The sequence below is a fragment of the Ictidomys tridecemlineatus genome, chromosome 12 (genome assembly GCF_052094955.1).
Source record: "Ictidomys tridecemlineatus isolate mIctTri1 chromosome 12, mIctTri1.hap1, whole genome shotgun sequence".
Classification (NCBI taxonomy): domain Eukaryota; kingdom Metazoa; phylum Chordata; class Mammalia; order Rodentia; family Sciuridae; genus Ictidomys; species Ictidomys tridecemlineatus.
In genome coordinates this window covers 34924540-35054760 of record NC_135488.1, presented here as the reverse complement: position 1 = coordinate 35054760, position 130221 = coordinate 34924540, and the positions used below count along the sequence as shown (strand labels likewise).

The 130221-nt window shown below is 41.8% G+C and overlaps 2 protein-coding genes across 12 annotated transcripts; both read right to left on the bottom strand.

Moving 5' to 3' along the window:
* Positions 1 to 33308: 33308 nt before the first annotated feature.
* Positions 33309 to 95470, bottom strand: LOC120887197 (mitoregulin-like). Of its 11 annotated transcripts, XM_078028419.1 has the most exons (16): positions 95252 to 95265; positions 92065 to 92138; positions 89051 to 89111; positions 87901 to 88025; positions 85737 to 85956; positions 80966 to 81057; positions 80620 to 80662; positions 77642 to 77736; positions 75380 to 75508; positions 70394 to 70470; positions 69087 to 69186; positions 67971 to 68815; positions 65760 to 65920; positions 63967 to 64052; positions 63469 to 63681; positions 59733 to 60725 (listed from the first exon to the last, which is right to left on the bottom strand). In XM_078028419.1, exons 5-8 carry the CDS (start codon positions 85878 to 85880, stop codon positions 77665 to 77667), a joined length of 351 nt encoding a protein of 116 aa, XP_077884545.1. In that variant the 5' UTR covers positions 85881 to 85956; positions 87901 to 88025; positions 89051 to 89111; positions 92065 to 92138; positions 95252 to 95265; the 3' UTR covers positions 59733 to 60725; positions 63469 to 63681; positions 63967 to 64052; positions 65760 to 65920; positions 67971 to 68815; positions 69087 to 69186; positions 70394 to 70470; positions 75380 to 75508; positions 77642 to 77664. The 11 variants fall into 11 exon arrangements, 8 of the variants coding, with proteins under 8 accessions (XP_077884545.1, XP_077884546.1, XP_077884541.1 ...); XR_013428704.1 differs by lacking the exons at positions 59733 to 60725; positions 77642 to 77736; positions 80620 to 80662; positions 80966 to 81057 and adding exons at positions 33309 to 39275; positions 39472 to 39784; positions 86032 to 86057; XM_078028420.1 differs by lacking the exons at positions 77642 to 77736; positions 80620 to 80662; positions 80966 to 81057 and adding an exon at positions 86032 to 86057 and having other exon boundaries at positions 95252 to 95470.
* Positions 76669 to 76903, bottom strand: LOC144369224 (large ribosomal subunit protein eL39). The gene has a single exon (XM_078028423.1). It carries the CDS (start codon positions 76836 to 76838, stop codon positions 76683 to 76685), a length of 156 nt encoding a protein of 51 aa, XP_077884549.1. The 5' UTR covers positions 76839 to 76903; the 3' UTR covers positions 76669 to 76682.
* Positions 95471 to 130221: the final 34751 nt, after the last annotated feature.

Sequence of the window (130221 nt, the reverse complement as noted above, 5' to 3'; positions counted from 1 at the left end):
GCACACAGGGAGCTAGGACAGGTTACTAGGACAGGTTAGTCTTATTCGTAGAAAGCTACTTTATTGTGTCTACCAGGAGAGCTGTTCCTAGGGATTCAGGCAAACTAAGCAAACTAATACTCGATGATGTCACTGGTTCTTGCTTCTGCAGACTAACATATAACACTTCTCTCTAAATGGGGAGGGGCAGGGAACTCAGGGCACTGTGGAAGCACATGGGTCACCTGTCTAGCTGGCCGCCACTGGACTAAACGCCATGAGGGAGAGGAAGCCCTGCCTGACAATATACCTTGAGGGACAGAAGTGCTACTTGTCATCTTGTTGCCACTGAACTCTTCTTGGAGCAGTCACTGATCTCTTGAAGCTTTTCCCAATAAACCATGTGTCTCCTATGCTGTCTCTGGGTACTTTCTTTGGCCATTCTGCAACCTACACTACTGGGTTATGTACAATATATATATAGATAGATAGATAGATACGGATATATATATAGATAGATAGATATAAAGAAGAGATATTTGATCTATTGGTTTTCTTTGTTCTTTCTGAAGAACCATAACTGATACACTAAATTACTATAAAAAAACTCATCAAAATGTTAAGTATTTATTTATTCTCTATGAGTTTGAACCCTTGGATTTGATCTTATAGATCAAAAACAGTCAAAAAGCAGCAATTTCATGTAGTTCAACCAGACACCGTAGTGTTTTCATCTTGGTAGCAATCATCTGGTACAAATAGAATATTAATGATTTAGAAGTACAAGTAGGATTTGAAGACACAAAGTCCTAGAGAAATGGAAAGGGACATATTTAGTTAGGTGAGTTGTGGCACATTGCATAAGGTATCAAATTTTTGAAAATATTTTTAGTTTTCTTTACTCCATAAATAAACTTTCCGTGTTCATGAAATATCATGTTTACATGCAAGGTACATTGTGTTTCAAAAATTATGTGTCACAACTTCTCCTACATAAATTTGATGGAGTCATTTTAACTGTCTTCTGATGAGAGAATTTCAGAGAAGGCCGAGATCATCAGCAATTATTCCAAATAATCTGTTTGCTTTGCTGATATTTTTGTTTTGTTTTGTTTCGTTTAGTTAGTGTGAAATTTGTTTTACTTTTCTGTTAGCATCATGAGCTATATAATTCTACCTAATTTCCATCTTCCATTTTTGGATAATTTTTTTTAGAGCTTTATAGTTATTCATAGTTGGTGGGTTCGTCCATCCATGGAAATCGGTTGAAGTTCACGTTCCCCCTTTCCCTCCCACTGCCCCCTTCTCTTTCCTCTACCATACTAGACCTCCTTTCAATGGTCTATTAATTTGTATTTGTTGGGTAATATTTTAAACTGGGGATGAACTTTCTTGATTTAATATGGGAGTATTTTGTATTTCAGTTATGACTTCTTCCCTGGGAGCTCATGCAAATGTTCATACAGCCTTCTCCAGGTCTTTATTTGCAGTTACTGGTAAAGGCTTTACCACTGAGCCACATCCCCATCCTTCAACCTTCCGTTTTTTTTTTAACTTGCCTTTATCCATTTTCTGTAGGAATCTCTCCTATCTTCCCTCTGTGTTCCAAATGCACCCTCTCTTCATCCCAGGGCTGTTAGAGACTTTCATCTGGCCTTTGGAGGTTCCTAGTGGTCCTTTCCCCATGTCTCCTTTTCATCTCATCTAGTTTGTTAACTCACAGATTTCAGGTTTCTGCTTCTGTTGACAGAGGCCCTGGCTTTTCTTGTATCCTGTTGAAGATACTAATAGCATTTACTTCTATAGCATTATTAACATAATTGTTTTCTTCTGGTTTCCATATTAAACTATTTCCTTTGGTCTTTCCATTATCGGAGTCTTCAGCATGATGCTTTGCTTATTTTCTTACCTAACAACATTTTATTTATTTATTTATTTATTTATTCATTCATTCATTCATTCATTCATTCATTTATTCATTCATTCATTCATTCCAATCAGTTACACATGACAGCAGAATGCTCTTAGACTCATGTACACAAATGGAGCAGAAGTTTCCACTTCTCTGGTTGTGCCTTAAGTAGAGTCCCACCATTCGTGCAATCTACATGTACCTAGGGTAATGATGTCCGTCTCATTTCCACCGTCTTTCACCAACTATTTTACAACCTCTTTGTAGGTCCCCAGTGAGCTCTTTTGTCTACCAGCCTTGAATGAATTAACTTCTATCCAGGCACAGTCCCCAGATCTGGCTAGTGGATTGTTCCTGTCTCAATTCTCCATCTGCTCATATTCTTCTGGATTCTCCTCCTCTGATCGCTCTAGGGACAGCAGGGGGATTTTAGAAACACTGGCTGAGATCAGAACATCAAAAAGCCTTCTGTTTTGCATAGTGGTCCTTCTCATCTCCTAACCCACAGCCTTGATCACACTGGAATTAGAAGAAGAAATAAGGAAATTATTTCATAACTCCCAGAACATTACACATTGCTTTCAAAAACCTTCCTCCACTCTTTTTCACCTTTCCTTCCCCCCCTTTTTTTTTGTATAAAAAATATGCATCCCTAGATTTAAACTCTCCGTGTTAGTGCCCCATGGTGACCCAACCACTCCATTGCTATCACTGAAGTATGGTTTTCATTTCTTTTTTTTTTAATTTTTTTTTTAAATTTGGCACTGGGGGTTGAACCCAGGGGTACTTTAGCCCTGAGCTACAGTCCCAACTTTTAAATTTTTTTTTTTTTAAATTTGGGACAGGGTTTCACTAAGTTACTTAGAGCCTTTCTAATTTGAACTTGCAATCCTCCTGCCTCAACCTCCCAAGTAGCAAGGATTAGAGGTGTGTGCCACCATGCCTGGCTTATTCTCTTTGACCACTAGAAAGTTACTGAGGGGATTAGAAATGACCACAGGCCTCTTGACTAGAAAATCAACACCCACTGTGGGAAGACATCTGCCTATGGTATTGATAAAGACTCAGACTTTCTGAGGAAGAGCCCCGCGAGAGCCCTGTAGGCCTCCTTTCCCACTCCCAGATGGGCAGGCCGGCTCTGGTGCAGGATGCTTAGCCTGAGTGGCTGAGCAAGTAATGTTTTTGGAAGGAATTATCCCACATGCTTTGCCGGGATTGGAATATCACCCAGATACTGGCAACAGAATTGTACACTGTCTTTTTACATCTGGTTGTGGGTTTGGAGATGCTGTATGAGCCAAAGTCATTGAAAAGATTTTCACTTCTTTTGATTTAACTCATGCAAATTTTATTATAAGCTGCAAACTCCCTACTTTTATCCTTTTTAACTTTATAACGTTTAAAACTCTAATATTCCCCACATCATCTCTGCCTTCATTTTAGTCTTTCCTCTTAAATACCCTTTCCTTTCTGCTAATTCTGGAACTGATCTTCCTTTTAATCCCATGCCTTGTCACATCACATCCGAGGTCTTCCTAATTCAGTTGCAATTTGGTTTTGTCTGTTTCCACCTAATAAAACATTCGGAGTTTTCCCCTCTTCTGCTGGCCTTTTCCTTTCCAGTTTCACATCGTGGCAAATTAATTACACAATCCATACTGAATATTGAATAGTGCTGCCTGTGCCTCTGTAGCAGGTAGTGGCAGCTTGGGATGTTATGCTTCCGACCCCGTCCACTCAGTCACATCTTCAGCCCTTCCAATTAATTATTTAGAAGACGCCATATCTTTTCTCGCTGGGAGAACCAAGTTGGAGCAAAAATGGTGTCAGCGCTTTGGAATACTCATGTGACATAAATCACTATTTATTTGGGGCCACTGATCATTTGTGAACCTGTTCATCCATGCTATCTGTGCTGACTTTGAAAGAGCCATCATGATTTTTTTTCCCAGTTTTCATGATTAGATCACATCCTGAAAATCCTTTTTCACTTACACTTATATTTTGAACTTTAGTCTACATATAAAGAGGCACAGAAAAGTCTAAAATATGAGTAAGAAAGGTTAAAAAAAATAAAAAGACAATGTCTTGTGAATTTTTAAGATAGCCACTAGCCACCCCTCTCATGCTAGAAATTTGGTTATGTTCCTCTCTTAGAGGTACTCCTGCTGTTCTTTACTTCTTGACAAATTACGAGTTGTCATCCTATTGTAAATAACAGTTGGGGGAATATTTAATGAAAAATCTCATGGGCCGAGCAAAGCATCACATTATTAATTTGTCAGAAATGCTATTACCTAGACAACCAATCTAAAATTTGTAGCTTTTATTTCACAGTATTAGAGCGACTCACACCGAGAAGCACTGAGCAATATCAGAAAAGGTACCAGGAAAACTCCACCAAAGTAAATTTTTTTGTATGACCAATAATATTTCAATTTATTTTTTTGATAATAAGAAAGCAGTAAAGATTAAAAAAGCAAAAAATACTTTTGAAAGGAATTTTTAGTTAGAAATCCAAATCTCTCATTCATGTTTCTGATTTTAGTTCATTCAGTCATATAAAACTGTGGTACTTAACCTGCAAAAAAAAAAAATAGCAAAGAGATTTCAGTATGGTTCTGGTTATCCCACTTCCATAAAATCAAATATGTCTATACAACCAGAGATATGAAAAATTGTGCTCTAGATGTGTAATATGATTTGTAATGTCTTCTGCTGTCATATATAACAAATTAGAATAAAAAATCAAATATGTCTATTTTCTATAAAGTGTATTTTTAGGCAAAAAGAGAAAAAAAAAACATGCTTAGACTTAACAGAAAGATATGACTAGATAGGAATTAAATTTGCCAAAAAAGAATGATCTAGGATTTTTAATATATCAAGTGGTGCTTGCATTTCAAAACATCTTGTTTACTATAAACATAAACATTTTCAATTAAAATTAAATAAAGACATTTAAAATTTAAAAAATTAACAAGTATATTTCTTAATTTCAATAAAAATTCTTTCTTTATGTTCATCAAACATTTATGGGTGCTTCTGCTAGATGTTCTTTTGCATCAAGGCACACATCCAGGAAGCCACGAACCTGACCCTTTCCAATAAATGAACTGACTCTTTTCCATGAGAGCTCAGTAAGAAAGGCAAAGGGAAGAGTAAAATAGAACTTCTCAGCTCTTCCCAGGATACCAAAACACCCGTGGCATGCAGAGTCAGGAAGACATAAAGCCATGAGAATTATGAGTCTTGCCTTATATTGTATTCAATATTTATAACACACCATCAGAGTGTAAAGATTCCTATGGATATTTAATCTTTGCTTTTTATGTGACAGCATGACATGCATTGGGAGAAGTTTTCTGTACTTTGTTTACGACTTGCTTGTGACTCATAAACTATTTCAAACAAACATAAAGTCTACTCAAAAGTATAATCATGTACCACTCCATGATGTTTTGGGCAAGGACGGACCACACATGTGATGGTGGTCCTACAAGATCTTATCTCCTGGAGATATCATAGCCATCTTGCTAGTATCTGTACACTCTCTGACATTTATAAGATGACATGGACTAATGGTGCATTTCTAGATGTCATGGCCTTCCTTAAGCAGAGCATGATTGTGCTAGTAACTTTCCTCATAAGCCTTTCAATATGTGACCATTTGTAATATTAATAGTGACGATTAACTATATCAAGGTAGGTAAACTAGAGTCAAAGTAGATCCTCTCAAAAAAGTTTGGAAAAGGGCAGTCTAGTTTTACATGGATTAAACAAACAGAATTACATTGAACTTTGGTAAATACAGAAAGCAGGATAACCTGTCTTTTACTTTAATGTTTAATTAAAAACTACCATTTCAAAACTAATGATCTTTACATGAAATTCTACAAAATTAAAAGGGAGAACTGTCAAACAATACATAAAACACATATTGTAAAATACCTTTTTATATTGTATCTAATACTTTATAATATCCTTTTCATGTGAGAGAAGAGAAAAAGAAATTAAAAATTATATGACTGGAGCAAAAAATACAGTAATAATAATGGCACCTTCTCTTATGATTTTTTTCCTTTTTATTGTTCAATGTGGACTTTTACTCTACATACTCTCTGAAGAAAAGCTAAGTTAAAGTGAAGTAAGCTTTGACTGTTTTCTACTCTTTCTGAGGTTGTTCTGCATTTTGTAACTTTGTTGCAATTATAAACACCAGTACCACTTTGACAAAATACTCCCAAATAAGGATTTTACTTGAAGAAGGACAGTTTTATGCCAGATGAGGGATCACTGGTTTTTTTTTTTTAATATGGAAATTCAACCCCGAGAAGCTTTGACACTGAGTTACACCCCCAGTTTTTATTTTTTATTTTGAGACAGGGTCTCACTAAGTTGCTGAGGGCTTAAGTTACTGAGGCTGGCCTCAAACTTGCAATCCTCTAGCCTCAGTCTCCTGTGTCATGGGGATCACAGGTGTGCATGACCACACCCAGCAAACGGCCCCTTTTAATTGAGATGCTTACTATCCTGTCCTATAGTGAAAGAAACTCACCCCCCCCACACACACACATACACAAAATAAGCCAAAACACTGTGGCTATATTTGCTTCTATATTCAATAAATTGGTTTACTCTTTTTCCTTTTAGAAACTTTACATCAAATGAAATGTTCACTCTGGACTTTTAATAAAACTATTTTTTACATAAAAAGTTTAAACACGTATAAACAAAGGTCTATAACATAATGTCAATAAGTTATTCAAAAAATATTTTGATATAAAAACTTTTACTCCAAATCAATAATTCATCAAAATGGATCAAATGGAGCAATTGTGTATGTATATCCTCCAAGAAGAAGAGAAACATAAACTTCTTAACCCTTTAATATAAAGAGGCTAAGAAGGAAAAATAAGGGGCTGGGGATGTGGCTCAAGGGGTAGCACGCTCGCCTGACATGCGTGCGGCCCAGGTTCAATCCTCAGCATCACATACAAAGAAAGATGCTGTGTCTGCCGAATACTAAATTATAAATATTAAAATTCTCCCTCTCTCTCTCTCTCTCTCTCTCTCTCTCTCTCTCTCTCTCTCTCTCTCTTAAAAAAAAGAAAAATAAAGATAATGGAAAGACCTTCTCTTTCAGCTCTGCCCACTGAAGACCTTGATGGTCATCACTTCTACCCTTACAGCAAAAAAGGCTGAGACAATTGAAGAGTGACTATCTTTCTAGGATCCTTCAGAGAACCCTGAGCAAACTGCCACCCCAAATTTGTACACACAGCCAAATGCAGAGAGGTCCAACTCAGACTTGGCTTTCTTAGATGGAGGCCACTGGAGCCATAAACCGGGGGGAGCACATGAATCAAGGCTTTGAAAAATGGCGGAAGGCTTCACTCCTGAGAGTGCAGAAGCCCACGGTGGTAGTCCCAGGGCCTCCTCGGATTCCCCAGCTCACTCTCCCAAAGGGGAGACAAACTTGATCAGAGACTTGTCCTATTCGGGAGCAAAAGACATTTCTCCCACTCACCTCCCTCTGGCCTTCCCGCCTCATGATACAGGGAGAAAAACAGCCAAGAAATAGATTTGAAGGTCATGGTTCTGGGACACAAGCCCTTCAAAGACTGAGATAGACCCCTAAGACTTGGAACACTGTCCCCTGCATCCTGCCACTGTAAATAAATGCAGACGATCCAGACTTTTGATGATTCAAAGTTTTTTTATCTTTAAGATGGTACAGGAATGATCCACATCCAGGTAAAAGCCATACTTTGGGTTTTGAAATAAAATCTTTTCCCAGGCTAGCCATATGCTGTGTGATCCTCTCTGGTGATGTGAGGCTGTGAACCTCAGCTCCCAGTCAGCCATGCAAGCATGAGAGATGGCCTGGCTATGGGAAGCCTCATTACTCAGTGCGACACTCAGCAGGTTAAGTGTCATAGAGGCCTTTTCAACTTACATTTCAATTAACCATGGGTTAATTGCAAGTTGAGGAACATCTATAGAATACTACTGTAATGACAGTGGACCTAAGACATTCTAAGACCCAAACTGCAGACATATATATATTCACAGAACCAGGAATATAATCAGTGAGAATGAGGGCTATTACACAGTAATGCATGAATCAATTCTCTAAGAGAGCATAACAATCTTAACACTGTATTCATCTTACAATAGAGCATCCAAATAGGTGAGGACCAAACTGATAGAATTAATAGGAGAAATAGACAAATCAATTATTAAGACTTCTGCACATCTTCTCCAGTAATTGATAGATCAGGCAGGCAGATAATCAGTAAGACCAGAGTTGATCTAAACAGTATCATCAATCATTTTAACCTAGATGATTGACATTTGTAGAGTTCTCCATTCAAGGACAGAAGAATTCACCTTCTTCTCAGTCTCATGTGAAAGGGTCACCAGGATAGATCCCATTCTGAACCTTAAAGCGTACCTTAAACAATTCAAAGTAATAGAAGTCCTACAAATTGTGTTCTTGAGTCAGAATGAAATTAAATTATAAATCAATTAGAAAGATGATAGAAATATATTCAAATATTTGGAAATTATACAACATACAAGAAAGTTCTATATTGGCAAAATAATTAGCTTTAAAACAAACCAATACTTTCAGTAAAATTGTAGTGGAAATATTCACATCAAAATTTGTGGAATGCAACCAAAAGTAGTACCTATAGGGAAATTTCAATGATTCAATGAATATTTTAGAAATTCAAGAAGGTTTAACATAAATATCTTAAATTCCTACCTTAAGAAACTAGAGGGGAAAAAAGAGCAAATTAAATTATATTAGTAAAAAAAACTATAATAAAGTGACATTAAATTCAGGAAAAATTAGAGAAGATAAAATCAAAAGCTAATATCATTCAAACATTAATAATATAAAAAATAGTGCTGATAAACCTCTGTACAGGTGAGAAAGAGAGTTGGAAAAATGGCCTACATCAGAAATAAAGGTGATTGAAAAAATGGCTGATATCAGAAATAAAGTGATGTTTGTTGTTGATCTCATTGACTAAAAAGATAATAAAGGAATATTATGAAGAATAACATGCCCATAAATTTTATAATTCACAGACAATTGTCCAGCTTTTTGAAAGATATAATCTACCAAAACTCACACCAAGAGAACCAGTAATATGAATAGCCTGACATCTATTGCAGTAATCCAATCAATAACCAATAACTTCGAAAAAGGATGAAAGAGGCCAATATCTTAAGGTAAATTCTTTCAAATATTTAAGAAAGTAATGCCATTAATACTCTAAAATATATTTCAGTAAATAGAAACATAGGAAGCATTAACTCTTTGAAGCCAGCATGAACTTAATACCAAAACCAGAAAAAGACATTCAAGAAAGGAAAACTACAGACCAACATATCTCAAGAGCAGAGATGTAAAAATCCTTAACAAAATTAAGGACAATCTAATCTAATAATATATTTTAAATTATTTCACATCATATCCCCAGGGAGTATATTTCAAATATGCAAGGCTGGTTCAACCTTTAAAACTCAACTGTCTAATAAAAATAAATTACATGAGCATTTCAATAGAAACAGAAAAATTCTTTGACTAAATCCACCACCACTCCATGATAATTCTCAGCAAACAGGAATATAATTGAACTTCCACAAATTGGCATTTTAAAACCTACAGCTAACATCATAACTAATGATAAGAGACTAGATGCTTTGCCATTAAGATCAGGAACAAAGCAAAATTTTCAATGCTTTAAAATTAATTAATTTATTTATTCTAATTAGGTATATATGACAGTAGAATACATTTTGATTCATTGTACACAATTCCTGCACCACTTTTCATTTCTCTGGTTGTTCACAATGTAGCGTTGCACCATATGTGCAGTCATACATGTACCTAAGGTAATGATGTCCATCTCTTTCCACCATCTTTCCTAAAGATATCTTCCCTTCTCATTCCTATTCAGGATTGTGCCTGAATTCCTAGCTAGTGCAGTAGACAAAAAGCAAAAAAGAAAAAGAAATAACAAATATTTAGAATGAGAAATAAGAAATTAAATTCCTTTTGATTGCAGATGACATTATTGTGCATATAATCCTAAGAAATTAACATAAAACAATTGGAGAAAATAGACAAATCTGCAAAAAAAAATTGTAACACTGAAAGTATAACATAAATATCTATGAGTCCATACTGGCATATATGAATATGTGAATGAATAGCTCTCCTATGAAGAATTCCAAATAATTTCTTAAGATACATGGATATTACACCCTCAAGGTGGTAGAATGGAACAACCTACTCCTTAAGTGAGTTGTACATAGTGACTTCCTTCAAAGAGTAGAATTCAGAAAGAGGAAAAAGAGCAACTGAACATTGGCAAAAACAGACGAACACTACCTCAGCCAGGTGCAAGGTCAACCTCAACATTGACACCTTAATTAAAAAAAAAAAAAAGTAGCATGCTAATATGAAACACTAATAATAGGGGAAACTAGGTGGGCTGGGGATGTGGCTCAAGCAGTAGTGTGCTCGTCTGGCATGTGTGCGGCACTGGGTTCGATCCTCAGCACCACATAAAAATAAAATAAAGATGTTGTGTCCACAGAAAAACTAAAAAATAATAAGTGTTAAAAAAATTCTCTCTCTCTCTCTCTCTCTCTCTCTCTCTCTCTCTCTCTCTCTCTCTCTTTCTCTCTCAAAAAAAAAAAAAATAGGGGAAGCTAGGTGTGGAGTATATGGGAATCTTTCCATACCAATACATTGTACTAATATTTCCAATATAAACATCTAAAATCTTCTAAAATTACATGCATATTTCTGGAAAGAAATGATGAATAGTACTGTTTAGAAAAATATGTTCTTCCTCCAGTCTGATTCGGAATATACTCTCATTTGGCATTAGTAAATAATAGCTGCCCTACAATAGTAAGTGGATGAGTGACATTTTCAAATTCATATACCTTGCAATTCTCTGAAGACCTTGAAGACTTCATGATCTGTGTTCATAGTCCATAACTAAGTGTCCCTTAACTAATTCAATGACCCAAAGCATATTTATTGGAAACTTAGTATGTGAAAGGCACTTTAGTGACACTATAAAAATTGAAAGATATTTACATAGATTTTTTTTTCTCAATGTATCTTTTTAAACCAACATTTTAAAAAAAATAGTACCCCTCAATGCCTTTGTTTTCCCCAAAAGTGTGGATGAGATTTTTGTCTACCCCAACGCTATTTATTATCAGAGAAATCCTGGCCCTTCATTGTAATAAAAATCCCAGCCTTAGTCATATGATGCATAATCACCTCCCTTCCCCACCTTCTCCCTCCCTTCCTTCCTTTTTTCTCTTTCTTCCCGCCCCCACCTCCCCACCCCCCACCCCACCCTGCAAGGAAGCCAAGGTCAAAGGATAAAAGAAAAGAAAGAAGAGAAAACTGGATTTCAATGCTAATGGAATTTTCACTCACCCACTCACGCCCCAGTTAGAGTTCTTCCATGTGAAAGTAATTATAATGTAATTAGGGGAAAGTCCAGTAGGGACTTTTGTCCTGAAGATAATATATTACTTTTGATGTTTATCCTGATATGTTACATTTCTATTCTATCATAAGCCTTAAAAGCAAAGCAAAACAAAACAAAACTTTAGCAAAAGCAGTTTTCATCTTTTAATGTATTTTTTTTAAATATTCAGCTTACAAGAAAACACTGGTGACATTTTTCACTTAAAATGTGGCACTATGACAAAGTCTACATCTGCTGATATTTTAGAATAAAAGAAAATCTGCAACTTTTCTGAGTCTCTGCATAGTTTTACAGGTCTGATGTTTTAAGTAATCTAATTGTGTGTGTTGTGTTTACACATTTTCATCTCCGTTAAGGAGAAACTATGGAAAGCTCTGGAAATATTGTCAAATTTATTTATGGCTCCTGTGAAGGACCTGTGCCAGTCCTGACATGTCACCATTCCTGTCGCTGTAAAAGCTCCTTTGGGATCCTTCTCTTGTTAACCACTGTTCTGTGAATAAGTTTAGAAATAACACAGTTTAACACAAGTCAGAGGTCTAATCCAGGACAAAAAAAGACCTTCTGAAGCCAAAATAAAAGTTGTTGGTTTGAGCCATAATCACTGACAGGAAATTCAAGTCAACACATCTTAAGTAAGGAAGAGCTGTGTTGAGCATTTTGGACTATTTCCTCAGGTAATGAAGACAGATGATGAACTCTTGTCCTTGTCCCTCAGCTTTCAGCCCTTCTTGATGTTTATTTTCCTTACAATCTCAAAATAGTGTCCACATTGCAGAGGACTAAGTGACTGGCAGGGAAAAGGTGTAGACCTATTCTGTTCATTTAACACAACTTGAAACTTCTGTGAAGATGCTTCATACACAGAAGGAGGGGACTGGTGGGTGAAAATCCATTCTCGGAAGTGTACTTTCTATTACATGTGACATTCCCACTGGGTAAATAATCAAAAGACCCCTCACCTTGGGTGGATCACTGTGATTTCCACCACCTCAGGCCTTGGTGTTCAAGATGATATCTCCACTTAATTTTCATCATACGTAAAATGATCAATTTCGAGCCACAATGTTTATATCCCAAAATAAGTTTGGCACCAGCAACCTGGGATAGAGGATTTTTGTGGCAGTAAGTGAACCAAATCGTTGCATGCGGTTGAGTGCCTGATGCAAAAACACTCAAGAGATGTGAGTTATAATGATCATCATGAGGTACAGGACATGCCCATGGAGGACAAGAGGAATTAATGTATTATGTGATTCTACTTAATGACCAAATTTGTGACAGTTTGTGTTTTTAAAATCTTCAGAAACAGTACTAAAAGGGTCAGAAACTTAATTCCAAGTGCAAGCTAATAATCACATCGCCCTGTTGCTGATATTCAAACCCAACTTGGTACTTGCAGCATAAGAGGAAAAAGAAGTCTATGCTTTAAAGTGTTCTTTAAAGTTGTAAGAATGAAACTTGTCATAAATTAATTCCAGCATTTCAGGTTAGAATAAATTTCATAGGATCATAACTTTGCATCTTTTCATTATTAATAAGATCATGGGACTCTTTCAACCCACCCTGCATTCAGCTTGATCCTTTTCTCATCTGTGGCACATGTCTCTCCATATTTTGATGGAGTGGCTTTTCAGAAATCATTTGTAATTTCCCACAAATTAATGCATTTTATGAAAATAAATGACACAGCGATTCTTTGAAAATTCCAAGGCCACAAATGGTTTCCCTTTAATCTTTTGTTTCCAATCACTGGGTGATCAAAGATGTTTTATTTAAAATGGGTCATTTAATACATTGCACAACGAGGTGCAAGTTATATTGTCTGTGGCAGTGACTTATGTTTATATTTAAAAGAATTAAATAAATGCACCAATGAATATAATGTAAAGCTTTTGTACTTTAGTCTTTCTTAGCAACTCCTACCACCTCATGGAATTTTCCTTGCTTCTTTTTTTTATAAATACAAAAGGAAGGGAAATGAATACCTAAGGAAAGATCTTTGGGCTTCCTAAGGTCTACATCCTATTTCTGAAGAAAATGCTGCTGCTCTTCTCTTTCCCAGCTCTTCTCCCTTAACTTTCCTCTGCTCCTTTACATTTTCCTCTTCTCCATGGGTCTAACTATTCCCAATTCCAAACCTTGGAATATCAGGAAGAGAGTGAGAGTCTGATCATGACCACTCAATGGGTGTCAGTGAGTCAGTCAATTGAGGGAGGGGTTTTTGAACTGCTTCATAGTGACAGAGGCCAAACTTCCCAATAGCTGATATTCATTGTCCAGGGAAAAAAAAAAACAAATATAATTTACAAATAACATAGAGATGAACTTCTGTATCTGCAGCCTACCAACCTCAGATTGAAAACACACACAAAAAAATTTGGATCTGTATTAAAGATGTATAGATCTCTAGTTCTTGTTCTTATTTCCAAAATAACATACAACAACTATCCATCTAGCATTTGAATTGTATTAGGTATGATAATTAACCTAGAGTTTCCTTAAATGTATGGGAGAATTGTGTAAGTTTTGTGCAAATATTACACCTTTTTATACACCAGTTTGAGCATCCTTGGATTTTGGTATCCGTGTCCTGGAGTCAATCTTCCTCAGACATCAAATGATCAGTGTACACACACACACACACACACACACACACACACACACACACACACACATTTTACTTTCATCTTGTATAGGCTTTCTTTTTAAACATATCACTAAGCAATGGTTTACTGTTGCTTTTATCTTTGAATATTTTTTCAAAATCTATTTGAAATGTAAAATGATAATAATAAAAATAACAATATGTATAGTCTATTGATGTCAGACTGGGAAAAATAACCAAAATTTTAGAAACATGCCACAATGTTCAGAGAGTTCCTGAGAAACAATCATCCAAGAATAAATATCTCTGACTCAAAAAAAAACTGTAAGTGGCAAAAGAAGACCATTTTTTTCTTAAATTAAACATTCCTTATTTTGAGAGTCATGCAACAGATGTTTGCATTCTTGTTTTTAGTCTGCTTCTAACACTGGAACATCAACAAAGTCTAGAGAGACTTTGTAAGACTACTCTTTGTTGTTTTTTTTTTGTAGGATAGTTCCATTCCAAAATGTCCTCAGCCATCAGGAAAACAGAATAGATTGGAATGTTCTGGCACTGCCTTATTCTTCAATTCTGGTCATACTCATATTCAATTTCTTTTCTTTGGGTTTAATTTAGCCTGGTGTGCATTCGAATGCTTCTCTGTGCTTTCTCACAGACACATAAGTAGCCACAGATATGCTAAACTAATACTGTTCATTTATCTATAAAATATACTGACAGGATTCCCAGTACAAGAACACAGAGTCTACATCCAAAAAGAAAAAAACCCACAGTTTCAAAGGTGCCCAAACATCAACCCTCTAATAAAATAACCCATTTCTGGAGAGAAAGAAAAATTCTAAAAATAATCCTCTATTTTGAATTAAGATGACAATTATTATGTTCCCAATGAGCTGCTGAGCACTTCATTAAATATTCAGTATTACTTGGATACATTGTTCGAAAGTACTTCTAAAATTGTGTACTCGCTCAGTAAATCCATTGTTAACTTGCTATAAATAAATTAATGAGATTTTATTGTACCTGTGGTCTCTATGATGATATTGGAGTTAACACATACCAGGAATGAAATGGTTAAGTGCCACAGGAAATTAAAATAATAACTAACACCAGGTGGGAAATTCAGCATGGTCAAATTGCTTGAGTCATATAATCTTTTTAAAGTCATTCTCAACTTGAAAGGGCTTAGTCTATGGTGGGTGCTCAGTAAATATTTATTGGATAAAGCAATGTCATTTTTATCAAAAAGTCAGAGGGTTTCTTATTATCATGAGGCCACTTAGGGAGAGATGGTCTCAGAGGAAAGCTACATAGAAGAAAGAGAGAAAATTCTTCAGTTAATAACTATGGTTAATGTTGGGAAAAATATATAGAGAGAAGGGTGGGTGGTGGTTCCTTCAGCTTTTGGAAATTTCAAATAAAGAATAGAAGAGTTTTCAGCATATGCCATATGGAGATCCCACCTTAAGACAGAAGGTTGAACAATTGTAGAGGAATGAACCTAAGTTTTCTAAAATTATCTAATAAACAACAGTGCCTTGAACTGTGCTGGGCACATGATTTTAAGCCATTATTATACATCAGATATATATATTTGATAGTAATTATCATAACACAAAGATATTTGTCAAATTGTGCAAAAACACAACGCAAGCTTGCAGCGGATTCTAAAAAGACAACAACTGAGATATTTCACATGCTTGCATTTTAACTAAGACCCACCAGTGATTTATAGAGCAATTAGGATTTTTGCCAGCTATTTTTGTATGAACTTGAAGAAAGCAATGTCTATAATTTGCAGTTTAGCATCTATATAATTATCCTTAAGGTGATCCTTTAGTAAATTGTTCTTTTTCCATAGTGTGAGCTCTTCCCATTTCAAATATTTTTTGTCATTGTAATTTAGATTCCAGTTAAAGAACATCTTTCGTATTCTTTTTGATAGCCATCTAAATAAGGTTTACACCAACTGATAATTTCAGGGACATATTGGTACTTAGAGCATTTAGTTCACATGCAGAGGCAGCGGAATATAATGCTTACAATTATGGACTCCAGAACGAGTCCAAAGCCTGGCTCTGCAATTTTCAAGCTGAATACTTTTGAGAACTTAGTCTATTACCCTCATGTTCTGGCTTCAGAAAAATGGACAAAATAAATTATCAGATATCACAGTGTTGGTATGGACGTTAAGTGAGTGACTACACTAACTTAAAACCTCTTCCAAACTTCCATTATGTAACACCCTTAATGGAAGTTTGGGAGAGGGTTTGGCCCATGACTGTTAGATGAATGTTAACTCTTGTAGTTTTAATTTTTATTATAGAATGAACGTACAGAATTGTGTGTCAGTATGGTATAGCCCTGCTGGTGGTGTGCATGAGTCTGATATCAGTCAGAAAATAGTTGCAGCAGGAGGAGAAAGGTTTCCATTTTTAAAGAGGCCTGATGAAATCAAGCTACACCTAATGCATGTCAAGGGATAAGTAAAAAATATACCTAGTCATAAGTTTAAAAAAATGCCACTTTTAACTCTATTTCAAATAAATTCCCCTGTTTTGAGCTACACTTGTGATATATCAGTACATATTCAATACTTCAGGTTGGAAGTAATGGCACCGTAACACCTTGGTCACTGGTAATCCTCAACAGGAAGAATATTTGAAGCCCTCTATGACCAACAAACCCTTCACCTGACTGCACATGGTCATGGAGATAAAAGTCTCACTGCCACCTTTAGGAATCTTGTAGATTCGCATAAACTTTCAATCAGACAAATCTTAAAACTCCCATTCAACTAACTCACTTGAAAGACAGGAAAACAGAGATTTGGAGAGAAAAATAAAAATGGCTGGTGCAAAGTCACCCAGGGATTAACACAGAAATAAGAACATAAAGAAGGCAGAGGATTCAGAGGTACTTTGCTGAATCCTCACACAGCCATTTAATTATTCTCTCATATAGTTTTTACCGTTAAAAATAGTTCAACAGCAAACTCAATATAGATTATTAAACATTATATTGGCTTTTATTCATGTAGTCAGAAAAGTGAAGTTTTAATTCAATGACTGTTCTTATTCACATTAATAATGGAATAGATTTTAGGTTTGAGCATATACCTTGATTTTAGTGACACAATTTTTGTTAAGCTCATGTTATTAACATTTGCAAATATGATTCATTCGGTCAACTAATAAAAATAATAGATGTTTACTTTTTAATCCAGTTAAACCAATACATAAATGCCAGCAGGAAGTTCCTATCGCACTGAATTAAGTTGGTGCATTAATCTTTGTTAGTTTGGACTGTACCGGACATGATCATTTAGAAAAATAAAAACAAATGCTTACATTTGAACTGTGACTTCTGTTTTATAAAAACACACACAATTAAAGATGTAATTGTGCAATTTTTCAGCTGCACTTACCTATCCATCTGTCTAGATTTCACATTAAACTCATTTTTCTCCATATTTGGAGTAATTTTTTAATCCAGATTGCTTCTTATTAATTGTACAAAGTAAACCTTGGTTTCAGGTTCGGGCAGTTTATGTGTTTAGCTTATGTGTTTAGAAACATATATGTTCTATTGTACAGGACAATAGTATGTCACTCTCATTTACCATTATCAATTCTTATGTTTCCTCACACAGGAGAACAAAGTGAGAAAAAAATACAATTCAGCATTTGACATTCATTAAGGATCATTAGCCTGGATCACATAAATGCATGTCCTAGAGATCATGTTACTGGCCATAGAGCCTCCAGGTTTGAAGTCCACATCTTCAACACTGAAGTCTAAAAAGTGCATCCAAATGGTGTTTAAGGTTAGACTGTACTTATTCCTCCTTTTTACATTTGGATGCTCACACCAAAACACTAGTTAGTTTTGCTTCTTTTCGGACTCTCTGAAGAAGAAGAACTTGCTGCTGAGATTTTCTCACACAATTCCCATGATTCTGAGAAATATCTTCCTTTTGAGTATAAGTAGATAGAAAAAGAAAAAAAAAACCACTGTGTTAAAGATATCAGTGTTCTGGATTCCTAGCTGACCTCTTCTTCATTTCTCTCTTGTCCTAGACAATGTTCAAAGTGACTTAGTAGAGAGAGATTTTTACTTTAACATGTTCCTCCTGTGAGAAAAACCAATCAGACTCAGAATCAAGGTCAGGATTCTTTTTGGCTTCTCCATAAGTATGTGGTCATGATTGTCAAAACTGAACTACTTTGCCATTGTGGTACTTTCCTATAAATTAACGTATTCTATAAAGATATGTACAGTGACAATCCTTCTTCTGAGCTCTTTAAGGTATAGCTGTTGTTAAATATTATTAAAAAATATGTGACAAGTTAAATTTAACAATGTTTATTTGAAAAAGGAAAGCATTCTACACAAGAAAATAAAGTTTAACAGAATAATGTAGTAGTAAAACTATTAGGAAATGAGTATACTTTTAGAGGAACAAAGTGACACAGTGAAAAAATCAAGAATTCTCCCATTTAGTATGTTTGTTTAGTTTAGTATGTGACTTAGCCAAGCCTACAATTAGAATTAGAATCTTTCTAATCTCCAATCTTTCCATTTGTACCCTGTGTTTCAGATTTGCATCAAGAATTAAATTGTGTGGTGCTGGGGGTGGGATTGTGTATGCATATGTTATGTTTCAGGATCAGGGACATAAATTAGAGAAGTATTTTACAATAGAATAAATACATAGTTATTTTCATAATAGATTTATACCACCTTGAATAAATCATTGTTTCAAATTAGGCATAACTCCAATGCTATATCTTATTATAAATAAAAATAGATGATAGATCCTACCTTTGTTTATAGAATAGCTTTCCAAAGTGTCACTCTCTTTAACTTCTTTAGTAATGAATAAATAAAATGCTAATAATATTGATCTTTAAGAAAAAAAAAGAAGAAGAAAAAGAAAAAAGAAAAGGATCCTAACACCTGAGTGCATTCTAGACCCAAGTTGTTTCTGAATGTCCCACTTCCCCACATGTGCAGGTCATAGTTATCCCCAAAGAAAAGGAAGTGACGTAGAAGTGACCTGATAGGCTGACTTGGCATTTGCTTTCTATGGGTGAGATGTGATCAGTCAGTAGCTGGTGCTCACTGAAGTTCTCCTGCTGACCTCAGCCACCAGGTACAGATCCTGCTCATAGGACAGTTTACAGTTTGTTTGCATAATAACAGCTTATAGTTTGCTACATACAGAGGCAACTTGGGGCCAAAGTTTATAAAACAAGGAGAGAAACAGACTTAGGTCGAACTTGTAAATTTAACCACATACATATTTAGATATTTAGGAATCCTGTTGCCTGAATTTTCAAAACCACTTCCTCAAATCTCCTTTTCACTTGATTAGAATATGTATGGCTATAGAATGGTCTAGCAAGGGATATTGCATTCTTGAATTTATAGTATGATGTTCTAGTAATTCTGAAATATTAATTATCTATAGAGAGGATTCTGGTTTGCAGTTTGATGTAAAAAAAAACTTGAAATTCAATCTCTTAGCATCATAATAAGAAAAAGTAGAAGATCGATCAAAAAACAGCATAAAGAGGAGCTCACAGGGAGACCTACCCTCTGAAGACTGGCATGAAAGTTTACAGCTCACACCTGTAATCCCAGTGACTCTGGAGGCTGAGACAGGAAGTTCATGAGTTCAAAGCCAGCCTCAGCAAAATTGAGGAGCTAAGCAACTCAGTGAGAACCTGTCTCTAAGTAAAACACAAAATAGGGATAGGGATGTGGCTCAGTGGTCAAGTGCCCCTGAGTTCAATCCCTGGTACCAAAAAAAAAAAAAAAAAAGGAGGTTCACAAAAATACAGGGACTCACAGTTTTCCATGGGCAAAAATAATGTTGGAAACATGAGTTGGAGAAAACAACTGAACTGTAACCTTCTCATTAATGAAAGAGTCTAAAGTAGCTTAAGAAATCACAATCCCTGAGAGCAGCTTTATGAAGAGCCCTTCTGTCCAGGAACCAAACTATTTCTAAGAGTAAAGATAAGAGAAAAATTTCCTCCTGCTTCAGGCAGCATGAGGAGAAAAGTAACCATATTATAATAATATGTCCAGAGCCTTCTGTTTCCCTTAACAAAGGCTTGCCCTAGGAGAAACTATTTTCCCTGAGCCTCGTGGACATGGGTTTTATCAGTATTTAAATAATCCATGGAAATGGAAATAAAATAGCAGCACCCTTCAGCCTTCCTGTGTCAGCCAATCCATGGTATCATAAAATACCATAGATGAAGAAGCTTAAAACAGAAGAAATTTAGTTTCTCACACTTCAGGATGACAGAAATCCACCATCAGGGTACCATCTGTTGGGGCTCTGGAGAGGGTCCTCTTCCTGACTCGCAGACATCCACTCTCACACTTTGTTCTTACATAGCAAGTTATGTAGCATGTCCACTGAGAAGGGCACTAACACTATCATGAAGACCCCACCCACATGGCCTCATCTGTGTCTAATTCCTCCCAAAGGTTCTATCTTTAGACATCATCACCTTGTGGAAAAGGGTTTCAGCATACAATTTTCAGAGACTTTGTTGGGTTGATAGCAGAATGGAGAAACCTGGGATTACTGATAGAAGTCACAGCCTGGGAACAGAGCCTTATTAAAGACTGAGACCCAATCCTATTCTAAAATGTGATGCCTCCTTATACTCCTACCACCACAGCAGTAGGGCTCCTGTTTAATAACACAGATGAAAGAACAGCACATCTCAGATGTTATTTAGCAGAGAGACTTCAGGGGAAGGCAAAGACAACAAGGGAGACACAAGGTAAGATGTTAGAGGAAGTCCTGTGCTCTGACATCTACAGCTAGAGCAAATAGTAAACACAGCTAGCATCTAGCCAGATTAACACATAACTTCCCACTAAAGACCTGTTTACCTCAGTTTATTTTTACTTGATACATCAGCTTTCAAATAAAATTTTAAAAAAATACCTACAAGGCATGGTAAAAGCATGGTAAAAGGGAAAAAAATAATGCAGACTGATGAGGCAAAGCAAACCAGATCTAGACTCAGATATAAATGTTGGAATTCTCAGACTCAGACAAGCAAGTGTGATGACCATGACAAGGCCCTTTACAGGAAAGAGTAGACACATGAGAGAACAAATGGGTAATGTTTACAAAGAGATGGAGACTCTTTAAAAAATCCAAAGAAATGCTAGAAGTCAAAAACATATGGGAAGTCTCTGATGGACTTATTGGTACATTGAACATACCTGGAAAGAACCAGTGACGTTCATTGGTATATCCATGCAAACATTCCAACAGTGAAGCAAAGAAATATTAATTTAATAAAACAATGAGAAGATGCAGAACATCCTAAAACTCTGGGAAAATCATAAATGTAGGTATAGCATAAATACAGGAACAGAAGAATGAGGGAAAGGAATAGAGGAGGAATTCTCAAAAGAAATTTTAAAACATTTTGGACTAATTTGGGGCTGGGATTATAGCTCAGTGGTAGAGTGCTTGCCTAGCAAGTGTGAGGCACTGGGTTTGATTCTCAGCACTGCATATAAATAAATAAAATAAAGGTTCATTGACAACTAAAAATAACATATATATATATATATATATATATATATAAACATTTTGAACTAGTTGAAACTGAAAATGCAATCTACCATAAAGTGTGGGATTCAATAAAAATATTGCTGAAAGGAAACTTACAGCACCAAATTCAAATGTTGAAAAAAAAAAGAAAACTCTAAAATCAATAAACTGAGGATTTACCTTAGAAAACTAGAAAAAATAAGTGTAAATTTAATATAAAAAAGAGAAAAGAAACAATAAAATTAGAGCTGAAATTAATGAAACTGAAAATAGAAAATCAACAGAGAAATAAATGAAACCAAAAGCTGTTTCTTCCTCAACTTGGTAAAATGTATAAGTAAAACCTACAACTAGCATCATCTATAAAAATGGATGATTTCCTGTAAGATTGGGAACACTGTAAAGCTTTCCTGTCTCACTATTCGTATTCTACATTTTAGTAGCAGTCCTAGTCAATGCAATAAGATAAGAAAATGAAATAACATGTATATGAATTAGGAAAAATAAATAAAATCCTATTTGTTCACAGATAATGTAATTGTCTACGTAAAACATATAGCAATGTGTTCAAAAACAAGTCTAACATACAAAAATTGATTTCTTTTCCATATACCAGCAGTGAACAATTGGAATTTGAAATTTAAGATACACTATTTATAATAACATAAAAAGTTGAAATATATAGCTGTAAATATAGCAAAGCATTATATCTGTGTAGTGAAGCCACAAAACTCTAATGAAAGAAATCAAGGATATGAATAAGTGGAAAGAAATCCCATATTCCTGGAAAGCAGTCAATGTGATTTAATTATTATTTTGTACCAAATTTAATTACAGATTCAATACAATTTAAATCAAAAGCCCAAAAAGTTATTTAATATCTATCAAACAATTGATTCTAAAGTTTATATGAAAAGACAAAAAACTTAGAATAGTCAATAAAATTATGAAAAAGAATAAAGTCAAAGGGCTAACACTTTCTGTCTTCAAGACTTATTATAAATAATCAGAATCAGTAATCATAACAGTTTGGTGTCAGTGGAAGAATAGGCAGAACCAATGAAAAGGGACAGATAACCCAGAAATAAGTCCAAAGGCACAAAAAGGAAATAATATTTTCAGAGGAACATGGCTTGCCTTTCCAACAAATGTTGTAGGAACAACAGAACTTCCACATGCCAAAAATCAAATCTGGACATATACCTCAGATTTTTCATAATAATTAATTAAAAATGGGTGATAGACCTAAATATTAAAAAGCATAATTATACATTTAGAGAAGATAGCATAGGGGGAAATCTAGAAAAAATGGGATATGTTGATAATTTTTCAGATCAGACATAAAAAGCATGTGGATGAAAGCAAATAATAATATGAACTTCATTCTTCATGAAAAATATCTTGGTGGGTACATGGAATTTAACCCAGAAGCGCTTAACTACTGAGTCGCATTCTCTGTCCTTTTTTAAATTTGTATTTTCTTGCTAAGTTGCTTAAGGACTCACAAAGTTGTTGAGGTTGGCCTTAAACTTGCAATCCTCTTGTCTCAGCCTCCAGACCCTCTGGGATTCCAGACAAGCATGAGATATCATACCTGTCCATTAACATTTTTGATATCTGCTTGGCAGTACAATTCAAAAGGGAAAAAATAAGCCAGAGATAGGACAAAAAATGTGAAAGATGTATAAAAAAATACAAAAATCTCTCAAAACTAAACAATAAGGAAATAAGCAACTCAATGTCAAAGTGGAAAAAAATCTGAATAGACACCTCATTAAAGATGAACAGATGGCAAATGAGAATATGAAAAGCTACTCAACATCATATGTTGTTTCAGAATTGCAAGTGGAAACAATGAGCTATCATTATACACCCAGAATAATGCTGAAGATTCATACAGGTGCAAAACCAGATGCTGACAATGATGTAGAGTGATAGAACTCTCATTTATTGCTGATGGGAATTCAAAATGGTACCCATCATTTAATAATGCTGAACATAGCCTTACCATGCCACCCAGACATCACACTCGTTGATATTTACCTAAATGAGTTGAAATGTCTAAATGAATTTTACTTCCACATAAAAATTTATGTGTGAATGGTTATAGGAGCATTATTTAGAAATGCCAAAAATAGGAAGTAACCAAATTGTCTTTCAATCAGTGGATGGGTAAATAAGCTGTGGTACATCCATACAATGGAATATCACCTGGCAATAAAGATAAATGAAATATCAAGCCACAGAAAGACATGAAGAAACCTTAAATGCATGCTACTAAACTAAAGTCTGTTTGTATAATTCTAACTGTATCACTTTTGGAAAAGACAGAACAGAGTGAAAGCAAAATGATCAGTGTTTGCAGGTGGTTTAGGGGAGAAGGAATGAGTGAATAGTAGGAGAACATTGGACATTTAGGGAAGTGAAACTCTTGTATGACAAACTGGCATATGCACATGATGAGATCATTGTTTGTGAAAACCCACAGTACTAGGCAACACAGGAAGTGAACCAAAATATAAGTCATGAACTTCAGTCAATAATAATGTATCAATATTAGCTGTACTATCTAATGTACTACATCAAGGCAAGATGTGAATAATAGAGGAACTATCTACAGATGGGAGAAGAGGAATTTTCTGTATGTTCTTGATTTTTCTGTAAGCTTAAAACCACTCTTGAAAGTCTTTTAATTTAAAAAATTAAATGCATACAGTTAATAAAATACCATAACATATAATTCTGAAAATCTTTATTCACAGAACTTGGGATCTGTTTTGATACCAAGGTTGTATAGATTTATGATGGGCAGCATGTTTATTAACATGTTAATTCAAGAATGACAGACAGTCATCAACTCTGTATATTCACAGCTGGGTTGTCATATGCAAATATAGAATATCGCCAACAACTCTTGCTGTTATTGTCTAGCTATTCATTTTTGAGGCTTAACAATGGCTTCATCTTCTATATTGTTCATACATATGTCACCAGATCCTCACACTCCACATAAATTCAAACTAGAACATCTGTGAGAAGCCTTAAATACCTCTCATGTCCCCATGGGAGTGAATATGACTCAGATATAAACAGACACTTTTTTTTAATATCTAGAATCCCTATCAATTCCGTAGCAACTATAAATAACCATTAATTTACAACCCTAAAACTAGTTTCTTCGATTATGCTTCATATAATTATATATATTTTAAATGCAAATATTTGTTTATAAATATTATTCAAAGAACTAATAAGTTCTTTTAAATACCAAAATATCTCACTTTCTCTAATTATGATAATTTTATTACTGGATAAATAGCATGTCACACTGTCTGCTCCTCCTTTATCCATTGTGGTGCGCTCAAATGGGAAATCTAAACATTAAAGTCTGTGGCAGATTTTCCCACTGCTTCTGTTTTTGAACATTGAATGCTAAGAAAATGCATGCTGTCTTCTGCAGTTACTGTATCTAATATCATTAAAACCACAAGTTCCTTGACATATCAAGAGATATTTATGATGGTTGAGGTAACATGTCCAATTTTATCTAATTTAATCTTCTGTGAGGTGTCATCAAACCTGGTTAACATAAAACAAGTCCTAGGTCCAGAAACCAATAACTTCATCCTTTAAAAGAATGAAATGTTTTTAAATTTAAAAAAAAAAAAGCTGGTAAGTGCCAACATTGAGTAGAATATGTTCCTAAGTGGTGCCTTTGAATGGAGATCACAGATGTTGTGAATTCTGGAGCAGTGTGGAGAATGCTGGTACCAGTCCCCTGGGAGTCCCCAGCTCTAGTGACAGATACAGAAAGATTATCATGGAAGGCCTCCTCCATGCTGATTCCTCTGATGAGTACACTGACATGCCAAGGTATTTGGAACTAATACTAAATATCCCTAATGTTCATGGGAATTGTGAACCATCCAACTCAGACAACGTCAGCTGAGCTGTTCCTTGATTGCTGCACCCTACCCCGTGGTGGGGACAAACTTCCACACACAAACTCATACCTTGTTACTTCTTCCTTCAACAGTATAGAGAGTTGACAAAATCTGTTTCTGAATTTTAACTCAAATTTCCCTTCTTGCCTGAAGCCTTCCCTCATTGCCCTAACCCAAGAACCCCCCAGACAATTTCTAACACTCCCTTCTATTTAATCTCCTTCACCTACAGCACACTTTCAACTGTCGATTTCATCAACCCGTTGATGGCTGGTTGAGTGAATTTGAATATCGTCAATTTACTATTGTTTGAAAGTCCCTGTTTTATATCAAAAACAAAAAACATTGATATCACTAAAAAAGCCATACTAATATAAATTTTAGGATTTATTTCACTCACAATTTTCTTTTAAATGACTCACATATTATCAAATAATACTGATGTTCCCCATAGTTTTGTGATCAGAGGCAGTTTTCTCATGAAAGTTGCAGTGCTTTAATGTGACATCAATGTAGTTGTAATTAGAGAAGGGTATTCTGTTTACATGTTAAAACATGATCTTGCCATAATAGGCAATTTTGCTAGAAAATTAAAAATGGATATTCTCCTTTCTGTTATCATATTCTCTATGGAAACGGTGCACGTTCAAGGCCATTGTATTCTTTTCTCCTTAGACCTGTTTGTACTGCAACGCACATGCCTTGACCCCATGGCATTGTCTGCTGAAGTTGGGACCTCAGACACAGTAAGAAATCAACTTTTGACAGAGTTTTACAATATCAATATCATACACATACTAGCATGTGAATACAAACACTTTCCAAAACAATACTTAGTGTGTGCCTATACTATAATACATCAATTTTAAAGCATAAGTTTTGAACTAGGAGTATAGATCAGTGGAAGAGCATGTATCTAGTGTAACAATGGCCCTGGGTTCAATTCTCAGAACCATAATAATAGTAATAAAAATAGCAACTACAACATTAATAACAACAAAATAAAATAAAGATAACAGAGAAAATATAGTGCCTGACTTGGTGGATCTCAGTAAACAGCAGTTGAATAAAATTGTTGAATATAGAACTCTGGGCCCATTATTTGCAGGCACACATATTTAGGTAGGAGTTTGAATGTGCATGAATTATGGAGCTCCTCATACATGCATATGGCCTGAAGCCTGATGGACAGCATCTAAGAGAGCAGATGTCACAGCATATTAACTAAGCAGATGCTCATTAAGTCTCTTGGGTCAAGGCATTGGGAATATGGCTAAGAATAAGAGAGACAAAACCTCCACCCCCCGCTGGAACTAACACTCTAGAGGAACAGCTTCTGTTTGCAAAGGTAAGAAGCATAAAATGTGAGATGGTGATGAACATTAGACAAACAATGTAAAATGGGAACAGGATGAGGACCGCGGCTTCGGTGGGGTGGCAGGCAAGGAGGGGCACAGTGAGGTGAGCACCAGGGAAAGGTGGATCTCAGACAAGACAGCATATACAAAGGCCCTGAGGCAAAAGGACACCTGGTACATTGAGGAACAACTAGGAAATCAGTCTGAGGAGGGCACTAGGAAGAAGGAGGAGAGCGACAGGTGATAAGGAAGACCATAGCATTAACTGGGGGAACATCCTACACAGCTTGAAGGGGGTTGTTATAACCTCAGAGAGAAATTGGAAACTCTCTGGAGGATTATGAGCAAAGCAATCATGTGATCTGAGGTTTGAAGAGACCCTTGCACAGAGCAAAGAAATGATTATGTGGCAGTTTCAAGTTTCCATGTGACCTGACCTAACTTGGTATATGAAGTGTGGTGAGCAGAATAATGCCCTCCAAAGATGTCTAATACATCCTCATACCCCAAAGTGGTGGACATGCTTGGGTAAGGAGAAATTAAGGTTGAGGTGGGATCACTTTGTTGATCAGCTGACCTTGAGGGAGTTATGCACATACTGAGATAGACCTCATGCTTGGTTAGCAAGGTGGGCCCAATGTCATGCCAAGGTTCCTTGTAAATGGAGAATGAGGCAGCATCTCCACTGGATTGAGGTTTGCCAGCTCTCAGGTGGGTGAAGGGGCTATAAGTTGAGGAACTGAGAAAAGCTGGGAAAGGTGATGAGACAGATTTTCCCTCAGAGCCTTCCGTAAGAGCACAGCTCTGCTCACACTTCATTTTAGTCCAGTGAGATACACGTCCAACTCCGACCTTCAGGTGTGTAAAAGAATAAGTTTGTAGCTGTAAGCCACCAAGTTTGAGACAGTTTATTAGAACAGTTATAGGAAATAAATGCATGAGATATTTCAACAAACTTGGCTCAAGAAAACGTCAGGAAGAGGTGGAGAAAGTGCTATCGGTGTCCTGAATGGGCCTTCTATTTCTCCTTAGGTGCCAGCAGGTCATGGCACCTCCCACATCTCTTCCACAGTATCTTGGTATTCCCCTTAATAATTTGCTGCAACTGACAGTTTTATTTACTTTAAGAATTCTCTCTCTCAATACCGATTCGTGAAATCCTCTCAGCACATATAAGTGTGTGTATGTGTGCACACAGGTATTGCATGTACCTTCCTATATAAACTCAAGGAGGATAAAGCCTGGAAAACACACACTCCAACTGAGAAGGAGTGGAAGTTGAATGTGCAACTTCCATTTCTTATTTTAGAGACTTTCATTCCTAATTTAGATGCTTTCTTTTTTACTTAGAAAGTGGTACATTCTTAGAAAGTGGTAGATTCACAATTTGTGCACACACCTATTTAAAGACATAAAAGTTATTTCTCAGCGTTACAACAGTGTGTGCACTCTTTTATCTCTGAGAACTAAATATGGATTCTGATTTTATTTTTATTCATGTTCAATATATATCAAAGATATTTTGCAGCCCCTACTACAGCTTGAAATGCTGGAATTTTTTTCTGCATGACCTATGCCTGGCCAGATGTCAGTGACAAGGTGGATTGTTTTGATTATGGAAGGTCAGATTTTTTTTTCTCTTGCTGTATCACAAATAAAAATGAAGATAAATCAGCAGCATATAGACTCTCAAGCTGTGTTTACTTTGTAAGTCAAAACTGACAAAAATTGGCAAGTTTCACATGATTCAATCTACTAGGCTGTTGCAGAACGGAAACCTTGGAAGTCTGTACTATGCTATTTTATGAAGCCATGTGCATGGGTGTACGCACACTGACATAGTTCTATTGCATGGTTAGCAAATGTGGAGCATTGGGTTTGATCCCCACCATCAAAACTTACACACACACAGACACACACACACACACACACACACACACATGCACAATGAAAACTTTGACATAGAACTATTATATGAAGAGAGACACTGTCACGTGTGGTCTCTGGTAATAGATCAATGGAGAGGTCTGTAAAGATGAGTGTAATTTAGGCAGCCAGCAGCAGCATAAGCAAAATGGAAAGAAAAACAGAAGCCACTGAAATGGGGCTTATCTCTTTACTCAGCAGTTGATAAAGCCTGACAAGTTAATTAAGTCACTTTTATTAAGGTTGGAATACCATGTGATACTTCAGCGATAATGCACTTAACTGATGTCGACAATATTTAAAAAAATGCTACTGAAATAATAGCAATTAAAAGTTTATACTCTAAAAGTCATTTAAACCTAGTGACCTAAATTAATAAAGTGTTTTCTATAAGGTGATATTTAAAACACTGAACTGCCCTAGAAGGGTGGCAGAGGATCAGGAATTGTTTCACACATTCAAAATATGAATGAGAATAAATATTTATAATATAATCCGAAGGTATCAATATTTAAAAGCCTTCCTTCTTTCCAAATTCTTAATGCAATTTATGTTTCGGAGATGGCGATATCTGGTTGATACATTTCTTTTCAGGTATGTTATCAGATTAAGGGTGTATGTTTATTATCTCAAACCCATTTTAACTAATTTCATTCTCAGGGTCAAAAACTTTCTGAAAATAACTGCTCTGGGATGTTCATTATTAATAATGTTCCCCTCTCGTTAATAGTTTATGGTGAGCTTCTCAGAATATTATGAGACTGTAAAAATTCTATTCCAATAAATGTGTCTATAGCAATAAATTGAATATAAGTTATAGTCTATGAGTTTCACATTGATTTGTGCCCGTTGTAACAAGTAGCCACTCATGGTCTTTTCAAGCTAGCAGATGCAGCATATGGTTGACTATTTGTGGGTGCATAAGATTCAGAAATGATCCCAATTTGGAGGAAACAAATATAAAATTAGATCTGAAAATCACTTATAGAAACATTTATTATTCCATTTCTAAACTCAGTCTGAGCAAGAAACCTCTCAATGAATGTATTTCTCCAGGAATACTTGGACTTGCATAGGAAACAAGAGCCAGTTTCATCGGCTCTGGAAGTGATTAGAGGTTAAAGTTCAGAGCGTGCAACTGAGGTTTGGAGTAGACATACACTTGGTGCATTTGTCCACCTAATAAAACCCTGATCTTATTTTCTCATTGCAATTCTGCTATACTTACTACTGAAATAGGCTTTTATATTTAAAAATGAGAAAAATCTCCTTAAATTTTAATTATGAAAACTGCAGTATCCCATTCTTACACAATCTAAATCTCCTGCATGTAATAACTCACTTCCAAATATCAGCATGAAACCCAAAAAGCTCAGGTAATGATCATCCTACCTCCACATGTGCCAATATTGAAGACAAAGCAAGATGATGGATTATTCAACACCCAGGTTTTGAGTGGCATACACCCAGCCTTAGTGAGTTGCTTTGACACCATGTGTAGTCCCAGCTCTCAAATAGGAATGTGCATTAAAAATAACAGAAGCATTTTGAGCTCTAGCATTTGACCTCTCGGCATTTCCAAGTAATGACTTGAAATTTCTAGTCCTGTGAAAAAGTGGAAATACTTGTCCTTTTAGCGATTTTGAGCATGAGTTTGCATTATGTGAACATATTAGTTAGTAGGAATAGGTATTGTGGGATCAATGATATAAAATATTTTAAATAGCTTCACATGGAGTATCTTTTTTCAGTACAGGTGTGTGATGCTAAAGCAGATAGCTTGAAAAGTACTTCACCCACAGGTGAGAAATGAGAAATTTTAAGGCCTATTGAACACAACATAATTTCACAGTGGGTCAGCACAAATTTATACAGTACAGGTGTTTCTATAATTAGAGTCCACTGGAAAAATGCACAGCATTCTACACTCAACAATGTGCAGATACAGTTCAATCTGTGCACTTTGCTGATCTCATAATAATATGCAACTTATTGAAATGTAAAATCATACATGTAAACTCCAAACTTAATTTTCTTGAAAAATGTATCTTACCTTCTCTTCTTGCATTACAAACTTTCAGATTCCTACCATATTTAAAGATGTACACTGTCTTTAAAATCATATATACATGTTTTATTGCAATTTGATGATAAATAATTTCAGATGTAAAAAAAAATGAAACATTATTTAAATAACACACTAAGCTTTTAAACACTAAGTTGTGAGATAATTATAAACTTTATTATCAAATTTGTTTTTTTGTTTTGTAAACTAGAATAAAAGAGTAATCTTTCTTCCTGGGTAGGGCCAGTCTATGCCTTTCTAAAATTCCCTCAGTAACTTTCTGAGTAATGTAAAGTTATTGAATTATTATATTTCTTCAAAACTGTACCTGCATATCAAAAGAAGATGGAATAGTCCTTTTGCTTTCGTAAGTAATTATTTGGGTTTTAAACAATGACAATGTTGATACTTCTTTGAGAAAAGCAAATTATTTTTCTTTTTTAAAGATTTTTTTAGTTGTCAATGTACCTTTATTTTATTTATTTTATGCAGTGCTGAGAATGAAACCCAGTGCCTCACAATGCTAGGCAAGCATTCTACCACTGAGCCACAACCCCAGCCCCAAGAAAGGCAAATTCTTTAGAAATAAAAGATGAAATATATCATTGTTAAATTTTTTAAAATCAAGATATGTGATAAAGGCTCCATATCTCAAAAATTATTGTATATCATATAATACAGCTCCAAATTTAGAAAACAAAATGTTTTGCGTGAAATAGCTCACCTGAATTTTTCCAATAGATTTCTTCAATATATACGACATTCACAGTTAAAACAAACAAAATAAGGGTTTAACGTGCTGTGTTTAGTATTTACTTCACAATAAATAATGGGCTAGTTTGATGTTTTTGTTTGTATGTCCAACCTGTCTCTTTCATCAGCCCCAGGCCCTTAAAAGATTTGCCCTTGGACCTTTATTGACCAATAGACTCTCCACATCTTTGCTCATCTTTATGCTGTGGAAGAAACCGTTAAACCTTCTCCCATTTGTCAGTAGGGTGTGATTCATGATGCAAACTAGAAACTTGCGGCAACATATACATTAAGCCTCATAAATTCTACAAAGAATTGTTCTAATTTTATAAAATATATTATGTATATTTTTTTAGAATAGAAACATGGAAAATTGGATCCTTTCTAATAATAAAACACAGAACTCTTTACTTGGGTAGGAACTTGGGGGTTCAAGTGCCATAGGTCTGCCCCATCATGCCTTCCTTACCTCCGTAAGTGCTAGGCTGCCTCTTCAAAGGTCATGATGTGATTTGGAAATTGTTTGTCCACCAAGAGTTTATGTTCTAGGTGTTGGGAAGTGATGCAGAATCTTAAGGCTGAGTGGGAGAGCCTTCAGTCAGTTGAAGGTGTGTCCTCAGAAGGGATGGTGGCACTCAGCCCTCTGCTGGCTTTCTGTGATGCTATGTGATCTTGTGCTCTCACAACACTCCTGCCGTGATGCTGTCGGCCATTAGGTCCTCACCAGTGGCTACACCAATGTGGCTGCCTAATCATGGGTTTTCAATCCTCTAAAATGGGACAAACCCCTTTTATTAATAAGTATCCTGCCTTGGACATTTTGTTATAGTAATGAAAAAGGGAATAATGCAGGTGAGAATATAGGGACAGAAACAGCCTCTACTCCAAGTCTTCTTCTGCCACCTTTGGCTAATAGATCTGAAGGATAACTGCAAACAAGGGATGCAATCTTTCCAAGAAAACCTAACGTATCCCTTCTCTCTTCCCCAACTATACTTATTCATGAGATTAAATAATTTTTATGAGTTATTTTCTCTTTACACTTGTTCTCTTCATGCTTGCTTTTCCTTCCTCTCTTTCTCTCCCCTCAAGTTAGTACAGCAAGAAAATATTCACATTATCACTGAATTTAGTGTCTAAAAGCATTTTCTGTAAATATATACATTCTCTAAATATATGTATAATATATATATATATGTATATATATTATATAATGAAATAATGAAACATATGTCCATGACAAAAACATGATTCTAAACAATAAAGAGTGGCATTCAAAGCAGTGAACAGTGCCATTTTTCTGCCCTTTAACCACAAAAGACATTGATAAAGCCACTATTAAACTGAATTTAATTAAAGTGCCAAAGCCTACTCTGGAACTGGTGTAACTTTTCAATCCACGAATGGATTTCCAATATCATCAAAGAGGAGTTGAGGACTTCACACACATGGGCCGTCTTGCAGAAGCTTCAGAAAGGAAGGGGTTAACCAATCAAAAGCTGAAGGTCCCTGGACCCCTGCACCCCGACTTCCAACTTACACAAACAGTTGAGGTGCTCAGAAAGGAATGTGTGGACACCATCTCTCTGTCAGCTACTTGAAGGAACAAAGGCAACACGGGTTTCCATAGTGATACTTCTAAGTAATTTATTGAATAACTTAACATTTTCCTTTTTCCCAGTTTCCTTGCAAGTACTTTGAAACATCTCTTCTTGTTAACTTTCAAATTAACTTTTGCCAAACTAGAAACATCTCTATCAAAGTGGAAACCGGGCATTGGTGCATGCAGATTTGGTTTATAAATGATGTTAGAAATATATGAACAACTGGAATTGAAAAATCCCCATTTTATAATTTTCTCATATCTCTTCTGAAATAAGAAGTGATCCCGTGATGGTTCTATGCTTAGCAAGGATATGTTGTGAAAGGTTAATTAAAATTTATTCTGCAGTTAGAAAATTTTAAGAAAGCATAACAGATTTGGTTAGTATTGGGAAAAAATTATGAAAATTTTTTAACATTCAGAGAAACCAAACTTGGAATCTCAAATAAACAGATTTCTATATTATCAAAATAACCTTAGTCATTCTGATAACTAGAAGACATCTTATATTTAGATACAAAAGACTGCTTAGAAGAGTTGTCTCTTAACTTATGATTAACACATGCAACAAAAAGTTGAAAGTTGTATGAAGCAGCCTTCTTCCCTCCCTCTAACAAATGCTTTTAAAGTGTATCCTTTCCTATTTTGCATTATGAAATTTTAATTTTTCTGTGCGATCCAACTGAATCTTAGATTATGCAGGATCTTCATAAAATAAATTTATTTAACATTTCCTTTTGTTATTCTTATGCAATCATGAAACTACTGCAGATGCAAATGGCCAAAAAACTTGCAGGGAAGACTATGCCTACAGGTTGCATTCTCATATGCAATATACTTATATCTATATGGCTGTACATATACCTATCGAAATCTGAGCTCAGTTACTTCCATGGCTAATAGGAAAATCATATTTCTGAAGATATTTGTTTGGTAATACAAGTGACCTGCCCATGCCAAATCTCAGGGTGGGCCTAGATTCATGGATATTTTTTGTGTGCACCTGTGTTTAAAACTGATGTTGATGTAGGAAATTGGCATCCACTTGTATAGAAAATGAAACTCTCCTCTGTCCAATTCCAAGCATGTAAGAAATGTAGCATGTTTCCATTTACCTTACTTCAAATATTGCCCATTTTTATGACTTACATAAGTCAGAACTGTGGTTTGAAATGAACCCTCAGACTGTCTCAGTTTAAAATCAAAGTGTGTCTTGGAAAGAACTAGTCTTTGGTAAGAAGATTTCTGCCCTGATAGACCCTCACAGCCAGGTGTCAGCATAAGGTATTATTGTTGTTGCTGCTATCATTTCCTAAGGGACATCACTGTGAACAAATAATTTAAACCATACTGAACCCACCTGGAAAGAAGATAAAATAGCATGTTAGCCTCAGTTGACTAATCAATCAAATTAGCTGAAATAGAGAAACCCACGCATATGAGCAGACACACCTTTTAAATTTTGTACATCAGATAACTCTTGAGCATCCACTAAGGCTAAGCAATTGTCTGTGCTCTGGGAAATCTGCATGTGAAGAGGGTCAATCTATTCCAAGTTTAAATGGATGGTATTCAAGTGAATCAAAGTTCATCAATACAGGAAGCATAAAAATAGAGTTTAGTGTGCTTTTTTAACAAACTGTGAAGGCCTTAGTTTCTTTTCATTCTAAATCCTAAAGAAATTATGAATCCTTCTCTTATGTGATCAGATTTGACTATTAGACTTTTTTCTTTTGAATACTAAGACTTCCCTAACAGTAAGATTGCACTCCTCTGATGTGACCAACTCACGCTGGCCACAAGGATGTTTTGGTAAGATTTTTAGTTTGCTCTCCATTCTGAAGCATGAAGGTTACTTTAATGTGTATATGGAACAGTTTTTGCACAATTTTGTGATTGATATTGCTAATATTTATGAAGGTAATAAAATTTAATTATTTCTATTTTGAAGGGGAAACTTTTTACTGTAATCTACCTTTAAAGTATATCTTTTTCTCTATAATATATCAGTGATAATGTAAGAACAATTGGGTCTTCAACCTTGCACACTAATTGATTTACACATACATTCTTGCTTTTTTAAAAATAGGCATCTCATACTCTAAATACATGATAGACAATCTAGTAACAATTTAGCTCTTAAAACAGTCTTCTCATAAAGAATGAGGTTAGATATTTCATTTACAAATGAACTTTGGATACCATTTATTTCCTCAGTAAGATGATAAAATCCTCTTAAATCTAAATCCTTTTGTATTGGGGAACATATCCTACAGATTTAAATAGCATGTGTCACTGCTATTTTTGTTCTATTAGTAATATTTAGACAGATTTGGTCCATTTAAATCTAAACAGGAAGAATATTAAGATAATTTAGTGGACAAAATACTTGTACAGCACAATCTCTTTTTCAAATAGTAGTTTATATGCACCTGTGTGTACCTGTGTGTATGGAGGGAGAAGGGACTGGAGAGTTTATGAGAGGGGGTGGGGGGGAAGATGTTGAGACAGCAAGAGAGGGGGTGAATATTTTGCAGAAAACTAAGCAAGACAAAAAGAAATATGTAGTTACATTTCTTAGCAAGGGAAGTAACTTATTTTTAGAATGCAAGGTTCACAGAAGCTGAGTCTGGGGGCATTATTATTTATGTTCTCTGAGCCCTGGCTTTTTCTCTAAGTATACAGGCTAAAAGATGGGTCTTTGATAAGTAATATTTAAAATTGATTCTATTTCATTGTTGCACACAAGATCCTGCAAATTCCTTAATTCACTGTACAATCTAATTACAGCTTGATTTCTCAGTGGGGAAATATATTACCCTATCTTCTCAAGTTACTTTTTGATTATTATCTTCTGTGGCTACCTGCAGCACTGGATTACAGCCCAGCCATTTCTTTCTTTCTTTTCAGTCCTCTCTGCATTGGACCCTGAGTACTGCAGCCGATTTGATCATATAGCATTTTATATTGATTATGGAGACTGTCAAAGAGAATCTAACACTTGGGCCTGGATGCTGTAGATAACATTTCCCAGCATGTATTCCCAATAATGTGGGTTGAGTTGTTGTTAGTTATTAAAGTTTCAAGGAAGGTTTCATATTTAAAACTCATTGGGTGTAGAACCATATGATAATTAGAGAAAAGAAAAACAGCAAGATTCTGCATCTGATCTTTTCCTGAAATATTTTTCACAGATAATTATCATCATCAAAAAAAATATATTTAAGCTCTATAGGTTCTGTGTTGAGTGCTGTTTAGAATTTGTGTGTGTGTGACAAATCCTCTGTGTTTTCCTAAGAATACTGGTAAATGTTGATGTGGGTGATGGCAAAGGAAATACTACGGGGGTCACTGTCTCAGAGAGGAGACTGAGTCATTCTAAGCATAGGGGAAAATAAGTGAACGATCACGATGTTGCTTGTGTTTCTGCTGTCCCCCAACACACACACTTTTTTTTTTTTAATTATCTCAGGGCAATTCCTTTCCACTACTGTCTCTGTTTTCTGGTCTGTCTCTCCTCTTCTTGCACCTCCCCTCTATAAACCCAGTTACACACTTCCAAGGCCTCTGTACCCAGCAAGTCTTTGCAGAAATGGGCTTTCCTAGCACAAGGTGCTAGTTGTTCCTGCTGGCTGCTCCCACTTCCTGCATCCTTTGCATCTGTCTTTGGATCCTCTCATGCTCTGCTCACTTGGGAAGGCCAAGGTTTCGGCCACGGGCAAGACTCACATAATCACAGCAGTGAAGCCATGGTCTAAGCCCCCAGTAAGAAGCCCTGAGATGGGTGTGGAGGACCTCTGTGGCCCCTGCCACCTGCAGACCGCCACCTGCTCCCTCTCTGGTGACTCCTCAATCCTGTGCCAGAATCAGGTGGGGTCATGGGCCACAGCGACTTCCTGGTTTCCAAGGTTTCCAATTACTCAGGGGTATCTTTATCATAAAGCTACTGTTTTCCTTTTTAAATTAAATTTGCTACCTTTATTTTCGGAGTTAATGGCTGGTGATCAATGTGGCTGTGCTTTTGAGGAGGGCTTTTTTTTCTTCTCAGTTAAAGATAGAAAACTAAATGTAGATCAATTTTATAGACTCTGGGTCACATCGATTTTAGATACGAATTTTAAAAATTAATCCTAATTCTGTAAAGCTGCTTTGCACAGATTTGAGCAATAAAATTTAGTTCTGAATACAGACTTTAACTTCACGAGATTCATCACATTTTTCCAGAATGAGAATTCTTGTTCTGACAGACTGAAACCTTTCATAGATGCTTTGAGGAAATTTTTAATTCATATTTTAATAAAAAAAGGCTTTGGTTAAAAAAAATTCAGAATTTCTGTATTAATCTCTTTGAAATGCATATAGAGACCCGAGTTCAAGTTTATTCTTACCATTCTTTTGGCCAAAACTTTAAGAAGTAGAGTATGTACTTTTTAAGTTCTGAAATTTTATTGAATTTTTGACCAGAAATGTGAAAAACAGTCAATAGCTACACAATTAAAAGAAGCTACCAGGGGGAAAAAAATAGAAAAAAAAAACCCTAAAGAGGTCCAAAGTTGATTCAATATCCCAATCCATGTAAGATCACAGGGGAGTTGAATATCAAATGAGTCAACTAGCTATTCTAACAAAAAGGGGGATGTTTGGGAAATGTTCGTCTTCTGTTTATTAAAGTTCCCAACCATGTTGTATATCGCATGAGAAGCCCTGCTAAGTGTGACTTGGGTCTGAAGAATTGTGAAGGCCATAACTCTTTAGCTTTCTCTCTGAACGATATCTAAGGCTGCTTCTTATCTTATTCCACATACAAGTGGAAGCTTTTTGCTTTCTTTCAACAAAAGTATTTTCAATATTACAAATGTAGGTAGGGAAAAACATCCTCTTCCTTCATAAGGACTTTCACGGACAACATTTCATTGTATGCATTAAATCTGTGTTAAAACACAGTCACCCAATGTTAACTCAAAACTGCAGTGAGGCGACTTCAAGATTCACCAGCATATTTTCTTTTAATAAAGACACCCAGATTTTTGAATTTCTGACTCCAAATGATTCCAAGTATTTTTTTTCACTTTCACTTATTTTGATAAAGGACCTTCCTTTTCTATAGCTAGTACCATCAAAATGCATTGGTCTCCTCCACACCCCGAACCAAAGAAATAAACAATATTCATGTAGGGGGAATATAGCTTAAGCCATTCACAGAGTATACAAACATTTATGGTACAAAACCTGCAACATGAGTTTTTTGTTAAATTTTAACAGTGTTTTCTCAAATCTTCAAAGCTCGCCTTGATGGTTTGCTAAAGTAATTGAGCCACTCTTGGGTTGTTTTATATAGGACATCTTATCTTTCTTTCATTACCCAGGCTGTGGCTTCTTTTCTATTCCCATGAAATCCATGTACACACTTTAGAAGCCCTCCTGAACAAGCTCGCTTCTAAGTTTCACAGAGCCCTTAGCACAATTTGAATACGAAAGAGATACTGAATAAAAAGCTTTAATCTCTTGTCTGTTATACTGCTTTCTTGCCGCGCTTCATCTCCTCCTCTTCCAAGGGCTTTTCTGTGTGAGTAAACTGCACACTTTTCTTTTTTAAGTTTAGTGTAATGTTCAAGAAGATGCATTCGGGAGCCTGAGACCCGGGAAGCAAGCTCCTGTAAATCTCCTCTGTCAAAATGTAGCTACATTGGTGCTGCCTCGCCTTCTGTTGAAGGCTTTTGCAGGTAAAAGATTAGTAAAAGAGCTCTCCCTGAACAAAAATCATTCAATCAGCAGAATGTACAGAGTATCAAATGTGCCCCCCACCTCAAATACTGTGGGGCTCTCTCCTCCAATACCTCTTCCCCTCCGTGAGCTGGAACTGGTTGAAAGGGTTTTTCTGTTCTCTGGTCTCTTGTCAATTTGAATGCCAGGAAATGAGCCCCCTTTGTAAGATGAATTAATAGCAGGAGCGGATCGCCCGAGCCCAATCGCCACGCCACGGAGCTGTAATTGCTACTTTGTGGAAAGGAAAGAAAAAGAAAAAAAAAAAAAAGTATAAGGAGAGTTCTTTGAACTGGAGGTCTCAGTGCACTGGATTAAGGCAAGAAGCAAGGAGGCCTTTGAAGTTTTCTAAGAGGTTTTGGAAGGGGAAAAAGTTGGGTGGCAAATGGGGGTTGGCAACATCAAAAGCGCTCTCACCGCTCCTCACCTGCTTGGCTTGGAAGGGTCTGCAGGCTGCAGGGCAGCAGTGCAGGTCCAGCAGCCAGCTGGGATGGCGGTGGGTGGCTGCTTCCTTGGGCTGCTGACATACAGCCATACACCCCTGCAGCGCTGCTGCCAGGAGCCGGCCTCCCGGTTTAGAGGTGCTGGTTCTCAGAATCTGCTCTCAGCAGCACAGGCAGGGTGAACACACACGGGGCAGAAATGCCTCCGGTGGATTTCTCCCCTTCTTGTCGCCACTCTTCCTTCATGCATCTTCAAAGATGTTTTAAAAAGTTTTCTCTGCTTTTCACTTAACAATCCTGTATGGATAAGAGGGGGAAATGGGTGAGATTCTTACAGAAAATACATCCGTCCCCTGCCTGGAAATAAGAAATTAGCAGATGCCATTCCTTCTCAACAGGGGCAATAGCGCCCCCAAGGGGGTGAAACTGATTCTTGGGGGTAGAGGGCGGATGTGAAAAATGCTAGGTCTTAGGACCATTTATGGCTCTCTAAAGAACTAGAGTACAGCGAAGGTACACTGTCATAGAAAAGAAAATTAGAAAAAAAAAAAAAACACCTGCTGACAAAGGTTCCTTAGGGGTTGTTGTAACAAAAATACAGTAAATAAACTCAGGATCACTGGTGAATGCAGATTTTTAAAGCATAGCAAGAATTTCTTGCTATTTCATATGAATTGGCCAGAAGTTAACTGGAGCATATGCATTTCATTTTTGACTCCATGTGGAATGTATCTGAGCTCAATATTCTTTATACCTCCACGTCTTATATTAGCTGTTTATTGTTATTATTTTATTAACCTTGTCAGATTGGTAGAATAAGACCCACAAACTTTCACTGAGAAACTTGAATAGGTATCAGTTCAATCCTCACTATCAAAATGTGTCTATAAGCTCAGATTTTATAACTGAGTTTTTGGAAAATAATCAAATTGATTTGAATTTTTGATTGTGCATTTTTTTTACTATCTTGTGAAATACTAGACTTGGAACTTTTAAAATGACCCAGAAGGGCTATATGTTTTACTAGTATAATTTTCACCATCCCTTCAAGCTTTGTTGCATACTTTTTCTGAGGCTAATATGGATAGGTATTAATTTCAAATAATAAGCAATAGTTAATGAGAGGAGTCATCAGAAAATTAAAATTGCCTTGATATCTATTGGCTAATAGGATTGTTTTAGAACTGTTAGGAATTAAAATTCAAGGGTTTTGTTTTCATTCCAAATTTTTCTTCCAAGATAAATATATAAAGTTTTAATGTAACCAAATGTGTGCATATTTTACAGACATAGTTTAATAATGAGAAAAATCTTGAGTTCCTGTGTTTTGAAACTATAACAATGCTACTTTTTTTTTCCCCATGTACTGACAAGGAATGTTTAAAAATCAGGAGCCAATACCAGTCTGGGCCCAAGAAACGAGAAATTTCTCTAGGCCTCCTCTGCAGCTGAACATCACCATTTAGAGTTTCCCTTCCTCAATGACCTGAGTAAAGAAGTGCCAGAGGCTGGGATGAGAGAGAGAGAGAGAGAGAGAGAGAGAGAGAGAGAGAGAGACACCAAGATGTGTAGTAGATGTGTCCTCTCTTTCCTCTTTTCCAATGCATTTGGAGTACAGAAAGATATTCCATACAGTGTCAGTCCCAGCAAAGAGGGCTGGTGACATTTCAGGACTTCCTTTTCATTGACACCCAATACCAATTCACACCGCACAAGCAGGTTGGCCTAGCCTAGCCTTCAGCCCACAGTGAGCAATCAATAAACACTGTTGACTGACCTCATGGGTGCACCCAACCCTCAGCCTGTGGACTCTGCAGCCTCATTACAGAATCACCTTGGGGGACCTGCCATTTTGAAAGTTTTACAAATATTTGTAATACACTGACTGAGTGAATGAAGTAACAGGTCATTATGAGTCCATTGCCAGAATTCCGTGTCCCCAATCCTTCCAAACTTGCACGAACACATTCTTGTTTCCAGTGAATGCTCATGCCTAATGGTTCACCTAACTTAAGAGAGATCTCTCCACTTTCTGTAGAATCAAAATTATGTACACACAGAAATATGTGCAATATAAATGACTTGAAACATGTTTGGTACAATAGAGACTGTACCCTGGTCCACTAACTGTCAAAAAGTCACATATAATAACACTCATTAAGCAAAACAGGCATATATTCAATTACCTTCCTGCTGCCAATATAGGAAGTAAAATCGTTTCCTCTTTTATTATATCAAATATCTTGGTTTATGCCATGCATGTTAAAGTTTCCCACTCCTTGAGGCTTGGAACTGCAACATTTTTAGCTATCTGGAGGATTATAATTGCGTGCACACATCAATTATGGATTGGATTCAGCATTTTCAGATAACTTCCCAAATCACAAAGACCGCACAGTGGTCTCCAGGCATTTCCAGGCCAGTTTGATTACAGGTGTAGTACAGGCAGCCTTGTTAGTTCTTTGTGATGAGGGCTTCCTTTCCCTGCTGGGTTTCCGGGAGAGGCACTGACCATTGCTTTTCACTAACAATTTCTTCCCATTCCCCAGAGATGCCTTAATGAGCCCCTCGGACATGGCCAAAGGCAATCTTGTTCTCCGGCCCAGTGAGGTGAAAAGCCAAAGCTTAACTTCCCAGGCAAGCAATAATTAATAAGGTACCTTTGATTCATCTCAATTCATTAACAAAGTTACAAGTTTGGCGGCCTTAAGAACAGTTTTGCTCTGTTGTTTCATTTACAAGTATTGAATGAAACACCCCGTGCCAAGGTATGTTAAAAAAAAAAATTAACTTACAACGAAAATAAATGAGTGTAGAATACTAATTGGGAGAAAGCAACTGACAGATACTGCAAAAGATTGATTTTAGGGAAAATGGAGAAATCTATTTTCTGTTTATTTTAAGGACAGGAAATGAATACTGATTAGAAATGTATAGGCAGTTGCGTCGTGTAGCATTTGGTAATGTTTTCACTGGATGTTTGATTTGTCTCAGTTTTTCCCAGATTTCAGTTTGGATGCCAGTTATCAGAGTTCTTTTTTTTTTTTTTTGGTCTAATAGTTTAGTTGGACTTCCTTGGCTACGTGGCTCTTAAATTGTGAGCATTTGGCCACGCCTTCCTTTGGAAAAATAATTCAAGCAAAAATGTTGTGTTGCCACAGTAGATTGCTACTCTAAGTGGGAAACATATTTCTGAGATGAGGGGATTAGTTTTCTGTTGGCTTTTATTTTTTTCCTGAGAAAATGTGGTGAATTTTTAAAAAAAATATTACTCATTTGGATTTGCAGGAATCTTCAAGTGCTGTATTTTTATGTGTTTTCTGGATATGTTCTATCCATTTATTCATTCATCTGCCTATCCATCCATAGATATTTCACCTCAAATAAAAGCAAAATTTTAAAAAATGCTATTTTAAAAAGAGGATATTTCACAGAATGAATGAGTGTTATCAGTCACTCTGGGTGCATCTTAAGCTGTCCACAGTATCGCCATCCCATCAAAGAGCAGGAGGGGGCTTCTGATTTGCGTGTGTTGTATCCTGCCTTGCTAGGACCCTGCCTCCAACAGTGAGTAAGGTTACTGTGGAAAGGGCTGGCACAGAGGCTACATCTGAGTCAAGCTGCTTCCCTAATCAGCTTTGCTGGGACAGCCACATGATAGCCTCTGTGAAGAAATTTAGAGCATAGTATGTAACCTCTCCAGGAACGGCCGACAGAGTACATGGGCTGGTGTCAAGCTATTCTAATCCTTCACAGAAATTTGGGAAATGCAGTAGTAAGGTTGTAGTGACATCTAAAGTCGGACGCTTCGACATGTGCTGTGCTCCTCAACAGCTTGCTGCTTTTCACAAATGCTTTTAATGATGGCTTCTAACAAATATCTCCTAAAACCTACACAAAGCAATTTTACTATGGATCTTCTCTTTTCTCACACTGTCTCATCTGGAGCAGGAATTTCCTTGCCATCTGTGAACATCTCTCTTGGGAACAGTATTCTCTCGATTCTATCACTACTCTAAGATTGTTTTCTCCTCTGAAACTTATACTTTTAAAAATGTTTTGGCCACATGTGTAGAGGCCAGGCCAGGCTAAAGTACTTAAACCATACATTGAAAGAGAGTTCCAAAGTCCCTGTGCCAAGATTCTGCCTTGGGGGCAAGTACACAGCTAGCTCCCTCAGTAACTCTCCCCTTCTGAGTTGCTGGGGCTAACAGGAGGGTCCAGAGGCTGTATGAGTTCGCTCCAAAGGGTAAGCCTTGGCCAAGCCACCTGCTGCTGTCATGAATAGGATAGGGCCACTCTGCCAATTGGCATATGGAAATACGCATTTGAATGTTGGGTGCCTACATTGGAACCGTGTTTCTTTTCTTCATCTGGAAATAAAATGGCCTTTTCCTAAGACTTTCCCCATAGGATCTAAGATCTGTCCCTAACTGCGGGGACTTTTTTACCTTGTCCTGGACCATCCTGCAAAAGAAGGCTGGATTTCTACCACCACCTCCGCAGCAGCCGCAGACATTGCAGTCACCTCCTCTTGATTCAGATGATCCCCTTAGGCTCTCTTCTGGAGACTGGCAAGTTTGAAATGCCTCATGCTTTGATTTGCTTTCAACCAGGTGCATCCATCCCATTGGTAAATTTGGAAGAAGGCAAGAAAATTGGACCAAGTGTACAAGGCCACAGGGTATTTGCATGCAGGTGATTCCCAGTCATACTGGAACCTGAATGTGTTTTCTTTGCTCTCCATTGAAGGGATGGGAGTTTTTCTTTTCCTTTCTCTTTCTTTTGCTTTTATTTTTAAATGGCTTTGATAAAAGACCTATAAAGTTGAATTGAATAGTTGGAAGATAATAACTGCAGTGGTAAAGGTCTCTGCATAGGTCTACCATCCTGCCCCTGGCAGTAATCCTGGCTTTGGGGATCTGAAATTTCCTAAAGATGTATTAGTGTCGTATACACATGTGCTCTTGTATACTCATAATCCTTTTTCACCAGCTTCTTAGCTGCATGCTTTGTATTTAAATTTTCCTTCTGACCAAGTAAATCACTTTGGATGAAGTGACAGGATCTTTTCAGCACCCATAGCTGGTGACAGTTGGTGGAGCAACTTTGAAAGACTGCAAAGTGTTCCTTACTAGCTCTCTTCAAGACCAGTGCCAGCCACCAGCTGAGAGGTTGCTCACTGCTCCCTTTGGGCATCAGTCAGTTGAAGAGGCTCCCAGCAAATGCTAAAGAAGTATAAGATATTAATATAAAAGACAATATCTGAGCTTCTGGCTTAACTGTGCCTTTAATTAGGTACTTATTTATTATATGCGAACATGGAACCTTTTCATTAATTCTGGTGCAACCCATTATTACTACTGTATGAAGTGTATTCTGGCATCTGAAGTGCAAGGAAAACGACTTTGAAAGCAAGAATTGCCGATAACCTTTGAAAAAAAAATGGCTCAGTGGGCCAGATGCCTGCTGTTTCTCCTTCTTCAGTGAAGTTTCCTTGTGAATTTTTAACTTGTAATATATTCTGTTGTCTTAAATGAAAATGGAAAGATGCCTTTTTGGGGGGGAGGGGCTTCCTCTGGCAAGTTGCCAACCTTAGATTAAGTAATGAGGTAATGAGAAAGATTCAAACTAAGTAAGAAACTAGACTTTGAATTAATGTCAGCATTAGCTGTAAGCTGGACCCCATGTGGAATTATTTAGCTGAAATAGTTGCCTAACCAGATGCCATTTTTATATTTTTGTGGAAAAGCAAAATAAAATAATACTTTCAGGAGAACAAAAGATACTAATCATTTCACAGCAACATTTTGTTGCTATTAGATTTTATTTGTAAAGTTAGATTCCTAACATGCCTAATCACCCTACTAGAAATCAAACATTTGCTCACATAAAACAAATCCGAAAGGTAAGCTTATATGCCATTTTTAACAATGCCTGGCTATAGATCTCCTTTCACATTCATATTCATTCTCTCTCTCTCTCTCAATAATTTTTTACTTATTTTCTTCTTAATTTTCTGAAGCATGAAGAAGGAGTTGACAGAATGGTTTCTCATTTCTATCTCTTCCTTGAAATGAGGATTTAAGAAAGGAAGTATTCGTTGCTATATATTGAATTCACATAGGGATTTGAAAGAATGTAGGCTTAATCAAATAGATGGCCAGAACTTTGAAAGTCATGCTTGAGACAAATAATTTCACAATGCAAAATTAACATCAGAGCTCACTGTTCTGACTGGTAACAGAAAAAAAGAAAAAAATATATATATATAAATGAAAACTTTTCCACACCCATAAAAAATGGTGGTGGGGGGGCGGTGTTTGTATCTTTCACATTGTCAGTGCTTTTTAAATTGACAGAAGTTTAATATTAAATGAATCTGACATTCTGGGACTATTTTATGAAACTTGAGTACTATATTTCATGTTATGATTCAGTATTACAAAAGCTGTCCCACTTGCAAATCTCAGTTAGAGAGAAGAAAATTAATTAAAAAAAAAAAAAAAGGAAAGAGTCATCATATTTTACCTTAGGTTTTGGAGTCAGGAAAAAATGTATTAGCAGTTAAACAGTTTCTGTGGCTTAATGAAAAAGAATGGAGTTTGAAATACTCTATTTTCACTTTTGTTATTCTGCATTTAATATCCAAAATTTCCTTATATTTGCAACCCTAAGTGGGTTGAGGATTCAGTACGAGGTGGGGCAAAGAAATTGGAGGTGTTTATAATTATAAACATGTAATGGGGGAAGTCCCCCAAACAGACACGTTGCAAAACAGCAAATGATGTATTTTTCTGGAAGATGAAAAAAAAATTGCTAAACTCAATAATCCTGTTAAGACAGAAGAATACTAACTAAGGTGTTGAAAGAATAGAATTTATTCTATGATCAATTAAAAGTAAGCAATATGCTTATAATAAAATTAGACTCTGAGTTTGTTGTTGTTTTTTAAACCAAATATACACATGGGCTTTCAAATATTCAAGTACTTTACCATTATCTTTTTGCACCTGATGAATTATTAATACAGGGCTCACCAGCTACTCCTGAGTTCCTATTAGTAAGTCGTGATTCTGTGTGTCACAAAGAAGGGTTGAAGGGGTTTCTCTTTAGACTGTAATGCACCCATGGATGGGCACATATCACAGTCTGTCTCTTGATCTAAGCCATTGTGCATTGGGTAAATGATTTACAATGAGCTTTGTGGTTTTTATGTGAGAAATTGCTCGTGTGTGTGTGTGTGTGTGTGTGTGTGTGTGTGTGTGTTTTGTTCTCTGAGGCATGCATGTGTACACGTTTTAATGGGCAGTTTCATATGCTGCATTTTTTTTACACATCTTTACATCAAATATTCAAATACAGAAATAGCACACACATATATGTACTGCATACCTGGATGTGTGGTGTCTGTTTACATTTTCTGTCATGTAGTCATTAAGCACACAACGTAGACTTAAAGGATGTCAAAACTGACAGCCTCGGCATGATTGATGATGCTGTGGTAGACTGATTCTTACCAGGTGTGCTGTGATGGGAATTCAAATGCTGTTCAGAGCTCTTATTTGTGTTAGTGAAGTTTCGCTTTTCTCTAAGTTGTTGTTGTTGTGTGTGTGTGTGTGTGTGTGTGTGTGTGTGTAAACCAGGAAAAGCTTCTGGACTTATAATCTTAAAACCTGGTTTAAGATGTTTCTGAATATTTTAAGGAAAAAAACAAATCATGATTGCCATCCAAACGTGCATCGGATGCATGTCATCCATTTTTATTTCACTTACTCTTCAATATACACTTAAGTGTGTACTTGTGTTATCCAGATAGATATTTCCAAGGTTTTAAAATCATTAGTGCTATTTTTGCTAGTCTGATAGATAAATAAATGCCCCACTTCTTCCTTTTACTGGACAGAAGTAATTCCTGTCTGAGTTCATGAAAACACTAAGCCAAATTTTTAAATAAAATCTTATTTAAATATTTCAAGTCAGCTACAAATTTTGAGGGGGATCATTTTGGGGGCTTCCATGCACACACAGCACCTGGTCTCCAAACCCAATCTAGGATCTCAGATTGGCCCCTGCTGGGCAATAGCCATCAGTGCAAAAGAGTGGGAAATCTCAGATTTGTCTGCATTTTGTTCCTCCAAGCTTGTCACCATGGCTGACACTGTGTACCCAAGGCAATCCTGAATCAAGGCTGTCAATACCAGGAGGAAGCTCACTCATGTTCCATAATTGAAATCAGTCTCTTCTGATCAAAAAGAACTCTTCTTTCCTTTTGACCACCTAAGATAGAAATAACAGTACTGAAAGCGTGAATTCATGCTCTACAGAATTCCACCAAATGGGATTCCCTGCCTCCGGATGTTGTCAAATGTAATCTGTTGTTAAACAGAGGGAAGGTGGAAGGAAATTTAAGTAATTGCTACAATTGTGGGATGGGATCCTAACTTCACCCATGTGCTTATCCATCTTTCCAAAAAACACTGAATTCATTCATTCTTTGGTAGAAATGGCCTGAAATGTTTGACTCATGATGTTCAATAAACTATGATATGCAATAAACTGTGTTTCTAAGCATATTTCTGAAGAAAATTCTAGCACAAAACAATTCACTCCAGGTCCTTAATCTTTGCCCCTTCCATTATCTTCAAGGTGAGCATATGAATAAGCTGGTAGTTCATTCAAACTAAATGAAATGGAAGCTCACTGTGGAGATGCAGCATTTTTACTTGACAGTTGGCATAACGATTTGGTGGACACTGCTCTGTCCTGATGGTCAGGTATTGAGAGATTCTCAGCAACTGTCACTGGCTACTTGGCATTACCTCTTAGATAAATGGCATGTATTCTACTACATACCACCTATTTGGAGGACTGTATGGCCAATGGGAATTGCCTGGGCACACCCAGACTTACCATTACTTGTTTCCTTTATTATATGTCTTGACTAAGACCTGATTATTCCTTAGTTCGACCCTACAATGTGATATATAATGACCACACACCTCAGCCCCATAATTCTACCCTTTCTTGCCGATTATGTTTTCTTTGTCTTCCACACAATATTTTCACTTCAACCTTTGGCTCCAATATGTTCCTAAGATGATGTGGCGAACTACTATGGTCTTTTTTTTTTCCTATGATTTTGGGATTAAGCAATTAGGCCATGGGTGGTAACCCGATTTGCCTGCCCTTAGTAGGGACCTGGGAAGTGGGCAACGTGCCTATTAGCCAGGCATTAGATGTCTGGAATAAGAATGAGGCAAGGGGCGCTAGATGTATGCAAAGTTCAGAGCACTGGAGTGCAAAACAGCAAGGAACTGAGAGGTGGCAGAAGATGCACATGGAGCAGTTCCTGGCCACTGCAGAGGATTCCCAGATAGGGGACAGTGGATTCAATTGTTGGCTCCAGGGAAACATTGAGGACCAAAGAAAAATCATCCATGTGAACGGTGGGTAAAGCTCTTAACAGAAACATAAACAACCCAGTATACACAGATGGTCCTCAACTAAGAATGGCTCAATTTACTATTTTTTGACATTATGATGGTGGTGGCTAAGCATCCAGTAGAAAGCATATCTCAAGATTTTGATTTTGGATCTTTTCCTGGGCCAGTGATATGTAATTTTATGCTATCTTAAGATGCTGGGCAGTGAGAATCAGATGCCTCTCCAGTCAGGAGCTGGACTAGGAACAACCGATATTTTGAGCCCTGTTGATTGCTCTCTTATCATGTTCAGTGAGGTAGTTGTATCAAATGTATTTTTGACCAACAACATAATGCATTTTTGACTTATAATATTTTCAACTTATGGTGGGTTCATCATACAGTTGAGGAGAAACTGAACATTACATGGGTAGATATTAAATTCCACAGTAAAGAAAAACACCGTATATTCTTAACAAAAAAGTATAATTACAGGAAGTCTATCATGTGATCATTTTGAAGTGAAGAAAGGTCTTTAGTAATTACGAGTAGACAATAGATGTACAATGGAACCCCCCCACACACACACACACACAAATAGTAATAACCTACATGTCTTGACCTTGCACTATAGATGTTGGAGGTTGAGTGTCAATTGATTAATTTTTATCTGGAACCTTCAAGAAATCCACCTAGAAGGGTGCCGAGGGACGCTGTTCACAGGGGTCTTGTTGGAGGAATTAAGTCTATGAAACCACCTGTGGGAGATGCAAAAGAAGCTGCTGTCCATTGGGAGTTGCTGGCCTCCATGCACTGCAGGGACACCCGCCTTGAGAGTTGGCCCAGCCAGGCATTGCAGGAGCCCCTGGAGAGTATGCTGGAATCTGGGATTTGACCCTTCCTCCCTCCCGCAGCGTCTCGCTAGCGCCCCCTACTGACATAACATCATAGTGCTAACTGGCGAAAGAACAAACATTGAAAGGGCTTTGATCCATTTTTTTAAAAATATATTTTCTTTATCAGGTGTGGAAGAGGGAACTTGAAGTTGCCAGGCGTTGAATAGTTCAAGCATCTCATTTACAGGCTCACTCCTCAGCGAATCTCTTTTCACTGTTTTCGGTTCTAGATTTCTCTTGTGGGTACTTATTAATAGGATAATAGAGCCCTATATCAATTATAGACAGGGTCCATTCTGAGAAACGTGTCATTATAGGATTACATCCTTTTCATTTATTTATTTGTAATGCTGAGGATTGAAGCCAGGGCCTTTCACTTAGTAAGTAACCACTCCACCCTTGAACATACAGCAACGCCATGTCATCCTCTGGTGAATGTCAGAGTGGAGTTACACAAACCAAGATGGCTCTGATGTCACTGGACGATATGATCATATGGGACCATGGTAGTACTTTCAGTCCATATGGACTTAAGCGTCATTGTGCAGCATATAAATGTACTTGTGAGTCTTGATATCTCAGCTTTAAACCCTCAAGTTTCAAATTTTCAATTCTGAAAATATGTCAATGAAGCTGACAGAGGTACATTGAAATCTGTTTCAAATCATAACCTGAAAGCTTTATATCTTAATATGTATTTTCCAAACATTCTAATCATTCCTCAACTGCTTTTAGAACTCTAAAAGCATAGTACATATTTGAAAGTGACCAATGTATATTTGTTGCTTTGTTTTTATGTGTGTTTACATATATATATATGTGTGTGTGTGTGTGTGTGTGTGTGTGTGTGTGTGTGTGTGTGTGTGTTTTATGTATCCTATATATAGGATGACAGATACAATGAGTTAAGTATCATCTGCTAATACCTTAGTATTAAAAAAGGTGATTTATTCTACCATCCCCTTCTATCCCAATTCTTCCTAATTATGGTTGCAGTGACTAATAAACTTCTTTATTTTTCACATCATGTCTGTGCAGCATTTTGGCTGTTCATACCACCTAAGCTGAAAAATCCCAGCATCTCTGATCTTTCTTTCCCTTCTTCTCTCCCCACCAGCATACCCAACTTTTCCCAGGTATGATGTCATTTTTCCATTTCTACTATTATATTCTGTTTATTTACTATAATTGACCATCTGTACTGTATGTAGTAGTTGCTCCTAAGAACCTAAATCCAGTGAACTGAATTTTTGATGTAATCATTGTATGTTATTTATTGGAAGCATTTGAAAACATGACTGCATACATAAAAGCAGATAAGAAAACATTACATAAGAATCGTGCATTTCTTGTGGCCTTATTATCCATAGAATACATGGACTTTTAGAAATGTCAACGTTACAGTGAGTGATGGGATGGGGATATCTCAAATCTAATCCTAATGAAGTGATTTCAATACAATGCCATAAGTAAACTATTATTATCATTGTTTTTTCTTAATAGATTTTGGATTAATCTTAGAGGTGCTTATTAGCTGTCTACAGAAAGGAAATGTATGTGCATTGGTATTAAGTCAAGCAATGTGGAGATTCTCCATGCTTTCCTCTAATTCTGCACCATTGTCTCTGTTTATAGAAATATACTCACATTTTTAGTTTTGGTTTATATTTTTAAAAAAGATTGTGGTTTTCACATATTATTTTAAAAATCTTTTCATTTGAAATTATTTTTATTTGATAGATGAATTACAAAGATAGCACAGGAGGTTCATGTATGGTATTTACCCAGATCCCTGAAAGTGTGACTATAACACACTTACAAAAATGAAGAACCGACATTGGTACAATAATAGTAAGTAAACTATAGACTTTATTTAGTTTTCCGAAGTTTTTTCACTGATGTTCTTTTTCTGTTCTAGGATCCAGTCCTGATTGCTTTCTGGGGTTATCCTTTATGGTGTAGAGGCCTATGGATCTTAAAAAATGGCGGGGGCTATGTATGTGCCATCCTGGTGCCATTTAGTACATTTCTGACACTTGTAGAACACCATCATGGTCAACTCCTCTCCCATCCCTACACCCTGGCAACTAATACTATGTTAATAACCTCTATAGTCTGCTTTTATACAGTCTGGCTAATCATCTCTCAGAATGCCCTATAAATGGAACCATATAATACATAGTCATTAAGTCTGGTTTCCTTCATTTAATAAAATGTATTGGATATTTATCCTTGTCATTGCATCAATCAGTTGTTTGTTCCTCTGTATTGTTGAGTATGATTCTGTCTTAAAGATGGGTGACAACAGGGTTATGCACAAGTCTGTTGAAAACTTCTGACTTATTTCCCATTTTTTTGTTTATCAGCAGCAAAGCTACTTTTAACATCCAGGTAAAGGTTTTGGTGTGGATATAAGTTTTTAATTCATTTGGATAAGTAACTAGGACTAATAGTGTTGAATTTGATAGTATGTCTAAGTTTATGTGAAGCCACCATGCTATTTTCCCAAGTGGCTTGGATGGCACTTGCATTCCTCCCAGCCTTGAGTGACAGATTTGGTGCTTTGCATGGGATGCCTCAGCTTGCTATTACTTCTGTAGAAATTAGCTTATTTTATTTTTCTAATGGGTGTGCAATGGTATTGGATTGCTGATTTAACTCCTCTTTCCTTAATGATTAATGATGCTGAATATCTTTTCATAAGCTTGTAGGCTGTCCACGTACCTTTTTTAGTGAAATGTCTGTTCAGAATCTTGAATTTTAAAAATTGCTTTGTTGGTTTTAAACTTTAGATATTCTTATTATCTTAGGAAAATAGTCCATTATTAAATTTGTGATTTATACATATTTCCTCAGTTTGTGAATTATCTATTTATTATCTTAACAGTATTTTTTTCACAGTAAAAGTTTTTAATTTGGATCAATCGGAATTTTTCACTTCTTTCTCTTTTTTGGTTTTATGATTTTTGTGTCAGATCCAGTATGCATATTTTCCCCTATGTTATCTTTTAGAAATCTGGTATCTCCATGTTTATGTTTAAGTCTATGTCCATTTTGAACTAATTTACATATACCATAGGAGGTATTTGTTGAGGTTAACTTTTATGCAAATGTACATCCAGTGGTTCCATTGCCATCTGTTGAAAATATATTTCTCCATTGAGGAGTATTAGTATCTTTATAAAAAGCCAAACAGTTGATTGTATTGGTTTGGGTCCACTTAGGAACCCTCTATTCTAATACACCAATATATGTATCTGTCAGTATTTTCTTGAATACCATGTTGTAATGGTTGCAATATTTTTATGGTAAGTTTTCATATTAGTTGGAATGAACGTCTCAACTGTATTTTTTTCAGAAATCCTTTTGATCTTGTGATCCTTCTAATTCTCTTTATGTTAAAATCAAGTTGGAAAATCTACAAAAAATATTGTTCAATTTTTTACTATAATTCCATGGAAATTATACATTTCATTTCTGTGAAGTGACAATATTATTAAGCCTCCCTTTCTATGAACATAGTACATATCTCCATTGATTTAGATCTTTATTTCTTTCATCAACATATTATAGTTCTTATCATAAAGCTCTTGCATTTATTTTGTTAGATTTACCCAAGTGTTATAGTTTGGATCACAAATGTCGCCCAAAGGCCCATATGCTGAAGGCTTGGTCACCAACCTGCGGCATTTGTATTGGTGGAAGCTTTAAGAGGTGAGTCTTCTTCATCAAGAGATTAGGTCATTGGGGATATGCCTTTGATGGGCACATGAGGACTCTGTTCCTTTCTCCATATCTTTTAGTTACCTGGCCTCCGTGAGGTAAGCAAATTTGTTCTACCACCATCTCACCATGATTTTCTGCTGGACCACAAGTCCAAAAGCAATGGAGCCAGCTGGCTCTAGACTGAAACCTAAGAAATCATGGGACAAAATATATCTTTTTCATTATAAATATTTTTCTGAGGTATTTTGTCACAATGGGATTTTGACAATGACTAAATAGTTCATTATTTTTAGTTCATTTACAAATGATATTTGTATTGTATTTCAAATGCCAATTGTTTATTGCTGCCAAATAGGGATATGATAAAATACTAAACATGGATCATATGCCCTGAAAACTTGCTAACCTTATTAGTCCTAGGAATATCTTATAGAATTTGAAGCACTTTTAACATAGACAAATGCAATATTTATTTAATTTTTAAATTTTTTTTAAAGAGAGAGAAAGAATTTTTTAATATTTATTTTTTAGTTTTAGGTGAACATAACATCTTTATTTTATTTTTATGTGATGCTGAGGATCAAATCCAGTGCCTCGTGCATGCCAGCCGAGCGCGCTACTGCTTGAGCCACATCCCCAGCCCCAGTATTTATGATTATATAGGAAGTTATTTATTTCTTCTTTTCAAATCTGTATATTATTTTTGTTTCATCCTCCCTCCCTCCCTTCCTCCCTTTCTTTCTTTCTTCTATTTTTTTTTTTCTGCTCCTACTGATCAGACTGACCAGGTTAAGGAATGATGCTTAAAGGAGACTGAGAGTATGCATCCCTCCTTAGCAGAAAACATCAGATCTGTTTTGGACCATGACTTTACCTGTAGGCAACTGAAGACATCCTTTATGGTGTCTAAAAAGAAGCTTCGTTTTTGTTCTCCACCTAGTGATATGATCATGTTTTCTTTTACTTAGTCCCTTAGATTGTCCTGACAGATTTTCATATGTTAAAGCCTTCTTGGAGTTTTGGGAAGAATCCAGCTTGATTGTGCTGAAGTTAACTTTTTTTTAAATTTGCATGTTAATATGCTTATAGTTTTAGGAGACTTTGTAGCCTACAACCATTTTGTTCTCTTGTGCTGTCATTGCCCAGTTTTTTTTTTAACTAAGTTGGGAAGTATTTTCTCTTATCCTGTTTTCTGAATCAGAGTTTAGAGAATTGTATTCTTTCTTCTTTAAGTGTTTAGTATAATACAGCAGCAAAATCACCTGCTTCTAATGTTTTGGCAGGTTTTTGACTGCAAGCTCAGTTTTCTCAAAAGTGTAGGACTATTCAGATTCTCTATTTTTTCTTGATTGAGTTTTGATAGTTTGTATCTTTTAAGGAATTTGTTAGCTTTATCTAGTTTGTAGAATTATGAGCTTACAATTGTTCACAATAGTCAATATTTTACCCTTTTGTTATCGATAATAGCTCACCATCTTTGCAAAACATATCTATGAATTGGGGCATACTCTTAATGTTCCTGCAGGCAGTTTACAGCTCTGTGTTTGTTTTTACATCCCAGTTCTACAGGTCCCCAAAGCTAAATTATATTTTCTTTTAAGCTTTTTGTCACCCCAAATTATTTTCCCAGTCATTTTCAGTCCTTATACCTTACCTGCATTCCTTGACTTCTGATCCCTTCAACTTCAAAGTTAGCCATATGATATCTTTAAATCTCCCTTTCTCTCTCTCCTCTCCCTCATGTGATCCAAAATTTGTATGTATTAAAAATTTTACATGTGCATTTCTTGATATCACCCTAATATTACATTTAAGTTTTCCAGAACCCAGCAGATGAGTGTTTGTTGCTTACAATAAATAATATCTGTAAAGTTCCCTGGTGTCAAGATTCTTTACTCTGAGGAAATGCTATAAAAGCTAGATGTGGTTCTGCACATCATGGGTTTGCATTGTGGGCAAGTGTGGGTAGAAATAAATAAAATCAGCCTCCGTTTCTCTTATTTTACACTTATAATGTGCTTCTGATACCAGATGTTTGTGTGGGGGTTCCTCCAAGCAAGCAAAGCTACTGGAAACAAAAACAACAAAACATAGCTAGGTATCCTCTGATTTAATGCAATTCCGACACAACCTACCTAGAGTTGGCATTTGATTCCACAGGTTGATGGAGTCACCCCTAAGTCTGACCCTCCCTTGAATCTGGTTGGTTGCAAGCCCCAGGTTGTTTTTTGCCTGTGCTTCTGACCAGCTATACATGGGGCATCCTGAAATTCCTTCTCGGGTTCAGTTATCTTACTCAAGTGGCTCAGGGAACATTTTATTTGCTGGTTTGTTATATAGGATGTTACAGACAGTTCAGGTGAACAGATGCATGAGGCAGAATGTGGGAGACTGTCATAGGCTCCACCCTCCAGGAGGCTCCTAGTCATTCAGGCTGTTTCCTTTCCCAGATGTGGAGGGATGGGACTGAACATCCCGGCCTAGTAATCCTGCAACTCATGCTGCCCCTACCCATCAGTCAACTCATTAGTTGACAAAATATATCATCCCTTGAGAGATTCCCAGGCTTTTAGCAGCTTACCCAAATGAAATGGGAATAAGACAGATACCTATTATTGCACAATACTGGGGTAAATAACCTCCCCAAAAATGAATGTGGATATTTGCATATGAGATAAAGATTGCTAGTTCCCTTCCTCTTCAGAATCTTTTGGGAACCTTAATGAAATAAAATTTATGTTCTTACTCTAACCCTTTAGAATGTCATTAAATCCATCAGGGGGAAGAGAAGATCAGGGTATCCTGCTCTAGAATTTACATTATCCCCATGTTCTGGGTCTCTCCTATGACCACCATCATTATAACAAAAAAATATTTAGGAAATTAGCTTGATCTGTGAGATCAAAAGTTAACTTCTAAGACTTGACTTTTAACCCACATCCCAAATTTCAGTAAAACTTTCTTAACAACCTCTGTACAGAAACAAAAAGGTCTCCTTTACCATCCACAGAATATTTTAGTCCATTTGGAATTGTCACAATGTTCTTGGATGCACTTTTGTTTTTCTCAATCTTTTTTTTTCTTTTTGAGTCTTAAGCTTTGTAAAATCTATAACATTTGTAAATTCATTTCCCTCCGGTTGTGTGAGATATACCAAAAATCTTTCAAAGATAATCTTTCTACATTACTGTTTCTTATTTTGATTTTTCTTTGTTTTTATCTTTGTATAGTTTCAATCTCTGTGCTGATGTTACTATCTGATCTTACGTGTCGTCTGCCTTTTTTTTACTAGAATCTATAACATTATTAATAGTTATTTTAAATTTCCTCTGTGATATTTCTAATTTCACCCTCATTCCTCTGTCTGATTCTGATGACTCTTTTGTCTGTTTGGACTGTGGGTTCCTTTTGGAACAGGAACCTATCCTTTCATATGAAATGTATGTTTTGTTGAAAGCTCAAAATGTTGTATCAGGAGAGTGTACAGTGAAGAATCTGCACCCTTAGAAAAGAGAATGAGTTTCGCAGGGTGCAGCAGCACACGCTTGTAACCAAGGCTAAGGCAGAAGGATCAAAAGTTCAAGGCCAGACTCAGCAATTTAGCGAGGCCCTTAGCAACTCAATGAAACCCTGGCTCTAAATAAAATATGAAAAAGAGCTAGGGATATGGCTCAGTGGTTAAGGAACCCTGAGTTCAATCCCTGGAATGCCCCCCCCCAAGGAAAAAAAAAAAAAGCATGACTTTCCTTCTGCTAAGATTTCAGTTTAAAGAATGTGTTATTTTAGTTGGAATTTGGGGTGGTTTTAAGTTCTGTGCTGCTATAGCTGCCGGTGTTCAGCAGCCTTGATGTTCTTCTCATGACTCCTTGTGTTTAGGGTATGGGCGACTTTGCCACAAACTTGTCCTCCACGTCTGTTCTCCACGTGCCCCTGTGCTTCCCATTGTGTATTCCCTAGACCGACTCATCTGTCACAGCTCTCCTTGTGACACTGGTCTTGGAGATCAGGAACAGGACCTTGTTCTCGATTAAATACCAGAGGAATGTCAAGGCAAGGATAGAAAGCAAGTTTCAATTAAGAAAGGGACTGAGACAGATTTCTGCAAAGGGAAGGGGCCCCAGAGCTGAGAGTCCATCAGAAGGGGTGTGCCTTGCTCTTTTATAGACCCCAGAACTCCTCTTTTAATTATTGCCTTTTTCTTCTTCTTCACATAGGAGAATAAGAGCAGGGACACGGAAGTTCATTGTTAGCAACCCAGAAGGCCCAGGAGCAGGATGGCAGAGGTTCACAGTCCCTTGTCCTCTCTGATAACCAGTGATGACCACTCATCCTCCTCTCTCAACCCCCATCCTTCATTACCTACACTGACTGCCTGACCTTTGCCCCTGCCTCAGTGCATTTTGGGGCTCAGGTAATAGCAGTGAGGAAAACTCATTATAAGCCCTGCAAGAAGACAAGTGTGCAGCCCTGTGACATGCCATCTGATGTTCGAGAGGGGTTTCACTGAATCCAAGAAGCTTTGCCTGAGGATAAAACCACCCTTTCACCAGTATTTGTGGGAGGAATGTGGCAGTGGCCCACGGAGGTGCCCTCAGGCAGTGTGGTCCCTGTCACCTGCAGTATCACCCCAGCTTTGAAAAGCACTTCTTTTTCTTTGCTTTAAGGATCTGAACCTTTCACTCTCACTTTGTCCACCAAGGATAACTGACGAGCATTATTCTCATGTCTCAACTTTTAAAAGTGCTTCCTGTCTGACAGATGTCCTTGTTCTAAGCTAACATTTCTATGCAGAAATGTTACCCCTTGGAAGTCTGCAGCAATCAAAAATAATTTAAATTTCTTTCTTGGGTTTTTGTGGCAGTGTTGAGCTTACCAACGATGTCCTAACTTGTACACAAATTCCAGTAGTCCTGTTTAACTTTCCACAGGGCCACTCGAGTTTCAGTGAAACAACAGGTAATTAATTTTCAAAATAGAAGAAAATGAATCAGAATGAGCAACATGTGATTTGAAAATCATTTTAAAACAGTAGACCTGGTAGATAGGACTTAAAGTTCTAATGTTGCCTAACTGTTAATTCTTGGGCAGTAGATAAACCACTGGAACAGCAGTGCATTAAAAAAAAAAAAAAGAGAGCAAACAGAGGCCTTTATAAAAAGCATTTTAATAGACTCTGGGAAGCTTAGTATTTTAAAATTGTTTTTGTACTCATTTAATCAAACTAATTTTTCTTGAACACTATGAGGCTTTGGATTCTTTCAGAAGCTGAATCTGAGTCATTTAAATACAAGCAGCTTATTTAACAGGTTATTTCTAGAAACAAAGGTAGAAACTGACGAGATGTTCCACAGGTGTGGAGGTGGGGAACCCACGTGCCAGCCCAGGCTGCTCCTGAGCACCTCTACCTGGATTCGAAAAACGTGACTCTGCATCAGAGTCATCACATCAATGTATCCCGGTCCCCTACCCCAAAAGTTCTCTCAGAGACACTGAGGTTCCACTGGCTCTGGACTTGCCCTTTTCTCTGGGATTCTGGGGGCCCATTAATTAGGAGATCACAACAATTCTCAGCACACAGGCTGAGCCCACTGAGATCCCAGGAGTATCCAGGCATTGCTTCTATTTATAGTCCATCATGACCCACGACACTGTGGACACGCATTGCACTCACCTAAAGAAACCACCAGGCCCAGGGCCTTCGTGCCACTGGCCTGCAGAGACCTGGAGGAGCAGGCAACCTATAGGCTGCGTGGAACCAAAGACCCTAGATCCTAGGATCTGAGCTGGACACACAGCTCATGTGCACACAGTCACCACTGTCACTGAGAGTGCAATTGAAACACCCGCAGAGTTAGCAGTGGACCTGGTATGCCCACGAGTGGGGGTGATCTGCATCCCTTGAAAATGATCGTGTCCAGAGAAAGGCAAATTTTGTAGAACTTCACTTATCTCAGATTCTCAATTGTCAGGGTCATAAAAAGTAAATACAATGTTCTTTTCCTGGGCCTCAAGGGCACTAGAATTCCGCATTGATGGCAAGAGTATGTCCACGTGAGTTCTGGAGATGCATGGTGGTAACACCTATACACCAACATGAACATGCTTAATGCCACTCAACTGTGTCCTCCAAAATGGTTTAATTACAAAACGGATGTTTGGTGTCAATTACCACAATGTAAACACTTGGGAGACTGCTGATTGACTTATCTTAGCATAGTTTGTGTTGTATTGGCACTGGGTAATTCATAGCACAGATTTTATTTCTCAAACTTGGGAGGCTGGAAGACCAAGACCGGGGGCCAACTTGTAAGAACGTTCTTGTTGTGTCCTCCTGGGGAAGCAGGTGAAAGAGGGACAAGGGCTGATTTCAGAAGCCCTTTCCCAGGGAAGGAGAATCCATGGCCTAAGCACGTCTTCAAGTTCCCACCTACTAACACATCATAATGCAGAGAAAGCATAGAATGACAGCCCATGCTCCCCAGAACATCCCAACTTTTGGCATGAGTCCATTTCTGCAACATTTCACAAGTCATGATTTTGGATAAGACAAGAGTTAAGCTGAACACATGGGGAGAGGGCTCCCTTCTCGTCTGCTGCTTGCAGTGTTGCAGGTGGCCTTACAAGCCATCACTGAGGTTCTGCACAACAGCTCGGACTGCCCCCCATCACATCCCCATGAGGCTGACTCACACACAAGTCCTGAACACTCCCAAGCCCAGAAACCAGAAACTTTACAAGAAATCCAAGGGAGATTTGTTCAAAGTCCGCCCAAACCATCAGTTCCACACAGGCTCAAGTCTCTTACAAAAGTGCCTGAGTATTTGCATCTAAATGCTCCATATCTTCTTCCTGTAGCACTTTCATTATCTCTAGATGACTTCTGACACCTAATACAATAAAAGGGCAGTGTGATTCTCTGTAACACTGTAAGATCCAGGAAACAATGAGGAGAGAAGTATCTGTCCAGAGAGACACAACTCCTTTCCTAATAGTTTGGATTTCCAGCTGGTGGGGATCATGGATGCAGAAGAATGGGTGCAGGGCCAACTGCACTTTCTTACTTTGCATTGAGGGGGGGAAACACTGCAGCCAGGATGAGGGCTTCTAGGAGCTGGTATCCTTCAATTCAACACCTGGACACATCTGACCTTCAGGCTGGAAGACTTTCTAGCAGGGGATCCAATGACTTGCCTATAGTGGAAGGAATCCAAAAGAAGAACTTACTTTAAAGGACATCAAAGAGGTTCAGGAGGGAGGGAGCCAACCCAATTGTCTAGATCACTTTTAGAGGTCAGGGGGTGGGTTCCAATGCAAAACACCGCAGTCCCATGGAGAATTCTGCAGTGTGTTGGTGATTAAGGAGAATGTGTGAATCCAGGGGTCACTAGGTCCTCTCAGCCATAAGGAGGGAACCTGCCATAAAGGAACTAGGACAAGGGTGCGAGGAATGCTCACTGGGGGGAGATCTGAAGGAAGGAAAGTGTACTCATTAGAAAAGTGTCCCCTGAAAATTCTTAGCCAGCCAAAAGTCGTGCGAACTTGTGTGGAAAAAGAGTCTTTGCACAGTGATGAAGCTAAGAGCTCACATGATGGAACACGGCATCAACTGGGACCAAATCCAATTTCTGATATTCTTGTAGGAAGAGGAGAGTCTGGACCCAGAGACCAGGGAGACTTGGGGATACAGCCTAAGTGAGGATGGAGTCAGGAGGGGATGCCCATTATGGGAACCACAGATCGTGGGCAGCAGTAGGAGAGTGGGAAGGGCTGGGACAGTTGGGGGGACAGTCTCCTTGAAACCTGGGAGGGGTTATGGAACTGGGACAGCCCGACACCTACTGTGTTGAGCCTCTGGGGCTCAACGAAAGATACTTCCTCTGTTGTCGGCCACCCAGTTGAAAGAGTTTGGTTGCAGCAGCCTAGGACTCAGCTGAAGGTCTGAGCATGTTGGCCATGCAGGTTGGATCTGGACCACAGACACCCTCATCAGAGACTGTAGGGTCTCAGCCCTGAGGCAAGACAAGCACCAAGTCAGGCCAGGTGGGGAAACGGCTAGGCACACACTCTGGGGGCTGGTGCCTGTGTTACTGGGAGCACTTCTGATCCCAATTCCCTGATCTGATGCCAACACAGGAGACAGAGGAGGGTACAGGGACAAAGACCACGGATCTGCCCCACTCAGTGGGCCCAGGCCAACACCACACCCAGCAGCCTCGTGCCATGCCCAATGACTCTCGAAGCGGCCCCCTCTTCCCATCCTGAGAGTTCTTCCCTTCCTCATGTGCCACTAGCTCCCTACTGTCTCTGGCAATATCTACTCTGTGAGATGACAACATCCGTGGGTACTGCTCTCTCATCCCAGGACAGTGTGGTCCCACACACCCTGGTGAAATGGGCCACCTGGAGGCTGGACCTGGAGGTTGTTGAGGCTGAATGGCAGGTATGGTCCTCTGGCACTTTATTATTTAAGTTAAAAACACAAAAACAAAAACAAAAAACGGGTCTTGGTGCTCAAAAATGTTTGATTTGCATATTCTCATCCCCTAACCCCAATATTTTCATTATTTCCTCACATATGAAATCTTACTAGCAGAAAGTTAATTTCGTATTATACAAAGTTGATTGAAATAACATTGGTATAAATAATCAATCACCATACTTTCAATTTTTGTTCCGCTTTCCTGTTAGAAACCACTTGAATACAAGAGAACAGAGGACAGACTCATGGAAATGCTTGAAATGACAAGAAGCTCCCACTCAAGCTCAGCATTCAGTCCTGGACAGGGTAAGACCAGGCCACTTTGACATCTGTTCCAAAGAGTCTACCACGCAGAATCCTCTGACTAATCCCTGACTGAGCCATAGGAACTGGCTAGAAAAGCCTTCACATCCTCAATACATTCTTCACTTCAGAATACTTGACAACCATTGATATCCATCTCTCGTTACCTTGTTCCCCAGCCAACCATTCTTCAACAAATTCAAAGGAGTAACTCATGCAAGCACACAGAAAGGGGTGTTCACTACACACATCCATGTGTGAAAAAGACAACTGGTATTTCTTGTTTGGACTATTTCAAATGAAATCCCTTCTGCATGACCTCCACAAATCAAAGGAAAATATTTGTGAGATTCCCACATAGAAGACAAGATACACTTGCCAAGGAGGCAATGCCAAGAATTTTGACACTCCAAATGTAGTGTGTGTGTTTAGAAGGCAGTCACAGTTACCATGAGAGAGTCCCATGAAATCTATCAGGAAGATCCATGGTCTAGCCCAACCATGCAAGTGATGTGACCATGAAAGAGTCACTTAGTCTTAGCAACCATCATGACTAACCACTAAGTCAATGAATAAAGTCCTCAGGTGTCAAGCTACAAAATGTGGGATGAGCAAGGATGAGGATGGGTGGGAGAAGTCTCCAACTGTAACACAATTAGGGAAGGCTGTGCCTCCCCTCAACTGGCTGGGAGGCTGGGATTCTGCCACAGAGAGGGATTCCAAACCTCACATCCCCTGACCCAGGCCAGAAGACCAGGTAGAGTCCAAGGATCCTGGGGTGGCCCAATGGCAATAAAGGTCAAAAGGAACTAGGGATCTGCCTGGACCCTCAATCCCCTACTCTGAGCAGGGCTGCATGACGAGGCCAGAGGCCATCCACAGCAATCTGCCTTTACAGAAAAATGGAGGGACTCCAGGCTGCCTCTGGCTCACTGAATCAGGGTGGTGTTTTCATAAAGCAAGCCCACTTCCTCACATTTGACCAGCAGCTCATGCGCTGACAGCACAATGGCTGGCTTGACTCAGGCCCTGAGAAATGAAATAGAAAATTCATAGCAAATCCATCTTTAGCTCTTCCATATCATCAGGGGCTCTGATTCAATTCCGTCAACAGGGGGTCTGAAATGGTGTCTAAACATGCTGGGGACTCACCTCTGTGTGGAACTCTTCAGGAAAAAGGGGATCAAATCTCATGAAGCAATTCTTCTCTCTTCTAGCCCATGGGAAATGCAAGGAACCTGCATGATACCAGAGGCTCACTTCTCTCTTCTCATGTCTTCTGGAAAGGATTCATGAATGCTTCCTTCAAGGTGAAGCAGAAGCCTGCATTCCCAGCTGCACAGAGTGTTTGAAGGCACTGTCTCCCTTAAAACCCAAGAAGAAAAAACAGGTTATTAAAGAGGCATATGGAGTAGAGTACATGATCAATGATCCCTCCTCCCTGGAGCCTTCCACACGCCCATCTTCCACATTCACAGAGCAATGCTTGGCCATTCTCAAAGACCAGGAGACCATGATGCTCATCACCAGGAAGTCAATAAGGAACATGAAGAGAGCAGCATGGATTGCAGAAGGTGGCACACCAAGGATCTGCAGCACAGCTGCTAGAACACAAGAGCTTAACTTCAGTATTGACTTTCTGCCACCTACCAAGTACGATGTTAGTGTCAACTAGAACATGCAGACATCCAAGTAGCAGCTGACACCCCGCATCCATTCACAGAAGTGGGCAACATCTGCATTGGAACAAGAAAGTATCTTATCCTTAGTCATAAAAATCATCAGAAACAAAATGGATGCAAATCTTCTCATTTCACTATTATGTAGCTGTTGGAATTCCTGATTAAATAATACCTCCTCCAAAATAAAAAGTATCTATGACTTTTAAACACTATGGTCTTTACTTAATATTTATGTATGCTATATCCCTGCCTAATGCTCTTTGAGAAAGGAGCACATAGAATTGGATCTTTGAAAATTTCACATTTCCTGATAAATATTACTGCCTATGTCAGGCATGGCAAAGTGAAACGTGAGACTTTGGATACTCAAACGCAATGTTGTGGGATTGGTGACCCTGACTCATAGACAGCATGTGGGTTCTATGAAAGCTAGTGAGGGAGCAGGGGTAACGAAGATGATTGAACAGATGATCTCAGGGGATACTGGCGGATAAGCCAAACTGAAGAACATGTTCCAGATAACCATTGGTATTTGGGCTCCTGAGCCCAGACCTGTTTTTAAAAAAGGTGCAGACATGCAGTGTTCACATACAGATTGTCTACCATTTAAAAGTGGATACTTTCAATGGCATCTAGTTACACATCTGATAAAATGGTTTGCCAACTTATGGATTTCATTCTAACAACAACAACAAAAATAACCACAGACAATGAGACATATAAAGATAAAACCTTGTCTTCACCAGGACGCCTAGAAATAGGTTTTATTTGGCTCAGGCAAATACCTTTCAATAGAATTTCTGATTTCTGAATGAACCCATTCAATTTTATACTGCACAGATCACAAGGTTTTCTTTACAGAATATTCTGTTCTTTTTAAAGCCTCAAATAGAAAATATCTCAAAGGAAATATGAGGGGAATGACCCAAAGTGATGCAGATTTATTACAAAATGCCTAAGATCCTGAGGATATATTTTGGCTCAGCCCATTATATTGCTTCATTATTTTATTATTTTGTAAGTACTAAAATGTAACTTCATGTTGGATAATATATTCAAGCCATGAAAATATCATCCAACATCATTCTTCCCATTAGCCCAATTTCTGTGCATGCTCACTTACTCTTTAGGAATTTTACTAATTATTTGAAGGTTCTAGAGGACCTGTTAGACTCCTAATGGACAAACCATCCAACATACTCCAGAGAATGTACGAGTGCCATAAGAAGAAAATAAGGTCAGCCTACAGCAATGGGCAGCTGCCTGCCCTAAGCTGGGAGGAGTACTGGCCATGGCAATAGGGCTGCTGGGCAGCAGAAGCCTCCACAGCCCTGCAGGGAGCCTGGAGCACAGCTCTGCAGAACCATGCTCAGCCCAGGACAGATGCACATGAGTTCCCATCACAGGCTAGAGTGTGACAGTCCCAGGTGCATGCCTGTCATGCCAGCTACCAAGGAGGCTGAGGAAGAGGAACCTTTGAGGTCAGCCTTGGCAATTAGACCTTGTGGCCAAGGGGGGAAAAAGTTTACAGGGGTCTCTGAGGGTGTAGCTCAGGAAGGTCACTTGCCTAACAGGCTCAAGGACCTGGGTTCAATCCCCAGAACCACACATACACCAAAAGTGACCTTGGAAAATGGTTTAAAATGATGGGTCAGGTATACAGAAGGAAACAGGAGAGGGTTTTTAAAGGAGGACTTAAAACAAAATCCACAGGTGCGACAGAAAAACAAAAGGACACAGAGTCAGTGAGACCTGAAATACCTGGGCGGGTCTGTCTTTTAAACAGCCTCCTGCTCCCCAGGTCACCTGGGCTCCTCAGTCGCCCTCCCCTCTCCAGGAGGCCTGCGGGTCAGGCCACCTCTTCTCCTCTGAGGTCCATGGCACAGGCACACTGCTGAGGTCACCGCATCCTGAACAGGACCCTGCAAATCAAAACTCACCCAGCTGTGACCAGCAGCTCCGCCAAGGAAAAGCCCTCAGGTGAGAACCAGGACAGAGGGGTCGGGTGGTGGGCGCTGTGGGGACCGCCCTGGCTGCTCCAGGGGACAGGTAACCCGGGACACCTCCTGTCTCCTGGGAGCAGAGACATGGCTGAGCCAAGGTGGAGCTGGTAGGCAGGGCAGGTGGGGCTGGAGGTGGATGCTCCTTGGAAAGAGAGGAGAGGGCTGCAGGTGCCACACTCGCTCCCTTCTCTCTGTAGGTAGCAGGATGGGTGGCGAGGATGCCCAGTTGGGTCAGTCCTGCCTTTGCCCCTCCAGGTGCTCAGGCAGGGCAGCCACATCCTAAAGTTCACATCTAGCCCCTGACCTTGACCTACGTACACCGCAGCCCATGTTCCACGACTTTGGAAAGGCCTAGGGCCTCTGGCTTCACTGCCATGGCCTGCTGTCGGTGAGCCAGCCTGTCCTTGGGTCACACCAGCAGGGTGCCCAAAAACACCCTTAGCATCACCAGGGGCGCACACGGCAGGATCCCGCCATGTGCAGAGGCAATGCCAGGACAGCCCAAGTCTGGGTAAGTGGCAGGGGCGGCAGCAGCAGGGCTCCTGAGAGGCATGCTCTGATACCAAAGGTCTGGGTGCCCATGTGCACTACACTCAAGGGAGAGCCTCAGTCCCTAAGGTTGGGGACAAGGACCCAGGAACCCTTCTTAGTAAGCCAACACACAGAAGAGTGCTCCTAGTTTCATCCACCCCCTGCACCACAGTCAAACCTACCTTGAGATAGTGAAGGGACCTAAAAGCTAGTATCTGGAGCCACAGAAACTGCCGGAAGCGCTGTGCTTACAGGGCTGCGGGGGTGCCCTGGGGTCCCAGAGGAGCGGCTGGCAGCAGCAGCAAGAGGGAGAACTAGGCCCCATGGGATCCGGCTGCCCCCTGACAAAGACCCCTACTGTGCTGCTTCTCCTCACACTGGGGAAAAAACCACAATTTTCTGAGGAAAGATTTGCCAAAAAAGGGCCACGAATATCCAGGAAAAGAAAAAAGAGGCGGGGCAGGTAAGGAGAGAGATTACTCCCCAGGAGCACGTTATTAACAGTTACTGAAAGACTCAACACCCGTGATGACAAGCACCTATCAGCTCTGGAGAAGGAACAGGGGATATTTAAAGCAAGGCCCTGACCCAGGGGCGGAAGCCACCACTCAGTCTGCTTCCCTTGCTGCTCCCCAACCTGCATCAGGCTCACCGTCTCCTGTCCCCTGTGTGACCTGGAGGAAGGCCCTCTCATCCCTCCAATCGGTTAACATCTGTTTTAAATTCATCAATCCTCTTCATTTGAACAAATTTCAGGAAATGGCAGCATGTATCTACCTGGTGTGCACTGACATTTATTTGGATATAAAATAATTATGATATAGATAATTATAGCCAACACCATTGTGTTTCCCTATAGCCAGGGACTATAAATATGGATTAAGTGTTTCATATGCTTGCTTTCAATTAAACCTCATTACAGCTGGAGGGAATTGATATTGCTATTATCCCCATTTTAAAGAGGCAGCCACTGAAACCCCGAGAGAAGGTTACATGACTACAGGGGATCCAGTGAGAACTGGAAGCTCTGGGATCTCCCCAGGAAAAGGCAAATGAAACCATGGTGAGAAACTGCTGTTCCCTTTTTAAACTGGTCTAAACAGAAAAATCATACCATATGCTGCCAAGAACACGAAATCACTGAAACCCGTGCACAGTGAGGGTGAGAGGGTCAATGGCACAGACGTTCAGGGAAGCAGCCAGACCAACACCAGATGTAACAGCAAAACCTCTGCTAGGCAGTCCTACATGAGATGTAGGGAGCCTCACGTCCACACACGCAGAAACGTGTATGCAAATATTTAGAGCAGGTTTATTTATAGTTACCCAAACCTAGAAAAACCCAAATGACCACCAACTAGAGGATGATAAACACATGGTGGCATGTCCATCAAATGCAGCAGTTACCATATAGAATGAACAGGAACAAATCACTAACATGGGCAACAGCCCGGACGAGCCTCGGATGTATGATGGTCCAAGACGCCAGACTCAGAGGCTGCAGGCCGCAGGCCGCATGAATCCACCTACGGCATCTGGGAAAGGCCAAAGTGCTGGGGAAGAAAACTGAGGAGTGCTTCCCCGAGTCCGGAGCTGGGAGCTGACCACAGAGGGACACAAAAGAACCTTTGAGAGCAAAGGGAATATTCTTTGGATTGTGGTGATTGTCACGTGATCGGTACATTTGTCAAAACTCCAGGAACTACAAGCCCAAATCATAAATTTTACTGCATGCAAGTCAAACCTAAATAAACCTAAAATTTAAAAAAAAAAAAAGTTCATACTGTAGTGACTTGGCCACATCAGTGTTTATAGCAGCTCAATTCACAGTAGCCAAGCTATGGAACCAACCTAGGTGCCCTTCAACAGATGAATGGATGAAGAAAATGTGGTATCTATACACACAAGAGAGCATTACTTAGCCTAAAGAAGAAGGAAACTATAGCATTTGCCAATAAATGGATGGAACTGGAGATTATCATGCTAAGTGAAATATGCTAGTCAGTCCCCAAAAACCAAAGGCCAAATGTTCTCTCTGATATGCAGATGCTAATGCACAATAAGGGGAGGGGAGGGAAAAAGAAAAGTTCATTGGATTAGACAAAGAGTGTGAGGGGGAGGGAGAGGGGCTGGAAATAGGAAAGACAGCAGAATGAGTGGGACATCACTTTCCTGTGTTCATATATGAACCCACGACCAGTGGAACTCCACACTATGTACAACCACAAGAATGGGAAGTCGCACACCATGTAAGTAGGATATGTCAAAATACATTCTCCTGCCCTATAAAACCAAAAAGAACAAGTAAAAAAAGATTTCCCTGAAGATAGGCCCAGGCATTGGTAAGTTTCATTTGTTCAAAAGTAGCTGAAGGATTTATTACCAAGTCTGTCACTTGAGCTTTATTATTTTTCTATTTCTCTTCTGCTCTTTGGCAAAAATAATTAATGGGGGAAAAAGTAACTGACAAGAGAAAGCCAAGCAGGGGGGACCCAAGGCAGATGCGACCTGGGGCCGAGTGCCCCGCGGTCACTGCCCGGGAAGCGGGACGCACCTGAGCATGCTCCGTGACCTTTGGGTGAGAGACCTCAGTTTCACCAGGAGTTGAGGCTGCCTCCGCATGGTCATCATCTGCTGGAAAACACTGCCTTGCGCTGTCAAAACAGAAACAGACCCATAGCTGTCAGCGCTGGGAACGGGCGTTTGGTAAGACTATTAAGTGACAGGTCAGCACAACTGTGGTTACAGCAGGCAGGAGGCGGCCACATCCCTCTGGCTGTCAGAAGAGACCTGGCAGTGACAGCAACCTGGGGCCTCCCTACAGCACCCCTGGCCACTAGGGCAGATAGCCGCAACAGCACGCAGGGAAAGGGGGAAGGGCACATGCGGCCCCAGGAAGAAGCACCTGCACCCCAAACCCCAACTCCTTCCTGTTCCAAGGAGGAGAGAGCCTGGCACTGGGGCAGCAGCCAGGGTTGGTGTCCTGGACCACACAAGGACGGGAGGGCTGAGGCGTGCGAGGGGGCTCCAGCCGTCAGTCCACAGCTTCCCGAGGGAGGGCCCATCTGTGCTGCCCTCCACTCCCTTTCCTGGTGTCCCCTGGCCAACAGACATACTGACGGGTGCTCCATCTTCCTGGAGGGTGGCTGGAGGGTGAGGTGGCATGCATGTCACAATTTCAATGCCTACACGCCCTGACCCTGAAATGGGCCATCTCTGAGGCAGCCGGCTTCACTCACTCTGTACCTGCCACAGCATCAGCTCAGCGTTCAGCGACAGAACTAACGCAGGGCCCCATTTCTCACGATTTTCAACATTATAGTCTTACATGTGCTACCAAAATAACAATCACTGAGATAAAAATGACTAAGATCACATCACCAAATGGCACATCTTAAAACATGGGAATCCAAGTAGAAACTGTCATGCTTACTGGAACATGGCTGCCTTCTCTGAAGCCTCTGCCATTTGTTTCATCTTTAAGGAAAAGGAGGTACCACGGTTTGGATCTGAGGTGTTCCCCAAAGGCCCACAAATTAAAGGCCTGGTCACCAGCCTGTGGCACTGAGGGAGAAGGTGTGGGACCTTTAAGAGATGAGGCCTTATGGGAGGAGGCTAGGACACTGGTCAATTGAAGATACTGGACCCCAACCCTTCCTCTGAGTCCTGGCAACCATGAGATGAACAGGCCTCCTCTGCCATGTGCTCCCACCATGATGTCACAGGCTCAACGAAACGGCCAAGCAATCATGGACGGAAACCCCTGAAGCAAAATAAACCTCTTTCTTCTGAAGTTGATTATCTCAGGTACGTTGTCACAGTGATGGAAAGCTGACAGAAGGCAGCGCACCACTGCAGTACCTCTTCTGGACACTGAAGGGTCCACTTCAACACCTTTTTCATAAGGAGTGCCACCATTCAAGAAGAGCTCGTAAGTTCTGTGAAAGAATAACATACTATGATGGCTGCGCATGGCGGGCATTCCGGAGACACCTGAACCAGAAGTGAAACATTTTTAGCACAAATGTATTCATTCTAATTATGTCTCATTGATGGATGAGAATGACAGTGTTGACCCTTCCATGGGGTGTCATCTCAGCAAAGAGACTCTGTCCCAAGCATCAACACAGGAAATATACTTATATGAAAATGAGAAAGATTTTTGTTATTAAGATGGGCCTGGGGCTGTAGCTCAGTGGTAGAGCACTTGCCTTGCACACGTGAGGCACTGGGTTCAGTCCTCAGCACCACATAAAAATAAACAAATAAAAATAAAGATGTTTTGACTTGAATGACTTGTTAATAGCAAGTAATTACTGTTTTTAAATGTGTTGAATCAATATTTGAAATTAAGCCATTATGAATTTATATGATTTTTAAAATAAAACAGTAACACAGATCGTTGTAAAATGTTGGAATGGGAGCTGGGGTCGTGGCTTGGAGGTAGAACACTTGCCTAGCATGCGTGAGGCACTGGGTTCGACCCTCAGCACCACATAAAATAAAAATATTGTGTCTACCTATAACTAAAAAATAAATATTTAAGAAAAATGTTGGAATGGCATAGACAGGACACGTAAAATGAGAAAAATTCCTCTGTCCTTCCCCCTAGTTCAGTAAGTCTCCTGCCCTGTCTGTCACCCACCCTGTGACTCCCTGTGCCTCACAATACACATCAGAATGCTTCCCTATCGACCAGCTCCACCTTCTAGGAAATAACTGGGACCTCACTTTGCCAAGGTGGAATTTTGGATGTTTCCTTATTTTTTTCTTCTAAGTATAAGTGAAAACCCTGAACATATTTTTTAAAGAATCATAAGAAACTTGAGCTTCTGTATTCATTCACTCCTGATAATGGGGCGCCCCTCCTGCTCTGGCTAGGATGAGGCTAGAAACTAGGGTTCAGTGGTAAGGAGGCTGTGCAGGGCATGTTATCCAAGTTAATCCTCACCAGGAACTTGTGGGGTAGGAATTATTTCCCCAGATTAAAGGTGAGGGGAATTTGGATACTGTGGTGCATACCTCCTGTTATACAGGCAGTGTGGGACCCAGCACCCTGAGTTTCCGTACTGACAAATTTAGAAACTTGATCACCATCCTCCCTACTGCTTGTCCATCTGTAGCCCTCTGTGAATGTCCTGTTTATATCCTAGACTTAGATCTTTATTTTCCCCATTTAAAAATTCATATGAGCTGGGTGAGGAGGCACATGCCTATGATCCCAGTGACTTGGGAGGCTGAGGCAGATGGATCACAAGTCAAAGCCAGCCTCAGTAACTTAGTGAGGTCCTAAGTAACTCAGCGAGACTCTGTCTCAAAATAAAAAATAAAAAGGGCTGGAGATGTGGCTCAGTGGTTAAGCACCCCTGGGTTCAATCACTGGAACCAATAAATAAATAAATACAAATTCAGATGATCTTTTACTTATTAGTTTTCAAGGGCTCTTTTTACGTCAGGTCACCCTTACTCCAAGTTCAGGTGGAAGAAAACCACCAGGGCAGCGCCACACCCAGTCCTCCCCCAGGCCTCCCTACCTGTGTGTGTGTGACCATGGTCTATCCAGGGGTGGATGTCTGAGACCTACTGCCCGCTCCATACCTGCTCTTCCTCCACCCTCCACACTCAGCCCACCACCAATCCCGTTGATTCCCGCCTCCTGCATCTCCCCCCACCTGATCTCCACCCAAGATATAATAGTCATCACTCTTTTGGTTGCACTTATTATGCTCCATGTGTTGTTCTCTGTGCTTTCCTTATATTAACCCAGTTTGCTCACATTGATCCAGGAGGTACAAGAGGAGGAGCCTGAGAGCAAGGTCAAGGTCCCATGTTGTGCAAATGCCAGTGCCAGGGGCAATCCTAAGCAAGCTGGATCCAGATTTTGCTTCAAGATGATGCCTATTGTCCTCTGCCTGCCATGCTGTGCCATGGCCCTGCCTCCAGTGGTCCACTTGAGTCCCCTCTGGCTGCCCTCTCCTCCCTTTAACTTACCTTTTCTATTTATTCTTCGGAGAGGAGCCAGAGATCTTTCCAGAACATGAATCTCATCATGTCACCTCCTTCAGTGCCCTCTGCTGTTTTTAGGACAGACGCGCACTGCTTCTCACACTGCCTGCCTTCCAGACACTCCCGGTCAGGATTCCACACTGGCGGCCACCCTGCTTCCCCTGGAGTCCCCTCCCCAGAGGGCCTCTGCCTGCACATCCCACGGAGGCCTGGGGCTCCTCAGCTCAGGGGGTGAGGCTGTGAGGAGCTCTTCTGCGGCTCCCACCCACTCTGGGAACCCCTCTAACTAGGCTTTAGCTGACATCTACCAGACTGTCTGTTTCACTTCCACTTTGTGTTTAGTACAAAATATTTTCTAATTTCCCTTTGACTCATTGATTATTTAGAAATCTGTTAATTTCCAAGCATTTGAAGACTTTGCCCACGGATCTTTCTGTTACTGATATCTAGCTTAATCTCATGTGCTCATAGGCCATACGATACCGGGCTCTCAACTCTATTTTAGACTTGTTGGGGTTTATTTTCTGACCCAGGTCCACCTGTGTAGACTGGTGGATATTCCACATGCACTTACAACATGCTTCTTACTGTTTAGAGGTGAAGTGCTGCTCAATACTGATTCTACCTAGTTTGTCAATAGGTTAATCAATTCCTAATATCCTTTCTCATCTTCTGTCTGCTTGTTCTATATTCCTAAGAGAACAGTAGTGAAGTTTCCAATTATAATGGTGGCTTTTCCCATTTCTTTTTTCAGTTCCATCAATTTTTAGGTCATGTGTTTTGAAGCTCTAACATGGGGTGACTGGGTATGTATCTACTTTGACATTTTTTTTTTTTTAATGCACTGGGAGTTGAACCCAGGGCCTTGCAGATGCCAGGCAAGCACTCAACAACAGAGCCACATTCCCAGCCGGACATTAATATCTTGAATAGTGAACCCTCCTCCCTTTAACTTACCTTTTCTATTTAAGGTGGGCTTCTTGTATGGAACATCTAAGTGGGTCTCTCACTGTAACTCTTACATTCCCCTAATAATGTATTACATGTTAGGTATATTTTTATATGTCTATTGGTTTCTCATGTTTTCTTTTTTGAAGGGCCTGTTCAAGTTTTTGCTCATTTAAAAAACTGAGTTATCTTTTTATTTCTTAGCATCCTTGACTTGTTCTTAATCTTAGACTAAAAAAAAAAAAAAATTCTACATTTCACTGTCAATGATAGAAATTTAGGTTTTTCTTGTTCTTTATAAATTTGAGGAAGTTCCCACCTGTTCCTAGTTTGTAGGGAATTTCTTAAAACTCGTGAATGGGCACTGGAATTTGTCAATGTTTTTTCTTTGTTTATTGAGATGTTCACATGATTTTTTCTCGTCTACTAATATGATGAAATAACACTACAATTTCGCATGTCCAATGCTGGATGCACAGGTGTGTACATCTGAACATGGGGAGAAATTCCAGCTGGTCGTGACCTACTGTCCTTTCTATAAATTTCTGGATCCAACTTGAGAATGTTGTTTACGATTTTAGTTTCTATATCCATGAAGGATAGTGGTCTTGTAATGTCATCGTTTGGTGTCATGTTTTTCCTAGATTTAGGAAATACGTTAGGGAATGTTTTCTCCTTTTCTATTCTTTGAAAGAGTTTGCATAAGATGGGTATTATTTCTTCCTTAAATGTTTGCGGGAAGTCACTAGAGTGAAGCCATAAGGACTTGGAGTTTTCATTGTAGGAAGTTTTTTAACTGAAGTTGTAATTTCTTTAAAAGAGAAATTCAAATTTTCTATTTCTTCTTATTTCAGTTTCAGTAAATTACAGTTTTTTATAAAATTATCTATTTCATCAATGTTGTCAGATTTACTGGCATACAATTCCTTATAATATCCCTTATTGTCCTCAGTGTCTGCAGGATCAGTAATGATGTTTCTATTTCAATAGGAGATATTGATAATTTGTTTTCTTTCTTTTTTTTTTTTTATTTACAGACAGGGTCTCACTGTGTTGTTTAGCACCTCACTGTTGCTGAGGCTGGCTTTGAACTTGCGATTCTCCTATCTCAGCTTCCAGAGCTGCTGGGATTACAGGTGTGCATGTGCCACCTCACCCAGCTTTCTTTCACTCTTTTTAAAGTATCTTGGTCAGTCTTTCTGGGCATCTTTCAATTTTATTAATCTCTTCAAAGAATCAACCTTCATCTCCATTGATTTTCTCATCTGTCCACCTGTTTTCTATTTCATTAATTTCTACTCTTTGTTATGTCCTCTTTTCTACATTCTTAGGTTTAACTCACTCTTCAATTTCTAGTCTCTTAAGTTCCCAGCTTAGATCACTGATTTTAAACCTTCCCTCTTTCTAGTATATGCAATTAAAGCTACGAATTTCTATGTAAGCACCACTTAAGCTACATCTCATGAAAGATACATTATTTTTTTAGAAGTCATTCAGACTATCATTTGGTATTAGGTAAAAAATGGTCTTTTAGGAATCAGGGAAGAGCTGAGCAGAAAAGGATTCCAGGAGACCTCATGAGAGATGGCGATGCTCCATATCTTGCCTGAGGAGCTGGATATACATTGCATTTTCAAAAATGCAATGCTCTATACTTAGACCTGAACTGTACACAACACTAGAAGACAGGTACCAGTCCCTCTCATAAGTAAAGAAATCTAAGGCCCAGCTGGGTTAACTGTGTGTGTACCAACATCACACACTGAAGAGCCAGGGTTAACCCACTGCAGTACCACATACTCACACACACAGTGCACTCCACATTTAATGTGTGGTACCACACAAGGGCTTCTCCATCATCCTGTGTGAGATGGTTCAACTCAGTGAGCTTACCTTACTGCCATCAAACAGACAGAGGCAAACATGTCTGCTGAGCACCTGGATGCTGGTTCCTGGGAGAGGAATCATCTTACAGCTCCACAGGGTGAGGATCAAGGAAACACGACTTGGCCTTGACTTAATCTGAAAGAAAAACATAAAAACCTATTAATAGTGGTACAAATCCATTTCCAAAGCATCATTTGTAAAATACAGCTTAAGAAGATATATATAGAATACAAAAAGGAAAACTTTTACATGGATATACATACACAGAGTTTCAATAGTCTGTTCAAAATCAAACCCAGTTATTTCAGGTAAATATATTTGAAATATTTGCATTTTTTTTCTTAACTACTTAAAAACTTCAATGAAAGACTACTAGTACTAGCAGGTAAAATATATGACCTGACCCTCGAATCACTGTATTCTAGTCTCCAGGTCCATTCCCATACGATGTGTGGAATTGAAGACAGTTACCCTAGCATGACAACCAAGATACCTGGCATTAATGTCACCCAGCTACCTCCTCTTTTGCTCTTAGATGCATTGACACAGAATGTAATGTTTGGTCTGACTGTTCAAATCTATTTCACAGTTAAAGGTCAGATTGTGAATACATAAACTGGCATTCTGTATTTTTATTTTTAAAGAACAGCTTCAATTAGCTAAACTTTACATTCTGCTTTATGATCACAAGCCTTTTCATTTAAATAACTTATATTGTTGCAAAAGATAATATCAATAATCTGTCACCTTTTTATTTAAGTAATGAGAGCTGGGTTTTTAGTTCCCGGGCACAAGTTCACGGCATTAACTGTCATCTGCTCAAGCACTGGTGCACCAAGCAGCCCCTCTGCCCACTCGCAATACAGCACCTCCTACTAAGGTGCCAGTTGATGCTCAGGGTGAGAGGATTAGGGGCACCAAGTTCTGCACCCCCCTTCCTACCACCCCGGCCACCACTGAGGGGTAAAGTCAAGGTAAATAGGAAGAGAGTGACATACTCTAATGCAGTTTATATCTGTTACAGGCAGATATAAATTAGAATTAAAGATCAAGAGCATATTCTACTTCAAATACTGGCATAGCAAGAATCTTTTTTTCTTGGTGGTACCCAAAAAGTGTGATCATGAGGTTCGGCCGACTTTCTTTTTTCTTTTTTTTTTTTTTTAATGTTTCACATATTTATTAGCAAACCAACTCAAACCAGTACTACAGCTTCTGTGACACTATCCAGATAGGGCAGACATTTTCAGGTAGATGGGACAAAATGATCATAGCTTTGATAAATATGTGCACCATTTCACGTCATTCCTTATAGACCCAGCTTGGTTCTCCTCCAGTGTCTCCTCTTGGAATTGTACCTGATTTTATTACCAGTTTTCATTCGAATCCACTGGGGAATGGGACGATTTTGCTTTTGTTTCTTGGCCAAAAATCGCTTGATCCTGAAAGTCTTGTGAGAAGACATGGTGAGGGACCGGATTCGGTGCTCGCACCACAATGGCCGAAAAAAGGCGAAGAGTCTGCCGACTTTTTCATTCCCACTCAACTAAGATCATGTCACTTCCACTCTTCCTGACGGAGCTGGCAGCTTCCCACTGCAAGACATCTGAGATGAGAAGCTTGCAGAGAGCAAGGTCTGCTTAGCTCTTGGTCTCAGAAGTCTCAGTCCATGGTCGCTTGGCTCCACTGTTTTGGGGCCAGTGGCAAGGCAGGGAATCAGAGCGGGGAGCACATGGTGGCGTGATGTGTCCAGCAGCCAGGAAGCAGATGGGAGAGAAGCAGGAGCTGGGGTCCCACAATCCCTTCATGGGTGTGGCTCAGCCATGTAACTTCCCCTCACTAGGCCCCAGCTCCAGGTCCTACCGCCTCCCAATAGCCCCCAGGCTGGCAGCAAGCCTTGACCCATGGGCCGTGGGGCACCTATCCAAAGCACAGTGCTGGCCAACACTGACTGCGTTCTCATACTCTGCCAGGCACTGCCAAAGCCTTCATAAATTCTCACAACCGCTCGATGTTAGAAGGACTGTCATCCCTGTTCCCAGATGAAGACACTGAGGTAAAGCATGATGAACAGGGAGACTCAGTATTACATCCTTTGTGGCCATGGGAGGAGGGCACAACCACTAAGAGAAACCAGAGTCAGGGGCCCAAGTCTAGGTGCTGCCTTGGCTATGTGAATACCACTGCTTTAAAGCCACATGTCACTCATGTGCTGGCCCCAGGACAACGGCAGCCAGGCTGCAGCTTCTCTGCTGTCGCTGTACTCACAGTGCCTGTCTTCGCGTCCCACATCAGATCTCTGAAGGACAGCTGTGACACTGTGAGCTCAGGTTGCAGAAAGTAACTTGCTCGAAACTGATTCCCTGAAAAAACAGCTTTCCTTTATTTTCTTATGAAAAGAAGAATGAAATTCAAAACCAAAAGTCTAAGACATTATGCTACAAATTTAGGAAACAGATATTTCCAAAATGCCAAGGGGCTTACTAGCAACTTGCTTTCCAAGACAGATGAACCAAGATAGAATCATGCTCAAAATTTTAAGGTAAAAACTGATAAAAGACTACTTTAAGACAATTTTAAGGAAGATCTTAAAGAGTTTAGACCAACAACATGCTTCACAGTGAAGAGGATTTATTCAAATATTTCTATAAAATGCAGAAATCTGTAACATTTTTTATATATTTCAGAAAAAATACATAACCATTAGTTTTGCTGCTTTTTTAAATTTTTTTAGTTGTTGATGTAACTTTATTTTTATTTATTTATATGTGGGGCTGAGGATCGAACCTGGTACCTCACACATGCTACGCAAGTGCTCTGCCATTGAGCCCCAGCCCCAGTCCCAGCCCTGCTTCTTTCTTCACATATATGTTTTTAGTTGTACAGGCACAAAATACCTTCATTTTATTTATTTACTCTTCCGTGGTGCTGAGGATGGACCCAGTGCCTCACATGTGCTAGGCAAGCGCTCTACACTGAGCCCGGCCCCAGAACCTAGTTTTACTTCTTAACACAAACGTGCAGGAATCCATTCACAAAATGCACAAGGACCTTTTCAGCACTTAAGCCAGCGAGAGGGTAGGTCTCGTATTTGGGAACTTATAGTGGCACTTCTGCTATCAAGACCACCCAATGCAAGTGAACTCCCCCTAAAGGTCCTGTGCAGCACCGGAGATGGGTATGACCTGTCAGGAATGAAGCAGCCTACCTGTCCCCACCTCTATCCTGCTTTGGTGAAGAATTTTCTACCAAAAGTCTTTGATGTGTTCCAATATAAATAAAGCAAGCGCGGGCTCCATTCTTTGTTAGGAGCTAGACCCATCTGGTCAGCTTTGCCCTTTGATGCCCCTGCTCTGAAACTGCTTCCCTGTGTTCTGAGGTCATCTCGTGGTACTTTTTTTAACTATTACTTCCCAGCCAGCCCATCCCTCCGGAGGGAAGCCATTCCCTTGCCCACGCAGGATATGGGAGATACAGAAGCATTTTTATACTTCTCTTCCATAGTTTATCATGAAGAACATTTATTATAAAATCACTTTTTTGTTTAAGAAATCATTTGAGTCCCTGCTCTGTGCCATGGGCTGTGCTAGGAGCTGGAAATGGAGCCGAGAATCCTTGTTGTCCACAGCTGAGTGAGAGAAACAGAGAAGTAGGTACATGAGACTAGTGCGTGTGCTCACAGGGTGGGAGGAAAGCCGCGCTGCCAGAGCGGGCATCGCTGCCAAGGTAGAAGGGACCCTGAGACTACAGGATGGGAAGGGGCAGGAAGAAACTTCCCAGCAGAAGTAACCTTGAAGCAGCCCTTCCACCCACAGTTAATGGCTCAGGCACACAGGAGCCAGCCTGCACCTCATGACTCCCCTTCAAAATGAGCTTCTAGACAAAAGTTGCCAAGTACCGGGAAATCCAGGGTGAACAGGAATCAGAAAGCCCACGGAACACTCCAGGAGAGCCCTTGCTGTGAAGAGGAGCAGAGGAAGAAAGGCTTCCTCGCTGGGACGGGATGGGCTGGTGGCACTGTGGTGCGCTGCTCACAGTGGTGGCAGGGGAAGGCAGGACAGGCAGGCTAGAGAGCAGGAAAGGGCTGGCAATTAAAGAGAATAGGGAAGGGCTGGAGCCCACAACACAGGTAAACAGATGGTCCTCTCATAGAACTGGAGTCCTTGCTTATGGTCACAAGAGGAACAAGGAAAGGACGTGCTCCAAAGAGAAGTGAGACTCGGCATCTTCCTCAACTTCTTGTAGCTACCAGAGAAAAATTAGCCTCCAAGCATGGCTGCAGAGGCCGAGCGCCACCTCCAGCAGCTGGGAGAGTGTGGAAGGCCTGAAGCCTGCGGGGATAGCCCCCATGCTGGTTAACACACCCACGGTGTTCATCTGCCGAGGAGAGGACAAACAAAAGTGGTCTGCTCGCTTCCATCCACGATTCCTCACCTCCCCACTGTGTCCCTTCAGCACCACAGCAAGCCCAACCCAACGGGAAAACACCACGTGCACATGTCGGGAAAGTGCTGCAATGTGACCCAATTCCTGAGAGGACGTGGCCATCACTGGATCTGCACTCTCACAAGGACATGGGGCCCACATAGTGCTGGGCGCAGAGCTTTGTGTTTCTAGATCACTGCTTCAAGTACATTCTGACTGTAATGCTCCTGCTCCAGCCCCACCCCAACTGCACTGCCTTTCAGCAGATGATACCACTAGCATCTCCTTGGGAGTTAGAAGAGCAGTAGAAGGTCAGGAAGATGCTAACTGAACTGTTCATGGTGATTACTCACGGGGTGGAGAATTTTCATTTTGTCGTGTCATTTTTTTAAAATGACAGGATTACAGATAGAGTCTTACCTTTCTGGGTTTTTCAGACTTTTCAAATAATAACTAAAATCTAATGCCAGCCTTTGCCAAAATGATAAATAATCTGGATAGGATCAATGAGAAAGATTCCGAGCTCTGAAATCACACCATGAATGAGATGCTCTACTCTTTTTGTACAGAAGCCCTAATGAGAAATGCTGGTTGCAGCTCAGGCTTGCTAAGGCAGAAAGAGAAGCCTTCTGCCCTGCACCTTCCACACCTGAGCCTGGGTAGATCTAGGCAGTCTCGAAGAGTCTCCATCCTGGTTTGAATCTGAACTCAACCAGAACTAAAGGTAATAGAACACTTAAGACATCCCAAATGTCTTAATTGCCAAAAATATTATAAGACATCAAATATAAAGTATTATTAATAAGACAGCAGATACCAACCTCTGAGATAGCTTTTTGAACAGCACTGCGGCGAGTATCAGTTCTGGGGAAATGAAAGAGCAGGTAAGTGCAGGCGCAACCTCTGCCCCTCACCACACGAATCAGAGAACAAGTACAAACACTCAGTAGATTCTGAAGACCAAACAATCTCTAGGCGAGGCCAAGCTAGAACTAAATGCACTAAAAATAATTGCAGAACTAAAGTAGCCATGACCTTTAGGTCAACAATAATATGAAAAGCTCTCTAGGTATAAGTTGACTCCATTTCAAGAAAATCTTGCAATATTTTAATAGTAAAAATAAATAAAAATTCGGCAGAAGCTGCTCGCTCTCCCGCGCTCTGTACCTCTGATTAGCTTCGGATTCACCCTCCATCCCCCCGGTGTCCTCCTCACTGCCCTCTTCACTTGTCGCCTGCTCCTCTTCTTTATCACAGGGCTGGAAAAGTGTTTAAACAGGAAGTGCTTTCCAACTAACACAAAAATCAACCAATAAAAATGCTACAACTTTCAGAAACTTTCAGGCACAGAGGGGAATTTATATGTGACAGGGAAAAAAATTTCAACCCATGACTGATAACTTCACTATGTGAAACAATGACAAAGACTAAAGTAAACAGCAAATTCACCAAAATAAATCCCAGGTAGAATTTATTCAAATGAAAAAAATTAAAAGAATTACCTTTGATAGGAGAAAATAAAGGTGGGGTAAAGCCCTTTGCAGTTACGATACCAAAATTTAAAAAATCATAATTGGAAATGCTAGCAGATTTCACTAATAAAAAATACACGCAGCTGAAGGTCAATAAAGAAACCATTAACACCAAGTTCTAAGGGTTAATTTCATAAAAAGCTCTTATAAATGAAGAAAAAGATTTTTTAAAAAAATTCATTTGAAAAATGGTCAAAGAAACTGAACTGGTTATCCACAAAGAAGAAACGCAAATGGTCGTAAATCATATGAAAGGATGCTCAGCCTTATTCGGAGTATCACAAGTACAAATAAAAACTATGAGGCTGTTTTGTTGATCACACTGGCAAAGGCTAAGAAAGACTGGTACTGGCCAGCCTCGGCAGATGCATGGGGAAATAAGCCCTCTTGACATTGGAGGCCATAATTTTGCCAAGACAAAATTGGCAAAATAAATCAAGATATAAAGGTGTAAACCCTTTGAAGCACTGACAAGCATGTAGGATTTCACCCAAGAGCAACAACCAAGAGGCTACAAAGAGGTACATGCAGACTGATCCAAACAGGCTGCAGGTGGCCACCCTCCACCTCTTCCTCTCTAGCAGAACCACTGACTCATCGGGCCTGCTGAGACTCCATCTGGCCAGCCAGCCTCCCTTGCAGCTAGGTGTGGCCTGGGGACTAAATATGCTGGGCGTCGAGACGTGGCTGAAGTTTTCTAACTTCCAGAAAACTTTTTACCTTCTTAGATAGTAGCTCATATTTCTTGATTCTTTCCTCTTTTCCCTTTTGCTGCTCAGAATCATTAAAGGATTTGGCCACTGACTTAACTAAAGAGGTAACCCAGGAAGAGCTGCCTCACTTGGAGCTATGGAGTTCCAGGTGGGGCCTGAACCAGCTCCAGAAAGCCATCTCCACAATCCTTCCATGCGTGGGAGAAGACGCAGCTACCTCAGGTGAGCTGCTTTGGGGAGATTTTTTGGTAACTCATAGAAGCTAATTTTAGGTTCTTTGTGGCATAATTGATGGTGATTATAGGTTGCAAACACCCTGAATAAATGTCACCACAAGCTGGAATGCTTGCTGCCTTCCAAAGGACGACCTAGACCTGTCCTGCATGGTGCATAGCCCTTCGCCACCCGTGGCTACTGAGCTCTTCACATTAGCACAGGTTGAGATGTGCTGTCCACGTAAACACACACTGGATTTTGAACTTAATATAAAACAAGTAACTCAATGTCCAAATATAGATCATGTGTTGAAACGATATTTTTGATATATTAGACAATATAAAATATTAAAAATAATTCCCCCTATTTGTTTACTTCTTAATGAGTGTAATAAAAATATATATTTGTGTCTTTTGCTGGCAAAGAATTCCTAAAACTCTTGGAATTTCCTGAATTCTTATCCATAAGAAGTTTTCTTATTCCTAAGAAGTTCAACCATTCTAGTGTGCAGGCTAGTGAGGTGCCTCTAGAGGACCCCCAGACAGCTTCAGGAAGGGATTAGAGGTTGGAACCTTCAGCTCTTCCTTCCAAACTTTAGGGAGGATGGAGGAGCTAGAGATTAAATTCATCACCAATGGTCAGTGATTTAGTTAATGAGAATAAACAAACTTCCATAGAAACCCCTGGGAGGCTGGGGCTTGGGTATCTTGCAGGTGGGTGAATACACAAAGGCTTTGGGAAACAGCACGCTTAGGTCCTGCATGCCCCATCTCAACATCTTGCCCTGTGCGTCTTCTTCACTGGTGTTCCTGAGTTGCATCCTTTATAATAAACTGGTACATCCAAGTATAGTTGTCCCGCAGTATCCTCAGGGGATTGGTCCCAGGAATCCCCATGGATACTAAACCTAAGATGCTCTAGTCACTTATATAAAATGATACAGTATTTGCATATGACCTGTACACATCTTCCCACATACCTTAAATCATATACAAAATACCAATGATCTCTAACACAATGTAAATGCCAAATAAATGATTATTATATTGTATAGTTTAGAAAATAATGACAAGAAAAAGAATTGTACATGTTCAATATAGGCGCAACTGTTTTAAGATATTTTTGCTCTGTATCCTCAGATACAGAGGACAGACAGGAAAGTGTTCTCCCAAGTTCCGTGAGTCACCCTAGGGAATCATCAGACCCCTTGGGAAGGAGAGGAGACTTCTGAATTTTTGGCCAATCAGTCAGAAATACAAGTGGCTGCTGGGACATGTGACTGGCATCTGAACAGAGGGCAGTCTAGTGGGACTGTGCCCTTACTGTGTGACACCTGTGCTAAATCCAGGAGTTAAGGCCAGAATCCAACTGAGTTGCTGGACACTGGCTGGTGCTAAGGAGCTGATATGGAAAATGACACCCGTGGTGTCAGAGAATAACCCCGCCCCTCCGTCAGGAACTCAGTGTGGTCACTGGAAGACTTGGAATCCCGTGTGTGGGTTTTCTTATTTCCATCCGACAGAGCTCATCCAGACAGGTGTCTGCACCACGCAGCATGTGCTGTGACTCAGGACCAAGCAGGCATGGACAGTATGCTGATATCTTGGTAAGGGGGTCATGTATTTGTGCAAGTAAACACCAAGTGGACAGTGGCCATGTTTTATGATAATAAATGCCTCTTAGTTGTTATAAACACCACCAGCTCACAGAGCCACCTCCTGCTGAGAATGCTCCCGGGCTCACTTTCACCCGAGCTCTTCACAGGCCCCCAGGACCTCAATACGCAATGTCCTCCCCACGCCCTGTCTCTATAAAACTAAATTTAAATTTCAAGTCATTCTCTAGTCAACTGATCCAAGAATATAGCTTAATGTTTAACTGAAAATCAGATCTATCTGAAGGAGAAAGCATAAACAACAAAGACTCAACTCCAGGTAGGTTCTGGGAATCAGACCTTCGTTTCCGTTGCTGACCTTAGCTATCCACCAACCATCAGGCTTCTTCTCAATTACAAGAAGAATTTCTCCTTTCTTAACGCAAAACAAAGTACAAATTTAAAAATAAAGCTCACTAGTCATGAGTAGCATTTCATTACTAATGCTTTAAAATATACACTGAAAAAAGGAAATATTTCCTTAATTCAATATTTATCCTTACTTTTATCAAATGCTTCCCTACTGCCATACCCCAATACCTTTGTGACTACAAATGAATCATTCCTTTGGATTGCTCAACACACATTCAAATTCTGCATGCAAATGGGGACCATTTCCACAAGCATTTATGAGGACCCGTACTTATTCTAGCAATTTGATTATTGCAGAAAATATTTTTGAATTTGTAAGTCTCTCTTTGGAAAATTTCTTCCAGGAGTATCATATAAATCCCTGAAGAAAAATGATTCTATTAAGTTAAGCCCTATTTTGAAACAAAAATAGTTTACCCAATGTTCCTACCTACCTAATCCATGTTTTCAACAATACTTGTCCATTGAAAACAATACTTGTTCATGTACGAAATATAATCCATCCTTGAAAAACAGTAATTTCCACTACTGAAGACATGTAAAAGCAAAGACTTTCTTAGAATATACATTATTATTTAGTATTGATGGCATTTTTCCAGGAAAAGTTAAAAAAAAAAAACCTATGAATTAAAATGTATTAGCTGAGTGCAGTAGCACATGCCTGTAATTTCAGTGACTTGGGAGTCTGAGGCAGGAGGACTACAAGTTTGGGGCCAGCCTCAGCAACTTGGCGAGGTTCTAAGCAACTTAGCAAGGGGTCCTGTCTCAAAGTAAAAATAAAAAGGGGTGGGGACGTAGCTCAGTGGTAAAGCACTCCCAAGTTCAATCTCTAGTACCAAAGCAAACAAAAAACAATAAAGATATTAGTTGTACAATATTCTTGCATATTTTACTATTAATGAGTGTCACACTTTGAAGTTAAACAAAAGATCAAGATTTATATATTCAATAAAAATTTCTTTGAATCATTTCACTAGCAGAAAACTGTCTCAAATCCTTTACAAACCACACCTGCATGGCTGAGGCTGTAGCTCAGGGGTAGATCACCTGCCCGGCTAGGCCAGGTCTGATCCCTGCTCTGCATAAACAAACAAGACCCCACAACTTCATTTTTCTATCCCACCTGACACTTATGTATGCACAGGCCTAGAATGGATGTGCGCCCCTTCAAGTCTAAGCCAACAGGAAGAAGTGTGATAGTGCTCCCCCTACCTCAGCTAGAACACTGCCTAACTCACCTGAATAACTTGGTACATATGACATTCAGAAACTAATTATAAAATTTTACCCTTTGTTAAGATTTATCAACACTAAAGCCACATCTTTAGAACAGGTAACTTTAATAATAGACTCTCACATAACTACTGCTTGTAAATCATAATCCCTTATTTAAACAGACTGAGCCTTTAGAAACATTCTCTTTACACTAGGTCCCCGTCTTCTCTACTTACCTTAAATGTAAGGTCCCCAACTTGCTGAGCAATAAAATCTCCAAGAGCAATGTATTTTCTACTTGTTTGTTTAGGAGATTCATTTTCTTGTTCCTCTTCCTCTTCCTCTTCTGATTCTTCTTCCTCTCCACCACTTTCTTCCATTTCGTCATCATCTTCATCTTCTTCATCTTCCTCAGAAGAATCCTCATCTTCCTCTTTGTCAGTAAGCACATCAGTTCTACAAAAAGCATTTGTATGAGATCTCTTGAAAAAACATGCGAATACAAACCCAGTTGGAGCAGAACCTCTGTACCTTGAAGAACTGTTCCATTTTTGGAGCTGGCCAAAAAAAAAAAGCAATGAAAGGAAAGTACAACTAATGGTTCCCACAACCGTGCTGAGCACACGTGACCTGAAGGACTGAGGGTGGACAAGGAATCGGCTGATATGAGCGAGGCCTGTGCTACAAGAGCACCCCACCCCCGGCCTGGGTCCCCCATTTAGGACACGCTGCTTGAGCGCTCTCACACAGTGCTTGAAACACAAGTGGGGGTTTTGATTCTGGCTCTCTCTCTTCCATGGATGACCTTCTTGTAAGCTCTCCCTTTCTCATAAATAAAGTTGAGATAACAACAGAACCTGAATCCTAAGGCTGTCATGAGGATCAGGTGAGTGACAATCCGTAAAGTGTTTAGAACAATGTCTGCCTGCAGTGAGCTTCCCATCAGAGCCAGTTAGGATGAGGGCTGAGGCGGTGGCTCAGTGGTAGAGCTCTTGAATGTATACTGGAGTATCTGGATATACCTAGAGCCATTTATCTTCATCACTATTGTATTTCTTTCCTCTTAATCAGTGTTGCTAAGAATATATCAATTTGATTAATATTTACAGAAAAGTCAATGTTTGGCTTTGCTGATTGCACCTACTATTCATCTGTTGATGTCACTGTTTTCTGTTCCCATTGTATTTTTTCCTTTCCCTTGGGTTTACCTTGTTCTTTTTCTGGCTTCTTAAGTTAACAGCTTCAATAATTGATTTTTGGTATCTTTTAAAATTATTCATTGAAGCTATGAATTCCTTTCTAAGCACTACTTTGGCTGCAACCCATGAGTCATACATACTTTTTAAAATATTTTTTTAGTTGTAGTTGGATATAATAAATAAAGGTATTATGTGGTGTGAGGCTCAAACCCAGCATCTCACACGTGCTAGGCAAGCACTCTATCGCTAAGCCACAACCCAGGCCCAGAGTCATACATTTTTATCATTTGAAATATTTTCCAATTTCCAGTGCAACACTTTCTTGAATTAATGGGTCATACAGATAAAGTATGTAACTTAATTTGCAGACTTTTAATGATATCTAGTTATTTTTCTGTCACTGAGCTTTAATATAATTCTAAGAGATCAAAAAATATATACAATTTCAATTCTTTGAAATTTATTGAAAATTGCTCTCTGGTCCTATATGGCTCATTTTGACTAATGTTATATGTTCACTTGAAAAGAATGCATATTATTTATTTGCACAGATTTTTATAGTTGTTTGTGGTGGAAAAGTTAAGTAAACTATCAGCTATTCTGACATTCTTAATGCTAGAATTCAGTGAAAATTCTAGAATCTTCGAGTCAATATTCTTAGTATTTTCCCCACAGTGTAAAAAGCTGGGGAACAGCATTTGAAGGGTCTAAATAATTGATATTTTATTGCTCCCTACAAATTGGGTTTGTTTATACCTACAAGTCTTTTGTAATTTGTAAGAGAGATTATTAACATTCTCTCCAGCAGAAAAACAATTATGTGTCTACTTCAAATTTTTAAAAAACATTTATAAGAAAGGGGACCCTGTCAGTAGACACTGCAAGTCATTTTCCTTACCCATCAACACTGACACTCAGGGCGTCATCCTAGTTACTTGTTTACGTAGCTTCTCGCACCTGTTTTGCTTTCCCAACTACATCTTGAGTAATCTGAGGGCAAAGACTAGGACGTGCACATCTTTACATCTCTCTTGGGATTTGACGTGTCCTATCATGCACAATAACTGCTCATTATTCAGACCATTGTGGTCATTTCTTCATATCTATGCTGTTATAGCATATATTTATTTCAGAATCAAATGTAAAAATGATAGCAACATAATATCTGAAAGAAAGGAATGAAGGCAAGAAGATAGCATACTCAGTTCTATGTTCTCTGCTTGTGGTCACAGCAAGCGCCTGCAGCTGTTGAGTGAGCTTGTCCAGAAAATTCTGCTCCTCCTCCTTTCTCTGATTATAGTTCCCGATGGGTGCATACTCATCCGTCTAGGAGAGAATATTTCATTAAAAAATGAATTTTAGTTTCCTAATTACATTCATCTTAAAAAAATAACAATAAAAACCACAGTAACTGCTATAGGACAAAATAAAGACTAGTGTGAGATTATACTTACCTTAGGGAAATACATCAGAGTTACAAGAAATGTAGTTAAGTAATTGAGTTGGAATGCAAGACAAATGAAAACACAAAACCACATGGTTTTGTTTTCGTTTTGTTTCTTGCTGAGCACTGCAGACACTCTAGAGTCAAGTAGGGGACAGGGTCTGACAGGATATTGGCTCCAGAGTCAGAAAAGAGAGGGCTGGTCCCAGGTTCTGCCGCTTACTGACAGAGACATTGTTTCTTCACCTTTGAAGGCTGTTTTCCCATCTGTGAAATGGGTTAACTAGGTTTTCAAACTCAGGGCGAGCCTGCCTCCTGCGTTGAAAAGTTCTGTGTCACTGCAGAAATGCAGAAGAGACACTCAGATGCAGTAACAAGGATTCAGACACAGGCAGGGGACACTTTCAGGTGACTTCCACTTGCTCCATGAGCCTCTAGCCCTAGACACGTAGATGAAACTCAGGCCCATAGGGAAAAAAAAAAAAAAAAAAACAAACTCCTGAAGGGATGGCCAAGGGTACAGCTGGCTCCTCCAATCTGGCAGTCATTGCTGTGAGAGCCACCACCGAGACCAGACTTCCTTCCACTCACCCGGGGCTAGACTCTACCCACAGTGGGATTAAAATCAAAAGGGCTCCAAACTGCCCCTCATCTAAGTTATACAATGCACACATTTGAAAGGCAGTGTCTGGGTTTCTGGGTCCTTAATGCTGAAGAGCTCAGCAGGGCTGGAGGTTCTCTTTTGCTCTGAAGCACACCTGGGAGACCATGCCCCCACTCAGCAGCTCTGGGTTGGGCTTTATTTCTAATGCAAACCCAGGAACTTACCAACTCCAATTCATTCCTCTTAGTGAAAATATTTATATAAAAAGTTTTTTTTTTCTAATATGATTCACATAATACTTACTTTTCTTAGCTTTTGAAGAACATTTTTATTCTCATCTATTGCCTGTTTTAACTGGATACATCTAAATTTTAAAAAAAAAGAAAATATAATGATTTTTCTGTTGTCACAATTGGAAAGCTATTTAAAAAAATCATTCAATCACTAAGCAGGCAAGGCCATTGGCTACTGTTAAGAATAATGTTTAAAAATCCACATGTAAAAACCTTTGTACCCATTGCTATAGATGATCCAAGGGGCACTCCAAGGCCCTGGGCAGGAAAACCAGGCTCAGAAATGTCAGGGACCTGGGGCCTCAGTCTCCTGAGTCTAAAATGAGGAGGGGCTCTGGGTTGTAAGACACCTTCCCAGCTCTAAAATGTAAAATTAATAAATAAATAAATAGGAATCCGAGCACCAAGGAAGCAAAGACAATTCAAAGAACAGAAGAAAACTTAAAAACAAACCTAAGCATGGAAGGAGAAAATCTGAAAGCAGGAATATGATACTTTAAAAAAAAAAAAAAAAAGATTGAAAACAAGAAAAAACACTAGTAAATGAACAAGATGATAAGTAAATTAAACATTAATAGAAGTTATAAAAATTTGTGTTAGTGTTTTATTTGGAATGTCTGATGGACTTAATTGTGGCTGCTACACAAAATACTGTCAGTATTTGTTACCCAATCCTCAATTAGAATTCCATTTAGGAGGGGAAAAAAAAAAAAGTCAAGAGAAACTCCCAGGCATAAGAAAAATACAAGCAACAAAAGTATTCATGAGAGGTTTAGAAACCTAGACAATCTATCCAAGATATTCAATACCCGACTCAAAGATGTTTCAGAAAAAATAGATAAATGGAAGTAAAGAAGTGATCTTTAGTAAAATAAAATTTCCCAGAGCTCATGAGAAATATATGAGTTTTCAAAGTGAAACTATCCACTTGGGGCTAAACAGATAAAAACAATGCCAAAATATACTCTGCTAAAATTTCAAAACACCAAGGCTGAAAAGTCAACAGGCTAATTATTAAGGAACGATAATTGGACTTACCAGCATCACTGCATGCAAAGAAAACTCAACAATGCCTTCAAAAGTTTTAGTAGCAATTATTTTAAATTCTATAACCAGCTAACTATTAATCAAACATAAGGGCAAAATGACATTTTCAGACTTGCAAACATCAGTGTGAATTTTTAAGGGACTGTGAAGAAATCATTTTATTCACAAGCTAACTATGGCTTAAAAATACTTATTATTGCCAGGCGGAGTGTCACACATCTACAATCCCAGCAACTCTAGAAGCTGAGGAGGATTGAAAGTCTGAGGCCAGCCAGGGCAACTTAACAAGACCTTGTCACAGAAGAAAAAAATAAAAAGGACGAGGGATGTAACCATGTGGCAAAGGGGCCTAGGTTCAATCTCTTCTCCCCATAAACACTTAATATTTTTTATTTTGAGAGAGAGAGAGAGAGAGAGAGAGAGAGAGAGAGAGAGAGAGAGAGAATGAATTTTTAATATTTATTTTTTAGTTTTTGGTGGACACAACATCTTTATTTTATTTTTATGTGGTGTTGAGGATCCAACCCAGTGCACCAGGCATGCCAGGCGAGCATGCTACCGCTTGAGCCACATCCCCAGCCCCAACGCTTAATATTTTTTAAAAGAAAATTCAAAACTTAGCTTTCCCCAGGGCTTCAAATATAGTCTGTATATATTATTTTGTTTTTAAATCTAGCAAAGCAAGCACGATTACCTTTATTATTTTCTTCACTATTATTAATTAACTTAATTTGAAATAATTCCTTAAACAATCAATCCTGCCAATAATGGTAAATTAAATTCCATTTGACATTTTAAAAATTATTTATATTTTACTTTGCCTTTAGGCACTTTGAATTGCTGGCTTAAGTAACACTTTTCCAAATACTTCTAATAAATAATTTAAGTTAATAGAATGAATCTCATGCTCTTTTCTTTTCTTCCCCATGGTCTTATTACTTAAGTATTTACTATTTATCTCCTGGTGCCCCCTCTCATGTTCTTCTGAATGCTATAGACTCTTCAAATACCCCCAAATTTGCAGATTTACTTAATGATGTTCTGAACTTAATGCAAAAGTGTTAGCAGTCTAGTTCAGTTTAGTTCCTTATGTCTATTTAATGTTAAAATTTCCCAGGGATTAAAACCAGAAACTACTTACTCATATAGAGAACACAGTATCTTTTCAAGAAAATTAAAGGTCATTATCCCAAGCAAAGACAAATTGCTTCTAGCAAGATTTCTGATCATTTCTGGGCTACATGAGCCAAGGGCCTAGGGTAATTCTGCATGAGCCACCACAGTGCATTCTGAGCAGATTTTAGTTGCTGCACAATAGCAACAAGCCCACAACCACTAGGTGTAGCTAGTTCCTTCTAGACCTTCATGACATCACCCTGCAATCCTTCCATTTGGTTGTAATGGACTAAACCCTGCACCTCTGAGGTTCTCAAGTGCTCTCCCTTGCTTCAGGAATTCTGCATTTCTTAGCCACCTTAAAACATTTTCATAGGCTCCCAACTTTAGTGTCTTAAAGCCAAGTAATGCTAGATGCATTAACTAACTGCTGTGAGCCTTGATTTTCTTATTTATGTTAATAAGTACCTTATGGTATTATTGAAAAAATTTAAGAAAAAGTTTGAGGAGTACAGACTATAATGCCCGGCACATACAGGGTATAAAATAAATGAAGGGTGCTTCTTTTTAATATTTACTATTCTTTATTTGATCTTATCATTTCAAATTAAGACCAGGTAGATTTAGATAATGATAGGAAATATTTAAAAGTACATTTTAGAAAATCTTATTCACTGTTACCTCAATATTATCTACCATTATTATTTTGTCTTTCGGGTGAAACATGGATAAATAAAAAGAAAAAGCAAGAAAGGAAGGGAAAGAGGGCAAGAAAGTCTCAAACAACTTCTGTGCCTTAAATCCAACTCATTGAGATATAAGCTTAGTCCCGAGAAAGCCCAATAATTGAGCATACTTTACCTTTGGTAAATATCTCGACTTTTATTAGGTTCTAGAGCTTCTTTCACTCAGCTCTCAGAAAGCAGACTATCAACCTACGGCAAACGGAGACAGTTTAAAACATCACATTACGTTATGGTTCTTACATTTCAGTTATGTCTATTTACTTTTCTCCCCTTATGAAATAAACACTTTTAGGCATACAATAAAGTCGAAAGAATTTTATAGCAAATACCTATATGCCACTACCTCGATTCTACTGTTCACATTTTACCCTACTTATTTAGTCTATCTATCCATCAACCCACTTTATTTTTATGCATTTTGAAGTCAACCGCAGTCACCAATACACTGCCCCCTAAATAATGTGCTATAGGTACCACTAAGAGAGCTGAATATTTGATGTAAAACATACAAAGACATGCACAAACCTAAAAGGTATATCTGCTGCATTTTGACAAACATGTGTGTTATAACTGAAACCTCATAGAAGAACTCCAATGTCCTTTCTAGTAAATTCCATCCCATTCCTCCTGAGACAAACTTGTCTTGATTTTTGTCCACCCTAAATTTTGCCTGCTCTTGAACTTTTACATAAATGAACTTGTACAGTATGAACTCTTGTCTACATGAACCATGTAATGTTATGCTTCCACACTGTTGTATCATAAGTTTATTCCTTATTACCAAATAGTATTCATCGAATGTTACATGACTTTGTCCTGACTTCCTGTGTTACTAAAGACTACTTGCATCTTTGTCAATGTACCCCTCCAAAAAGGCACATCTTTCTTTGGTTTCTTTTCTGCAGATTATGTGCAAAAGATAAAGTAGATAAAAAAGTAAATTCCACTAGCTTCTTCTCTGTCCTTATTATTTGGCATCCACCTGAGTTATTTACAAAATTCATACACTCAGTGACCCAAATAGGAAGCTGATTCCTTGTCCCATGGATACCATGCTGGAAATTTATTCCACTTTTTTTTTTTTTTTTTTTTTTTGAGAGAGAGAGAGAGAAAAAAAATTTTAATATTTATTTCTTACTTTTCGGTGGACACAACATCTTTATTTTATTTTTATGTGGTGCTGAGGATCGAACCCAGGTGAGCACATTAGCGCTTGAGCCACATCCCCAGCCCCGTCCGCCCACTTTCTTTTCAGGTCTCTTTTGTGGATACAAGAAAGAATGAGCTAATACTATTAAAACGTCCTTTCCAGATATTCAAGGTATCAAGTGGTTCCTGAATCAATTTGTCCCCAAGTTGAATAATTTTGTAATCATCTTTTATTTTTGTTTTACTAACTGCTTTTATACTTTACTTTTGAAAAATTTCCTGGTTCTCTTAATGTCCTACTAAATTTAAAATTAAGTGCAGAACCACAGTAAATTACCAGTAAGTAAGTCAATACTCCATCAAGTTTTATTTTTCATTTCTACCAGGAGACAATTTTGCTTTTGCTGTACCACTGTGATTCCAATACAAAGTCACTTAAATATTTATGTGCCAAATTCTTTGGTACATTTTAAAATTTATTTTTTAAATTCTTTTTAGGTACCAGGGATTGAACTCAGGGGCACATGACCCCAGCCCTATTTTGTATTTTATTTAGAGACAGTCTCACTGAGTTGTATAGCACCTCATTTTTGCTGAGGCTGGCTTTGAATTCACCATCCTCCTGCCTCAGCCTCCAGAGCTGCTGGGATTACAGGCCTGCATCACCGTGCCTGGCTTATTTTTAACTGATATAAAATAATTTTATTTAGAGTAAAAATCTTGGCAATAGATCCTTTTTACAAAATAAAATTAGCAAACTGATAAAGAATCTAAAAAAAAAAAATGAACCTATTAATTGCTATTTACTTTTTTTTTCTCGCAAGGTAATAGACCTGGGATGAAATGTCACACACCTATAATCCAAGCTACTATGGAGGCTAAGGCAGGAGGATCAAAAGTTCAAGGCCAGCCTCAACAATTTAGCCAGACTCTGTGTCACAATAAAAAATAAAAAGGGCTAGGGATGTGGCTCACTGGTGGAGCACTTACATGCCTAGCATGCACAAGGCCCCAGACTTATCCCCAGTGCCACAAAAACAAATAAATAATAAAAGAGCTGGGATGTGGCTCAGTGATAGGGCACACCTGGGTTCAATCTCAGTACTGGAAAAAAAAAAAGGCATAGGCATTCGGTGTACTTAAAAATGAGAAAAAACACTACTCCCAGCATTCCACCACAGAGATACCATTTCAGCATGTTTTCTTTTATATCTTTTTCATGTACTATATATAGAAAAACGTCATTAAGATACCTTTTATTCCGTTTTGTTTTTGTTAACTTGCCATTTGATCACAAATATTTTCCCTAACACATTAACATTTAACAAAAGTTTAGTAATAGTATTATTAAATCCCATCAAAAGTTATTCATTCCCCTATTACTTCTCATTAAAGTGTATCATTTTTTCTATTAAGCAACAATGAGACCAGTACTTTTACTATCTATCAATCTCTGTCCCAACGTTTCATTATTACATAGGGCAGGTTTCTGGAACTCCACTACCCAGCCTGGTCGCATGCACATGGGCTACACCTCCATCACAGTGCTTTCCAGAAAGCTGAACCTGACACCCTGGAGCAGCGAGTCTAGGTGCCAGGCCGGCCACGCCTCCCCCAAGACTGAGAGTGGCCATTTTCACAGTCTTTGGGAGAGTTCATCTCCTTTGCCACTGGTTTAGCTTTGAAGTTAACTTTAATGCTGACATCACTTGTGTGTCCTCTAGTTAACGTCCCTGCTCGCCCTCCAGGTCCTGCAGTCCTGACACAGTAGGACTCTTCCTGAGGCTTGGGCCCCAAGAGCGGTGGCTCCAGGGACAGGGACCCCGGAAAGCGCGGAGCGGGCGCGGGTAGGGCAGCTCCAGCGCAGCCCTGGGCTGCAGACCCTGCGGCTGGGGGCCGTCAGGGCGGGGGACGCGGTCTGTCGTGGACGGTCGGGAGGTTCCGTGGCTGGCCCGGCCGGGCGCAGCGCGGGCTGGAGCGGAGTTTCGCGCGGGGTTTAGCGCGGGCTGGAGCGGGGTTTGGCGCGGGGAGGTCGCGGGTGCGGAGCGTTTGGGTCGGACGCCGGCTCCCAGGGAGTGGGGTCGCTGGGAGGAAAGCCCCGCGGCGCCCCGCGCCCCCTCGCCCACCCCGCGGTGCGCCCGGCCCCACCGTACCTGCTGCTTCAGGCCAGGTCCAGCTTCTTCTGCGTCGTCGTCAGCTTGTCCTGCAGGCTCCGCTTCCTCCAGTCCAGGTTGCGCCTCCTTAGCCGGTTCGCCTGCCAGCCGACGAGCACTCCGGAGGCGAAAGCCACCAGCACCGGCACCTGCAGCGTCCTCTCCGACACGTCCGCCATCGGGGCCGCCCGGCGTGCACCGCGGCCTACGGCGCTGCGCGAGGGTCAAGCCACGCCGCGTTCACAGCGGGCACCGGGCTAAGAGCCGGCGGATCAGTGGCTTGGGCGGGGCGTCCTGCTGGGTGTGTCAGCAACAGGTCGGCCTTCTCCAGAGACCTTCCCAGTGCTTGGAGAGCCCGTCTGCACCCCTCTGAGCCCTCCACAGTGTCCCATCTATCATTAATCAGATGTTTCCTTGCACTATTAGCTGACATTGGTGTCTTGCCAAGGGTAAGCTCAGCACCTCTTTATTTTTGCTCAGCAATAGAATTTGAACCACGTGTGCAACTTAAAATCCTCTGGTAACTCGTTTCTTTCAAAAATAAGTACAAGCAGATAAAATTGTTTTTAATAATATATCTTATCATTTCAACATCAGTTTTTAAATTATTTAAGAGATTTCTGGTTTTTGTATTGTCTTTGAAACTTGGTGTATATCTTTACAATTAACATCAATCATACTTTTTAAACACTGAGTTTTCAGTGGAGATATTTGATCTGTATCTAATTTGATAAAATTTACAGTTGAAAAAGAAGTCTCATTTACTTACACAAAATTTTTTTTCCTGAAACTGAGTTTACTATGGGTTTTTAAGTTAAATTGATCATTAGATTTCTTTAAATTGAAAATGAAGTTCTTAGGGCTGGGGCTGGGGCTGGGGCCCAGTGGAAGCGCTCTTGCCCAGCATGTGTGAGGCACAGGGTTTGATTCTAAGCACTGCATAAAAAATAAATAAAATAAAGGTCTGTCAACAACTAAAAAAAAAATTTAAAAAGAAAATGAAGTTCTTTTGTCACACTAACCATGCTGTGCCAGAGCTAACAGGAGACAGAATTGTTGAGATGAGGGGCACACACACTTCTAATGATACAGGTCACTGTGATCCCACGTGTGTCCCACTTCCTGGTGTTCAGGCACTTAAGTGTGCAGATCCAGAGACTTGCTTCTAACTAATAGAATAAAGCAAAGGTGATACGGTGTCACCTGTGATTGCTTTATGTTACATTGAAGACTTTCCTTACAGCTTGATGAAGAGGATGGAAGTGTTGAAGGAGTTGACATCAAAGAACTGTGAGTGACCCCTGGGAATGGCGGGGTGCTACAAGCTAACAGCTAGATCCTTTATCCTACAACCACAAGTAAACCAGCTATCTGCATCCTGAATGAGCTTGGAAGCAGATTTTCCTCACTGGGGCCTCCAGATGAAAACACAGCCTGGCACCTTAGTTGCAGCCTTGTGAAACTTTTAACAGAGGACCTAGCTAAAGACTCCTGGCCCATGGAAAGTGTGAGAGAATAAGTTGTATTGTTTAAAGTTGCAAAGTTTGCAGCAGTGTGTTACACAGTGTGGGGAAAACACTTTCCCACTCTGGTTTTCAGTACCAACTACCTCTTATGCAGACGCTCAGTACTTCAGACATCAGATGTGGGAGAAGCCCCACACACCAACCAGTTCTGCAGTGAACACCAGCAGTTGAATGTCCTCCAATTCTATCTGGAAACAGTGTCAGATACTACAAGTTGAGAGCTCAGAATCACAAGACTCTGACCACACCCCGCCCCCTTCAAATTGCCAGTTTCAAGTGGTAGGTTGTCACTTATACTTCCGACAGGTATAAATCAGGAGTTCCCACAACCCTGTCCTCGGGTTTGATTTGTTTGCTCACAAAACTCAAGGAAACACTTTACTCATGTTTCCCATTAGTGTCATCTCATCGCTTAGCTCACCCTGTTGTGTTTTCAGGACAGAGCCGACCTCCGCTACCGCCCTGGGTCCAAGCAGTCCTGGCCTCTTACCTGAGGGGCTGCAACAGCCCCCACCGGCTTTCAGAGCTTCTTTTCCTGTCCTCCATGTTCTATTCCCCACACAGCAACCAGAGCAGGTGGGCCTGCAGGGAAGAAGTTGGATCATGTCACTGCTCTACTCAAACCCTGGAGTGTAGAAGCCTCTGTGGTGGCCCCAAGGGCTCTGTGTGACCAGCTTCCCTAGCCTTATCTCTCAAGAGCCTGCTCACTGTGACCTGAACTGGTGGAGAATGTTCACAGGGTGGGACCCTGCCATTTTTCTTCTTCTAGATACTCCCTGGCTCGTTTCCCCATCTCCTATAAGTTTTTTTTTAATCAATTTTCACCTCTTTATGAAGCTATCAGACTAGGTAAAAACTCAAACTCAAAACTAACTAACTAAATAAGTCACTCACAAACTCAGCCATTCCCACTCTTGGTGTTCCTGATCCCCATGGTCCTTTTCTGTCTCCCTCTAGTCTTGGCTCCCTGCCACATACAGCAGGATTTACTTATTACATTTACAGTGCAGTGCCCCCGGCCCTCCCCCCCACCTAGAATATAAGCCACTTGAGAGCAAGGATTTTCGTCTCCACTGTGCACCATGAATCCTAAGTGCTTAGAACAGGGACTGGCAGATAACTGACACACAGTGAATATTTGGTGTTGATAACAGTAGGGAGTGGTCAGCTGTATCTTCTGGGTGAATGGCTAAATTAAATCAGTCTCTCCTCTCAGGTCCTCTCTCTTTCCCCCCCTGTCCTCCTCTTCCTTCCCTCTTCCTCTTCCTCTTCTTCCTCTCTGCAGTGCTGGGCATGGAACCCAGGACCTCCCATTGACTAGGCACCCATTCTGCCACTGAGCTGTGTACCTCCAGCTCAGAACTGAATTTTGAAAGATAAGTAGGTTAATCAGAAGAAAACATGAAATTTCTCTTTAATTAAGTTTTCTCACTTATAAAACAAAAGTTTGGTATGATGTGTTAATTTTAAGTCATTTTGGAGTCTTTTTCTGAGACTGTGTACCTGGGCCACTAGTGTTGTTGCAAATTTGAACCTCATTTGGAATTCTGGCCTCATCCCTAAGATGCCTTGGGCTAAAAATAGGCAGATCCTGGACTCGGGAGCCTTAGACCTGCAGAACTAGCCAGACTATGCAAGGCCCTTATTTTAACATGAGGAAACTGGGGTCATATTCAGAGAGCTGCTGGGAAGAGACAAAGATCTACCATCTTAAAATCCCTCTTAAGAAGCCAACATGTCCCCAGCTTGAATCTTTGTATTTTTTTCACCTTGGAAAATTGTTTCAGTAGGACATTTTAGTGGATTTGATAATGGCAAACTGGTTTTGAGGTGAATATTAAATTTGGATTAATAATATGCTGAATAGTCAAATGTCATGAGTTAATTGACTACAGAGTGTCTTCTGAAGGATACATTAATTGCTGCTGTTGAGTTTGCTGTTTGAAGCACTTACCAAGGGAAAAGACATTATCATGTACCATACTGAACCTTTGCTGCTTATGCAAATTCATTTAAAGTATATAAATGACGTTACCTTCCTCTGCAACTCCCAGGCCCTGAGCAGTAAAGTGGTCACTTTATACTTGAATGTGCCCATAAAAAAATGAATCTGTGATCTGATTAAAACAGAGCATTCACCTTCTATTAATCCAGTCCCTGTCACTAATAACACAGCACCAGAGTGGAGGAGTATAAAGAGGAGAGGTTTGTTTCCTAGGTCTACATCAGGGCCAAGGGCAGCAGCTGAGGATGGTCTTCTTGCTGCAGAGTCCCGAGCCAGGGCAGAGCTTCACATGGCGAGAACCACAAGTGTAAGGATGGGTATCCTCCGAAATCTCCACTCCCCTCCCTTTATAAAGTCACCTGTATCCAATCATGGGGACTTCACTGGGGTGAATTTATTTAATCCTAATCACTTCCCAAATATTTCATTTCTAAACACCATAGGTTTTTTTTCATCTTTTTATTTGCATTTTTGAATATATTTTTAATTTATTTGTTCTTTTTAGTCATACATGACAGCAGAATCCATTTTGATATAATTATATAAGCATTTATTGAGTACATTTTATTCACAGAAAAACAAACTTTAAGCTACAAATCCCAGATTATACAGCGGGAAGAAATTTTGATGGAAAGGCTCATACTAAATGAAAAAAAGTCCTATAATTATATTCACAACATTTCATGTGATTGTTCATAATATTAATACAATTATATAAGAATCAATATGTTTGAGGTTAAGCATAATAATAATGAAAAATGCAAAATCTAAGAGAAATTATATCAAAGCATTTGTTATATCAAATTTAAAAAATGCAAATTTGTTAGTAAGCATAGACAAATGGCAAAATATATTTATATAGTAAAATATATATGTCTTCAAGTTAGACAATGCTACAGTAATGTTGGAGTGGTCAGACTGTAGTTTGAAGTCTGAAGTTTGCAGCTCTGCACATGGATTTTTGGCATTCACCATAGTGTTTGATTGACCTGGTAAAGGCTCTCTTTCCCATTCTAGTCAGAGGAGAAGTCAAAAGCAATTTGCATTTCTATTGCAGGGACAGCCTTATATTTTCACTATCTTGCTTCAGGGTTCTGTCCATTTGTTCAGAGGAACCTTGACAATCGTGAAATCCTGCAAAATAGCATGCTGGTCCATTCATGGCAATGGGCTGGTAACAGGAAATAGTAGGAACTGTGGGTGCCTTTGTAGGACAGGTACAAGTCGGAAGGTCATAGAGACAGCTAAGTTCAGGGTCAAGCTGCATGGTGAGTGTCCAGGTGTCCAGTGGTCTGGGCAGGTCAGGATATCCCTTCTAAAGTGAATGGGAAGTAGCTGCGCTTGGCAATACATCTAGTGGCCAGTCTCTTTGGGTCTGAAGGTTGGGGTGCTGCTCCAGCCAGGCAGCTCCTGAGACTGACTGGTGAGCTGCTCTGCCCTTGGTTGTTATCATGGAGCCAGCTCTGGCACTGGGAGTATCTGTGGCAGTGACAAGGATGAGATGTGGAGCTTCTGCTGAGGCCCACGTAGAGCACTGCAAGGGAGACCTCCCGTCTTCCTCTGTGGCAAATGCTCTTAGTACAGCACTTCCTGTATTGCTGGTCAACCCATGTAGAAGCTACACTCCTGCCTGTGGGATCTCAAGGACTCTGGAGCCTGAGTGGACTGTTGAGAAAGGAATATTACTGATGGCTGATAACTGGGTATATACAGCAGTGCCTCATTTTTAAGAGAGAATAATAAGTAGGAGACTGGGCCTGGGACTGTTCAAGGGCCCAGGGAGACTGTGTGAGCAACCAGCTCAAAATTCCCTTGGCCTCTCCTCAAGCTCCCTGCCTCTCTCTCAGCCTGCACTTGCATGCTCAGGAGGACCGGGAGAATTTTCTGGAAACATCCCATTCCTGGTTCATGAGTGGACCTGTTTTGGATGACCACCAGGGGACACCTGACACAGAGAAGGTGCTCAACAAGCCAGCTAGCAAGATGGCCCTTCCTGTGGGTGCCAGACGTCCACTCCCTTGCCTCCCTGGCCCTTGCTCAAAATAGGTTCATGTGCAAGGTGGTCCTTTAGCCAGGGATAGAAGGTAATAATAGCCCAAAGGTTTATTTGGGCTCATGGTTCTGGGGGATCCATCCCTAGACCTTGTGACTCCCCCATTACTTTGGGGCTTTGGAGTGCACAATGGAACAAACTGCTGACATCATGAGCTAGGAAGCAAAGAAAAAGAGAGGATGGGGATGAGGTCCCAGAATGTACCTTGGGGTGCTCCCTCAGTGACCTAGGCCCTACTTCCTAAAGGCCCGTAGGACCTCCCCATAGCATCACCCTGCAGACCCAGCTTCCAACTCATGGACCTGTGGGATACACTCTTCCAAACCAAAGCAGTGTTGGAACTTAAGGGAGACTCTCTCTTCCAGGTACCAAAGCACTGCAAGTGGAATATCCCTGCCTATTCTGGGCTCCTCATGCTGCCAAACCACATGCACAGGGAGGGGTGCTATGTTGCCTATGCTAGCAGTCCCAATGGCCAAGGGAAGATCTGCTCTACAGTGGGGCAGGGAGAGCCAGGTCTGGAGTCTTGCAGGTGCATTGGACATCTCTTATTATATTTCCATGTCCCACTGTACAAGTTTATGGAAAAAAACTATAGCAACCCAAGTAAGACGGGACTGCCAGTGGAGTTCCCATAGGAGAGGAAGGTGGGATCACTCTGCCAGCTAAAGATCCCTGTTTAGCAAAGGCTGAGGGGATCATGGAGCAGGTGAAGGGATGTCATTACCCCGTAGGTCCTGGGACCAGCTACAGAAGCAGGGTTTCTGCAGTCATGCTGCTGTTACTTCATTGTTGCCTGCAGTCCCACTACTTTATATAGAGGATGTCGCTGGTGGCTCCCTTTCTGTTTCAGGTGGGAGTGTGACTGTAACAAACTACCATAGGTAGGGTAGCTTATAAACAATGGAAATTTATAAGGACACAAGTTGCATTCCTGAAAGCCCCACCCTCATGTCGCTGAGACTTCACCTCTTAAGACCATCATATGGGGGGTTAGGGATCCACACATGAATCTGGGGGACACAAGCATTCAGACCATACCAATGACCAAGCTGACATTAGTTTCCAGTGATATGGTAGCTCTTTCCCACCCATATTAAAGAGTGAATATTGAGGGGCGAAGGTGCAGACTGGGTGGGATTAGACTCTCCACATCGTTCGTCCTTCCCTCTGCCCCAGGAGGCTGACCTCCGTGGATTCTGTTCCACTGGCAATCTTGCCTTCTGGCTGGCATCTGGGTTCTCCCATTGAAGAGACCCACCCAGAAATGGGGAGGAAAGCGAGGGTGGGGTCTGATTCCCTGCCTGCCCTTCTAGGGTGTCATCTCCAGCTGGTCTTGTCCGTCTCCTCTCAGGGATGGCTTCATAGGTGTAGGCCTGGCACAGCTACACAGGGTCCCACATTCAGAATGGCCCTGGCTCTGCAGTGGCCATCTTGAAATTCTTAATAATTTGCTTTGACTTTGCATTTTAAAGGGAAGTTCAATCGGGATAGCAGAGCATGTGCCAGGACCTGGAGCCTTGCCTCAGGAGAGGCCCATCTCCCAAGGTGGGCTCTCAGCCACCTGCTTTCCCACTGAGTGCCCTGGCCTCACACAGCCTTCCCTTCTCCCCTGGTACAGCAACTGCTGCCATGTTACCCCCCAGGTAAGGTGTGTGTGCATGAGGGGTTAGGGTAGGGTGCCCACACCGGGGACATGGCTGTGGCCATCCTCCACCATCTTAAAAGTTGGAAGTACCCTGGCCATTTCCATAGGCACCTCTTGAAGGGTTGAGCCTTTTCCCCAGCTCCTGCGGGTGCCTGGTGCATCCTGGGGTGAAGGTTTTAATTCCTGGGGGGTTGCTTTTCCTGCCATGTTGGCTGGGGTGGCAGCTCTTGGGAATGGAGGATGCCTGGCTCCACTTGCTTGCCTCCTGCTGGGGCATGACACATCCACCCAGTCCTGTGGCTGGAGGCAGCAGAACCCTGCAGTGGGGAGGAAGGCTCTGCTAAGATCCAGAGCAGATGCCTGCGAGGGTCTGTAACCTCTCTGGAGGGAGTGGGACTCCAAATAGTCAATGAAAAGCAACAGGACAGAGAGAGAGAAGGAGAACGGAAAACACGAGAGAGGAAGAGGGGAAGGAGGAGGACCCCCTGAAGACACTGTAATACCTCTCAGTGACCGTGCCTTCTGGACAGAGGGCTTTGCCCTCTTACTCTGCTCTGGCCCCTCTGAAGGCAGACATGTCTCCATCCTCCCTGCTCCTCCTCACGGAAGCAGCTGCATCTCCCTCTCCCTTTGGCCTGGGGAGGGGCTGAGGAGGGTGCCAGATCAGCCTGGCTAGCCCTAAAGATTATTCTAGAGCCCCTATCCTTTTATAAGTCATCCTTTAATTAAACCCGCCTCAGATCCTCCTAGTTTAATTGTTTACTTTTCCCCTACCGGCCCAGAGTGACACATCCTTCCACCTCCATCCCCAAACACCTGGTCTTTCTCCTGTATTTCACTTCGAGTTCAGCGGTCCAGCTTAGAGCCTGGTGTCTGTCAGTTGACACACCTTTTCTGAGCACCCAAGGCACATCCAGGAGACTGACAGACAAGTAAGTGGCTGGGAAAGAGTAAGGCACCAGGTATAGATGGATCTGGGTATTGTGTTGGACCTGTGGACCAGGAGCACTAACCTGACGGCTACAGGACCATCCGCTGTCCAGAGACAGCACTGGGGTGGGGGTTGTTCCACACTGTGGAGGAAGATTCTCGGGTGGGCAGAGAAGCTTGCACAGACTTCTTATGGCTGCATCAAAGGTCTTTATCACTGGAAAACCACCATGGCTCTTTCAAAAATGGCCTACCTGGAGCAAGTCCGTTCACCTAGCTACAATCCTGGGTCTATGAAATACAATTACTCCTCATTCCTCCAGATTCTGTGAATTTGACAACCTGCTAAAACGTATGTGCAACTCCAAAACCCATACCCGCAGTACTCAATTCTCATAGCGCTTTTGCAGGAATTTGCAGACATCTGCAGAACTGCCAAGCCTTGGGTCCTTTCACATGCACACCCCCAGCTGAGGTCATTCAAAGTGGTACTCTGACTTTTTGCTTCAGTTCTCACTTGCTACAAACAAGTGTCCTTTTCTATTGAGTCCATGATTTTTTTTTTGCATATTTGCATTTTTTTTTTTTTTTAGAAATTTTGCTGTTTCAAGTGGCCCCAAGCAAGCACTGAAGTGCTGTGTAGTGTTCCTAAGAGCAAGATCTGGGACTTACCTGTGGGGAAAATATGCTAGGTAAGCTTCACTGGGGCAGGAGATACAGTGCTGTCAGCTGTGAGTTAAGTGAGGGAAACAGAAGTGCACATTGAACAGGGCTGCAGCCTGACCAGTGGGTGAAAATGTGATCATAGCCCATAGGAACCTACCCCGAGGGGCAGCAGTCAACGTGGCTAATTCAGTGGTCAGGGACTTTAGGACAAGAATACCAAGCATCAACAGTACTCCGAATGTTTGAGAATCAAAACTCTTCTTCAAATCTACATTCTGGGGAAAATAATGATTTCAAGTGCAGTTAGATCACAGTGGGGCGATCGTGGTTTACAACAGCATATCACAAATTTACAAGGAACTAGAAGAGAGGAGATTAGAGCTTCCTGACAGTAAGAAATGGTGAATGTTTAAGAGGAGGGCGATGCTAATCACGTTGTACGTGGTGTGTGTATGATCACCACTCCACACACTTGCATGTAATAATAAAATCCATGCCTAGAGGAATTTTTCACGCCTTTTTTGTTTTATTACTGGGGATTGAACTCAGGGGCACTCGACCCTTGAGCCACACCCCCAGCCCTATTTTGTATTTTATTTAGAGACAGGGTCTCACGGAGTTGCTTAGCGCCCTACTGTAGCTGAGGCTGGCTTTGAACTCGCGATCCTCCTGCCTCAGCCTCCCAAGCTGCTGAGGTTACAGGTCTGTGCCACTGCACCTGGCTCCCCTCTTCCTTTTCTTCTGTTTCCCTCCTTCCCACTTTTCCTTCCTTCTCTCACTCCATCTCCTTCCCTCCCTCCCTCACTTTCTTTTTTTCTTTCCCTCTTCTTCACAGTGATCGTTTAGGTGTAGAGACCTTGTCAAGTTCAGTTTCGGCCTGGGTACATCATAGGTGCTACGGGGAGGCAGAGGCACGTGGTTTTTTCTTCCCAATGATGTCAGGAGTCGCGGTGGCCCTGGCCCTCACCCCTGAGCTCAGCAGGAACTGCACGTGGTCATGCTCTACTGCTTCATTTCTTCTTCACTTCTCACCTGGAATACGGCAGGAAGGAGAAACTTCCTGCCGTCCACCCGGGGGTATCCTGAATACAGTTTGATTAAATGAGATTAAAGTTGGGGTAGACGTTGGGTCTTCTCATTTACCAGTTCTCCAAATAATGAATTGGTTTCCGGGCCCCCTCTGGCTGAACTCTTTATGTCATTAGGAGCTCACAGAGTTCAGCTTACTTCATGTTTCAGCCTGTGGCTATGATTGCCCTTGTTGGTGCTCCAACGATGTCATCTCTGGCCAGTGAACCTGGTCCCTGAATCCTTCCATACATGACCAGTCCTCTCAGGTCAGTCCCCTTGCTCTCTGGCATGACAAGATGTCCCAGGCTCATTTGTGTACAGTGGTCCTTGACTTAATGATGCTGTGAATTAACAATTTTTTTTCTCAGCTTAACCACTGAGCAATACACCCAGCCCTTTTTAAAAAAAAAATGTTTAATTTTGAGACAGGGTCTCATTAAGTTGCTTAGGGCCTCATTAAGTTGCTGAGTCTGGCTGGCCTTGACTTTGCAATCCTCCTGCCTCGGCCTCCATAGCTGCTGGAATTACAGGCATGTCACCACTCCAGGCTAACAATCTTTTGACTGTGGGATGATGTGAGTGTATACCCATACAGCCACTCTGCTTTTCATTTTCTGTACAGTATTCAATAAATTATGTAACATACCTGACACTTCATTATAAAACAGACTTCACAATAGATTACCCCTTGGGGCTGTAATTCTCCCCATCTTTCTCTCTCTGACCTTGACCTTGCCAGCCATCAGGACCTAGCAGATTCCTGCTGAACCATCCAGAAGGACAGTAGGTGCCTACAGGTGACAGAGCCAGTCACAGCCTCTCTAGGCCTCGCCCTTCTGTTGGAGGTGACCAGGAATTTGGTTGGTACGGGTGTCCAGCAACACTTGCCCTTGCTGGCCCTTGGTGGCATGGAAGGATTTATCATTATTTTAAATTCATAGCCAACATTAAAAGAAAAAAAACTCAGGAACAGGATCATGAAAATTCAGATTTCCGCTGGTCTTGGTGGCACATGCCTATAATCCCAGCAGCTCCGAAGGTTGAGGTAGGAGAATCGCAAGTTCAAAGCAACTCAGTGAGACCCTGTCTCTAAATAAAATACAAAACAGGGCTGGGGATGTGGCTCAGTGGCTGAGTGCCCCTGAGGTCAATCCCTAGTACACAAAATAAATAAATAAATAAATTCACATTTCCATTTTCTCTTGAAAATTTAGCATTTCGGGCAACCCAGAGTTCCAGGTCAGGCTGGTACTGGGAAGCCCCAGGAGAAGAAAGGAGGACCCACATCTCTTTCCCTGGGGGGCATCCTTCACAGGAGGCCGAGTTAAAGTCCACACCCCGTCTCTGGGGGACTCCACCAGGGCAGGAGGGAACCAATATTTACCATCGCCCAGCAGCAGCAGCCCCTGCGCATATATTAAATCATTTAATTCTGCAAAGAAGCTCTGGAGGAAGGTTCCCTTCCTATCCGCTGATCCGAAAGCAGGGCACACAGTGTCGCGCTGGGGCGCACAGTCTGCACACTGGGCAAAGGGCTGCTGACCAGGCCACCCGCGCGGTCCCCGCAGCCCAGCACGCGGTCCACCCCGCCCCGCCCCGGCCAGCGCGTCCTGGAAGGGGCCTCCGGAGCTCTCTCCGCTGGCCAGAGCAGGTCCTTCGCCCCCGGGCCGATCCGCTGTGTCACCTGGACAGCCCAGTGCAACCGGGGCCTTCCGCCAGCCTGCTGGGGGCAGAGTCCGCTGGCGCGGCCCCCACGCTGGAGCATCCCTTTCTGGTGCGCCGCAGCCGCGATGCCCCGGAACGGCCCAGCCGCCTGGGTGAGTCACTTACATCTGGAGCCCCGCGATGAGCCTCTCGCCCAAAGGGTAAGGGACGCCGTCCCCGGTGCTCGAGGGCGCCCGGATCGCAGCGCATCTGGTCGCCCTCCCTGCGCCAGACGCCTCCCCAGAGAAAAGTCCCCGGGAGAAAACGAAACGGCTAAAAGCCAGCACCGGCTGCTGCGAACGAGGGCCCCTGTGGGGACGTGGGGCAGGGAGCCCCTCTGCTCAGGGTGCTTTCTCTGTCCTCTGCGCCCAGAGAGCCCCGGCTGCTCTGGAGAGCTGCGAAGCCGGAAAGCAAACCGTGGGCTGGAGGGCAGCCCTGCGAGTTGGGGGTCACTTGGAGCTGTCAAGCCTGTGCCACAGGAGAGGCCTCCGATCCGCGGGGACTGAGCTGGATTGCATGGAGACCTGATTTCAGGTCTTGCTGGCCTGGCTCTGGAGCAGTGCTATGCGCTCTGTACCTGCAGGAAAACAACCAAGGGTCCCAGCGCAGGATGGGGTTTGCAGCCCTGGCTCTTCCTGGGCCTGTGGGACCCAGCTCCAGGGTGGGCTCTGTGTTTTTGCTGTGACAGACAGGCTCCTCTGGATGACTTGGAGCTTCCAAGCAGCTGCTCTTAGGCTGTGTCCTTTGGAGGGATAAGAAACAGAGGGTGGAGAGAGAGGCAAGAACCCCTGTTCTGATGGAGCAGTTTCCAGATCATGGGCTGGTCTCCTCCTTGAGCCTCTGTAAGGTGGGATTGGTAAATCGCAGTCACCTTGTGGGATGACCACGCAGCTTGGGTCCAGCCCAGTGTCTGGCACACAGTGACACTGGTCATTTCCTTCAGGCTATGCAAGTGTGTAGGAGGTCAGAGTGTTTTAGTCCTGCTTCCCATATTTCCTGGGCTGGCCCTGTCATTCAACTCTGGGCTGAATGGCATCCCCTGCTCCCTTGCTTCCCAGTGGGCTAGTAGCCTGCTGGAGAGAGTCCACAGGGCCCTTATGTGTGGGGTGGAACATTGGGCTTCCCATCTGGCCTGCTGTTCTCCCACAGAAGTCAGGCCCCTTCCAACAGGTGGATTCTACTAAGTCCTCTCTGTGAGTGAGTGGGTGAATGAATGAGTGAGCAGGCAAATGATAGGAGGAGGAGATGGTTACTTGGTTCCAAGTCTTGCCCTTGGTCCCAGCATCTACAAAATGACAGGCTTCCTTGTGATCATGAGAGCCTTCAGTGGAGAGAAAATCATTTTAGCCAGAGATGCTCGATGCCCTCCCTCTGTGTGTTTCATATTTCTTTGTCTAAATAAGAGACGCATGCAAATGACTAATACTTTGAGAGATCAAGAAATACAGCTGGGCATGGTGGCACTGGCCTGAAATCGCAGTGGCTGGGGAGGCTGAGGCAGGAGGATCTCAAGTTCAAAGCCAGCCTCAGCAACTTAGCAAATAGAAGAAGAACAGAGAATAAGTCAGAGTCCTGGCTGACTCCAGTGTGAGCCGTTTTGTTTAATGCTTGTCTACAGAAGCCAGAGATTTTGCGACTCCAGGTCTTTCAGAGACCTCCTCCAGGCAGCAGGCACTAAGGGTAATGCACCTGGTACCAACAGACAGTCCTCAGCAGAGCCCCATATTTTCTGAGGCGGCAGAACATCTAGATCTGGGGAGGTGGGTGGCCAGTTGACTGGGTTAATCTTTTGTAAGTTAGCTTTGGGTCACAGAACCAGAAACTGCATAGTCCCTGAAAAATGCATCAGCATCCCTCACTTTCAGAGTTGAAATAGAAATATCCCAATGCTAGGGATTCCCAACCTCACTGTTGGTCAGACTCATTGGGAAGTTTTTAGGAATGTACTTTGTTCAGCTTTGCCCCTGAGATTCTGACTTTACTGGTCAGGATGTGGCTCATGCCACCAGTAACTTTAAGGCTGCTAGGGGATTCTGAGGTGCAGCCAGAGCTGAGAGCCTGTGCCCCAGCTGTTTCTTGTCAACTGTCCTCTGTGGTCACCTCTTGATATTTTGTGTGCTTCTATTTGAATGTTCTCACTCTTCAACTTTTTCATGCAGGTCTGTGATTACTCTGGCTTCAAGCTCTTGGGTCCCTGGTGTTACCTTATAGCCATTTGCAGAGAAGTTTGTGTCAGGGGAAGATGGCAGTTACCAGAAGCCTGCAGAGGGCTGGCCAGGGCTCCCTGGGAGCACCAGAGAGCAGTGTGGGTTTAATCTGCAGTGCCCTCAAGAGCAACATAAAACCAGCCAGCTAGGTAGGAATGATTCAGTGACAGAGGGGACAGGGCTTGTGATGATCAGGAGGGCATGTCCCTTGCCCTAAGAAAAGCACAGTCACCCACCTCCAGCTGTGTCATGGGGTTGATCATAGATTGCAAAAATGCTCACCAAGTCTTCTGATCCTTGAATGCAGGCCCCTTTGCAAGGTGACTTTGCCATTCCTTTCCATACAGTTTGGGTCCATTTCTGCAGCCCTTGAACCTGCAGTTGGCCATGGGACTTGCTTTAGCCAATGGGACATTAGCAGATGTCCACAAGCAGAGGTGTGCGAAGCCCATGAGTGTTGGTGCTTGCTCTCTCGATGCTCTAGACACACATGGCCAAGAGATGTGAGCAAGATCCTCCTAGAACACCCAGTGCTCATGACTTTCAGGATCAGTTAAGTGGACTCCAAAGGGACTGCCCAGCTGACCCGCAGAACACGGGAAAATATGAAGTTCAGGTGATGAAGTATTGGGGCAAACAGCAATAACTAACCAGCCCCACCTTGCCAGATGTTATCCATCTTTTAAAGAGAAATCATAATTTCACATTTTTGTGTAAGTTCCAGTTTTGAAAAAAAATTGAATTAGTAGCCAACATCCTAAACACATTCTACAGGCCAAACAAAACATACCTTTAGACTGCACTTGGCCTGTGGGTTGTTGGTTTGCAAGTGGCTATGCTGAGGGACACGAGGTGTTTGTCCTAATGCCTGTTTGCCGTCACTCACTCACTCACCTTTCTTGCCAGAGTGGCCGGTGCCCTCCACCTGTGGCTGCTGTCTGTACGGGATGCGCACTGTACGGGCACTGCCCCAGCTTCTCTGGGTGGTCTTTCCATGTGGAAATGTGGGATCGCTCGTCCTCCTGGAGAGACTGCAGTGTGAGATGGAGTCCAAGGAAGAACAGTGCGAGGGTAGCGCCTGAGCATGAGATCAGGCATGGAGGTTGGGCCCGTAGAGGGCAGTGGACAAGGAATCTCATCTGTTTTTTTCAGAGAATGTTGTTCCTGGAGGGAAAGCCAGGGAGAGAACGTTGGAGAGAGGGGATTGTGGGGCCCCTAAAGGCCAAGCCAAAGATTTCCCACTTGGTTATCTGGGCGAAGGAGAGTAGCTCTACGGGAAGAGAAGTCACTGGCAGCTTTTGCACAGGGGGCCCTGGGAAACAGGGGCCTGCTCTGTTTATCCACGTGCAGGAAGAGTTTATGGCAGGAGTGGAGTCAGGCAAGATGGGGGCAAGACTGTTTGTAGTGACAGACGGAGCATTGGCATTGGGAGGAAAAACCCGAGTGGAAGAATGTAAGTTAAGATGTGTGGGGACTTCTCTTGACCTTGAGATAGGGCTAGTTTTGCTGATTTTCTTAGCTATATCATCAAGACATGTTGGTGTGTTTTCAAAGCACTTCCATCAGCAGCTTCAGATTCCCGGCTCCTGTCGCCTGCCTGCCTGATGGAATCTGGGGCTCCCGGTGGTCACTCCTAGGGCAGGGGAGACGGAAGAGGGTGTCTGCTGGGCGTTTGGAAGGAACGTCCTTGCTCTCCCCTGAGAACCTCTGGAATCATCTGTGCCTCCTTTCTGTGCTCTCCCCTCCCTTCTAAGGCTTACAAAGTTGGGTCAGGAGGGGAGGGAGGAAACACAACTGTTTAAAATCCAGTTTTCAATCTCGAGGAGAAGAGGAAACGTCACAGCTATGAGAAGAGGAGACAAGGGAGTCGGGGAGGTGCATCCCTCACGGTGCAGTTAGAATCGACCTCAGGAGGGAAGCTGCAGGGAAAGGCCAGTGTAGACCCTGCTTCCCACTGTCACTGGACCGTCAAGTCACATTTGAACTTTAAAAAGCGGATCCCAGGTCCCGCCTCCTGTGGGTTCTGACATGGCTGGTGTGGGGTGTTCTTGGAACCAGGGTCTTTGAGAGCTCCCCAGGGAGTGGACCCCTGCCGTGGGGACTGAGAACCCCTGTGTTCACCAGGGCCCTCTGTGGGCTGGTGCAGCCTGTAGGAGGTGCCTCCAGGGGAGCATCTGTATTTGGTGGTTGCCATTTTCATGGTAGATACTGACAGTGGTTTCCAAAGGCTATCATTTGGATCTAGAATGTTCCCCAAAGTCCCATATATTAAAGGCTCCATCCTCAGCCTGTGACTCTCTTGGGAGGTAGTGGAATATCTAAGAGGTGGGGTCCAGTGGGGGATCTTAGGTCATTAAGGGTGTGCCTCTGAAGGGCATGTTGGGACCCTGGTCCCTTCCTGGCTTTCTCTTTCTACTTCCCAGCTGCCGTGAGGTGAGTGGGTAGCTCTGCCATGCACTGCCTGCCATACTGTGCTGCCTCACTACAGGTCTAAAGCAACAGGGTCAATCAAATGTGAACTGGATATGGAAACTCTGAGCCCAATAAAATTTTTCTCTTTATAAATGAGCAACCTCAGGTCTTAGAGTGGCAGAAAGCCAACTCATACACCATATGAACTTGAAAAGTATAAAGTGTTGGAATGGGGTGTCTAAGATAGGTCACATTCTTGGGTTGGATGAAAAGAATTGGTTTTCTGGGAAGACACAAATGGCTTTAGTACAAGTAAGTGTGCTTACTACAGTTCATCTGCTGAGAACAACATCTCCCAAGTGAAATGGGCAGGAGAAAGAAGTTGCACAGTAACGGGAAGGAGGGAAGTAGGCCCAGAAGGCAGAGTAGAAGAGATTGCAAGTGGAGACAGATGTCAGAAATGTGCCTCCTCTTGAGGCAGGGAAAGCCTCGAGAGCACTTCTGTGGGCTGTCCTGGAGCAGGCTTGGTGTTACAGAGCCTGAGCAGATCTTGACAACCAGGGGTGTCCGCATGGCCAGGGGCACTGGAGGGAAACCTGTGCTGGTCTCATTAAGGTCTGTGTCTGGGTGATGTCTCAGGGAGATAACCCCCAGGCCTGGCTCCCAGGGATGGTGGGAGTGGTTTTCCCCATCCTCCCTCTGGAGGGCCTGTGAATGGTCTATCTCAAGCTTGTGAGTGTCAAAGGGCTCCTGTCTCAGGATCCAGTCATAAGGATGTTAACAGCTTCATTATTAAAATTCTTTTCCTGGGTGTCAATCAAATCCAGGCTTTGTACACGCTGAGCACACACTCTACACCAAACCCTGCGTCATCTTCTCAAACCAGGAACAGCAGAACTTTAAAAAGATATTGCTGTGAATACTTTTTTAAAAAGTCAGAATTCTTTGCTGCCCCAGTATGATCTTTCTGAGGTTTAATAGGACTTTATTTTTTTAAACATATATTTATTTTTTTCTTTTTCTTCTTTAGGCATAAAAGACAGTAGAATCTATTTTAACATTTATATAAGGTAAAGAATTTTCTTAAAGTTGATGTGCATGCACTGAAAAAGCTAGAAACAAATCAACTCTTATTGATACAAGATGTTTTTACCTAAAACAGAATTCTAAGAGTATACTAAGAAACTATTTATTGCTCAATATTAAAGATGCTTGATGGAAAAATAATTGATATTAATAGTTTTTCTATTAATATTTTATTAGATATGTTAAAGAAAAATGTATAATGTGTCAAAAACATAGATAGTGCATCTTAGGTTTTGGTAATGTGCCCTGGTGAAGTGTCCTCCTGCCCTGGAATGCGTGAGACTCCCAAAGTGATCCATTCTTACAGCAGTGAAGCCATCTCTAAGGATATGGTTGTGCATCAACTTTTAATTCAAGCATTTCTTTTCTGTTTGGATAATTTTTAACAGCTTTATAGAACTATGATTGACCATCTGCATACAGTTGGGAATCTTTTGACCCTATGAATACATGATGCATTTTTAAGATTATCTTGCCTGACCAGTAAGAGACACCCATTCAAAACAGGCAGGAAGATGGCTTCTGTTTACAGTGGATAGCTCAGGCAGTCAATTAGCTTATCAGACTATTTTTCTTTCTGAAGTCTATGGAAAGGGCTAAATAGCTGGTCAGTGTGTGTATGTTCTTATCTCATAGATGCAGAATCAGAATGTGAATCATCACACAGGGAGGCAGCAGTCCTGGTCCTAAGGAAAGGCAAACAAAGTCTCTAGAAGCCCCTTTGGCTGGTCGGTATTAGACACTGTTTAAAATCACATCACCCTTAGTGACAAGCAGGAGAACGTGCACGCACGTGTGTATGTGTTTGGGCACGCGCGCATGCTTACCTGCACAAGTCTTCTTTCCCATACCATTTGGAAGCCTGTGGGATATCTATGTCTTCTTTCATCAAGAAGTAATGCACTTTTTTAATCCTACAAAAACACTCATAGGGCCCCAAGATATTTATGTGTGCGTGTGTGATATTCTTGTGTGTGTGTGTGTGTGTGTATAATATACAAAAGAATGTTGAGCTGAGCACATTGGCACACGCCTGTAATCCCAGCACTTGGAGGCTGGAGTAGGAGGATTGCAAGTTCAAAGCCAGCCTCAGCAACTCAGCAAGCCCCTGTCTCAAGGCAGGGGGGTGGGGGTGGGGGGAGGGGGGACTGGGGATGTTGCTGAGTGGTTAAGCTCCCTGAGTTCCGTCGTACCCACCTCCATAAGAATACGTAATGCAACTATGTTTGAATAGAAAAAAAAAATGAGTACTATCAGAATGATAAGTTGCTTGTTAAGAAGAATGCAACTCTGTGTCCTGACAGGGGGATAAAGTCCAGAATATATTGGCTGAAATGTGTCCACCATGAGTTACATGAAAGCCTTGTGACTGGTTTTCAGTTCCATGTATGTATAGAGATCTACCTTAAGTAGATTTGGAAGACATGGATAATTCACTTGTCAGATTTCGCCTCAAAAATCCCTTCAATCACCCACCAAGTGGCTTAAATATAATTTGGGGTTTCTATACTTGGGTTTGTGTGCATATACTCATACGTATATTTGGACAGACGGAACCTTTATTTATGTGTAAATATGCCACTTAAGCCATGTACATATTCTGTTCAGTGCTTTCTTATTTTCCTTCCTCAAATGAGAACCTGTATTTGAGTTCTAGAAAATGCAGTGTGCATGTGGCCAGCTCTGCTGCAGGATCCTTGGTCCCAGGGGACCCACCAGGAAGGGCACCTATGGCTCTGCTGATGGTGGCAACCTCTAGGGAGCCGGGCTGGAGGTGGAGGGGCAGGGCTCCCATCTGTGCCTGATGCATTCCAACAAGGAAAAAGCAGTTTAGTTCCTGTGCTGACGTTTTCTCCCTTCCAGAAACTTCTCTTGGAGCTGCCTATGTTTCTGATGCCCAGTACAACAGGAACGTTCCAGTCCAAACTTCCCCTCAGGCTATCAGGTAATTTAATCATCTAGCTGTCCACTTGTCCACCTTAAGTTCTAGAGGTTGAGACAAACCTGGAGGCATTCTTTCTACAGAAACTTTTCAGAGGGGTCTAGGTACGGCACATAATTTGGGTAAAATGCAAGAGTGTTTTGTTCTGTGGTGCTGGGAGCCGACCCAGAGACGGGCCTGTGCTAGGCAAGTGCTCCACCATGGAGCTGCAGCCCAGCCCCTGAGCCTGGTGGTTTGGGTTAAGTTCTAAGAGCACAGTGTCCCACGTGCAGGGAGCATCCGGTCAGTTAAGAGCAGATCAGGGGCAATGGACACCACCAGGGCCAGGAGATGGAGTGCCCAAGCTGGACGCACATGGCCACCTTTCTTCCTAGCCAGCGTTACCTGGAGTGCAAGGGAGGGCTTCTCTTTTCCCTTCTGTCACCTCCTAATGCTACCCACACATTCACTCCTTCCCTGGGAATCCAGCCTTTTCTATCTCTCCCTAAAGTTTCAACTAAGATCAATCCCTTGGCAAGAGTAAGGAAAAACCCTCTCTTACATCAGCGCTCGGTGTCAGGGTCTCCAAAAGCAACAAACACCTCATATGCCCAGAATGCCAAGCAGCAGTGGGGACTGTCCCACCCTGCAGGGATCTGGCGTGTGGCAGCCACATCTGTCCTGAGTATACCGCGTTGAGACGGGCTGTGCACATTTTCACATTGGTCTCAGCTACGCCCACATGGCATTAGGTCACTTTAACTGAGGGTTCACCTTGTCAGTCTCTGGTTCAGAGTGTTCTCTTATTACTGTCACAACAACTCCGTGAAGAAGGTGCTAAAGCTGGCTCGAGACTGTCCACCAAGTGTGCTTTGAGATATGATCATCGTCTTGATGTTTTCTGTTAGTGTTTTATAGTTTGAGCTCAAGTAATATCACCCTGCTCCTGAGAACCTAAAGGGCATGTGACCCATCACGAGTCTTATTTATTTATTTGTTTATTTACCCGTTTATTTGGCAATGCTGGGGATGGAACCCAGGACCTGGTGCATGCTGGGTACTGCTCTACCACTGAGCTGCCATCCCAGCCCCATTTACAACATTCACTTGAAGTGCAGGTGCCCTCATGAGTGAACTGTTTTTTTTTTTATCAATGGCACAGAGGCTTCAATGTGTAAGCATGCCTGTCACCTGTAAGAAGCAGTTTTGAATTCTTCTAGGTCCACAGGAAAAAAAAATAGCATGTGCTCACTTACAACAAAGTTAATCAACAAAGCAAATTGAAACTGCTTGCAGCAAACAGCTTCCATTCTCCCATTCCCCAGCTATTTTCAGCAATCGCATCCAGAGTCCAATTCCAGCTCAATATAAAATGTGTGCTCCCAAGGAAGCCTGTATAATTGACATCACCCAACTTGGGGAGGCAAGGGGAATGCTGAGAAGATCAGTTCTTCAAAACTCCTACTTTTTCAGAAAACTCATTGAAAGGCAGGGTACCCACTTGCAGCCATCAGTGGTTGACAGATGGCACAGAGGCTTCAATGTGAAACCGTGAATGCCAATCATTACAAGTGCTTCTGACACACTCTAGTGCAACCTGGGACACCCCAAAGTGCTCAACGAGAACACACTTTGTTCCTGCAAGTGGAAGCAGCTTGTATGAACTGTTTCAATCAGGAAATTCCAAGCTCTTCTCAGCAATCACATTCAGAGCACAGTTTTGGCCCAATAGAAAAAGGGTCCTAGCAAGAGGGTCCCACACCTACGATCACCTTCATAAGGTAGCTTCCCATCTTCTGTGTGGAAGTGGGTTTCTCCTTGGCCCTTATGCTGTAGAGGAGACCACTAAGAGCTAAGCTTCATGCAGGACCATCTGACCCGGACTTTTTGCAAGCCCTATGAAGCCCTCACACAAGCTCAAATGCTACAGGACTCTGCAGACCAGTCCATGCAACAGTAGACATTCATTCATTGTCTAGAGTCTACAGGTTCCTAAATGCATGGCATTCATTATCATCAAATGCACAATTTGGATCAAAAACCATCACAGTAGATCAGGTAACAAATCATCACAGTAGATCAGGTAACAAAAACATATATATTTTAAAATAATAATATATTAATGGGAACAACAAATACAGGATAGAGTAACAACTGTGTTACTAAACAAGGTCAAATACAATGGCAAACTATAGATTCAAACTTTGAAGCAAATAGTAATCAATGTAAATATTCCTGGGCTGCCTCAGCCCCGCCCAGGCACACAGCAGCAGAATGGTTTTGCAAGCATCCTCAGGAGGGCTGGAGCCTTCTTTGCAGGACGAGAGGGAGGTTGAGGCTGGATCCACTCATCATTCTTTTGGGAGAGGCTCCTTTTCCTCAGCACGAAGTTGGGTTTCGTGTGAGGGTTCTTTGCGTAAAATACGTTGGCCTGCGCTGGAATCCTCAGCTCTGGGGAGAGAGGGGTGTACAAAATAAGGTGGCTCAGGAGGTGCTCCCTGGGACACCCCAACATCTGAGAGCCTGTGCCAGAAACGAACTGAGCCACACACCTGAGAGCTCTCCAATTCAGCACCAATACCAACAAGACAGCCTCCACAGTCCTCCCTGAGGAAGAACTAGGCAGAGCACTTCAACAGACCTAATGTCTGTTCCTACCAAAGGCTTTGGACTCCAAAACATCCCAGGTCCTCTTGCGTCTGCCAAAGCACACCACTAGGGTTTGCATCTGAAATCTCCCACAAAAGTGCCGAAGATTCAGACCCCACATGAGCCATCTTCACAGGTGGGTTTGGAAGGAAGCATTGGATGGTGAGTGCTCTGATGTCAACATGAAATTCTCATTCAAGATGAATACACTACTGGGAGGTGGGAGGGACTGGAAGAAAGGTTGAGCATGCTTGGAGGAAGACCTAAACAGGAGTGCGCCCTGGGCACCAGTACCTTGTCCCTGTTGGCTCCACTGAATCCTCATTCTCCAAGTAGAGGTCCTCCTTCTCCTCTCCGTCTTTCTCTCTCTCCCTCTCTCCCAGCCTTGTTCTCTCTCTCCCAGTCTATGCCTTTGTGGCAAGGGCTGAGGAGCTCTCCACTGCCACACACTAGAGCTTTATGGACAGCCTCAGTGCACAACCAAAGAGAAAGTTGTGAAACCCAGAGAAAAGGCCTAGGATTCTCAAGTATGGCCACGGTGAGGACAGGCTGACCAGCACGGATACCACATTAGAGCCACGCTTCTGCGTTGGTGGAGCCTGCTTCCATGTGAACCAGGCTTCTGAGAATGGAGGCCACATTCCAAATGCTGCCCTCCTGAGAACAATGATTCCAAAGACCAGCAAAGGGACTGCTTCCCTCCGACATGGTGTATGGCCCAGTGGTGCCATGACCCCAAGTGGGGGAATACAACAGCCAGCTTCTTCCTCTGAACACCTCTTTCCTGTCGCCCTCCTCTAACCTAGAGCCTGTTCTCTATCCCTTCTGGGTTGGATGTGGGGATCTCTGCTATGAATTTCTTAGGCTACCAAGGCCCCAGACAGACTTCCTCTTCCATAGACTCTACTAACCTAACAGGAGGTTAAGATAGGAGACAAGTGATCCTAGAACTCATTGGGATGGTGGTCTTCAGCGTACATAGGCTGGGATAATGGCTGCTGAGGTGTTTGGCTCACAAAAGCCAACCAACCAACCAATGAAAAAGTGCTGACATTATTATCAGATGAGCTCTGTGGCTACGTGCTCAGGAAGCCCTCATCTGACTCTAGTTAGGGATCATAACCTGGCTATTGGGATCACTCCTTGGCTAGTGGACTCAGGTGCGGAAGACCATGGAATTGATGCAAAAACAGATGATTCAAGCTGTCTCCCAGGCTGTGTTTTCTTCCCAATTTCATCCTGTTACTGCTTGCTAGAATCTTGGCAATGCTCTGCCCAGGCAGTGGTTTTCTGGTCACACAGAAGGCTTTCAATCCTACTGCTTCAGTCCACAAAATGCCAGTTCCATCTTTAGCCCATGCATTCCCATGTTCCTCTGAAACCACTCCTATCTCAGACCACAGAACCATACTGCTCCTGGAAAGAGGCTTTCCTCCTCACTCCTCAATGATGTCAGCTTTGCATGCATCTTCATGTCCTGGGCAGGGCACCTGGTGGGGAGCCGCACTAGCCACTGGGGTATACCAAAACACCTGGAGAGCTTACACCAGCAGAAGTGCAGTTGGCTTTGTGCACGAGCCCAACACACCCTGTTGGAGTGTTCTTGGGGGTCAGAGACTACTCTTTGGTGCTAAGAGTCGACCTGAGTCCACATCCTGACCCTTGCTCTCTGTCATCTGATTGTCCCACTTACTCTGACGGTGAGAGATGATTTGGCCCAGCTCATATTCCTCCGGCTTCTCCTGAGTAAGCAAGTGTAGCTCGAGGGCCCTGCGGATGACGACAGGAGCCCGATCGTGGCAGGTCACCTGGAGCAGCATGGAAGACAGGCCTTCAGGAAATGGGCCTTGAAGTGACTACTCAAGGACAGTGGGCAGGGGCATTCTGGAGGCACCTCCACTCTAAATACAAGGGCAACATCCATGACCCTACTACCTGAGGCTGACCTCCTGCTCATCGCGTGGGCTCTTCCCATAGGCTACTAGCCCAATCCTTGTACATAGGACTTCCTGGACCTGCCATTGCTCTTTGTGGAGCTGCACTTCTCTCCAAGTGAAAGGACCCCACTACCTGCATACAGATGCAATCTCATCCCACAAGTTGGGAGGAATGGGACAATAGCCTCCAAGATCCTAGGTCTGCCCGAGGATGCAGGCGGCATTGGGAATGGCCTAGGCACAAAACCTAGAGGCTTTGGTCTGGATTTCCAGGGCCCAAATCAGACCCAGGAACATGACCACACACAGGAGTGACGAAAGATAGCCATGAGAGCTCCTGGCCTCCAGAGGCTCAGTGCTGGCTGGGGTGTACGAGGGCACCTGTTCCGCCAAGGGTGGTCATTGGGTTACCTGGGCATTTAGTGTGCTTGCTCCACATCCATACTGACTCTGCAGAGAGACCCTCTCAGCTCCTTGTTCAAGGAACATGCAGAACCTCATACTGGTGTCCTGCTCCATAGAGGCCAGCATCCCATACAGAGGAACCTGCAACCTAGGTCCTGGCCTGTTCTCATCTGTCACCCATACCTGCCTCTGCCCTTCTGGACTGCATGCTGCCACCTGACACACAGACTCCCTCAGACATGGCGGTGGACAAGCTGCTGCTCTCCCTCATCTCAGCTCCAGCCCTTCACACTGACCTCTTCCTTCTTGTTTCCCATCTATCCTCCTGATCATCCAGAAGCTCCAAATTCAAGAGGGCATGAGTAGTTCATGGTATTGGACCAGTGTCTGCTCCCCACCCAGGTGTAAGCACCAGGGGACACCCCTGCTCCCAGGCTTACCAAAACAGTCTTGGCCATCTTTGGACTTTGTGTTTCTAAGTGGACACGAATTAAGCAGGTGTCTCCCACCTGCTTGTGGGAAAGCGGCCTGGAGGACTTGCAGGTTGATTCTGAGAACTGTGGGGGATGGAACATCAGCAAACCCAGAAACAGAAAGCCACCCAGCCTGTCAGTTGGCTCTATGGGCTTCTAGCACATATGTCCAGGTGCTCAGGCTTCTCATTTCCCCAGGTGGGAGTGGAATGGCAGCACAAGTACAGCTTGAATAAGGTAGGTGTTTACCTCCTTTCCCTTGACCTCGCGGCGTTTCCTCACGATGAAATAATATTTGATTTGTGGATTCATGGACAGATACATCAGTGAGTGGTCAGGGACCTTGATTTCTGCAGAGCAAAGTGGAGAGAATTGTTAGGTGGCACTCAAGGATTAGACCACAAAACACCCACAACCCCTGAGAGTCTCCGCCAGGGCGAGCCTGCACCAGAATTGAGAGCCCTCCTATCCAGCTACAGTGCCACCAAAGACTCCCTCAGTGATTCTTCCCTGGAGAAGATGATGTACAGGATTCTAAACCAAAAGAGCACCTGGCAATGGAAACAGCACCTTGGGCCCAGAACTTCTCAGTGCAGGTTGGATCTGCCAAAGGGACACTGCCAGGATCTGCATCAGGATTGGCAAAGGCTCCTGTGCTTAGGCCTTTCTCCCCAGGGCAGCCATGCTCACACATGGGCATTCAGGGAAGCGTTGGATGGTGGGGGAATTCATCCCCTTGCCCTGGATGAATCCACTCATGGATGAATACACGGAGGGGAGGTGGTATCCATCAGAGGTGTGTTGGGCGTGGACATGGGAGGACTTGAGCAGGGTGGTGCCCTGGAGAACTCTATTGTTTTCTAGGATCGCTCTCCTTCCCCTTGTTTCTCATCAGGAGCTGTCTGCTTGGTACTTTTATTCTGGTTCTTGTTCTACTTCTGGCTCTTCTTTCTGTCCTGCATCTTCTTGTAGTTCTTTCTGGGTCTTTTTCCTGTTCTTACATGATTCCTTCTTGTTCTTCTTCTTGTGTATCTCCCTCCACCCTTCCTTCTGTTCACCTCCTTCTTTTTCTTCTTCTGCCTCCTGCTCTTTATCGTGTGATCCTCTCCCCACTCAGGAGTGTCTCTTTCTCCTCCTCCTCCTTCTCCTTCTTTCTCTGGCAATGGTGGGGCGTCCTGAGGAGTTCAAATCTATCACACTCTTCTGCCCAGATGCAGCCTCCATTCAGTAGTCCAAGATGAAATCAGTTCTCAATCAATGGCCAGGAGTGAAACCAAGACCAAAGACAAGTGACTTCCTTTCTTGGTCATTGTCACAGTCAGGAAAGACTGAATAACAGACACCGCATTCTGGATAGGCTTCTACCTGTGGTAGTCAGCACCTCATCTGGACCAGGATTGCTAAAATAGATTCCACCTCCATAAAGCTTCCCCAATGAAAACAAGGTTTTCAAAATCTAGGAGAGGGCCAGCATCACTGCCACCCTCCTGCCATAAGGCATAGATGCCATCACACCTAGTGGGTTCCAGGCCCCCCGTAGTCCTCCCTTTTGACGTCTGTTACACACAAACCTCCCCTGGTCTGGAGCCTGCTCTCAACTGATGCTTGGGTTGAAAGTCTGTTTCTGAAATCACCTTTGTAGATTCTCGGTTTGGTAATTCCTTTTGACTGGCTTATTTTTTTACTAGGGATAAAACCAGAGGCACTTAAGCACTGAGACCATTCCCAGGCCTTTTGACTTGGGTACAGGGTCTCCCTAAGTTTCTGAGGCTGTTTGGAAATCCCCATCCCCCTACACTGCCTCCCAAGTCCCTAAGATTCGCAGACACTGCCCCTTGCCCAGCTCCTTGCACCTCAGTCTTCCTCATGTGTGAGACAGAGCCAACTCAAATGAGGCGGTGTGTGAAAATGGGAAAACTCACTTACGTGCCTGACAGATGGTGGGTTCTACTGTGGACAGGCTGGGATGGTGGAGGCTAGGAGTGTCGGGCTCACAAGAAAGGAAAGAGCACTGGCATTGTGGACAGCTCAGCATTGTGGCCTCTGTTCTTCAGATGCCCTTCTTTGTTGCTGGAAGGAATAATAACCTGGCCATTCTGATATCTCCAGGAGATGGGCTCCCAGGCACAGAGGACTTGGAATTGTTCCAAAAAGAACCCAAACAGGCTGTCCCCTGGCCTTGACTTCCTCTTCACTGAGTCCTGTTCCCAGTTGCTGCAATCCTGACATTCTTGAGTAGGCAGGACTTCTCATATCCTGGCCTGGATTGGGACCTGTGCGGCTTCCGTCCATAGCAATGCTGATCCAATCAGGACCCATGCTCTGCTCCTCTTCATTTGAAGGTATCCTTATCAGTGAGCCATAAACCAAACTGATGATGGATTGAGCCTCTCTCTGCCTTGCCCTCATCGATATTAGCTTTGCATTGCCAGACCAGGTCCAGGGGAGAACACGTTTAGGGAGGTCCAGCAGCCCCCTGGGGCCGCACTGAACACCTCCACATTGGACACGCCCATCACTGCACTTGGTTTCCTGCACCAGGCCCACCACACTCTGGCTATTTTAGGGCCAAGGCCCACTTTCTCTTGGCTGTGAGTTATCCTGAGCCCACTGTGGATCATGTCTCCCCACTGTCTGATTGTCCTACTTACTGTCATGCAGAGACATCATTCTCAGCAGCTCAAAGTTGTCCACATCCTCATGCTGCAACAAATTTTGGTCCAAGGCCCTGCGGATGAGGCTTGTCACCCTCTCCTGACATGTCACCTAGATCAGGGTGGGACAAATGTCATCAGAGAATGGATTTTAGAGGAGCTACCCAGAAGACTGTGGTCAAACATTCAGGAGAAATCTCAGCTACATATACAAGGGCACAATCTTGTTATCCTGCTACCTGAGTGTGTCCTCCATATACCGCCTGGGTTCTTGCAACGTGCTACTAGCACAATCCTGGTACAAATATCTGCCTGTACCTTCCATCTCCCCTCTCCCTGGGGAGCCACATTCCACTCAGGTCAAAGGACCAAACTGCCTATGCGCAGACACACTCTCATCTCACTGAGATGACAGCAATGGGCCAGGGATCTGTGCACCAAGTGTGCTCTGGGATGCAGGCTGCCTTTGTGGGTGGAAGAGGCAGATGCACTGAAAATTTTGGTCCTGACTGCCACTACACAAAACAGACTCAGATACAAGAGTGTGCACTTGAGTGCTTCATGATAGCCTGGAGAGGCCCTGGGCTCTGGAAGCTCGGTGCAGGTCTGGTTCTAATGATGTACTTGACTCAGCACTGGCAGTCACTGAACATGTCTCCTCTGCAGCTGGACACCTGCAGCATTAGCGTGTCTACTGCACATCCATAGAAATTCTGCCAAGAACCCCTTTAGTTCTGTATTTACATACATGCAAAGACTGACATTCCGAAGCTGTGGCATGACCCCCCAGGTGATCCCGACCCCACATTTCCACATCTAGTCATGCTAAGGAGGTTCTCTTTCCTGCCACCAGGAACACACCCCCTCCTACACATGTGACAAGTCACTGCCAGTTCCTCTGCTCCAACCTCACTCATTGAGAATACCAAGTTCTAGGCACTGCAGCCTGCACCCTGGACATATCTCTGCCTTCATCTGTCCACAGCACTTTCGTCTGCACTTCTGGCCTGCCAAACCCACAATACACAGGCCCACTCACCGCTGCAGCTGGGCATGCTGAGGCTCTCCCCACTCAGGTCAAGCCCTTAAGACTGACCGCTCTCTTCTTAATTTCCCACCACAGCCCCAGGGTTAGCTGTGTCTCCTGCCTTCCACTGTGGGGACACCCAGGAGGCAGCCCTGCTGTCGGGCTTACCAGGATGCGCTTTGTCTCCCTCAGGCTCTGTCCCTCTAGGAGGACGTGGACAAAGCGGCTGTCTTCCACCTGCTCGCTGGAGTGAAGCAGTGAGGAGCTGCTACTGGTGACTTTTCTCACGCACCACTCATTGGTTTGGGTGGCCTGGGGCAATGGTCCTGCAGCCACCGCAGAGCTGCTGCTCACAGCTGCTGGGATCCTGGATGCCACTGCCACAGAAGGCTCCAAGAACTGTGGGGGATGACAACATCAGCAAAGCCCAGCACCTGCACCCCACCCAGCCTGGCATTGGCCCTGTGGGCATTCTAAAACATCCATCCAGAACCTGAGGTTCTTGTCCCCTTGGAGGATGTGGAGTGGCACCAGGAGTAAAGACTGAAGAAGGTGGCTGTTTACCTCCTTTGGCTTGACTTTAAACAACTTGCTGGCAGCTGTTTCCCGAAGAAGAAAGTTATAATCCACTCTGCCATCCAGGGCGTAATATACATTTCCATCTGCAGGGATCCTCAGCTCTGGAGAGGCAGGGGCAGAGGCGTGGTAGGTGACACTCAAGTAATACACTACCCAACATCCCCCACAACTGAGAGCCTCTGCCAGCTCAGGTCTCACACACAGACCTGAGAGCCCCCGAATCCAGCTACTGTTGCACCAAAGACTCCCCACTGATTCCTCCCTGAGGACCCTCTATGCACAGGAGGTCCCCTACAGGAACACCTTTCAAGGAAATAGCCCCTTGTACCCCAGACCTTCTTAGTTCACGTTGGACCCACCAAAGACAAACAGCTAGAGTTTGTATCTGGATTGGTCCCCAAAGACTCATGTGTTCAAATTTTTCTCCCCACTGCAGCAATGATCACAGGTCGGTTTATGGAAAAGCACTTGATGGTGGGTGCCTCCACCTTGCCAGTGGATTCATCCACTCATACAGGGCTACACTAATTGGAGGGGTATGGTTTGGAGGTGTGTTGAGCGTAGGTGGAGGATGTCCACAGCAGGGCTGTGCCATCCAGAGATATATATTTCTCTTGAGTTCCCCACTTCTGCATTTTCTCCTCATGAGTATAATTCTCATTCACATTTTTAATCAATTTATTGTTATACTTCTTGTTCGGCTTGTGTTTCTCCTTCTTGTTCTTCTTCTTCTTCATCTTCTCCTCATGCTTCTTCTTAAAGTCATCTTGACCTTCTTATTCAGGGTCTCCTCCTTCAACTTATTTTCATTTTTCTACTTCTCCTTCTCCTCCTCCATGTCCTCCTTCTCCTCGTCCTCCTCATCCTTGTCCTCCTCCTCCTCGTCCTCCTCCTCCTCGTCCTCCTCCTCCTCTTTCTTCTTCTTCTTTCTCTCTCTCTCTCTCTCTCTCTCTCTCTCTCTCTCTCTCTCTCTCTCTCTCTCTCTCTCTCTCTCTCTCTCTCTCTCTCTCCAAGAAGAGTTTACAAGCTGTGAAGGGTTCTATTCTACCACACTCTTCTCTCTAGAAATGGCCTCTGGTCCTAAGTAAACTCAGTTTGCAATGAATAGAAAGATTGGAAGCCAGAAATGATTCTTCATTGAACTGCTTTTCTCATGTACTCATCTAGGTCAGGAAAGGCCACCAAAGTAGGCACCCTGTGGTTGTCTGTCTTCTTTGACACAAGACAAAGAAGCCTCTCTTCTTGGCCCCTTGTGGATAATAGCTTTGCAATGCCTCCTCAGGCCAAGGAAAGAACACATGATAGGCAGGTCCACAGCCCCTGGGGAACATGAAGAACCTGCAGATTTATGCCCCATCATTACACTTTGTTTTATGCACAAGTCCCACCATACTCATCCTGGGCACTGGGTCAATGCACACTGTGTTCTGGCTCCTAGTTATCGTGAGCCCACTGTGACTCACTGCTCCCTACCCTCTGATGGTTCCACTTACTCTGATGGTTGGAGAGAATTTGCAGAAGCTCGTAGTTTTCTGGGTCCTCCTGCTGGAGCAAGTGTGCATCTAAGGCCCTGCGGATGATGACTGGAGCCCTGTCCTGGCAGGTCACCTGAGCAGGGTTGGAGAAAGCTCATCAGAGAGGGAATTTGGGAGGAGCTACCCAGAGGACAGTGCTCAAGGACAATCAGAGACAAGTGAGCTCTCAACACAAGGGCACCATCTTGATACCCTGCTACCTGAGGCCTTCATGTGATCATGTGGGAGTCTTCCTATGAGCCTCTAGTCCAATCTTGGTACAAGACTTTGCTTCAACCTGCTATGCCCTACAGGGACAAGGGAATAAGGACCAAAAGACTTTGTACAGACACACTCTAGTCCCATCAAGATGGGAGGAATGGTCCAGTGCACTTCCATATCCCTGCTCTGGTCTGGGATGCAGCTGCATTTTTGTGTGGACCAGGCACAAACCCTAGGTGCTTTTGTCCTGACAGCCAGGGCACAACACACACTAGGACTCTTTAATGATAGGCATAGAAGCTGCTGGGCTCGAGAGTGTCAGTGCTTGCTAGGGTGTCAGGAGGTTCGGACCCAGCAGGTGCAGTGGTACAACATGGCTCCCCTGGAGGTGGACACCAGAGTCTCATGATGGATACTCCACACCCAGGAAAATTCTGCAGAGAGAGCCGCTAAATCTCTATTCACATACATGCAAACTAGGACACTAATGGGCCCCTCCAAGGCCCCCAGTTCTCTGTGACCCACACCTACCCACCCTAATCATTCTACAATGGCTCCCTTCCCTTCAACCAGCAACATATCCCCTCCCACACACAAGAAAATGACTGCCAACTCCTGTGCTTCAACCTCCACGGTTCAATATACTCCTCCTCAATACCAAGGTCAGTAGAGGATGGCCTGTACCCTCGATATTTCTCTGACCTCCTCTGAACCCAGCACTCACTCCTGCACTTCTGACCTGCACATCCCAAAACACGCAGGCCCACTCGCACCCAGACCTGGCATGCTGCTGCTCTCCCGCCTCTCTCTTGCTCACTTTCTGCTCTCCTTCCTGACCTTCCAGAAGCTCCAGTTCAAGAAGACAGGCCTAGTCCAAAGTGTTTGCTGTGGACTCGGTCTTCCCCACTGTGGGCTCCCAGGAGACTCCCCTGCTCGAAGACTCACCAGGATGCTCCTATACTGTGTTGTCCTTTCCTTTTCCAGGTAGACGTGAATGAGGCACCTGCCTCTCATCCGCTTGTTATATTGGGGCCTTGGGGAGGACCGAGTAGAGACCCCTGATGTCCTGGACTCCGGCTCTGCCCCTTCCCTGGGAGAAGGCTCTGGCTCTGGGGTTGGCTGAGGAGCCGTGACAGGAACTGAGCTTGTAGCTAGAGGAGAAAAGATGCCAACATGACTGCCTTGCCCTGACCTTCCCACAGACAGACAATACCTCTGCTGCCAGGAAGAACTCAGGCCCTTGGCCCACACAGGACCTCTTTGCAGACTGGGGTCACTTCCTGAATGGACAAAGGCTTGTCCTAATTTCCAGCCCAACACCAGGCATACAGACTCCCTGCAGTGGGACAACAGTCGGACCTTTCCTCATATACCCTTAGGTACTCACCACAGTCTGCCTGGCTCTCAGGCTTTGCCTGGCTTGATTTGCCATCTTCAATTGCGGCCAGGAGGTGGTGTGCTTGGTGTTCCAGGTTCAAGCCTCCCAGCAGGAGCCACATGGATAGCAGCTGCTGCAGACTCAGAAAGCCTGGAGGCTGATGGGAAGCCTCGGAGTAGAGGTTCACCCAGGTCCCCAGGAAGGAAGGTGAGGCACTGTGGGGAGGAAGGTGTGGAGTCAGCAAAACCCTGGCCTTGCCTTCACCACGGCCTCCAGAGAAAACCTCTGACCCTACACTGGGGAGAGCAGTCTTTCCTCAGCCTTCCCAAGTCAAATCACCTTGCAGGTCCCTATTCTGGAAACAGGAGCCCACCCTCTTGACCCCAAGCCCATTCCATGTTGAAGTTGGTCCAGGGGTCCACCATAGTCACTGAAGAGGACAACGTGCACTTATGCCCCATGGAGTCAGGGATGCAGTCACATGTAGGATATGTACTCATGGCACCTGCGGTTTGAGGCTGACCCCCATGAAAAGGGACACAATGGCAGTCATTTGCACCCTATTTTTCAATGAATTATGAAATGTGACTGGAAACGTGTCTTCACACAGTGGGTGCTTTCTCCATGTTCATCAGTGAATGAGCCCAAACTGCTGATTCCCACATATCTCTGGGTGTGGGAGCCGCCATGTCCAAAGCCCCTGTCCAGCTATGTCCCAGCTAGGATGCTCTGTCCCACTATGGAAATTAACATGTCTTTATTAACCCAAAAGTGCTTTTCCCAAGGCCTGAGTTTTGAGACGCCTCTGGCACAGATCTACGTTCTTCACAAAGCCAATATCACACCAGAAAGACCACCTGGCCTCGCTGAGTCCACCTGGGAATGAGCTCAGTGCACACCATTGAGCTGTGGTGCCCAGTGTGTGGGGACTGCTCCACGGACCTCTGTGGATCAGCTGGAGTCAGGATGGTTTCTCTGCCTGAGAGCGGAGTTCACTCCCCTTGCAAGGCTGTGGCAGGCACCTCCAGGACTCGTCCCATTCGGGACTGACATTCCACTATGAGTGTGGTCCTCTATCTCATTAGGTATCACAAACCTTTGGGTCCCTGAGAGGTACATGGCAGCCCCAAGACCCAGGCATGAGGGGGCTACACACTTGGGCTTGGTGGTCTGGTGCTTACCTTGGGAACAAGAGATCCAGCACCTGCTGGGTGGGGATGGAATCCCAGGAGATTAACCCCATGTTGCCGCTGAAATGTAGGTTCCTCCCACAAATGACAGGCAGGAGCTCATTCCTAAGCTGGTCCTGCCTGTAAGGTTCAAGGCTCTGTACCCTGAAGGGCTCCTCCGTGTTCTCATCATTTTCACCCTGTGTTGGGACCAAGAATGTTGGTTTAAAATGGAAATGGTGACAAACAGAAAAATGACTTGTGCCAATACACTAGAGTCAAAGCACAATGGGACAGTTCCCATCAGTACAAACACCCCCCCACACACACACACACAGTCAGAATAGGAGTCCTGGGCCATTCATCAGGGATCAGACTAGAGGGCCTGCTGGGTTCACCTGCCCTGTGCTACTCACTGTTACTCTTGAGCTCCTCTGCGACAATCGCCAGAGGCTCTGGCGTCTAAGATGAAGCCTCACCCAGTGCATCCACAAAAGGGCTAGTTGGCCCCCCTGAGATTCCTGGGAGCCTGAGGCTCGGCATTGTTTGCAACCACAGGAGAACATCCTTCTCCCTCCAGTTTCTCCAACCAAATGAGCTCGGATGGCTTGGTCAGTTAAGTGGGTGCCTGGATACCAGGGTTCCATGTTCTGTTTGATCCATTGTCAAGGCAATGATGTCATTTCCTGTGCCCATACCTGAGCCTCTTTTCACATAAGACCACTTTCAAAAGCCCTATGAGCTGCTGATTTCTCCTCCATGCCTAAACATCTCAGGTGCGCAGGTGTTCACCAACAACTACCCAAACATCCCCACCAGCATCTGCCCTGCTTGGTGCCACTAGAGTTCCAGCTTGGAGCCTTCAAAAATGCATTCACAACCAGTCCTTCCCTCTCAGCAGCTTTTGGACCCTGGTCCCATCATTGTGCAACTCATGGTGTGCCCAGTCTTTTCTGGAAAGTAGGGTAGCATCTAATCTCTAGGGTTTATTGTGTCTATTGGCCCATAACACCCTCTATTCTCTCTGAAACCAGAGATGGGACTCACAGGTGGCTAAAGCACAAATGTAGAGATGGGACAATCACAAGAAGGGCAGAGACAAAGAATGCACCCCAACTCAATCAGGCCTGTGTCCCACACAGGGACGTGGCCAATGTCCGTCCCATCGTGGCTGCAGTTCCCTCTCTACACCATGGCAAGTTGGAGGGGACTGAGATGCAGAGGCTGCTCCCCTCTGCCATACAACTTCCCAAGGCTTCTCCTAAGATTTCAAAAGGGCCAAGTGTGTCTAGTGTTGGGGTCTCACAGAGACTCCGAGGTACCACAGCATCCTGCTGCCCAGAACCGGTTCACCCCTCACCTCAAGGGGGCTCAGCCTCTGCATTCATGGGAATTGAAGTGGGTACAGGTGATGGGATATCACCTCCAAGACTGAGTCATGCCAAGTTCACGACCCCTGTCTGCATCCCTGTCTCCAGCACCACTCCCCTCTCTCTCTTTCCTCCCCAGAGCAAACAAATCCATTTAGCAAGTGTGTCCTGTGATAAAGACATGACAGTCACCCATCCTCTCATTGCAAAAACACTGAGGCTCAGCCAACATGGATCCTACCAGGAACACAGGCATAAACTCAGAGTCCGATCCTCCCAGCCGAGCCTCAGTGGAGCCTGGACTCCCAGCCTCCTGAGTCAAGGAAACAGAGGTGCCTAGCCGAGTCACCTTGGATGCAGCCGC

What these genes read in the sequence shown, in the direction of transcription:
- LOC144369224 (XM_078028423.1), bottom strand. Translation starts at nt 76,838, where the DNA reads ATGTCTTCTCACAAGACTTTCAGGATCAAGCGATTTTTGGCCAAGAAA.
- LOC120887197 (XM_078028415.1), bottom strand. Translation starts at nt 85,880, where the DNA reads ATGGAAGAAAGTGGTGGAGAGGAAGAAGAATCAGAAGAGGAAGAGGAA. An exon ending in TTGGGGACCTTACATTTAAG is followed by an intron (nt 81,058 to 85,736) that starts GTAAGTAGAGAA and finishes ACACTTTTCCAG; the next exon opens with CCCTGTGATAAAGAAGAGGA. An exon ending in TTCAAAAAGCTATCTCAGAG is followed by an intron (nt 75,509 to 80,619) that starts GTTGGTATCTGC and finishes TTTTTCTTTCAG; the next exon opens with ATTAAGTCAAGGCCAAGTCG.